This window comes from Gobio gobio, assembly GCF_949357685.1.
Source record: "Gobio gobio genome assembly, chromosome: 6".
NCBI lineage: Eukaryota > Metazoa > Chordata > Actinopteri > Cypriniformes > Gobionidae > Gobio > Gobio gobio.
Window position 1 is genome coordinate 46799437 of NC_137102.1, and position 144179 is coordinate 46943615.

Genomic DNA, 144179 nt, shown 5'->3' on the forward strand with positions numbered 1-144179 from the left:
CCTTTTCAGCAGGTTAGTAAATAGCAACTGTGTTTCTCATATAATCTGTCTTTAAGAGCAGTTCTCTGGTGGTTTGGACATGATCAAGTGTATATCACGTGATCCAGTGATTTAAATGCCTGTCTATTGTCTGTAAACTTGTGACCCGCAGAAAAGAGGTAAAAAGGTTAATGCTAATAGACATGCCAGGATATTACAACACCCAGAGTCCTGGCTTTCTTTCCCTCATCCTCATCATTATTTAAACACTCGGCTGAGAGACTCTCAACCGTTTATCGCTGCCTAGAGCCGATGAACGGTCTGAAAAGTGTGTGTGCGTAGTGCTGTTTGTCAGCTGTTCGATGATGCTCTCCACATGCTGTAAACATTTTATTTCCCACCACTGTGAGCTCGGAGGTCATTGTATGATAGAAAGAGTGCGAGAGAGTTTGTAGTTCCACAAACATGCCACCATCTCACAAGTGGATAATTTAACAGCTGAACCTTGTTCAGCACTAAGGGAGAGCTCTTATGTCTTCTGTTTGGAAATGACAGGAACATGGACATGCTTGGATGTTTATAGATTATTATGGGAGTCAAAGGTCTATTTGTTTGAAAAGCATTGTGCTCATGGGTTAGCAGCATTTTTGGATTTATAGCCATTTTCAGGTTTTTTCTTTTTTTTTTTTGAGGCTCATAAATATTTACAGGAGTAATTTTAGCTGCAGCTTTTTGTGATTTTTGTCTAGATCCCTCTTTGAGTGAATTAGGAGTTTCATAAACACAAAATATCTACTGCCTATTAAAGGGTTAGTTTACCCCAAAAATAAAAAGTCTGTCATTAATTACTCACTGTCATGTTGCTCCAAACCTGCAAGAACTTTGTTCATCTTTGGAACGCAAATTAAGATTTTTAAACCACACATAGGCAGCAATGTCATTGCAACTTTCAAGGCCCAGAAAGGTAGGAAAGACATTGTTAAAATAGTCCATTTGACTACAGGGGTTTAACCTTTAATGTTATGAAGCGACGAGAAGGTTTTTGTGCATAAACCCCCCCCCAAAAAAAATAACAACTTTATTCAACAATCTCTTTAATGTCATTCTCCTACGCAATGCTTGCAGGTTCCACGTCAGAACGCTGGCTCCTTATTGGCCGATGCTGTTCACGTGAGCACCACGACTCATGCGTGTCATTCTAACGCAGGAGCTGGTCAATAATGAGCCGGCGTTCTGACGTAGAACCTGGAAGCGCTGCACTGTTTACACTATGTGAACTGTGTAGGAGAATGACGTTGAAGAGAAGAGCTTGAATAAAGTCATTGTCATTGCCAATGTAGGCTCGGTATGGGCCAACTCTAAAAAAAAAAGTTCTATATGGCACCAAAAATGGTTCTTGGCTCGTAATCATAGGGGAACCTTTTTTAGTGCTATATAGCACCAATCTTGGTGCTTCAGTGGTTCTTCAGCCGATTTTCAGAGGTTCTTCACCGGTTCTTTGACTAAGGTGCTATATAGTACCTCTGAAGAACCACCGAAGCACTAAAATTGGTGCTATATAGCACTAAAAAAGGTTCCCCTATGATTACGAGCCAAGAACCATTTTTGGTGCCATATAGAACCTTTTTTTTTGAGTGTACATGGGTTTGTCCATGGGTTCCATGACGGCCCTATATGAATTAGCCCAAGGAGCCCAATGACAAACCCATGTAGGGCCCATACCTCAAGTCCATATCGTGCCTACATCGGCCCCACCATGCAAAGTTGGCTGGGTCATAAGTAACCAATTTAAAATGTTATGCATAGGTCGTTTACAAGTTGCTTATCTAATGGAGCCAAGGGTGCCACTAGCAATTTTGGGCCTTATGAAAGAATATGAGGTTGGGTCCCCTACTGAACCCATTCCACACCAAACATACAAGCCAAGCTAGCTATCCAAAATCTAATACTGACCTATTACACATGGCTTGCTCATTCCGCTCAGTGCTGCTCGCTCAGCCCAGAATGCCCTTTGTGATATGCTGGTTCGAAAATATGGGAAATAAAACCCTTGCGGCTGCCTCCGACTAAAGTTTTTTTCTATACTCTACTAGTAGTTGTTCATTTAAGCCATTCGTCGACCAAGCACTTTTACATAAATATATATACTGGAGAGAATTCTAAACCATATCCTAATGAGCGCTTGCGTAATATATTACCCTATTGCGCACTCATAAAGCTTGCCACAAAGAATCAGCAAAAGTAATGATTATGAATGTGTCAAAAATAGCGAGGAGACATTTTAATTGTTTATTAATAAACTCTAGAGTTTTCTGTGTCAGTGTCGGCTGACGATGCTGACTCGCCATCTCCGCAGTAAAGGATGCGCCAAGAGAGAAATGCCAATTTCATTACATAATCAGAGAGAAGCCAATTTTTTCCCCCCGTTTTGAATTGTTTTGTTTAAAAGTAGACATTTCAAGCGACATATTTCTCATGTCTGTGAGACGCGCTCCAGTTCAATGCAATTAATTGCGCCGGCGCTTCCATGTCTCGATTATATTGTCTGCTATATTTGCTTATTGTTTATTAAATCCAGGCAATTGGTTGATGAAACATTGATTTAAAATTAAGATACAATTAATACAAAAACGAAATTCACTTTAAAGAAATGCTTTCTACAAACCATAACTTAATGAAGTGGTCAAAATCATTTCTGATCCGCTCCATGTCTTCCGACATATTGCGCATCTTATGATGTGTCCTTTCTTACTCATGCTGTTCACTTTTCATAATCAACGTAGATAAAATAAAAAAATAACATTATAATATTTAAACATAAATTTGAAACTAAATACATTTTCTTAATGGCTACAACAAGTATAGTAGCCTATAGTAGAGGAATTTCATGTCGGAGCGGATTTGAGCGAACAGTATTACTGGTGAGCGTGAGCGGTTCATGAGTGGAACGTTTTGCTGGAAATGCAGAAATAATCCATAATTTAGTTTTATTTGTAACTCTTTGGTAGATTATACATATATAATTTGTATTACATTACTACAAGGCCTACTAATAAAACGGATCTCTAGGGGCCGCAAAAGTGCGTGGGCCCTTAGAATCGTCCTAATTTTAATTCCAGTTTAGTTGCTGAATTTGAACTGAGGTAGCAGAATTAAATTGAAATCGAAAGATTTATCAAGAGATAATATTTTAACTACAAAGGAATTTAAGGTACTTTAAAGCTGGCATTAAAGGTACACTATGTAACTTTTCCGTCCACTAGAGGTCGCCTATTCAAAACAAAGGCGTAGTTTGATGATGCCAAGTTTGAGCGCAGAATCTTGGGACATGTGGTCTTCACCTCACAGCCGGTGGGAAAGAATCGGGATAGGACTCGGGCAAAAATCATGTTCATGGATGTGATTATTAACATTACTGTAGTATGAAGCAGGAGCAATTGTTAATAAAAAGAGCGCAACACAAGCCTCGCGAGCAGCGGGACCTTTATTATGGCATAGTCACCAGTCGCCGGCACCATTTCCACTTTTCCGGTCATGAGTATGAGGTAACGCAGCTCTGTTTATCATATTATATACATCTGAGTGTGTTGAAAATTATGTTATGACGTTATTCTGTGCGTTCGCTCGGCGGCTGCTATGACACTTGTTGCACACTGTAGTAAGAGTAAAGCGTTTCTGCAAAATAAAACCGGAAACCGAGGGTAACGCAGATATGACGCCATTGACAGGCGACTCCCTCACACGTCCCGGTTCCTTGGTTAAAATAGCAATTTCTCACGATTAGTTGGAAACATTTGGGATATTGTAAGTACTCAACTGAACAAAATATATAACACTGGCCTAGTGGTTTTTGGATATTTTACTGAAAATTTTTTTACATAGTGCACCTTTAAATACAAAATTCAGCTCATCTATTTTCTAAATGCATGTTAAATCAAAATATCATAACCAAACATTTCACTTGGATGTGCATCACGATGGATGGATAGATAGAGATACATACATACAAAGGGAGCAGGGAACATCTCCATATAATTTCTGTAAATGTTGAAATACTAATTTGTTTATTCAAGCATTTTCATAGACCCCTTTTGCTCATTTGGACTGTCAACACACACATCCACTTTAATTATTCACCTTCAGTCATTTCATTCTGACTTTTCCGAGTGACCAAGCTCCAGTCTGGCAGAAGGATGTTTCTATGGCAACTGGCAGAAAACACGTCGATTCTGGCTGAAATGACATTTGCTTTGCAATAACGATCTAAGCGAAGGATATTCGCTTTTGTTGTCGTTTAAAATTAGCTGCTTATGTAGAGGCAGTGCGGGCTGGATTAATTGCAGTGACTCTCGCCATGCTAATGATAAACACAGACCGCACAAATCTCCAGGTTCAGCGCGATGCACATTATCTCTGACCTCCAACGCTGAAATCAGAAGGGAAATTAAAGTAGTTCTGAAGCAGACCGACACATCAAGTGCTTCAATAAACCATCTGTTGCATTGTTTCGGATAAATAATAGCTTGTGTCTTTTGCCACATCACAATGTGGAGAAAACAAAAGAGCATTAGATAAAGACACACACAGACACACGCTCCCTTGTGTTTCGTTAGCTTTAGGCTGTATTTAAATAAATGAAGTCAGAACTCAATGCATGAAGTCAAAGCAATACCACACCACCCAGTGAGTCCGTCAATCAGCACGTCTTGCTTTTCCTGCCTCTCTGTCTCCTTTCTCTCCCTCCCTTCTTGCATCCCTTTCTTTTCAATGTCATATCCTCAGAGAATTTTCTGTGTGTGTCTTGAATAGGAATATGAATCCATCTTAAAATATCCTTTTCACCTTCATAATCACCCTTTTTACATGCAGTCAGTAGCCTAAGTAATGTCAGAATATCTCAAATATACACTAAAATCACCATACCATGGGCGGGCACTAACCAAAGGCATGTGTTCTTCTAATTTTATTTAAAAACAGCAATATGCAATTTCTTCATTTGTCTTGTCACTTATTTCCCATCGAGCTATTTGAGGACACGCCTGAATAGTACAACCACATCTCTGACTACGATCGATTGAGCGCAGCACAGCCTATTTTGTGCGTGACTGTGTGTACATACAAAAACATTAGTGTGAGTGATTATTGTGCCTCGTACCATGAAAAATGACAGACTAGATCTCCACATATATGTGGTTATATGGCTGTGACAGAGGATAAATGATCCTCGGGCGGATGAAAACGATGCTTAATATAGACAGACAAGACGCATGAGTCAAATACAAACCTTTCACATACTCACACATCTAAATTTTTTCTCGAGATCAGCTCTGAGAGATACAGTAGGGTCCAAAAGTCAGAGGCCACATTGAAAATATGAGATTTTTTCTCCCATTTAAACCTTGAAACAGAACATTCTAGAATCCTGAACAATTTGAGAACAGACATGACATCAAATGAAAGAAAAAATATTTTAAGGGCTAGTTGACCCAATCATCATCATTCACTCATTCCAAACCGGTATTTATTTCTTCTGTGGAGCACAACGATATTTTGATTTCTTTTTGTCCAAACAATGGAAGTCAAAGGGGTCCAATGTTGTTCGAAAAAAAAGTATATTATTTTATGTTCTACAGAAGGACAGAAATCATGCAGGTTTGGAATGACCTGAATGTGAGTAAATTATTTTCCTTTTTAGGTGAATAGTTTTAAATCATGCTGAATAACATAAATTATAATTTCATGTGAGCTCAGCTCAAGTGCTGCTGTGATGAACGGAAAAACTAATAAAACCTAATAATAAAACATTCGGAAATGCATGTTATTTATTTTTTTATGTACTTAGTACGATATACTTTGTAATAAAAAATGATTAAATTAAAAAGTACAAAATAGCTTTTTTTCCACTAGTGTGCTTAGACCTTTGACCCCATTGTATTTGATACGCTCAACCAATCAGCCCACAGTTGAATGAAATAAGCGTCTTCATTCAGTCCTCTGATTTGCTGAAAATGTATCTATGCGACATGCTTTAACTAGGGTAACGATGGTGAACGGTCGGCATGGCTCATTGAGAGGCCTTCACGTCCACTTAAAGATGATACCAGCAGGGCTAGGATATCATGTGAAAGAGAGGAAAAGCGTTTACCTCTCTCTCTAAAGTCCTTCTAATGTCCTTCCCCTGTTCCTTCATTTGTCTTATGGATTTTTCATGCTCAGGCTGAAGGGAAAGCCCTCCACAGCGGGACCGCTGCTGTTCATGAGAGTTTTACCTTCAACCCCCAGCTATATTTATCCCATTGTGCTGAACTAATTGCTGGTCTGACATCACCTCTTCAAGAAGGACAGCTGATGAACAAAGCATCTGTGGATTATTTTTAGTTTGTACTTAAGACGGAGCTTCAGGGACACACATATAGACAGAGAGAGACAGGAAGTGCTCTTGCAGCTGTATACAATGTTATCTCGGTACCAGGACAGGAAATGGGGTCCAATCACTTCCTGTGGACTAGGAGCTTTGTTAAGATACTGGTTTGGGTCTGATCGGCTATTTTCTCACCTCAAGGAGGTTGTCACAAGGGTTTTGAATCAAAAGCATTTTTTTTTTTTTAGTAGTAGTGATTATTTATGCTGGTTTCAAAGTCTATTTTTGTGAAACTCTATTTCACAAAAGTGTTATACTGTTTTTTAAAGTTTTTATATATATATTTTGATTTTCAAATTAATCTTCATTCTAAATTCTATGATTAATAATTCTTTTCATTTAGTTTTTATTTTAGTTTCTGTATTTTCGGGCTGCCAAAGTTTTTAGTTATATTTTATTCTCAATTTATATTTTCAATTTACTTAGACTTTACTCTATAATTGTAAGATTTAGATGTTGTTTTTAGTGTTTTATTTAGTGTATTAACTAATATAATTATCATGTTTAAGTCTTAAAGGTGCAGTGTGTAGTATTTATGAGGATCTATTGACAGAAATGCAATATAATATACATAACTATGTTTTCAGTGGTGTATAAAGACCTTATATAATGAACCGTTATGTTTTTATTACCTTAGAATGAGCCATTTCTATCTACATACACCACGGGTCCCCTTACAGTGAAGTCGCCATTTTGTGCCGTCATGTTTCTACAGTAGCCCTAAACGGACAAACTGCACTACAGAGTGCTAGCTACTCTCTGCTGTCTCAGACGATGACATCTTTGTCCTGTGTCGGCCACCGTAGATTCTCTATGTGCTTCGAAAGGGAGGGGTGAGCAGTGGGCGGTTACAATTCACAATCTCACCACTAGATGCCGCTAAAATTTACACAGTGCACCTTTAAATGCCCGCTGAAATCAAAATGGAAGTTTTTTAGCTTTTCGTATGACTATGTTAGCCTTAAGGTTAGGAATGCTGGTGTGTTCCAAAACAATGACAAAATTCGCATTTAGGAGATTCAAAACTCTTTTCCGTTAAAATGAATCACAGATTTCAGTTGAGGCGAATAAAGTCTGGTTTCATGTTAGTTTCACGCGCACCGCCGCAGCACACGCACATACACATACACACACCAATCTAAAGTTAGACTAGAGACATGAGAGTGCAGTGTGGATCATATGCGCGAGTTGACGCAGAAAACAAAACATATCGAACCCATTTAAATTCTGCACAGAGTGCTGTATTTCAAAGCGATATGGAGGAGATTATGATGATAAACGAATGTTTATGATGATATTAACGAAACGCTATTGGCTGTTTCAAAAAAGGGGAGGAGCTACGTACAGCTGGAGCCGTTTCAGGGGAAAATTACGTCAACACACTGAATAATGCTGCACGTTTCAAGGCACTTCAGTGGGCCTTTAAGTCTTCGCTATAATGTACCATAAATAAACAAATTAATTTGTGGCCATTTTATTTGATTTCAGTTGGTTCAGGAGCCACACACACACAAAAATAGTCTATCCTCCAGTCATGTTAGTTTAATTTTTATTTGTTAAAGGGATAGCTCACCCAAAAACGAAAATTTGATGTTTTTCTGCTTACTCCCTGTGCATCCAAGATGTAGGTGTCTTTGTTTCTTTAGTAGAACACAAATGAAGATTTTTAACTCCAACCGTTGCTGTGTGCCAGTTGTATAATTCATGTGAATGGGGTCTAATTCTATTAGAGTAAAGAAAACCCTGCGGCTCGTGGCGACACATTGATGTCTTAAGACACGAAACGATCGGTTTCTACGAGAAACCGAACGGTATTTATGTTATTATTTCACCTCATATCAGACGAATGTCATCAGCTCTCCAGACCGCCATAACTTCCTTTGAGTAAGGTCAAAATACCGGCCGGGTCATAGATATATACATAGATTCCTCATTAGTGCCTGGGCGGATCGCTCGAATGAGGAATCTACGTATATACAGTATATCTAAATTTAAATTTTGGGTGAACTATCCCTTTAACAAAATGTTTGCGTTAAGTTTCAACACTGGTGAAAACTAGCCCCTGTCTCCTCTATAACCTTCCCACAACATAACTACAGCATCATGGCGTCTTCCACCCTTCCTATAAATCAAAACCTCTGCAAATCACCATCAGGCCACTCACTAATTATGTTTTGTGCTAAACTACTGATTTCAGAGCTGTCTTATGCTCTCTGCTATAATGAATCTGAATTTTTCCCAGTGCGAGAGGAGTCAATCCTGGGTCAGTCTTGTGTCTTCACTGTTGGGGAATGAGATCGCTGCTCTGGTTCTTGGGCTGATTGTGTGTTCAGTGTTATTTAACAGACAGAATTAGCACAGAGTGTGAGAACTCCTCGAGTTGAGGCTCGGAACAGTCCAATATAGAACTCGCCACCTACATACTCACCACACGCACACGCACACACACATACACATACACATACGAAACAGCCCAACAGCTTCCAGTCCCTGCAGGGTGTCTGGTTGTGGTAAATGAAATTATTCCCCCTCATACAGAGAGGAATCATTCTTTCTTTCTCTCCCCTTTTCCTGACATCTCTTCTGCCTCCAAACTGAACTGAATTAAAAGCTCGTTTGGCAGGTATTGTGTCTCTTTGTCATAGAATGCTTGAGGCTAAATGTAGAAGAAGCAGCTGGTCTTAGTTACCTGAGAGAAACATCAGCTCTGTACGTCATCGTGCTGAAATTAATGATGGGACGAATGAGTAATTTCACATATTGGCCCTTATCTCTGTCTTCCTCTCTTGTTGTCTTGCTCTCTCTCTCATGTGTCTGTGGTTGGCACTTTCCATACAGATGGAGCCCAAATAGGGTTTGAAACCCCTGGAGGTTTTTTTGTTTTATTAACTCTTTCCCCGCCAGACAGCGCCAGCATTTTTGATCACTTTCAGAAGTTTCATGGCCCCCAGAATAGTTTGTTGTATAATGAACATGCAATATATCAAAAGAAAGAATAGAGCCTCTGCATGTAAACAAAAAAAATGGTTTTAGGCCCCGTTTACACTAGTCGTCTACACTACTCCGGCGTTTTCGAACCTCAAAAAAACTGAGACTTTTGAAAACACTGCAGACCCTGTTTTAGTTTGAAAACTCTGGGGTTGCGTTTCATTGTAAACAGACCAAATCGGAGACTTGATCGTAGAGACTGTTGGTGGCTATTGTATTACAATGCTTTCTAAGTCGTCTCTCTCAACGTCTCTGTTACATACCAGCCTCGATGACCATGTGTACAATAACACGAAGATGGAACTGTATGGTTTGCTGACTTTGTGGTCGTTTTTAGCAGCCTTTGTGCGCAAGAGGCAACTGTTTACACTTGTACGCGCGTGCCCATTGTGCATGAGCGGTCATGTGACATGCGTTTTCGGTCATGCAGTGTAGACCTAGATCGTTTCTGAAATGCAATGGAAACCAATGTAGACGAGGATAATTTTAATTTTAAAATTCTGTCTTAAAACGAAAACACACACGTGTAAATGGGGTCTTATTCTAGCTTAATTCATTCTATTTTTATCAACACTTGAATGTGGGTAAGTTTCATTAAAAAAAGCTGAGAAAATCGCATTTTGTCTAAGGCTACATCCAGATCGGATTCAGAACGATGATCAAGTAGATCGAGTCCATCAACACCACTAAAGCTTGCACAATCCTATATATTTCCTTCCACAACATTAGGCAGTTTTGATTTACATGCTGTTTAATGTTGATGGTCGCATTTATTTTACATCTGAAACAAGCTTACATACGATTGCTTGTTTCTGCTTCTTTTTTGTCTGTGTTTTGATCGTTCAGATTCGTTCAGGAGATGCGTTAATGCGCCCCCTACCATATAACAGCGAAAACACGGAAAGCCAGAAAATTCAAAGAGTTCAAAGTTAATAGTCCATGCTTGTTAGTTTTGAGGTCTATGTTAGCGTACTCCTACTGTGTAAAAGTTGACAAAACTAACTTTTAGCAGTCTTTCACTTCATGCAAAATAGACCAAAATATTGGGAATATCTTAAATTCATTGGCGACTACCACCTGCCACTGACTAGCAATAGCAAGCAGCTATGTGTTTCATTAGAATATTACATGGGGTCTTTAAGAAATGACATCTTTGGAAACGCTGGAAATGCTGAACATTGAGAAAATGCTTTTCGTCCTCCTCTCAAGTTAAAACGTAATATTGTATGTCCTGTTTTATTTCATATGAGCAGTTTTTCTGCAGCTCTGTTATATGTTTGAAAAATTGTTTTGATTCATGTGCTGTCCAATGTTATTTTTGTATTATGTATATATTATTATAACATTTATGAATAATACGAATGGTTTCAGCTTTATTTCAAATGATCTAATTTAAGAAAAATCTCCACAGTGGGTAACAGGGTTGTAGATTTAGCCTTAATTAACATGTCACTCAGTACTGGCTAGCTAGTGTGACACCACATGTTGGTTTATGAATGTATATTTCCCATTAGTAAAAAATTTTGTTTGGTTATTTTACAGTAACTTTGGTAACCAGAAGAAATGGTTGAATGTGATAAATGCATTCAATGCAAAAATAGAATGAGAAATGTAGACCACTTCATTAATTATAATGTGGTCTTTGTTGCATCACATCACTCCCTCTTATTGTTGACGAGGTCGAGTTGGTAAGCAAAACTGTACTGGTGAGATAAATCTGTGTTCAGCACTGAAAACAAAGTGACCATTCTCTTTTTTTAAGCTATAAAAGACACTGAGATCTCAATTAAGTCATCCGCCTGAACACACAAACAGTTGTTAAGAGTTTCCCCTGCCATAACAACTGAAGTAGGCAGAATAACAGACTTAAGAACGGACAGATTCTCTCGCTCTCTTGTGTGCGTCTGTTTTTAATGATGGCTTCAGTCTCTTTTGTAATTAGATTAAAAACAACACGTTATCTTAATGAGACGACAGAATTAAGAAGCTTAATAATATCAGACTTTGGTGCCCTGCTCCACTGATTATATCGTTAATTAAACTGCGTTTTAACGAGCTGAATGGATTAACAATTAATGCTATAACCAGATTTCACTGCATGACTGGAAACAAAATAATATTATACATTAATGGAGGTGTTACATTATGTGAATACTAATGATTCTGCGGCTGTAAAGTTCACTTAATTTTACAGAGCCTTTATTGCGTATAGGCTTTCTCCCTTACAAAAAAACTATGATGGTAACATGAAATCAGATTTACATAGATTTAGATATAAGCCTGGTGCACACTGTGCGATTTTGGCCACGATTTGGCCATCTGAGACTGAAATTTTGCAAATCCTAAAAGATTCCTCTGATCCTAGGCTAAAATCTGAAGTCTTTGATCGTACTTTGACATGTTCACCGGCAGCCGATTTAAGGAACAGGGCGGGTTTTTGGGACTTTAGCTTATTCACCGTATCCCCCAGAGTCAGATAAGTCCATACCATTCTCATCTCCGTGCGTGCCATAACTCTGTCTGACGCACCACTGCTAGCCTAGCTTAGCACAAAGACTGAAGGTAAATGGCTCCAGCTAGCCTACTGCTCAATAAGTGACAAAATAACGCCAACATTTTGCTATTTACATGTTGTGATGTGTATAGTTACATTGTGTACTAAGACCGACGGAAAATGAAAAGTTGCGATTTTCTAGACCGATATGGCTAGGAACTATACTCTCATTCCTGCGTAATAACTGAGGAACTTTGCTGCTGTACCATGGGTGCAGTGGAGCAATGATATTACGCAGCGCCTGAAAATAGTCCCCAGCGGGCTCTCTGGGCAAGCAGGTTGTCACGTTGGTTGTGTTGACGGAAGTTAGCCTATATTCAGGCGCTGTGTAATACCCATGCACCCATTGTACGGCAGCAAAGTTCCTTGATTATTACGCAGGAATGAGAGTATAGTTCCTAGCCATATCGATCTAGAAAATTAAAACTTTTCATTTTCCATCGGTCTTAGTACACAATGTAGCTTTACACATCACAAAAAAATGTTGCCGTTATTTTGTCACTTATTGAGCAGTAGGCTAGATGAAGCCTTTTACCTCCAGTCTTTGTGTTAAGCTAGGCTAGCGGTGGGTGCCTCAGACAGAGTTATGGCACGCACGGAGATGAGAATGGTATGAATGTATTTATCTAACTCTGGGGGATACGGTGAATAAGCTAAAGTCCCAAAAAGTCGGTGTATTCCTTTAATGACCGCTGCGATCAAATTTGACCTCAGATGAAATTCTGGCAGTGTCATCTTCCTGCAGTGTGACTTCTACGACGACCATCGAACTATCTTCTTTTCAAGACAAACTATGACCAAAATGCACCCTCACTGTCACCGAATTCAGTAACAATCACACATTGTGAATTATCAAAGATGAGATCTAAGAGAGTCGCCGATGAGTGCCCGTGAGATATTCAAAACGTCACGAAAAACGCTGGCGATAAGCGCGCACGATATTCGTCCCGGTGTGTACAGGCCTTTAGCCCGATTCACAATGGTAAGCTTTTAATAATGTGTTATAATTTGAGTAGTACAGCTTTCCGCCGGAAATTCGAGCATGCCGCAGTTCGTCTTTGCGCCATTATGCAACATGAAGAATTATAAAGGATAAAGTCCGGATAATAGTAGTATCGCATGTGAGGATGCTGCAGGTGGCTGATCATTTATAGCCTTTTCTCATAGCAGCTGGAATAATTAAACTTATAATTTTGATGGAAGATTGTAATCCAGAAAGGTCCAAATGATATCATCATGATATCAACTGGAGATTCACCCGTAGCCAAAAGCAAAAGATTAGACTACAGAAATTTAAATCCACAGGTAACGCTAATACACACTAAATGCACATAGTCACCCAATGCTGATGTTGTTAACATTAACAATTTGAGAACAAATTATAACAATAATAATCTTTTTTTTTTGTTTTGTTTTTTTTAAGTACTTTGTACTTTGGTATACCAACTTCTGTTTTCTTAGAAGTATACTGGAATACCATAGTACTTGACTTATAGTACCATGGTGTAGGCCTATTACTTTTTGCAAGTGTACATCATATTAATACCATAGTACATAAATAAAAAAAACTTATTAGTAAAAAGAAAGGTAATTTTTCCTCTTTTTTTCTAAAGCTGTGTAGTTTTGTTAATAATGTGTTATATAATGTATAGTTGTGTTTGTTTTGCAGAGTTTTGTGTGTGGTGAGGTGCTTATAGGTGGAACAGAAGCACAAAGTCAGCATTTATCATTTTTATGACAACACACTAACATTTTTTTCCCACACTGTTACCTGAATATGTGCAGAGACAACATACTCTACCAGAGTCTCTCTCTCAGACACGCACACATTTTTAAGGGTAGAACCCAAGGGAGGTTGTTACCTGCACTGCACATCCATCTCTTGCACAATTAGCATAAAACACGACACACACACATATAATATCACTCTCTCCCTCACTCTAATGCACAAAGATTTGACCTGCTGTACATTAATAAGCAAGTGTGTATGTGAATCTTTATACCTGAAATTCACAGTAATTACTAAAGTAAGATGCAAAGATCACAGCCAGCTAGCAGAGATATCAGTTCTTTTCTTTGCTCTCTTTCTTGATTCAGGATCGCTTCGATTTCAGTTCCATTTGTTAATTACTTCATTTTTAAATTAAATGTTTAGATTGATTAGTTGGATTACATTCTATGCAGATTGACATTCTCTTATCTTTTCACATAGCATCTGGATTTTGTACAATGAAAGGCAAAACGTATGCTAACTGCTCATTCAACAAACATGCGCCTACACCTTTAATGTGATACACACACACACTTCACACTCTTTGCATGCTAATCTCACTGTAAATTTTATCATGGTAGATTTAGTTTGTTCCTTTTATCTCTGTTTAACATTTACATATGTTTGTATGCTTTGTATAAAATATGTGCCAGCCGGAAAAAGGTGGGATTCCCCAGGAAGTCTTGGTTTCTCCCAATGCTCTTACCATCTTAGGGAGTTTTTATCTAAGGCACTATTCTTAGTAAAGCTGCTCTGTGAAAAGCACTCAACAGAAATGAACTGAAGTGAATCTGTGTACATTACATAAACCCTTTTCAGATTGTTGTACACCACACCTGCAAAAACATTTGTAGAGTACTGTATATACATGTAATAAAGAAAAATTTGTTAGGGTATATAACTACTGAATATTTACAACTAGTGTGACACATGCTACTGTGCTACATAACTGTAAAGATCTGCTAGTGCACTACATAAATATAAAGATCTGCTAGATATACAATAAAGAACTGCTATTGAACCACATGACTGTAAAGAAGCACTACATCTCTATACTATAGATAAGTGCTAGTGCGCTGCATAACTATAACCAACTGTTAGTGCGCTACATTGAAATATAAGAATCTGTTAGTGAACTTCAAAGAACCGCGGCGCTAGATCACTATCTATACTATAGCAGCTCTTTATAGTATAGTGATCTAGCGGTTCTTTATAGTTAGGCAGCGAAGTGCAAATAGCTGTAGATGCTATTTACTAAGTGAAATAGCGATATGTTCTATTTACACCATGTAAAAGTAGCAGTTCTTTGCAATATGTGTAAATAGTTATTACATGTAATTTATACTTTATTTTGACAGATACATACTATACTAATTTGCACCTGTATTGTTGTACATTAACAGGATGCAATAATAACATAGTGTAAATTAATATATATATTAAAATTATTAAATAGATGCCGCCTTAATGGGACAATAAAAGCCCTCCCTACTGCACCTACCCCAAACACCCAATAAATGCTTTTATTATTATTAAACATTTCGTTAGGCACTTTATTTCCACATTCAGAACATTTTCTTAATTTTTATTGAAAGTAAATACCATTTGTGATTTGTGATGAGAAAAGAGATAAGAGCGAGCTCTGCAAAAGGCGGATTCGAACCCAGGACAAAACCAAGATCCCTAAGCCATACGTTTTACTGATTGCGCCACTGAAATACGAGTGTTTTTTTTTAAAAATCTTGTTTGGTCCAACCAGGCATTGTTAGGCGGAGCTAGTGCGAATAGCACTTGCCAACAAGACACGCTATTTGCACTTTGGTGTGAATAGACACTCCGTTATTGGCATGTAGTGAGCTAGCAGATGCTAGAGCGTTAACTATAACAAACTGCTAGTGCGCTAGCCTACATAAAGAACCACTAGGTCACTATAAAGTTCTGCTAGTGTACTACATAACTGTAAAGATTTGCTAAAGTGCTACCTATTTACAATTAGCTTAAAAAGATCATGAATTGAGAAATCAACTTTCCCTTGAGCTTTTGATATATAAAAGATCATGGTAATATAAGAATATTCTGTAAGTTTCAGAGCTGAAAACTTCCTTGTTAGTCAAAGAAAAGCTTTTATAGACACCAGGCCCAGCAAACGATCGATTTTAGAATATGCCACACCTTGACGTCATCGTGTAGTGAAACACCGCCTCTGCAGAAGAAGATCAACGTCTACTTCATCACTGCCTGTTTAGCTCCGCCCACCGATTCGTACATGTAACATAAGCCTAGAGTTAAACCATCGAGCTACAAAGCAATAAACATGCCGTTGAGGATTACAAAATATTGTGCAGTGCCTGGGCTCAACAGTAATGCAACATGTAAGTAACTGTGTTCATTCTAATGCCTGATCTGAAATGTGATGATTCATGTAGTCAGACATTCTTTGTCTGTGTGTCAGTAAATCAAACCAGTGACAAAACATCAACTTGCGTTGTTTCTCTTAGTATGATGAATGAAAATGATCTGTTATTTAACGGTGATTAAATTCTATAAAGAAAGTGATCAAAGAAAGCTCCCTTTGCAATCGCGCACTGAACCTGTCAGTCAAACTGTGAGTTTATCAGTGTAACGTTTATCAGTGACTCCTGTTTTATTCAACGAATCTCTTAACTATATCACGTTTGCACTGTTAGTGAAGATGAAAGCATTTGTTAGTGTACAGAAACTGAGTTGCAATGACGAGATCACTGCTTTCATGCTGTGTGATCGGCTACAATGATCATCACAGCAACCTTTCATGCCACAATCTTAATGCCATAGATCTAAATATAATGCCATAGATCTAAATGTAATGCAACACTTTTCACGATTAGTTAACCATGAGAGCTGCAATAGTAAAAACATGCTAAAAGAGAGAGTAATTCTATTTCAAATGCAAAGACGTTAGCCAATCACAGTCAGAGGTGTCAAAAGTATTCGCATTCATTACTCAGGTAGAAGTATAGATACTGGGGTTTAAAAATACTTCTGTAGAAGTTGAAGTATCAACTCAAGCTTTTTACTCAAGTAAAAGTGTAAAAGTACTGGTTTCAAAACTACTTAAAGTAAAAAAGTAAAAGTCGTTTAAAGGGTTAGTTCACCCAAAAATGAAAATTCTGTCATTAATTACTCACCCTCATGTCGTTGGACACCTGTAAGACCTCTGTTCATATTCGGAACACAAATGAAGATATTTTAGTTGAAAGCTGATGCTGAGAAAGGCTTCACACAGGCCTCCATTGGCATTCAGTACATTGACACTTCCAATATCCATGAAAGGCACATAAAACGTCGTTACAAAGTCTATCTCACCACAGTGGCTCTACAATAAGTTTACAATGCGACGACAATAGTTTTTGCGCGCAAAAAAAAATCAAAATAACACCTTTATCCAACTTGTTCTCGACTTCCGTGTGTGCCTCCACGACGCATGCGCGAGAATATGACGTAGCGCCAGCGTTCGGGAATCCATGAAATACACACTTAAGCCCCATTTTGAGAACTACGCTGAGACCTAAAGCACGATCAATGTAGAATCCAACAGCTTAGACACGCGCGTCTTCCTCTGCTCGTAAACAAATCGCTTCTGGGTCATCTGTCCGAACGCCGGATCTGCGTCATATTCTCGCGCATGCGTCGTGGAGGCACACACGGAAGTCAAGAACAAGTTGGATAAAGGTGTTATTTTGATTTTTTTTTGCGCACAAAAACTATTGTCGTCGCATTGTAAAAATATTGTAGAGCCACTGTGGTGAGATGGACTTTGTAACGACGTTTTAAATGCCTTTCATGGATATTGGGAGTGTAAATGTACTGAATGTCAATAGAGGCCTATCTGAAGCCTTTCTCAGCCATCAGCTTTCAACAAAAATATCTTCATTTGCGTTCCGAATATGAACGGAGGTCTTACAGGTGTCCAACGACATGAGGGTGAGTAATTAATGACAGAATTTTCATTTTTGGGTGAACTAACCCTTTAAGGGGGAAAAATGCCATTAAAGGGATACTTCACCCAAAAATGAAAATTCTGTCATCATTTACTCCCCCTCAAGTTGTTCCAAAGCTGTATGAGTTTCTTTGTTCTGAAGATATTTTGAAGAATGTTTGTAACCAAGCAGATTATATGCAACCATTGACTGCCATAGTATTTTCCCCTACTATGGCAGTCAATGGTTGCTCTATCTTCTTGGTTACAAACTTCAAAATATCTTCAGAACAAAGAAACCCATACAGCTTTGGAACAACTTGAGGGTGAGTAAATGATGACAGAATTTTCATTTTTGGGTGAAGTATCCCTTTAAGGAAAAAAGATTAGGCCGCGCCACAGTGCATACCCCACCTCCTCAAAAAAAACATTTTTCTAAAGGCCATAATATAATAATAATATAATAATATAATATAATATAATGTTATATTAAAAAGTTAATGTTGAAAATTTTTAGATGCACTTGGCTACGCGTTTCAGCCGCATATATTCCCATTGAAAATGAACGCATTTTAGGACAATACAAATACATTAAAGAACCATATGTGAACTACTGAGCATTAACGTGTTTCATGGAGCGGAAGATTTGATGACTAGTTGCCTATAAATATTGTAAAGGTGCAAAAAGTCAAAATTCAGAGGCATGTTATCAATAACCATTTTTTGAATGTGTGATCAGTGTGGCCAGATTGGGTCGACCAGTGTTGCCACAGTTACTTTGAAAAAGTAACTTAGTTACTTTACAGATTACTTGATTTTAAAAGTAACTAAGTTACTTTACAGATTACTTGATTTTAAAAGTAACTAAGTTAGATTACAAGTTACTTTATTAGTTACATTCATCAGTTGTCGACAACACCTCTGCAACCTCAACATAAAAATGACAACCGTTTTTGCCAACACTAAACATAAAACATGTTACTAAACATAAAACACTAAACATAAAACCCTAAACATGTTAATGAAAAGGTACAAATTATTTTGTGTTTTTATTAAATACATTTATGAAAAACAATTTATATTTAATTTTTAATTTATATTTATATATGAATGTAAATAATTATATGGGCCTACACAAATAATATAAAATTACAAGATTTATATTTTATTGTAAACGTAATGTGCAGCTCTGTAAAGGGACAACAAATATATGATCGATCCGTGAGAACAATATATTTTTTAATAATCTTTAAGTGCACAAAACTATGAAAATATATGAAACGCTTCAAAACAGAGCGGCAACAAAGCGCTTATGCGCATCCCGGGTGCAGAATGATGCGCTTAAAGCAACATGGAGTCAGTGTGCAGTGCAGCGCAAGTGCACATTGAAAAGTCCACGGCATAAAGAGAAGATGAGCGTTGAGCCCACATATCCTAGTCTACTATGTAGCCTATCGGTCCAAACATTCACTGATTATTTGTTTCTTCACAGTTTTTAATTCTGGTTATTGTGCGTGTGATGCTAATTAATAGTCCTTGTGTTGTCACCTGAGTAGCGAGCACAACATCTTTCAGAAACCGCTAGATAAACTCCAGGAAGATAAATTATTTTATCAACATATCAAGTATTATAACGGGAATATATCATATGGAGTGAGCTTTACCGCTGACTGCTGACTGGAACCGAACGACGCGCAGTTTGAATGCTGAACGGAGAATGATTGAGCTACAGCGGAGGAAAGACATTCAGCTATGGAATGGCTTTAGATGACTTTGTAGCCTACTAGCAAATAATAATATACTAATAATGATTGCTGAAGGATAATGTGACAATATATATTTCTGATGATTATTTAATTATCACGACATGCCTAATCTGAGCAATTGACTGCCTGTCTTGAGTTTTGTCGACAGACGGAGGCGGCAAGAAATTTGACGGAGCGGCCACCTCGTAATTCTCTATGCAGGAAAAACCCTGCTGAGACTAAACAAGAAAGCAAAAATATATATTTTTACTAAGGAAAATTACAAAAAAAGTAACTCACTGTGACTTGGATAAGTTACTTTAATCTGATTACTGGTTTGGAAATAGTAACGCGTTAGATTACTCGTTACTGGAAAAAGTGGTCAAATTAGAGTAACGCGTTACTGGCATCACTGGGGTCGACGATTTCCAGCCCAAAAACCTCACCAAATGTACATTTATATTAAAAAAATGGTTATTGATAACATGCCTGGTTATTGATAACAATGTTGACTTTTTGCACCTTTACAATACTAGTCACTCCAAGAAAAAAGCCCAAAACTTTAACTGCCAAAATAATGTGATATTATTTTATTGCCATACCAATCAAGGTTGATAAGTAAGTTACCATTTTATCTCCTTAAAACATAACATTGATGATTAAAAAAATCAATTTCCCAGTAAAACGGATCAAATATGACTATGTCCAGGTAGAAACTGTCAAAACGGCAATCCCTCAGTAAAACACAATGTCAACAGTAAGAAGCCAATTTACGTGCAAAAAGTGCCCAATATAGAGATTGGAAAAAGCAATGTAAAAAGGCATTTCACACGTTAATGCACACACCACTGCCAAAATGCGTAATTCATCGATACTGTACAATAATCAGTCAACAAATAAATAACAACAATGCGCTTACCTTTGTGTTGCACTTTGCTTTGACAAAACTACAGTATATCTTTCGTGAAGTACATGCACTTAGCACAGTCAAAATGGATTAATCGTTCATTTAAACCTCTTTCAGCAGCTGTCGGGGTTGCAGATGTCCTAAGTGTGTATATGACGATGGACAGGAGTCACGGTTATATTTATAAAGAGTCTTTGAGTCACAGGTGTTATTCACGTTTGAGAGTTGAGTCACTCTCCCACTCTTTACTGTAGATACAACTTACTGTATATTTATGCCGCTGTCATAGCCATCACTGGAATATACAGCTACGAGTTATCGCGCTAAAAACCCGGCTAAAGTCATGAATGAGCTCGTCTGCCTGCTGATCGCTGATTGGCTGAAAGTGCGTGCTCGTCGACGAGAACCCGCCCTATCTGGCAACATGGTGTGTGATTTGTGCAGGTGCAGGCGTGATTGATCGCCTACAACCCAATAGGGTGTCGGAATGGTTTGTGTTTATCCTTCTCATCCAACCACAATCAAATTCACTCTGTCCGGATGGCGCGATTTATCTGGATAGTTGTTTTTTTAATGACAAGCCGGAAACATGCCGAAATGGAATAGGAGTAACGAGGCTATTATTAAAATGTAAGGAGTAGAAAGTACAGATAATTGCTTGAAAATGTAAGGAGTAGAAGTAAAAAGTAGGCTGAAAAATAATTACTCCAGTAAAGTATAGATGCTCAAAATTTCTACTTAAGTAAGGTTACGAAGTATTTGTACTTCGTTACTTGACACCTCTGATCACAGTGGGTGTTTACACTGAAGTCTCACAGCAGACACGCCCCTTAAAACGGAGCGTCCAGAGCAGAGGGCTAAAATCAGGGTAGGAAAAATTCCTTTTATTTATAAATTATAAATTTACTAACATTATAAGTGCACCCCAGGAAACATAATAAAACAATAAATAAAAAAACGCAGTTCATGACCCCTTTAAAGGATTTAATGAAAAGTGTGTGTGTAAGTCCCGTCACACTATAATTTAGTTACCATTACTATATCAAATGTTAAAGGGTTTGTTCACCTAAAAATGAAAATTCAGTCATTAATTACTCACCCTCGTGCCGTTCCAAACCCATGAGACCTTTGTTCAAGGTCGTTCAAGGTGAGAGCTTTCTTTTACGCAACTACCACTTTCAAGCCACAGAAAGTGCAGTTGCGTAGCTGTCAATGGAAGGACAGAACGCTCTCCGATTTCATTAAAAAATATCTTTCTTTGTGTTCTGAAGATGAACCAATATCTTACAGGTTTGGTACGACATGAGGGTGAGTAGCTGATGACAGAATTTTCATTTTTGGGTGAACCCTTTAAGTAAAAAATAAATAACAGTCAAAAAGTACCATAAATGGTGAAGTATTACCCAGTCTTTGAGGATTTAATGAACACCATGAATACATTTAGATGAATTAATGATGATTAGAAGTCTGTTAGTGTAAAGGTTTATTTTTAGAACGGTTGCTGTGTGGGTGTGAAGTCCATGTTCTGTAGCAGGTGGGGGTTGGCTGGGGTTTTGGGGGGTGGGGTGGGTGGGTATGTCAGGACGTTGCATCAAGGCAGTATCCTCTGAGAAAAGACCGTATTCCCACAGGTTCCTCCCTCCCTCTCTCTCCGTCTCTCTATCTTTCTGTCTCTCTCCAGAGAACATGACCATGCTAATGAGCCTTTTGTTCGCTGGAACCATGACATGCTGAGAGAAGCTCTCTCGCTCATTCACTCTCACACTGATATTCTCATGAACACGCAATCCATGTTGACTTGGACATTGCTCAGTGTTTATTAGGTCAGTGTGAATTGTTCCAGTATACCATAATAAATTAAGAAATCACTGTCTAATCATGGCAACAAAGAAAAAGGAAAAATTTAATCATATCAGAGCATCATATTAGCTTTCATTTAGTATGATCCTAAAATTCATAGAGAGGGTAAATTGCTCGTTTTAACCTTCATTTAGACATTGGATTGCAGACGAACAAATTTTGTGGGTATAGCTAATCAATTCTTCAAGGATGTTAATAACATTAATATTGATGAGATGCATGATTAGTGGAACGGTTGACTCCCCTGTTCAAATCTATGGCTGTAACCACATGACGAATTCAAACAGTTCTGGAGATGTGTGAAGTGTCTACAAGTCATAGTTGGCCCATAGAGTCCTCCATTAGCATGCAAACAAAACCCCTATGCGTTTCTTCAGACGTGATGCAACATCCAGCATATCCAAGACTGTATTTGCCAACCGAGTTTTGCAATATATTGTCATCAGTCATTGTTTAATGAGGACTGATGAAACTTAACTCTGTGATCATTTGTTTATGTAGAAGAACTCATTGACAGCCTGTCCAGTGACCAGTATTTTTAAATTACTAACAAACATCAGTTGCACTATTGCTCACACTAGGGTTTGGGATTTGATCAGACCTTTAATTCATAGAATAAAAATTTGGTGCATAACTAGTCCCACTGTTTGTGCTACAGATATGAATGACACCTCAAATTTTGCTGATGCTTTATTTACATTAAAAAAAAAGGACAGGTGCCATTTCTAGGTATTTATAGGGGGGTTATTTTGACTTAGACCAGTAGGCAACCACCTTATGCCCTAACAATTGCTCAGAACACCTTAGCCATCATATAGCAAAGCCCCGACAACCACCCATAACTTTGTAGCATACATGGTAAAGCACTCCACAAATGCTATTTTTTTACTAATTCACTAATTCTCTCATCATTCATTCAGTCAATCACTCATTCAATTAATTCATTCGCTCAGTCGGTCACTCATTCATTTATTCATTCAATTCACTCACTCATTCATTCAATTAATTTGCTAACTCATTCATTCCCTCATTTACTCACTCATTCACTCATGTAATTAATTCACTCACTCATTTAATTCATTTGCTTGTTCATTCATTCATTTACTCACACTTACTCACTCATTCATTCCATTCACTCATTCATTCTAAAATATGATGCATTCATTCTAAAAACATATGTATACGTTTTAAACAGTGCAGTTTAAGGAAATCTATCTTTATAAATTGTTAATATATTTAGTTTAAATCTTAATAGTTAAGAGTGTATTAAGCCTCGTTTCCACCACAGGAACTTTCCCCAGGAACTAGGAACTTTGGGGTGGTACTCGGTATGTTTCGACCGCAGGAACCAGGGTCTAAATGAAGTTCCGGGTAAATATTTTCCCCTCCAAACGGCCCTGCTCGTGAGGTAGGCCCTGTCCCAAATGGCACACTTCATGTGCACTTTCGGTCTTGTGGACTTACAATGACCGCTGCGTGCGCGTCAAGAGACCGTAGGGCGTCCCATTTGTCATTTTAGGTTTCAGAAGGGTGCTCACGAGCACCCCCTTTGAGGTCAATATGCGCCCTCGATGCACACTTCTGCCGAGCCCGCACTGGTGCGAGCTACGCAGCTGACTTCTTCCCGGCAGTCAAAGCAGCATTACGTTGTGAAAGTGTGGACTCAGAGGAAGACCGTGAGGGTTTAGGGTGCCATTTGGGACAGGGCCGTAGTACTTTTTCAAAGTTCAGGAACTTTCGGGGCTGGGACTTGGGCGCTGAACATGCTGATTGGTTGAGCTCACACAGCATTTTATTTCAACCGGCATTTTTAAAAGTCTTGCGAGGTTCGTTCTGCGTTCAGTAAATATCAGTCTTGCTCTTTCTGTCCGATGGTGCTTTCTTGTCTTATTTTAAAGTTAGCTTTACGAGCTTTCAGAATATGCTTTAGTATCAGTGCTCGTCTCTTTTCCGCCATTTTGTTAATGACATCTTTAGTAAACCAATACATAACTAGCAAAAGCAGCGCTGCTTGCATCTCCTCCATACTTGTTATTGTTGAAGACAGTGTCGCGCAAAAATGATTACTGTCCGTCGGTGACTGGGAGGAACAGTCGCGCACAGTCCTACATCACTGGACTGATTTGCCTAATCTTCACGGTACTTTAGACCGCAGTGGAAACGCAGACAGTAGCAGGTCTGGGGGGAAAAAAGTTCCTGTAAAAAACAAATTGTTCCGGGTAATTTCGGTGTAAACGGGGCTTATGATGTAGTTTATGGGGAAGAAAGTTTTTTTTTAACAATATTTTTTGGACAATATAAATATTAGACCGAAAATATGTATATTTTTAAAATGGTCAAATATGGGAAATAAAATTATTGTGGCCAGCCTAAGGCTCATCTGTGCAATAATCATGCTGTCTAATCAGAATCTTGATATGCCACACCTGCGAGGTGGAAGGATTATCTCGGCAAAGGAGAAGTGCTCACTAACACAGATTTAGACAGATTTGTGGACAATATTTGAGAGAAATAGTGTATATAGAAAAAGTTTTAGATCTTTGAGTTCAGCTCATGAAATGTATATTTTCATGTATATAGTTCAGTGTATATTTTTGGCATTTTTTTATATTTTCACTTTTTTCTAGTTTGTGATTTAGTATTTTATCTATAAAAATAAGTAAAACAGAACAACCTCCAGTAAAGGATCACTCACTCTATCAGTGTCTGTATCTACAGCAGCAGATGTTTGGAGGGAGCAGAGAGCACAGAATGGAACCCTGAGGTTTCCGTGGATACATTGGCTTTTGTTTGACTTGGCTTCTAAGAAAGATAGAATGGATGAATGGATGGATGTTTGGTTGTTTACCGAGACTTTGTTTGTGGGAGTTGATGAATGCAAAGACAACATGCGATAAGATGGTAAAAATGTGTAAATGTTAGCTTTATCGCCGTAGGCATGCGTAGATGTCACCTGTGTATGTGTTTGTTTCTTCAGCTAAAATCCCTTGATGTATTAAAGCCTTTAATGAAAGTCTTCTCAAGCATTCTCCCGTGTATGCGGTGAACAAAAAATCCCAGCATACTCTGCTTATTTCATGCTGGTCCAGCATTGTTTGTGTGTGTGTATATGTGAGTGTAAAACAGAAAGAGGAAGAAAGAAAGGTGTAAATATTCTCATTGTTCTTTTTCAGACTATTTGAGGACATTAGCATTCGCAACATAGACATATAGAAATGCATTAACATCTGTCACACAGATCATAGAAGACTACTGTAGATCCCTGTGCACTTCTCTTTGCTTTATTGAATGAAAGCATTTTTCATTTTCTTTCTTTTATTCTGAGGATGAGCATTTAGTGGCATCCGGATGTAAATCCCGATTTCCAGATCATGCACATCAGTCGGCTGACACGTGTTCTTGATGTGACATTTATTTGACATTTGAGGAGATTTCTGTGTGGAATGAGATGATATTATTGCAGTAAAGCAAATATAAAGCTGGTGACAGAGCTGTGGAAGATGGTCACTCCACGTGATTCATATCCTCTGAGAAGTATTGATGATATTCTCTCATGACATTTATATTTCTGAAAAAGAAACTAGACTTTTTTTCCCCCTGAATAAAACTGGATCAAAAAAATGTCCAGGTTACTGAAAGATCTGATTGCTTTATGGCCATATTAATTGATGGTTTGTGAAGATAATGGGATCATGTTATTAACTAGATTTTTCTTGATCATGAAAATAAAAGTTTGATTTTATGATATTGTGAGAATTTGGAAATCACACTGAAGGGGGGGGAAAGCACCTTTATATTCAGAAGCCTAAACTGAACAAAAATATGCCGTTTGGTGCAGTTGCTGATATTTAGAGCACCAAAAAGTAAGATGAAATTTGAATAGCTTGTGTTGAAAATTCAACAGACAACTTACATAAAATGAATACAAATACCAGCTGTCATATATCTTTTAATAAAATGTCTTAGTGAGGTGATATTTAAAGCTGCAGTCTGTAAGTTTTACCTCTTTGTCGCCATCTCTGTTTGAACCCTGAAATTGTCCACACACTCGATATAGTCTGACAGACGTGACGTAATTACGGAAAGACGAACGGCAGAAGTTTGTATTTCCCGCGGAAAGCAGTACCACTCAAATTATAACACATTATTACAAGCTTACCGTTTTGAATCAGACTAAGGTAAGGAGCCCATTTTGAATACTGGCTGCCTGGTTATGTACTTGCTCAAAAATTGATTTTGGATCATTCTTAGCAAAAAAAGTTATGGACTGCAGCTTTAAATTCTTAGTTTTATCATAAGCTCTAAAATTTAAATAGTGGAGGGCTATTCGATGCAATACAATGATGACTGAGAGATGTACAAATAAACATTAATCAAGTAAACCTAGTTGTTTCAGTCCAGTAAATATTCATCTTGAAATATTAATAGCAATATAAAAGTTCTTCTTATGTTTACTAATGAAAGACCTGTGTGTTACTTCAAGAGGGCAACCATACATCCATAAATCCATCCATCTACATTCTACTTTTTCAAGCCAACTTCAAAGTTTAATCAACAAACTTTTCAATCTTTCTTTATAATTTATTATAAAAGCAACAATCATTAATCATTTATGTAGTTTTCATTTAATTTCTCATTTATTCATTTATTTATTATTATTCATTTGTTTTATATTTTAGCTTTTTCAATGCTTGTTTTTGTTGTTTAATCTTGTGTGGTTTTCAAGGGAATATTTGTCTTCAAGAAATTAGAGATAAGAGAATGTCTCGATTTCAAGGTTTTTAACATCGCAGGACGATGTTGTGAAGTAGTCATTTTCCATTGGTTTTGTTTTGGTATAATAACCCTTGTTAGATTTGTACTGGTTAAGCCGAAGTCTGAGCACTGAAACATGCAGCTAAGACTATTCAATAAACAAACTCTGCTCATTTTTACCTTCTCCTGCTTTCTGCTCTTGGCTTTCTCAGGATGCGTCTCATTCAGTTCCCTAGCTCGTGAATCAGTATATCGTGTACACGAGTTCGGGCACTGTAAGGACATTAAGGACCCTGGCTCACTACACATTTGGGACTCTGATGATGACATGTCAATGTCCCCATTGTACAATGTCACTACTAGTATTTATGAACAACAGCAAAACTGATATTTTTCTGACATTCATTTTTTGTCTTTTAAAGTACATTATGATAAATACTTTGTTACATATACACCTGCAACATTTCAGAGGTAAATTCATTATAAATGTTAGATTATGACTTTTTTTGTAATTTAAAGTGCATTATAATAATTACTTTGTTACATATACTGCAACATTTCAGAGGTAAATTAATTATAAATGAAGTGCGTTAGATTATGACTTTTTTTTGTCATTTAAAGTACATTATGATAAATACTTTGATACATATACACCTGCAACATTTCAGAGTGAATTAATTATAAATGTTAGATTATGTCCGCCTGTCTATCAATGTATGTTTATGCTAAAATCTAATTTAAAAACAATTAGATTTTGTTTTCTTCAAACATCTGTTGCGAGTTTGCTCAAGTGATTTATGTTTCGCGCTTCAGTACTTCCGTTAAGGGAACATAGTGAACATCAATGTGATTGTGATCACAAGTGTACGACACTAAATACACGTGTAAACGGGGTCTAAAACATTTTGAGCTTGTCCACTTTCGACCACTTCTAAAGGTAGTTGAAAACGCATTTGACCGGATTGCTGTGGTCGAATGTGTTCAAACAGCCACAAAAATCCGCCTACTGACCTAATGCGTAAACATTACGGGAAGTGCGTTAGCCAGACAGGATTAAACTAGTTGAAGACCCAAGTTTGGTTTGACGATGAAAAAAATACCAAGCACAATGTTCTCTCACCATTCCTGATTTCCCGCTCACAGCGTTCAGCATGGTCTTGAGGCTGTCTGAGCAGAGATGAAAGCTACTGTGCTCCGTATGTTTTTCTGTCGTCTCTGGGTGTTCATATGTAAATTGCGTGCGCTTATTTTGTCCATTAGATCGAAGATCTGAAAAAATACATTTACCACAACATGCCCATAGACCCTCCCCTTGAAGAAATCAGGACAGAAGTGGTTGAAAAGTGGACAAAGGAGACTGATTTAAGGGTGCTTTCACACTAGGACTTTGGGTGCACACCTGGGTTCGATTGAGTTCAGTTCGTTTGGATGATGTGAACGCCGCGAACCGTACCCAAGTCCGCTTAAAAAGGTGGTCTGGGGTTCGGTTCATGTGATCTCCGGTACGGTTCGCTGCTGATGTGAACGCAATCGTACTAAATCGCGGAAGTGAACCGCTATTAATGACGTATGATTTGATAAAAATGTGTGTTTGTGTGTGTTTCACTCATTTTCCTGACATATTGCAAGCAGAGAGCTATAGATCTAATTTCTGCTCGTCTTCTGAGCAATCGAGCTCGGGTTCGGTCCAGGCAATCGAACCAAGTGTGAAAGCACCCTAAAACACCTGGGGCCAGATTTACTAACAGCTTGCGTCAGTGCAAACCCTCTTTTGGCGTTAAAACAAAATACTGTCAGGATTCATAAGACATGCAGTGAAAAATGATTGCTGAAAAGGTGTGGACAGGGTTATTTTTGTGGCTGACCTTGTTGCATATATGCATTTTTTTGTAGGAGTTTCCCTTTCAGACGCAAAACTTATGGGAGGAGAGTATTTAAATGAATCATGCAAAGTGATTGTACTAAGGTTTGTGTCAATGTACTGGTATTTGTGCCATTATTTAACGCCCAAAAAAGCATCTTAAACCAGACGCTTGGTAGATCACGCACAGAACTATCCACTCCCATCTGCGCTTTTTTTGGAATTGTGCTCTCATGTTAATTTGCCCTGTTTAGTAAATCTGTCCCCAGGTGTAAACGGGAAAGTGTCTCCCTCGTCTACTTGTGATCTGATTGACCAAAACGCACCTTAATACCAGGTGTAAACAGGGCCTTACTTGCTAAAAAAAAGTATGAACTATATAGAAGTTTGTGTAGCCTACAACAGGTTTCAGCAACGTTTTGATCATGTTGGCAATTTTGAGACCTTCGAACTTCATGTATCAAATATGATACAGTAGGCTTTATAGTGTTAAAGCTACTCAATCTGGAATGAAAGGGATCCAAAGTTAGGTGATTCAAGCTTTCATACCAAGTTACTTTTATGATCCCAGAGCAGTTTGAGCCACAGAAATAAGCTAGACTTGGCATCTGGAAAATCTGTTTTTAAGAGCACAAAGAGTGAATCGCATAAAAGCTGGAAACAACAGAAGGCAGTGCATGAATGTCAGTGTGAGGGAAAGGGGCAGAACAGGGGGTGACAGTAATTGACTCTCACCTGTTGATGCAGGGTCATAATTACAAACTTCAGTCGTCACCATGGAAACAAGCCGTGTTCCTATGGTGACAAGGGGTGGTTTTCGGGGGCACAATATGATCCTGTGTATGTGTGTGTGTGTGAGGCTTTTCTGTTGCTCTGACCGCTCAGTTGAGTTTCAATAAAGCATGTCATACACGCACCGAGCTCTTGCTGTTTTCACCCTGCTGCCCAATAGCTCTGGTTCCGTCCAGACAGAACGAAAGAAATCCTGACGGGGGAGACACAAAAATATCACATTTCCAAATACAAAATGACTGCGTTTCTCTTCAGGGACCGGTAACGTATCTTTCCGTCTCAGCCATCTATCAAAAGTGTCTGTGTGTGTGCGTTTGATTGACTGGGTGTGTATGACTATGTGTGTTCGCTGTGTGATATATGATGTAATTTCAGAAATTTCTCCACATGCACAACGGCCTGAAGCAACAGAGCGGCAACATGTCCAACCCCCTCCGCCCTAGTCTCCCTCTTTCTGCATGAAAGAATGATAAATAGCTTCATGAAACCAGTGTGTAACACTCACTCATACACACACAGGGCTGTGTGGAAGGTCAAACTGTATGTAAATTATCTGGTTTTGGATTTTTGGTCCCAGCAGATCCTCGGCTTCGCTCTGTGATTCTGAGCCATATCCAATCAGCTCCGTCCGCTGAGCAGACTTCCTGTGGCTGTGGAGGGCTTTCTTGTTTAATGACAGACTAGGAAAGAATAACAGAACTGCCCCCTAAGCATGTATGTATGATTTGGGGAGGGGATGTAAAATGGAAAAGGAATGAGAAAGTATGAAAGAAAGGCAGAAAGTATATGAATTCCTGATTTTGTTCGAAATGGTTTGCAGATTATGCGGATGAATCTATGTGCATTTTTTAAGGAGCTATTTCTACCTGACCCGACCTTTACTTTCTACAAAAGAGCTAAACTGTTTTGACCCTAAATGTTTACTTGAAGTGTCCCCTAAGATTTGAAGTTATTTCAGTACATTAAGTGCTGTATGTGTAACCCCTCCTATTCGAACCGCCCGCTCCAAGCGGGATTTGAACCTTGCTCCGCCGGCATGAGAGTCGGACGCTAAAGGCTGCAACCCCTAGTGTCAGTCGCTAGAGCGTCTCTTGAGATCAGAGGAGTGAGGTTTACTCGCACAGCAACTACTAGCTGGCCTCCGTTACACTCACCCCCCTAAACCTCACTCCCATCCGGGTCACGGCACCAATGTAACCCCTACTATTCGAACCGCCCGCTCCAAGCGGGACTCAAACCTGGGTCCGCCGGCATTAGAGTCGGACGCTTAAGGCTGCAACCCTTAGCGTCAGTCGCTAGAGCGTCTCTTGAGATCAGAGGAGTGAGGTTTACTCGCAAAGCAACTACTAGCTGGCTTCCGTTACACTCACCCCCCTAAACCTCACTCCCATCCGGGTCACGGCACCAATGTAACCCCTCCTATTCGAATCGCCCGCTCCAAGCGGGACTCGAACCTGTGTCCGCCGGCATGAGAGTCGGATGCTCTAACAAGGAGACTAAAGGCTGTTACCCTTCGCGTCAGTCGGTAGAGCGTCTCTTGAGATCAGAGGAGTGAGGTTTACTCGCACAGAAACTACTAGCTGGCCTCCGTTACACTCACCCCCCTAAACCTCACTCCCATCCGGGTCACGGCACCAATGTAACCCCTCCTATTCGAACCGCCCGCTCCAAGCGGGACTCGAACCTGTGTCCGCCAGCATGAGAGTCGGATGCTCTAACAAGGAGGCTAAAGGCTGCAACCCTTAGCGTCAGTCGCTGGAGCGTCTCTTGAGATCAGATGAGTGAGGTTTACTCGCACAGCGACTACTAGCTGGCCTCCGTTACATATGTACGTTTTCACTTTACTAAAGCATAAAAATACCATAATAAGTTTGCAGATATTAAGGAAACATGCTAAATGTACCTACTTGTTTCTCGGAAAACCAATGCTACATCCATTTATTCTACTTTGAAATGTGCGTGTCGGAATGTCTGTTTTTGTTTTGGTCTGTGCGAAACCGCAGGTTGCCAGTTTACTCAAAAGTATTTAGACACCACAGGTTGTCAGTTGTCGGAAAACAACACAGCATATTGCAGCCATGGAAGCCAGCAAACAAACTGGGTCAGATATCGCAGATTCTACCCGACCTAAAAAGCCTTGGCATCCATCTAAAAATCTCTATGAATGAGAGCATATTAAAACACGGATAAATCAACTCATCAACTTGCAGTGTGGCTTTCAATTGATCTTGTCAATTGAGGACTCCTGTTCCGTGTCCTCAAGCTGGTAGCAACCCGTTGAGTTTGAAGAGGCGGGGGTGGGGGAAACAACGATCTCCACACTGTAAAAAAAATCCTCATTAAATTTGCGGTAAAAAAACGGCAGCTGTGGTTGCCAAAACTTTACTGTAAAAAATACGGCAGTAACGTTTTAGGTTTTACGGGACAGCACCATATAATTTAAAGGTTTATAATGTAATAATTACGGTTAAAAAAAAAATATTTTACAGTTCAAAACCATATAATTTAAAGGTTTATATTGTAATAATTACATGTACATTTTAAAAAATTGACTATTTATTAACTTAATGTTAAATTACCGACCTATTGAAATACTAACATCTGTTATGCACCTTTGATACTGACAAGCACCAATCACAGTGGTGATGAGAGTCACACGATGAATCAAAGCTCATCACAAGCAGCTTTTAAGAGGACAATACTATATAGAAGGTTCACTGTCATTCACACAAACACTAAACACCATCATGGTAAAAAATGCTATAAACATTAATTTAACAGCATTAGACATAAAACCCTAATGTACACAATTGATTAGAACAAACTAAGACAAAACAGTTATTTCAACGAAAATACATCAAATGCGAAGTGTCACGCAGGGAATTCTGGGAATGTCAATTTACGGTTTTTCACTGTAAATTACACAATGACTTGTTCTTTTTCACTTCCAAAAACTGTACATTTAACGGTATTTAGTCACCGTATATAGTACGGAAACTTTCTGTTAACCAATTAACTGTTTTTCACCGTAGCATTTTTACAGTCTTTTACCATTAAAATCACAGTGATTTTTTACAGTGCAGTGTTTTGAATTTGGACTGCAGTACATATTTTGACCACTTGTTGTCAATCCTACATACCGCACCTTTAACAGTATATTCGAATGTTCACAGATCTCTGATGTCGGTTAATGGTCAGTTCAAACAGTTTGATTTAATCTTATTAAATATTGTAATTTTCTTTTAGCAAAACCAGTTCATTCAGATGTTACCACATGAGGTTATGTGGCAAAACATTTTTACAGTGCATGCTGGATTATATTTCAGCCCAAAATCAAAGAAAGAAATAGAGAACAAAGAAAATAAAGACTATTTTTTGACTCCATTCATTTTTCTTTGCATTGCAACATTATTTTCATGGCTCCCCTCTTTTATGCAAAAATAAATTTACATTTTTTTATAGTGTTTGCATTTCATAATATTTCTAGTATTGTCTTTAATCTATACTTTAATTGTCTTTTATCTATGCTGATTTAAATAAAATAAAAAAATTGTATTAGAGAAAATGAGAATGACCATTGAGAATGAGAATTTCTTGTCATAAAATGTCACAATGCTAAATAAATAAATAAATAGGCTTCATCGTTACGAAAAATATGATTTCTTCGTCTTCTTTTATAATGAGGTGAAATGTGACCTGGACGTGTTTTCATCAGATTCAGCCGTGCATGAAAAAACTATCAGGATATTAACTTGTGCTTTTGTTTTTTCAGCCATACGTGACTTTAAAATATCAGGTTTGGCAGGAGCTCATATCTGGGCAGACTAACTCTAAATCTCTCTGTCTCTCGCCCTCTTTCATTATGCCTTTCTCACTCAGGGTAGCAGACATCTCTGCGTACAGGGGCCTGAGGCACTGTTGAGTGTGGCATCATAAAGCAGGCTGGAGAAGAGAGAGTGAGAGAGAGACAGAGAGCGAGTGTTTGTGAGCAGATTAACACACTGTGTGTTGGGGGATTTCAGCTGCTCTGCCTAACACACACACACTCGGTGTCTGATTGAAAAGCCCATCCGAAGCATACGGACACAGTCAGAGTGCACTGTAAGCTGCAGATTCATGTCAACAGTCTTTAGCCTTATTCTAAGTCTTTACCAGCTGCTGGAAATTGTCCTGGAAAATGTAACAATGTTTGTGTTTGTTGTTGTGTGTGTGTGCGCGTACTTGTGTGTGTGTGTGTGTGTGTGTGTGTGTGTGTGTGTGTGTGTGTGTGTGTGTGTGTGTGTGTGTGTGTGTGTGTGTGTGTGTGTGTGTGTGTGTGTGTGTGTGTGTGTGTGTGCGTGCGCGCGTGTGTGTGTGTGTGTGTGTGTGACACTTTATCTTCTTGTCAAAAACTTGTCTGAATCAGTGAGCGGTTATGGTGCTATCTAGCTCCGTGTTATCAGTAGACATTCATCACCACGACACATGCACAGCATAGCATGCATGAAAATGTGTACATGTAAAATAGAAACACATGATCTTCATTACTAGTTGCTTTTCCTTTCACATAAAGGGTTTTTATTTGGCATCTGTGGTTCCATGATGAACTTTTATCATCCAAGGAACCTTTCTATAGCACAAACGATACTTTTAAAGGGATAGTTCACCCAAAAATGAAAAGTATCCCATAATTTACTCACTCTCAAGCCACCCTATGTGTATATGACTTTCTTCTTTCAGACAAATGCAATCAGAGTTATATAAAAAAAAATGTCCTGGCTTATTAGCCCACAATTTGAAGCCCAAAAAAGTGCATCCATCCATTTTAAAATTGCTCCACACTGGTCCGGGGGATTAATAAAGGCCTTGTGAAGCAAATTGATGGGTTTTTGTAAGAAAAATATCAATATTTAACACATTATAATGTAAAATATCTAAAAATAGGGCACGGTGTACTTTTTTCCATATTCCGCATTTTACAGGTGTTTTACCTGTATTTTGAATTACACATTGCATTAGTTTGTGTTTTAAGGATTAATGGACTTTTCCGTAAAATTACTGGATAATGTACTGGCAGAAAATTACCAGTACATTTTCCGTTTGTTTTTTTTACAGAGTAGCTTCCAGCGGACCGCCTTCCGTATTCAACTGCCGCAACGATGACGTTGGACGTAGCTTAAGCGTTTTGAACTGCTAGAAGTGTTACACTTTCTGTGTAAGTTGATTTGATTCGCTTCAGAAGGCCTTTATTAACCATATGGATTACTTTTATAATGGATGGATACACTTTTTTTGGGCTGCCATTCACTATATTAGCCAGGACATTATCTTTTATATAACTCCGATTGATGTCATATACACCTGGATGGCTTGAGGGTGAGTAAATCATGGGATAGTTTTCATTTTGTTTGGGTGAACTATCCCTTTAAGAATTGTTCACTGAAAGATTTTGAAGGGAAACTGAAAAGGTTCTTCTGTGGCATTGCTGCGAAAACCCCTTTTGCAACCCTTTTAAGATTGTGTATATTCAAAACTCACCCAAAATATTTAAATCCGTCTTAATTTACTCCATATAATTTCTAAATCTGTATGATGTACTTTTAACTGCAGATATTTTAAAGAATGTCTTTCTTTAAAAACACAAAAACAGCAAAAACTGTTTTTGTCCATACAATGAACGTCAATGGTGTCCGGTGTTGTTTTGGTTGTATGGGGGGGGGGGGGGGGGGGGAAGAAAGACCCAGAACCCAGGTGAGTAAATGATCACATATTTTTTTTCATGTATGAATAGAAATAATCATTCAGTGCTTTATATTTTAAAGTGCTACGTTATTTCCTTCCAGCATCTTCAGTGAACCATGGTTCTGTATTGTAATGACATTAGAGTCTTCTGATTGGTTTATAGCATTTACACTTTGACTTTAGAGGCATGTCTTTTATTAACTGCTCAGTTATCTTAAGAGAATTATTTGATTAATTATAGCCTAGGGCTTATAACAATCAGTGTCTACCTCTGGATAATGAGCAAAAAAAAAATCTGTCATCATTTTATTACCCTCATGTTATTACAAACCCATATAACTTACTTTCCAATGAGGAACAAAAGCAGATGTTTGGCAAAACTTCACAACTGATTATGCAAGTTACAAGAATGGTGATCTGTTAATCACACAATCTATCATATGACGTTAGATATCATATGAACCACCTTTTTTTTAAAAAGAGCATCATAAATCTTTTGTGTTACACACAATCAAGAAAGTCAAATGGCTTTGGAATGATTTTTTCTTCACAAAGACAAAACTTTAATTATTGGGTTAAATATTCCTTTAAAAGGTGCCGGATTAGAGCTGAGATGAGGGTCAGTTTGAATTCTTTAATAGCCATATCCATACCTCTGTGAGCAGATTGCACTGAAAAAATGTTTGCCCCTCTCTCTCGTTCTCCCTCTCCCTCCCAGTGGATGATCAGATTGCAGTGCTGGCTGCTCTGGTGAGCTCTGAGCTTGAAAGTGACTACGTGCTACACATTTTTATGTCACTGTGTCACCAGCCAGAGAAACAGATTCCTGGAGTTGGCTTGCTCATAATCCTTATTGCGATGTGCAAAGACACATTAATGCGTAATGAGTTCCTCGCATAAGTCTTTAAAAAAACAACATTACATATCCATATGTAGCCTACATGTGTAGCATTTAATAGCCTAAATAAAATGCAATAATCATAATGGTAATGTTAGCAATCTCAATATTGTTTTTATAGGGGAGGACATTTTTTTCCTGTCAGAAATGTATGGTTGGGATTCGTTTCATGCAACAATGTCTTGTTTTGTTCTTTAACATTTTAATTGAATAGCTATATTGTTTAAAATATGTTAAAGGACAAAACAAGAAGTGTGTGTGTGTGTGTGTGTGTGTGTGTGTGTGTGTGTGTGTGTGTGTGTGTGTGTGTGTGTGTGTGTGTGTGTGTGTGTGTGTGTGTGTGTGTGTGTGTGTGTGTGTGTGTGTGTGTGTGTGTGTGTGTGTGTGTGTGTGTGTGTGTGGGCATGTTTTCGTGAAATATCAGGACACAAATGTGTATAATGACATGGGTATGACACAGGTATTACAAAAAGAGGGTGAAATATGAGGACGTTCCCCATGTCCTCACTTTTCAAAATGCTTATAAATCACACAGAACAAGGTTTTTTTCACAGAAAGTGAACTGCACAGTCTCCTGTGAGGGTTAGGTTTAGGGACAGGGGCAGTGTAAGGGGATAGAAAATACGGTTTGTACGGTATAAAAACCATTACGCCTATGGAATGTCCTCACATTTCACAAAAACAAACGTGTGTGTGTGTGTGTGTGTGTGTGTGTGTGTGTGTGTGTGTGTGTGTGTGTGTGTGTGTGTGTGTGTGTGTGTGTGTGTGTGTGTGTGTGTGTGTGTGTGTGTGTGTGTGTGTGTGTGTGTGTGTGTGTGTGTGTGTGTGTGTGTGTGTGTGTGTGTGTGTGTGTGTGTGTGTGTGTGTGTGTGTGTGTGTGTGTGTGTGTGTGTGTATCCTGGTAACGGTAACGTTATGAGGACAAAATGCCCCCATGAAGATGACAATATCCGAAATCTGTCTGTGTTGGGACATTGTTTGGTCCCAACCCTTACGAAAATGAACCATGGTTTTACTACAAATAAAACCAAAAAACATGTTTATTATAGTTAAACCATGGTAACCACAAATTAACCATGGTTTTGCAACTAGTTTAACCATGGTATTTGTGGCAAAACTGTGGTTATATAAATGGTAATCAATTAGCCAAAAAAACATGGTTACAGTTTTACTATAGGCTAATAAAACCATGGTTAATTTTCGTAAGGGTATGAGGAAAACAGCTTATAAATCATAATAAATTGTGTTTTTTGACAATTTTAAAAATGCATAAAGTTTTCTGTGATTGGTAGGTTTGAATAAAATAGCCTAGTTTGTACAATTTAAAAAGCATTAGCCTACGGAAAGTCCCCATAAAACACGTCAACACAACGTGTGTGTGGTTCAGATAAGCCCTATATTACTATAGAGACAAAATGTCGCCTCAAAGATGGCAATATCCAAAATCCTTGTCCTTTTTGGGGACATATTTTGGTCCTCATGAGGAAAACAGCTTATAAATCACAATAAGTGATATTTTTTGAAAATGTAAAAATGCTGAAAGTTTTCTGTGGTGGGTAGCCTATGGTAAGGGGATAGAATATTTATACAGTATAAAAATCAATGTCTATGGAAAGTCATCTTAAAACATGAAAACACAACGTGTGTGTGTGTGTGTGTGTGTGTGTGTGTGTGTGTGTGTGTGTGTGTGTGTGTGTGTGTGTGTGTGTGTGTGTGTGTGTGTGTGTGTGTGTGTGTGTGTGTGTGTGTGTGTGTGTGTGTGTGTGTGTGTGTGTGTGTGTGTGTGTGTCTCAGATGTTTTTTGGCAATTTGCGATTACGATCCGATAGCTAAGCAGCGCTCGAGCAGCGTGCAGTTGCTATAGTTACTTCCTCAGGCGACAACGACTCCTGTTCGCGAGCGTCTATTTAGCGCACTCTGACTAACTACTTTACTTTTGTGGTAACTGAAACGTTGTTTGGGAGCGCTGATAAAACGTATAAATATATATTTACAAAAAGAATAAAAACATTTAAGGGGTTTTAGGGGGTCTAGGCGTTATTAGGGGTACCACACCCCCTCATAATTCGCATGCATTGAGAGACATCTTTCTTCAGGACTGCGCTCCCACGCAGATGAGTGCAAAGTCTCTTTGGTTTGGCCCACAGTCTCCGTGTCTGGTTGGCAGAAAGACATCGCGTCTCTGCCTGGAAGGGGTTAGAGGGTTTGCTCGTTTCCAGTCCTGCCCATTCTCTCTCAAGGAGGAGGGAGCAACCAGTGCTGCGAGAGTTTTGACACCCACAGTCTCCAGATCGGATGCTGACACCTTCACACCAGTGAGAACCTGCTAAATATACCAACCAGTGCCCGTCTACGCGCGACAGAGAGAGAGGACGGAAATCAGTCCTTCAAGGGAGTGACCCGACCGCGCGCCCGCAGAAGCGCCCACAGCCCGTTGCCAACGAGCCGAGGACGCGCTGTCAAACCTCTCTAGACTTTGGATTATGAAATTCAAGCAGCGACAGCACTGACTGTGCGAGAATCCCCCGCTTTTCAATGCTGTGACTTTCTTCTTCACCTCGTAGAAGAGGAGACGCCGGTTCCCTGGGTCCGAGTGACAGGATCTTTCTCCAGCTTCCAAACTACCGCGTGGATCCAGAAATAATTATTACATTAATTCTGAGGATATAACTGAAAAGATTTCTTTGAGGATGTACTGGCGTTTGCTCTGTGTGTTTCTAACGGGATTGTCCGTGGCTCGCGCTCTAACGGGTGAGTTGGATATTGTGGTGTGTTGTGTGTCGGCTCGACACGGGTTCTCTGCGCACCGGAGAGCTCTGTTACGCTTATTTCTGTCGTTTGTTATTGATGCTCACCTGTAGGGCTGCTGTTTCAGAAGGCAAACAAGTAGAACCCGTATTTGATGAAGGGAGAAATCATTCGTTACGCACTAGCCTGCAAAAAAAAGAACAAGTTCAAACCACTGTAAAAAGTGAAAATGTACAGTTTGTTAACATAAGGATCTATTTGATCTGCCCCTTAAAATTCCATTGGTTTAAACTAAGGGAACGATTTATTTAGTGATATTAATAATATTACTTTATGAATAAAACCAGTTAATTTTGATATTTCGTAGCCTATGCATTTCTTGTTTATTCGTTTATCTGTTGGTTTTGTTTGTAGGCTACTAAATTGACTTAATTTGTGTGTTTTTATTTTCATTTTTCATGTATGTGTGTTTATTTAGGCTATTTATTTGGTAGGCTAATATGTAAAACAAGTAGCTAGTAGGCTAAATTAATGGCACCGCTTGGACGAAAGATGCTCTGTCTGTATGCAGTCTTTTTATGTTTGTGTGTGTTGTGCTTGTTCGAGTTGGGTGTGTGTTATCAGACTCAAACACCCAGACACAGTGGCATATCTGCCCACCACGTCTACACACCCATATACAGTCAGTGACCCTTATTAGTCCCTGTTGTGTTCAGCTCGGATACATTGATCGATTTCACGACGCTTAATCGATCCTCTGATCTGTTCAATCGTCTGTCGTACAGATTGTAAGATCAGAGCGCGCTGTGTGTGACATTATGGGTGTCGTGTTACCTTTGTGTGGTTTGTCACGAGTTATCTGTAGGCTAGTGTATGAGATGCATGTGATGTACAGTATGACTGGTTTTTAGTTATGACACACTGAGTTAAATTAAGATGTTAAAATGATAAATGTGCAACTCTGGTTTTTAGAAAGTCCCTGCGGTGGGAAAATCACTATCTCCAAGGCGGGGTATGTGACCTCTCCCGGTTACCCGACTGGATACTCGGTGAACCAGCAATGCACCTGGCTGATCCAGGCGCCTGATCCACAGCAGAAGATCCTCATCAACTTCAATCCGCATTTTGACCTGGAAAGTCGGGAATGCAAGTAAGTCTAACCAACCTTCCTGTCCTGGAGGAAAACATGGCATCATAAATAGATTTCAGATTGTTTGTGAGCTATTCTCTTGGCGTTTAGCTTCTACTGACTTGAATTGGGGAAGTCTGGATTAGGCATTGATTAATTTAACGGGAAGCCAGAACTTGCGTTCCTACAGCTTAGCCATTTCTCCAGTTCATTATACAAGTGGTCTTCTTTCTACTTCTACTCCCTCTGGTATCACAAAACATCTACCTGGTTTCAAAGCAGATCAGTTTGGCGCTCAGATCATGAGGTGTGCCACCTGTTGGTTGTAAATGAAATATTTCAGATTTATGAAGCTAAATTTAGGAGGTGAACTAGATCTGTTTAAGAAGAAAACATCCCAGGCTGTGATAATGGATCTGCATTTATCACTCAGAGGGATGTTTGTCCCGAGAAAAAAAAAAGGGGGGGATGGTTTTCCCAAGAGGAAATCTCCCAGAATGAGAAGAATGCGAAGAGTCAAATGTGAAAGGCACATATGATCTGAGAAGGCTCTGTTTATGGTTTGATTTTCATCAGTTTGATGAGGCTTCCAGCATCACATGAGTAATTAAGCTGATTGTTTTCTTAACGAGGAGGCTGACAGACAATGACATTAAATGATAGTGAGGTTGGAGCTTGTTATTGCCTTGTGGCGCATTTCAGTGGTTTAGTTAACAGCATCAGCACTCAAACAGTCGCAAGGCTTTGTGTGGACTAAATCTCATAAATGAGATGGATTTGATGACTCTCTCTGTAATTTTAAACAGCTCGTAAATGGGGCGTAAATCAGCAGCTGTCAGTCACACAGACTTGGCTTTACTATTGGGTTGGATTTCAGTGCCAGGGGACCAATGAAAAGGCCCTTAGGCTGAATGTCCTGCTGTGGGACCCTGAGGGGGCATGAAAGAGCAACAGAAAGACCATGACCATCCCTTTCTCTTTCAGTTCATCTTCTTTAGTCTCTCTGTGTGTGTGTGTGTGTGTGTCCCGGTAAACCCTACGTTATGAAGACAAAATTTCCCCACAAAGATGGCAATATCCAAAATCCTTGTTCATGTGGAGACTTTTTTTGGTCCCCATGAGGAAAACCGCTTATAAATCATGTTAGGGTTGTTTTTTTGTTTTTTTTTATGTAAAAATGTTTTCTGTGATGGGTAGGTTTAAGGGTAGGGTTAGTGTAGGGGATAGAATGTACAGTTTGTATCATTACATCTATGGAAAGTTCCCATAAAACATGAAAAAACAATGTGGGGGGAATGCCATGCTACCATACTATGCATACTATTTTGAAGTGTGCAGTAGGGGAGAGCGGGGCACAACCTAACGCTTTTTGACTGTCTTAGTTTGTGTAAATCCACTTGGGGTTCAGAGTATTCATTTTTTCCCACATTAATTTCACACGTCTAGTACAATTATGTGGTTTTGTTTCATTAATACAGTGTATACTCTTTTCTTGATTTTCCCCGAAAGAATGGAAGGGAAATGTGACAACATGCCCCGTAGGTGGGGTACATTGTAACATGTGAGGGACACAATGTAACATGAGCATATAGCTTAAAGATGTTATCTGATATAATAAAAAAATATATCCAAGACAAACTAAAATATTTTGTCAATAAAATACAATTATTAACTTTTTAAAATAAAAGAATGGCATTTTTTAATCATTAAAAAAATGTATTTGACAACAAACATATCGTTAAATACATATATACAGCATAGTTAAAAACATAATAATAATAATTTCTTAACATTGACTCTCAATCTTTATTCACCCTTTTCTCATGGTTTCTCAAAATAATTAATTAAAGTATATAATATAATAGCATATTTTTAATAGGGGCTCATTGTAACGCTGCGTTACAACGCACCCCACCTGCACAACTGGGATTTAACCCCGACTCGTCTCTTTTGCTGGTTAGATCAGCATTAAAGAACTATCTCAACTGATAAATAACAGGTATAAGATTGAAATAATATCCGATTTGTCTTATTTTAAATAAACACAAAAAACAGAGATGAAAAATAAACTTAAGTAAGGAATTGACCTTTTCTATGGTTAAATAAATGTTCAGATTTTTAAATTTTGGTGCAATTTTTTCTCTAAATAATGTTGATATGGCAACTAGTAAATACACTTAGTTTCGTCATCCTGGCATGTGTGGAAAGTTTTAAACCATGTGTGTTACAACTAACCCCGCGTTAGGTTGTGTCCCGCGCTCCCCTACGTATACTATACATGTATGCAAATTGAATGAATAGGATATCAGATTGTCCTACTACTTTAAATTGCACATAAAAACTGTATCGCATAACACAATGCACTCAAATTCTTCTATATCCAGCATTAAAAATATTTGATCAGACTGCAAAAGTTTAAAGGGAAAGTTCACCAAACCAAATGTACTCCACCGTATGTTGTTTCAAAACTTTCTTTTGTCTGTGGAACACAAAATAATATATTTTGAAGAGCTATTTTTGTCTCTATAATGAAAATCATTCGCATCCAAATCAACTTTGAACCAAATTGACTTTCATTGTATGGAAGGGAAAAAAATGTTCATTTGTGTTGCACAGAAAAAAGTCATTCTGCTTTTGAACGATATGAGAGTAAAATGCATTTTTTGTGTGAACTATTTCTTCGAGAATGTAAGCAGTATTCTAGTATTTTTTTGGTTAAAACCCATCCCTCGTTTAAGAAACGTAAAATAAATAAATACAATCAAAACTCCTGTATATAAAGACAAGAATCTAAATCGTTTTCTATGATGAATCAGGCTGAATCATCATTCGTAACATAAACTGTCCTCTGGAGGTCATCAAATTTGGTGTTGGATTTTAGCGACTGATTTTTTAGCATGTCAGAAATAAACCACATTTTCAATCACACCTGATGTGTTTGTTTTGGATTATAAATGTGCAAGATTCCAGCAGCAGATGTTTATCAAGCTCGTAACAGAGATCTCTGAAAGCGTCCACGCTTTACAAGAAACACAAAAACCTGCCAGGAAGAGAGACATAGATATAGACATACATCTCTGCAATTTGGACAGATGGACAATTCATCAAGACTGTTCAAAACAACCATGCTGCTCACCCTGGGCATTGGTTACTGGTATTTCCAAGGAGTTCCAGAACTTTCCCGCCCATTCAGAAACATTCAGCGGGCTTAAAAGTTCTGTTTCAAAATACTAAAGCCAGATGCCAACATTAAGAGTGTGACTGTCAATGCATGCTGTGGAATGTCTGCTGTGTTTTGGACAGACTACAATGAGTGTGAGTCTCAGAACAGGGAGGTTAATCAGAACTTCCCTTTAACTTGGACCAGATGCTGCTGTGTTGTTTTTGGACTGGCTTCAGTTTTTTAGCTGTGGCAAAACTGCAGAGTTTATGGTGAACATTATTAAAAGAAACCTGCGGAAAAAAACCCAAGAGACCACGGCGAAACACGGTATTCATTCCTTCCTGCGCTGCACCGCAGAGAACAAACATATCGGACAATCTAACAGCCTTTTATTTCAAAGCAGAGCTGGTTCATGCGTCTATGAGAATGTTTGAGATGCCGCATTAACAGTTTCTGACCATTCCTGTCTTCATTGAACTTATAATCAAAAGTTGTACCTCAGAATTGATGATTGCGATGAAAAAAAAAAGATGCTAGTGGCTTCAGTTTTTGAATGTAGTTATTTAGCACTACATATATGATATGCCATTTTAGCCGGTGTTACCTAGTGCGCTTTCTTTATTCTTAATGATGAATTAAAGGAGCGCTTAATTATTTTGCTGTCATCAACAACAAAGCTGCACATGGACAATTTTGGCGTTATGAGCGTTGCCATGGAAACAAATTATATCTGAGCCCGAGGATGTCCAAGTTGTCATCTTATAATTATAGTAATTCCCATGGTATGAATGCAGCATTAATGTACAGAATATTTCTCTTAGGTACTCATTGATAGAGCTCCATATGTTCTCTCTGGACATAAAAACTGTATAATGAAGAACCAAACAGACGGGAGCACATCCATGCCTAGCGTTCACATGTTCAGGTATCAGGTTCAGGAGCGTGGAGTCTTGCTGTTATAGTTCGTTTTTTGTGTAATGTGAACGTTTATTTAGCTCGGCTAGTGTGATTTGTTTACATGAGTTGTAGTATACACTCGCTTTATCTGGTGTCTTAAAGGATCAGTGTGTTTCTAGAGCATTCTTGTCTTATCTGAGGGGTCGTTGGAGATGGTCCTACAAATGCCTCTGGCCCAAGACACTAATGTAATTAGTGTGAAATCAGTCACATATGTTCCTGTGGCACAACACACACATATACACATACAAACACGCATCTATGTCATTCATAGACCTCGTAGAAACAGAGATGCAGTTTTTCATTTCGGTTTTGCTTGTCGTTTTATGATGTGTGTTCCAGGAGAGAAAACACAAGTAGTTTCCTGCAGCATTCATGAGGATTGATTCCTCCCAGTCTCTCTACACACACACTTGCAGAGTTGAAATAATGTTCATCATTAATGGCTTTGTTGTGTGGGAATGCTTTAATAATTCTGCACATATTAATCATTAATGACACTCTGTTTCTCTCTCCTCCTTCTTAACAGCCCTTCCTAACACACTCTCTTTCACACACACACACACACACACACACACACACACACACACACACACACACATTATTGCTAAGGCAAGCATCACTATTACTATTACTCATAAGTAGTGTTAGAGATTTAAACAAACTACTAACTCTTAAGTCTTTGGCATGTAACTTGCATTGCACTATTGGTGCTATGAATGATACCATCCTGGCAATGTGCTAAAAACACTCAGAACACCCTATAGCTACTACAGCAACCGCATAGGATGTGTTAAAAAACTACACCCTAATGACCACATAGCAGCTACCGTCAACACACTAGAAGCATTCGCCATTTTATTGTCATGATTTGAATGACTTTATGTTATGATGAGTTATGTTTTATTCCGTATTATTGCCACCTCTATCACACTTTATCATGTTCCTCTCTCTCCATTCTCATTTATGAGAGGACTGAATCAGCTGCAAGCCTCCAGAACCAAACCATTGTTCCTGACAGTTTCATTGTTGGTTTATTTTACTCTCAATAAGTCACTATATCAGCAGCTTTCACATCCTCCTGTGTGTCTTGCTCAATAGCTGGATATTTTGTTTCAGACATTGTGTTTCTGAGTTTTTGTCTCTGTAGAAAGTGGGTAGATCTGTTGTAATCACTGTTTCTTGCTCTCTTATCCGATAAAACACCCTGCCGAACTGAACTCTCATTCAATTGATCAAAAACAGGCATAAACTTACTGGCTCCTGTTTTAACGCAATAAATAGTCAAAAAATTCTGTATTAAATTTCGTTCAGTCAAATCGATTTATTCGATTCTAACTTATATACTTTTATGTTTTTTATACACAATTCCACATACATATATATATATACTCTATATACACACATAAATTATATATTAACAAACTTTTATGTTAGATGCGATTCATTATGGAAGCTTGTTTCCGCCACAGAATAAAAAAATACAAAGGTAACTGCAATATATTGCGCAATTCTGACTTTATAACTCGCAATTCTGTCTTTATATCTCGCAATTTTGACTTTATATCTCGCAATTCTGACTTTATATCTCGCAATTCTGTTTTTATATCTCGCAATTCTGACTTTATATCTCGCAATTATGACTTTATACCTCTCAATTCTTACTTTATATCTCGCAATTCTGACTTTATATCTCGTAATTCTGTCTTTATATCTCGCAATTCTGACTTTATATCTCGTAATTCTGTCTTTATATCTCGCAATTCTGTTTTTATATCTCGCAATTCTGACTTTCTATCTCGCAATTCTGACTTTATAACTCACAATTCTGACTTTATATTTCGCAATTTTGTCTTTATATCTCGCAAATTTTGACTTTATATCTCGCAATTCAGACTTTATATCTCGCAATTCTGACTTTATATCTCGTAATTCTGTCTTTATATCTCGCAATTCTGACTTTATATCTCGTAATTCTGTCTTTATATCTCGCAATTCTGTTTTTATATCTCGCAATTCTGACTTTCTATCTCGCAATTCTGACTTTATAACTCACAATTCTGACTTTATATTTCGCAATTTTGTCTTTATATCTCGCAAATTTTGACTTTATATCTCGCAATTCAGACTTTATATCTCGCAATTCAGACTTTATATCTCGCAATTCTGTCTTTATATCTCGCAATTCTGACTATATCTCGCAATTCTGACTTTATAACTCGCAATTCTGACTTTATATCTCGCAATTCTGTTTTTATATCTCGCAATTCTGACGTTATATCTCGCAATTCTGACTTTATACCTCTCAATTCTTACTTTATATCTCGCAATTCTGACTTTATATCTCGTAATTCTGTCTTTATATCTCGCAATTCTGACTTTATATCTCGCAATTCTGACTTTATAACTCACAATTCTGACTTTATATTTCGCAATTTTGTCTTTATATCTTGCAAATTTTGACTTTATATCTCGCAATTCTGACTTTATATCTCGCAATTCTGTTTTTATATCTCGCAATTCTGACTTTATATCTCGCAATTCTGACTTTATACCTCTCAATTCTTACTTTATATCTCGCAATTCTGACTTTATATCTCGTAATTCTGTCTTTATATCTCGCAAATCTGACTTTATATCTCGCAATTCTGACTTTATATCTCGCAATTCTGACTTTATAACTCACAATTCTGACTTTATATTTCGCAATTTTGTCTTTATATCTCGCAAATTTTGACTTTATACCTCTCAATTCTTACTTTATATCTCGCAATTCTGACTTTATATCTCGTAATTCTGTCTTTATATCTCGCAATTCTGACTTTATATCTCGCAATTCTGACTTTATATCTCGCAATTCTGACTTTATAACTCACAATTCTGACTTTATATTTCGCAATTTTGTCTTTATATCTCGCAAATTTTGACTTTATATCTCGCAATTCTGACTTTATATCTCGCAATTCTGTCTTTATATCTCGCAATTCTGTCTTTATATCTCGCAATTCTGACTATATCTCGCAATTCTGACTTTATAACTCGCAATTCTGACTTTATATCTCACAATTCTGATGTTATATCTCGCAATTCTGACTTTATATCTCGCAATTCTGACTTTATATCTCACAATTCTGATGTTATATCTCGCAATTCGGACTTTATATCTCACAATTCAGACATGTGAGATATAAAGTCAGAATTGCTAGATATAAACTCGCAATTGTGAAGAAAGACTTTATTACCACAATTCTGACTATATCTAGCAATTCTGACTTTATAACTCGCAATTGCGCGTTTATATAGATCTCGCAATTCTTACTTCAGAACTCTGTGAGATAAAATGTTGCAATTATCTTTTAAAATGTTTTATTCTGATTCTATTTTTTTACATTTTCAGTATTAAATAATGTTAATTAAAATAATTTAATTAACATATTTCTTCAGGTATTTTTTTGGAAGCTTAGAAAAATATATATTTCTTTAAGAAGCTGAGACACCCGGGTTCCTGCTATAAAGTTTATAATTCATTAAATTATCCAGATCATCAGTCTTAACTTGAGTCCATGGATGGGAGCGATCTATCTGAATGGCAGGAAGCACGCTTCGGCTCGCACAGAGGGTCGAGTCGTGGTGAGAGGTCAGAGATCACACTGACCGTCAGTGTCTTGGGTTACAGGAGAGCAAGAGAGCATGAATGTACTCCGAGGGGGAGTTGTGTGTAAAACCAGTGTCAGGTCAGCAGGAAATGCCTCATATTTCGGGTGGTTTTGTTGGAGCTGATGCTGTAGGAGTCATCGAAATGAATCTAAATGAGTCATGCAAAAGTTAATCTAGGATGAAACCAGGGGGAGGGGGATGTTGTCAGAGTTTCCAGTATAAGCGTATATATAATAAAAGGCATTTCAAAGTTATTCATAATTCATTATAATATGCATTCATTGTCAAATGAAGAATATAATATTATATAAATATGACATATGGTGTGTTTTAATGCATTATGGCCTTTAAATACAAAAACATAAATAACTGTGTAGTATTATGTATTTTTATATTTATGCACATTATATCAGTGTATAACAAGAACATGAATATCGCATATCATATTATATCATATATCGTATCATATCATATCATATTATATTGCCCATAACTGAACAAAACAACACTTTTTACACTCACTGTTTACAAAGTATTACAGAACACATAACCACAGTTTTTTCAGTAATGTGTGTGTGTTTGTGTGTGTGTGCAGGTACGATTTTGTACAGGTGTTTGATGGTGTGGATGAGAACGCTTCCTCTCCTGGGAGATTCTGCGGCAAAATTGCTCCATCTCCGATTATCTCTAGTGGAAACTCTTTACTCATCAAATTCACCTCCGACTATGAAAGCTCAGGAGCCGGATTCAGCATCCGCTATGAAATACACCGCACAGGTACCAGAAAACACACATACACACAGTCAAAGATCTTATAATGCACATGCTCACACACAAAGACAAAGAGGGTCTTTTAATCAAAATATTGATTATCTTGTAATGTCTTAAAATGCCATTCGAGCATGTAGAGTGCATGCAAATGACTATATTCTCTGACATATACTGTTTAGTTCCTGTGGTGGTTCAGTGATACTTTGCATTTTGTGCAGGTACTGAATGTTCCAGAAACTTCACTGAACCACACGGAGTGTTCCAAACCCCTGGATTCCCTGATAATTATCCAAACAACCTGGAGTGCACCTTCATCATCTTTGCGCCCAAGATGGCAGAGATCGTTTTGGACTTCCAGAGATTTGACATGGAATCGGACCCATCTGCACCTATGGGGGCCGTCTGCAGATTTGACTATCTGGAGATATGGGATGGATATCCTACAGGTAGAGACGGAAAAGAAATAAGGGTAAACTTAAGGGTAAAAACAGTGCTGACTTCATGCTGAGAGCAGCAGAAAGTTTTAAAAATCTTAAGGGCCCAATATACTCACTGCAAAGTTCTTTTCCGTTTTCCGCTTAGGGGTAAAAATAAATTCGAAATACCTTTGTAGCCATAACTGTTAGCGAACATCCCGATGCAGCACGCACTGCTTAGAGCGAAGTTTAGATGAATATGTAAATATGTGCTGCACTTTCCTCTCAATAGCAAAATAAACAAACAACAAAAATGACAGTAATGAGAAAACAGCAGCATTTAAGACAGCATTTGATCATAGCGATGTGGATGTTTGCACGAGCTTTGCAGTCAGTGCTCGTGTCACGCCACGTTTATTTTTTATAGCACTAAAGTCAATAGTGCAGTATTTTTGTGTTATTTAAAGGGTGCTTTAATAATATGCGCCTATAGGCGGGTGCACAATGCGCATACACACTGCTTATTACACACACAGGGACAGGGATTAAAAATAAAAGGATTCCTCTCTGGAGAAGCGTTCAGTCTTTCCACACGCAAATTCCACCATGTAAATAGCGAATCCGCCATGGTGTAAGCGCAACTGGATTTTATAGGGAATGAGATGATACTCTGGTTGGTTTATTGCACGTTATGCCAAAAAATATACACCCATGACTCATTAAGAGACTAGGTACAACCCTTTTGGACCATGACTGTTTTTTCCATTGTTAAACTGGAAAAAATGGATTTAGACAGGCCCTAAGTGCACCTGCGCTGCAGACAATGTGCTCAGATCGTTAAAATAGGGCCTATAGCGTCAGTGTCTCGTTCAGTTAGAATTACAACTTCAATTTCTAGTATAAAGCAGCTCTCTATTGTGTTTATGTTTTTATTTGTGCATGTCTGACCTCGACTGACTGAACAGAAGAAATGAACCAGAGAAGATTTCCACATAAAAAAGGCGGAGCTTTTTTGAACTCCCAAACAAACTTTGTTTTAGCCTGATAATAATAATGTCACACCAGTTTGTTCTTTAATTTCGCTTGAAGTATTTCGGGACCTTTAGAGGTGGAGGAAAGGCTTAACAGAGAACAGAGTAGCCAAAGACAGACACACATAAACATACACACATAAAACTCAACCATTGTAGCTCTTATGGTTATTAGAATTGTACTGCATGATGAAAGGCAGAGTTTTTTATTTGAGTTGTGAATTGAATAGCTTAAATCTCTTTCTTTCTCTCTCTCTCTCTCTCTCTCTCTCTCTCTCTCTCTCTCTCTCTCTCTCTCAGTGGGGCCTCATATTGGTCGATACTGTGGTTCCAGACCGCCAAGTCGTGTGATCTCGTACACCGGCATTCTGTCTCTCACCATCCACACAGACAATGCCATCACCAAGGAGGGGTTTTCAGCAAATTACAGCATCCGAACCAGCTCAGATCCATCTCAGCAGCACCAAGGTTAGTGTGAGAACTTGTGCCTCATTTATAAAACATGCACACAGATTTGATCTTTGAGTGTGCGTACACTAAATTCCACGCCAGCGTCCATATTTATAAAAGCACTTAGCACTACACCAGGGTCTAAGCAGGCTTTTCTTTGTGGCAGAGAGTCGGAGAACTGCAGGTATTTGGAAATCTAAGCAATTCTTGTCGCTCGTGATTCTCAAGTAAAGGATTTGGATGTTGGCTGAGGCTGTTAATGACATTAATTAAGGGGCGTTTACAAAGTGAAGCCATACAGCTGTGTACAGTTTCAAGATCATCTGCAATTTATAAATTTCACATCTGGAAGAGAGGTATACGCATGTTTTTTGTGCGTACATTAGTTCTTTGAATCGCACTTAGGCACATTTGGAAATAATCGTAAGATCAAATGTAGGGCGGTTTCTACGCAACATTTTATAAATGAGGCCCCTTTAGTCTAAAATGATTTTGTACATTTTATAAATAATTTTTCTATTCTTTTTGTTTGTCAAGATCTCTTGGACTGCTTTTTCCCCACCTCTCTCTGATTAAACACTGCTTTTAAAACTGTGCTTATAAGGCTTCTCTATATAAGTGACCTCTGTTATGATTCTTTGCAAGTGACAAAACAAAGCATTGTGAATTTGCTGTCGGGTTCAGTATTACATGTTAAAGTGTGGTCACATTTACCAGTGAGAGTGAAATCCAGGCATTTCGATAGGAATCCACATGATCGGGAATGTCATGTGAGGGTGAAATATTTCGCGACGGGGTCAAGTGAATTTGTGGCGTTGACCAAAAGAAAGCTGCTTGGTTTGAAAGTGACTTCTTTGTGGGTTCTGCTTCATACATCGCTACACTACTGACATTAGACAATAGACCCTTTTTGCCTGTGAAATTTCACTAATGGGACTGCACTTTAGTGAAAGTTGTTTTTGCAGATTAGTTTCAGGGCTTTGAGTCACTGAGGAAAGCCTGTTTCATACAGTAAGCTTAAGTTGTCTTCAGTAAGACTAATTTGCATTGCTTAATGGGAAAAGTAAGACACTGAACCACTTTAAAGGGATAGTTCACCCAAAAATGAAAATTATGTCATTAATTACTCACCCTCATGTCGTTCCAAACCTGTAAGACTTTAGTTCATCTTTGGAGCACAAATGATGGTCTCTTTGGTTCTTGAACGTCAACACTCAAAAAAAAAAAGGTTCTATATGGCTATATGGCACCAAAAATGGTTCTTGGCTCGTAATCATAGGGGAATCTTTTTTAGTGCTATATAGCACCAATTTGGTGCTTCAGTGGTTCTTCAGCGGTTCTTCAGAGGTGCTATATAGCACCTTAGTCAAAGAACTGGTGAAGAACCTGGGAGTGCAATATCTCAAATAAAGTCACCATGAAATCAAAATGGACAATTCTTGTTTTTATGGAATATTGCAGTATTTATTATAAATGATTTGTCAGATTTTTTTTTAAATTCATGTGTCCTCATAATATTTAGTCAAAATAACTTACTTTCCCTCTTGCAGTGACATCTATTCTCTTCTCTCCTCTGATGATGTGTTTACTGGCTTGAGGGCACTCGCATGATATCACAGCAACCATCAGACCATCCAATTAATTCCCGATGGACAAATTCAAATCCCGTCCTACGTTTTTTTGTAGAGAAAAATGAGAAGCCGTTTCACTCAAATATACGTCACAATATTGGAAAGAAAAGATCTCGACTCCGATTTTTAAAGGAGAATTACATTTAATATGAAATCTTTCATTTAATTTCAAATAATAAAAAAATTGGGAAATGTAGTTAGAAGTTAAATTGTATTTATTACCTTGCTGTGTTGTGTAAAAGCCCAGATTATGTTGCAGACACATTGCAGTTTTTATTTTTTATATTTTTATATAGTGTTTTATGTTTGTCTCTGGTCAATGTAAAGATTAGAATGAAAGGAGAACTGCTGATATACAGCTCACTCAGTCTGGGGCTTTTATTAAACCCATCTATCATGTTTTCTGAGAGTCACACACTAACTGAGACTGTTAGCAATAATGTGGCAATAATGTGCTTGATGGCACTGAAGAAACACCCATGATCCTTTGAGACCTGAACCCAGCTCAGATTCACTTCACAAAACTGTGTATGTGTGTGCTTTCAGTTCAGTTTAATAAAGTGCAAAGAGGTTGTCAGTTTATAATTCATCTTCATCTCACGGCCACACAGGACAGAAGGGTCACATGGGTCACTACATCTGAGGCCAAACATGAAAGGCTAATATTAACTTCCTATTGTGAGAAGAGAGCAAATCTGACTCTCCCTCCCTCACACAGGCACACACACACACACACACACACATAGACAGACACTGATATTTACTAATAAAATCCTATTTATTAAACCTAAACTTTCAGATTCATTTCTGAACTTTTCAGTATCATTCAGGTTTAAAACAAAGCAGATTTATGAGCCTGTCAGATAGTGAGGTCTACTTCAAATATCCTCAAAAGTCTAAAAAAAAAATTATGATAATGCCATTTGTGCTGTTTATTACTGCAATAACATGACACCGCTGCTCACAATACATCTTTATGTGTGTATGTGTGTGTGTGTGTGTGTAGGTGATTGCATGTCTCCTTTAGGGATGGAAAGCGGTGAAATCACAGAAGACATGATAACTGCATCATCGCAGTATAATCCCAGCTGGTCTCCACTGCGCTCCAGACTGAATTACCACGAAAACGGCTGGACGCCATCAGAGGATTCTGCTCGGGAGTGGATACAGGTACAAACACACACACAATCCCTAATTTTATAGGGAAAGACTGTTTCATTTTACCAGATAAATCATGACCTTTACATGTGGAAAGTCACACAAGCACATGTAAAGGCCAGTAAGAGCTATGAGTGTAAACAAGAGGCATCTGCAACTGACGCTAGCGGCTTTAGTGTCCTTGTTAGCACACCCCGCCTCCCACGCCAGAGACCCCAGTTCCTACCCCGCTCGGAGCGGGTCGAGTAGGACTGGTGGCATTTGGTGCCGTGACCTAAATGGGAATGAGCAGTGAGGTTTAGGGGGGTGAGTGTAACAGACGTAGGCCAGTAAGAGCTGTGTGTGTAAACCTCACTCTCCTGAACTCAAGAGGTGCATTAGTGACTGACGCTAGCGGCTGCGATCTTTAGTGTCCTTGTTAGCGTGTGCGCCTCCCACGCCAGAGAACCCGGTTCAAATCATGCTTGAAGCGGGTAGCGTAGGACCAGTTACATTTGGTACCATTGACCTGGATGGGAGTGAGGTTTAGGGGGGTGAGTGTAACGGATGTAAGCCAGTAAGAGCTGTGGGAAGCGGGTCAAGTAGGACCGATTACACACACTCGGATGTGGATATAGACAAAATAGGCCTATTTAGAAATAATTGAAAAGTTATATAAGAGGGTGAAACAGTGCTTCCCGGTCTTGCGTGTTTACTTGTGTTTGACCTTAAAGAGTTTACTTTAGATCATCCCCCCAAAAAACCTTGCTGTTTATTTTTGGCTTTGTAGATGGTAGACAGCATCATGAAATAGAGAGAGGGGGAGATAGGATAGAGACATTTCACAGACCAGACTCAAACCTCCATCTCCAATTTCATCTACAAATGGGATATTATTGTTAATTTTTTATATATATATATATATATACAATTTAAAATAACTGCTTTCTATTTTAATATAGCTAAAATGTAGTTTATTCTTGTGGTGGCAAAGTTGAATTTCCAGCATCATTACTCCAGTCTTCAGTGTCACATGACCCCTCAGAAATCATTCTAATATGCTGATTTGCTGCTTAAGAAACATTTTTTATTATTATCAATGTTGAAAACAGTTGTGCTGCTTGTGCAGTGTCACATGATTCTTCAGAAATCATTCTAATATGTGACCCTGGACCACAAAACCAGTCATAATCCGCACGGGTATATTTGTGGCAATAGCCAACAATACATTGTATGAAAATGTCAAAATTATAGATTTTTCTTTTATGCCAAAAATCATTACGATATTAAGTAAAGATCATGTTCCATGAAGATATTTTGTAAATTTACTACCGTAAATATATATAAAAAATGTATTATTAGTAGTAATATGTATTGCTAAGGACTTCATTTGGATAACTTTGAACACGATTTTCTCAATATTTAGACTTTTTTGCACCCTCATATTCCAGATTTTCAAATAGCTGTATCTATTTTTTAAATAGTCCTATCCTAACAAACCATACATAAATGGAAAGCTTATTATTATTCTGCTTTCATATGATGTTTAAATCTGACCCATATGACTGGTTTTGTGGTCAGTTGTGCTGCTTCATATTTTTAGAATCGTGACGCATTTTATTCAGGTTTTTTTGAAGAATGGAAAAAAAACCAGCATTTAATTGAAACAGAAATATTTTAATAACATTATAAATGTCTTATACTTTCTCTTTACTGTGTCTTTTGATCAATCTAATGTGTCCTTGCTAAATAAAAGTAGTAATTTCTTCTCAACAAATCTTATTGTCCCCAGGCTTTTGAATGGTAGTGTATATATACATCTTAAAATCTGTAGACATTTATGTGATAGATGTAAGATCTGCATACCACTTTAGTTAGACACACTCATACATACACAAAGGGTAAGGGTTTTCCTGCCTCTTTGTTTCTACAATGAATTTGATGGACATGTTGTCATTCTCACAGCAGTACACGCAGGAAGGGTTTCCTCTCTGAAAGAGGACTATTATGGAGTGCTTGCACTGACAGTAGGCCAGCGTTTTTTGGCGTTACCAGGAAAACAGACTCACATCTGGACAACAGATTTCATTCTGACACGGACAGAGAGAGAAAGAGCTCCATATCTGCACAAGAGGTTCAAGCCCAGATTTCTATTTTAGCATCAGGAGTGAGAAGTGAAACTAGTATATTGAAAGGTCATTGCTTTCCTAGTCTGAGTTTTGACTATTAAGTATATGGAGTTATATGTCTTATATTTAAGGCTTTAATTAAGTATACATAAGTAAAATATTATTACAATTTAAAAGACCTGTTTTCTATTTTAATATTTTTTTAAGTAATGTATTTGTGTGATGGCAACACTGAATTTTTAGCATCATTACTCTAGTCTTCAGTGTCACATGATCCTTCAGAAATCATTCTAATATGTGACCCTGGACCACAAAACCAGTCATAATCCGCACAGGTATATTTGTGGTATATAATTGTATGGGTCAAAATTATTGATTTTTCTTTTATGCCAAAAATCATTATAATATTAAGTAAAGATCATGTTCCATAAAGATATTTTGTAAATTTCCTACCGTAAATATATAAAAAATGTATTATTAGTAGTAATATGTATCAGATTTTCAAATAATTGTATCTATTTTTCAACTAGTCCTATCAAACCATACATCAATGGAAAGCTTATTTATGCTTTCAGATGATGTATAAATTGTGACTGGTTTTGTAGTCCAGGGTCATATATGCTGATGTGCTGCTCAAGAAACATTTCTTATTATTAGCAATGCTGAAAACAGTTGAGCTGCTTAATATATTTCTGGAAACCATTATACATTTTTTCAGGGTTCTGATGAATTGAATGTTCAAAAAAACAGTATTTATTTGAAATATCATTATACATTTCTTTACAGTCAATTTTGATTCATTAACTTTCCCTTGAGCTTTTGATATATAAAAGGTCATGGTAATATAAGAATATCCTGTAAGTTTCAGAGCTGAAAACTTCCTTGTTAGTCAAAGAAAAGCTTTTATTGACAGCTGGCTCATCAAACGATCAATCAGCGAATGTTCTTACCTGCGACGTCAGAGAGCAGTGCCTAATTCTGTAGCCCTGCCCCCCGACTCGCTCATGTAATGACACGACATGTTAGATTAATAACATAGGCCTATGTGGAGCTAAACCGGATCAAACATTCAAGCAATAAAGCTTATGGCATGTTTCAAACATTGAAACATTCACTGTGGATTTTTTGTAAACAAGAGACTGAATTTGCAGATTGGATGAGATTAAAAAATTATGCTGTGGCTTCTGGAACGGACATGAATGATGCAACACAATTATATGAGTAAAAATGTTTTTTTTATACGTTTTAGTATTGCCTTGTTACGTTTGATAGCTACTGCTGATTATGTACGTGTCTAACTAAACACAACTTCCGCGCTGTCACAGATTGGAGTATCCTTTGTATTTGAGGTGTTGTTGGTTCATTGCCTTGGACATGTATGGGCCAGGGCTCGCACTATCTTAAATAGTGAAATAACATTCCTTTCTTGATGTGCGTTGTTCACTCTCGACTGGTAATTTGAAGGAAAAATACAATCACGGAAGTTTTGAAGGTTTGCTGATGCACGTACTGGCTTGTGGGTGTATTATTGTGTTTGTTTGATAAAGACATTTTGCGAATCATTACGGTTGCCGTTTCTCCACATTGGAAGTTTTCAAAACAATTCCTCACGTGTAAGGGAGCCAAAGCTCTTTATGCAAAACTGTTATCCAATCATAGCAGTGGCCGTTTACTTCCAACTCTTCAATGCGGCACGCCCATAAAAACCGAGCGTTTCAAGAGCTAGGCCAGGGTAGAAAATAGCCTATTACTTAATCATTATGATGTTTTTGAATGTAAACGTCATAAGTTGACATCAGACAACAGTATAAAAAAAAAGCCAGTTCATGACCCCTTTAATGCTGAATCAAAATATGAATTTTCTTTTAAAAAATCTTACTGACCCCAAACTTTTGAACAAAGTTACATAGTGCATACAAACAATATAGCGCATACGATGAAAACATTTTAGTTTTTTCCCCCATCTATTTTCATTGTAAGGAAAGGCAACCTAGATATTATATTTATTTGGCATTTCACAGAAAAAGACATTTCGAATGACATGAGGGTGAGTAGACAATGGGCAGAATTTGTATGTTTAGGTAAGCTATACTGTTAACCTTACCACTCAGCCTGGTGTAATAAAATGGTGAATTGCTGTTGGAGTCTTCACCCTGTTGGTGACAAGCACAACGGATGTGTGAATTGAGGCAAAACCGCCGTGGCAAGGGTGCCTGTGTATCTGCCAAGCAATGTCAAAGCCTTTTTCAGAGATGGCTGCTCCACTTTCACTTAGATGGCCTCTTTCTTTCTTCTCTCAAACCATCTGTCTTCCCTGTCCAACGTCTTCATATTCCTGCCTTTGAACAAGTGATCCTTGTCCCAGGGCCCTTTTGAATCAAACTATGTCTTGTCTTTTGGCCTCAGCCTGGAAACTATCCCAAGAAAGCAAAGCGACACGAGGGTCAGTAGAGTGCTGTCTTCCTTTTTCCTTATTCCTTTTCCCTTTCCTGTTTAAATTCTTTACTTCTCTCTCACACATATGCACCCACCAATATCCTGTTTTCTACAAAAAGTGTCCATGTTTGTCTTAGATCCTGGCATTTGAAGGGCTGTGCTTCTGTCCTGCCATTGTTCCGTTGTTAAAGGTCGTTAACACTTGTTACAGCTTGTTAGCGATGGCTGGTTCCAGTTGGCAGCTCCAGCGCTTCTGATACGGCACAATATTGAAAAGCAATTAGCCTCATAATACCTTCCTGTTCAGAGAGAGAGAAAGAGAGGGAGAGAGAAAGGGATGGCAGCATCTGCTCACTGAGACTTGGTTGGAAATCAGTAGGAGAGAGATGTGAACTTTTGTGCCAGGAATGCTTGTATAGAGCCAAACTCTCTCAATAGGCTATTTATGCACACTTCTGTTGCGTCAGTTGAGTTTAATTTATCTCAAGAGTCATGCATGCACGCACTCGAGAGACAGACAATAACTGACAGGCTAGATTTAATGCAGGAATGGCTCCACGACAACATGATTTGTCATCCTGACCCGGAGAATGTGTCGACATTTCTGCATCTGTGACCATGTTTTAGTGTTATGTGATCATTATTACTGTAAGGGTATTGAGGGTCACTAAAACCTTAGAACAGACTTCTTGTAATACTTGAGGAGGGAAGGAAAGGAGGATTCTCTGAGCCTGAAACACTATTAGACCGTGTGTGTTTGGTTTCATTGGCCAGTTTTTGTTGTTGTAAGTGATTCCGATTATGACAGAGGACTGTGTTTGAGTGCCAATATAGAATAAGCGGGCAAAAGTTCTGTTTCACACGCCAGAAATTAGATTAGAACGTTTTGTTTGGTTGTTTTGTGGCACGTTATCTGACCTAAGCTTATTGTACGTCAAGATAATACAGTATATAGCTGTTATAGCTATTTAAAAAACCATAACATATCAAAGAAAATAAACCTGAAGAACTGTTTAATTTGAACAAGTGGCTGCCAAGTTTTGTCAAATGGTATAAATTTGATAATTGTGTCTAATTTGTTCAAGGTGTAGTTGGTCATACTTTAACACAAGAAACCTCATGTTTCTTCCAGCAGTTTGTTTGGCTGTAATTAAACCATATTCGCATAGCTTGTGCTGTACTTTACTTATAATGTGTGTGTGTGTGTGTGTGTGTGTGTGTGTGTGTGTGTGAGTGGGCATGTTTTTGTGAAATATCAGGACACAAATGTGTATAATGACATGGGTATGACATAGGTATTACAAAAAGAGGGTGAAATATGAGGACGTTCCCCATGTCCTCACTTTTCAAAATGCTTATAAATCATACAGAATTAGTTTTTTTTCACAGAAAGTAAACTGTGCAGTTTCCTGTGATGGGTTTAGGGGCAGGGGCGGTGTAAGGGGATAGAAAATACGGCTTGTACGGTATAAAAACCATTATGCCTATGGAATTTCCCCACATTTAACAAAAACACCCCCTGTGTGTGTGTGTGTGTGTGTGTGTGTGTGTGTGTGTGTGTGTGTGTGTGTGTGTGTGTGTGTGTGTGTGTGTGTGTGTGTGTGTGTGTGTGTGTGTGTGTGTGTGTGTGTGTGTGTGTGTGTGTGTGTGTGTGTGTGTGTGTGTGTGTGTGTGTGTGTGTGTGTGTGTGTGTGTGTGTGTGTGTGTGTGTGTGTGTGTGTGTGTGTGTGTGTAATCTGACTCAACATGTTGGATCAAAATTTGTTTGTTGGTACTAGAACAACATTCCTATCACTTTGTCATAGCTTTAACCTTAGACAAACCCTTAAAAAAGCAGAGGGAATCCCAGCCTTAAGTCTAAAATCCTGATTGTTTGGGATTTTAAGAATGTTGTTCAATGAGCAACAAGGACGTTGATCCAGGAACATGTCCTACTTTGGTAAATCATGTTAAGCTTTTAGCCTCTCTGTCCAGACACTGCATTGCACTGCTGCTATGCAATGAACACATCATAGATCATGCTAACGATCTGACAGTGAATCAGTGCAGTATGTCTGACTGTGATTAACTAGCAGTTACATGACAACTGCTCCAACACAGAGTCCAAAACAACACACACACACACACACACACACACATATATATTGAATGTATACTGAATATATGAAGACTTCAGATGCAAAAGCAGTCCGTCTGATGTTTTTCTTTAGCATTTTTGTCAGGCTCCTATGTATAGGTTTCTACCTAAGTACCGGTACTTCTGAATGAGCTGAGGCTGGGATTTAGCGGGTTTGAAGTGAAAGTATTTGATGAATGTATACTATGTATGGAGAGCATTCACTCAGTATCGGTATCTCATTTTTGACCGAGGTGGCTTTTAGAGGCTTTTTGCATTGGAAGTCTTCATATATATATACTGGGACCCACGAATAGACTTTTGTCCACTGTAGTGGACGTTATATTTTAGGGAATTTCTCTGGCATCATACATGTCACATGTCACAGTCTGGATGTCCTGTAAAGAGCACATTCGGGGTTTTGCAGAGATACCAAATGTTTGGAGGTTTCATCAGGACAACAATAAATTCTTGGTCTTTGAAAACGGCTGACATTAATGTTTAGCACTCTTATGGAAATGTGATAATATTTTTTAATTATAATTGTTTGTTATAAATCAACATCTCAGGAAAATGTTATGAGGTTTCTAATCAAAATATGACTTTCTGTTACAAAACAGGGCATTCATTTCATAAATGTCCACTGTAGTGGACGACAGGACTTAAATCATTTTTATCAGGCATTTGGAGACATAACAAGTGAATAGGGAAAAAAATTACATATCAATATTCCTATGAAATATTAGATATTATTATGAAAATGTTGCCAATTATTACTCCCATTATTACACTTATTTTTTCATGACATGTTGCATCAAGAACACATTAATATGCAAATTAGATGCAGTGTATAGATACATTGTATTGAATGAGAAAATCCAAGTACGGCCATTTTACCCACATATTGCATAAAGTAAAATGGTATATCAATGCATTCCGTTAAATATTTCATAACATAGTTCAGAAAATTGATTGGTGAATTAAAAATAAATCCCATTGTTTTTGCCTATACATGCAAATTCATGTCATTTTATTTTTTCCTGGTGTCCTGGTGTCAACTACAGAGGACATAACATATGAATAAATTATCATTTTTGCTCTAAACAATGTAATGACATGAAAAAATACTAAATTCAAAACACTTTTTTTTCTGGGTCCCAGGAGGATATACACCAGAGAGTAACTTGCAATCTCTTTCTATCTCTCGCAGGTGGACTTGGGTTTCCTCCGGTATGTGGCGGCCATAGGAACACAAGGTGCCATATCAAAGGAAACCAAAAAATCATACTACGTCAAAACATACAAGATCAGTGTGAGCTCAAACGGAGAAGACTGGATAACCATAAAAGACAAAACCAAACAGATGGTGAGTTTTAGCTTTATTTTTAACAAATAAATTAATAGTTTTAATTCAGCAAGGATGCATTGATCAAAAGTGAAGTAAAGACATGTATAATGTTACAAAAGATTTCTATGACAAATATATGTAAATTTAAATGAATGTCACGGTTCCCACAAAAATATTGTTAATGATAAGATTTTTGAGCACCAAATCAGCATATTAGAGTGATTTCTGAAGGGTCATGTGATGATGAAGACTGCTGTAATGATGCTGAACTTTCAGCTTAAATTTTTAACTATATTAAAATAAAAAACAGGTCTTTAAAGTTGCAATAATATTTCATAATATTGCTGTTTTTACTGTTTTTTGGGTTTTTTTTTTTAAATGCAGCCTTGGTGAGCATAAGAGATTTTCATATAGTTATTTACATATTTTATTTTCCTGTTTTGTATTTGATTAGATTAAAAATGATCATATATTTTGTATTTTGTTTATTTTTCTTATTTGAATTGCTTTTATTACTATTACTTGCACATTTCTTTGTTTTGTTGATTGATGGTTTGGCAATATTGTGTGTAAAACACTTTGAACATTGGTTAAGAAAAGCTGAGAAAAAAGGGGGGAAAGTGATACATGTGTCATCTCTTTTTCTCAGGTGTTCCATGGAAATCAAAATCCCACGGATGAGGTACTCGGCAGGCTGCCCAAACCCACCCTCACCCGTTACCTAAGGATACGACCTCTGTCCTGGGAACAGGGCATCTGCATGCGTTTCGAAGTGTATGGCTGTAAAATATCAGGTATCCCGTCACACACACTCACAGCAGTAATGAGTTTCAGCTATGACGTCAGTGTGAGATCCCAGCAGTGGTTTACAGCACTGACTGAGTCACTCATAATTCCCCCAGATTTGCTCACTCCATGTGTGATCATTAGAGAATAACTCCCTCCTTATTCACAGACACATAATACTGACATCAAAAGCTTCTACCTGCGTGCTTTTTTGTTTATTTTAATAAATCCTCACCCTTTCTGACAGCTAGAGTCAGACAGGAAGTAGTCTGTATGTCCGTTTCCTGTGGTTCAGAATATTGGTGCTTCTTTTATGAGGGTAGCTCATATTCTCTCCCTCTCTGTTTCTCTCAGACGCTCCATGCTCCAGTATGTTAGGGATGGTTTCGGGTCAGATTTCGGACTCTCAGATCTCAGTGTGGCCATCGGCAGAGAGGGGCTGGCTCCCTGAACAGGCCCGACTGCTGACCGGCAGAACAGGCTGGGTGGTCGCTCACCCGCAGGTTCTCGTGAAGAACCAATCATTGGAGATAGATCTGGGAGCCCAGCGGATGGTAACGGGTCTCATTCTCCAGGGAGGGAAATACAGAGACGTGATTATTTTCATCAAACGCTTCAGAGTTACTTACAGCACGAATGGAACGGACTGGAGTCACATACAGGAGGAGAACAGCAAAGTGAAGGTATGGCATGTGTAAAGGCCGGTTCTCATCCGAGTGTGCCACACGAGTCCTGAAAAGTGAAGCCAAAGCATCTCGTTCGCCCCTCAGGTGACTGGATGCAGTATAAGTCATATACCCCGCCCTCTCCATGTAATGTAAAGGGACAAATACAAACTAAATCAAATTACACTTCAAATAAATTGGTTTTATTTGGAAAAAAGCAAATAGTCCAGGTGGGAGGAGCTGCAGAATCTCGAGGTCATGAAAAGGAAGACGATGAAAATGTAAAGTCTTGTATTTTCGCATTCTGTTGCCATAATTCGGAATGGCACAAACGCGAACCATTTCTTCTTCACTTGTGAGCCGATCATCACTCTTCACACACACACAAACGACGCTCCTCCCACCTGGACTATTTGCCTTTTTCCGGCTACAACTGAGTTCCCACGGGAATTCAGCGCGAGACTACAGCTAGCCATCTAAAACACTATTTAGGTGAATTAAAAAAATAGCTAAGTGGCTAAACGCATCTCATTGTCATGTAAGGGCCCTGTTCATGTTGGACAGACATTTTAATTGCATTTTGTGTCTGTTAAGAGGCACAAAGACACTCTTTATGTATATGCCCCCATAACTGCCGTTTTAGCTGAGTGGGAGCTCTGGGCATTAACTGTAACAGCTCCGTGTTGCAAGCACCAATCTGGTTAGTTTTTTCTTCTTCTATAAACAGTACTCACAAAGGTATAACAATCAAGATTAACTTAAAAATTCCCAGGAGTTCTCCTTTAAAGGCTTGCCAGTTTTGAACATTAAAAGCCATTGTGCGCTATTCAAAAACAACAATACGGAAAACGTATCCGTTCAGTGCTCAGCTTTTTTCTGTGACACAGAGAGTCGAGCCGTGTCGCTTCTCTGACAACGCGCGCGCGCGCGCCCTGAAGGCAGACCTCTTTCACCTGCGTCCTCACAAAGCTTTGTCATTTGTATTTGTTTTAGGGCCTGCCAGTTTGAACATTAAAGCGATTTTAGACCATCAGATGTGTATTATGTCGAACTAATGCCTGATATATTGTGACAAATGAACACTCAGACAGAAGCTCGCACATCACGTGAAGATCACGCGCAGAAAGCAGCGCAGAAATGCAGTGTCAACTCGGTCCTGTGACTAAAGTAAAGTCACTAAAGAAGCTTAGAAACTCAACAGTTATAGGCATATATTTTAATACCTTTGAAGTAAGTACAAACCACAGCTTCATAATGAATAGAGACGGTATGAGTAATTCACACACACAATCACTCTCTCATTAATGCTTTCAAATACATGTAATGTAGGCCAGCTGTGCTAATTTATCTGTATCTGATGTACAACAAGCAGAAATCTGGCCCATAGACAATAACTGCTGAAAGTGAAGCGTTTCCTTCAAGTATTTTAAAATCATTAAGAAATTCACTTTTTCATTAGAAAAAAAATCACACCTTTTAATAGTAGAAAATATTTACAGTAAAAACCTTATCAGGAACTTACTCAAAAACCTTAGGAGGGCAAAAAATGGAAAGCAAAAATAAAAAATAAAAAAATAAAAATAATTGTTCATTAATCGTAATCGAGGTAAAATGTTCAATTAATCGAGGTTTTTATTTTTGGTCAAATCGTTACAGCCCTAGCTCTGTGTCATTATTGTTAAAGTTGGGTGTGGATTTTCCTATTCTCATAAACTTAGAATGATTTATATATTTATTAAATTGTTATAAATTATAATGTTATTGTTATAGTTGAGAGCCGTTCACACTAATGACTATAACTATAACAATGGTCATCCTTGGTGTGAACTTCCCTTTAGAGCACAAAAATGTCATTTTACTTTTTCTTTCATTCATTAAACTGGACAGACATAAAACTAAAAACTAAAAAAAATTATATTTTCACCCATCCAGGTGTTTATGGGAAATCTGAACCATGACACACCAGAAGTGCGTACATTTGATCCAGCGCTGATGCGTTTCCTGCGTGTCTACCCTGAGCGTGGCTCTCCTGACGGCATAGGATTAAGGCTGGAAATTTTAGGGTGCGACCTGCAAGGTGAGTGACAGCCAAACCAACCAGTCACAGAGCTCAGAGCAATCCAGTTCTCAGGCTCTCTAATCCACATTAAGAAGACTTTTAATTGATGTATAATTTGTGAAAGCTTCATTCGCCTAAAATAAATAGCTTGTCTAAACTTTTCAGAGCCCACAACACCTCTTCCTCTCACCACCACCATGGAAACTACAGTAGCTACTGTCACCAGCGCTCTAGGGAATATTCCAACAACCACCATTATTCCACCGACAGCGGAGAGCTGCGATGATGACGGCAACTGCCATAGTGAAGCAGTGACAGACTACGACACAACAGGTTCGATACACCTACTTTACACTCATATGTTTTTATATCATTAACATCTATCATTTTTATATTGAGCTAATTGTGTTGGCTAAACCATAACACTACCCCAGCTCCTTAGAGAAACCCTATGGTATTTTTAGATTTTAATCAAGACATTATTTACTTTCTTTATTATGCTGTTTTCATAACAGGGACTGTTGGGAGGTCCCAATAATGTTGGTAATTTCAGGTTTTACTATCACTGTGGGATATTTAGTTCTCCACAAGGACAGCAAAACCTCACATACGCAAACATCCACACAGAGACAGACTATGACCCAAAAGGTTACAAACACAAACACCCACACAGTGAAACGCACACTAACTACGACCCAGAAGGTTACATACGCTTAGCAAAACAGTAGCATGCTGTAGTTTACACAAAAACAAAGACATACTGTGACATATCAGATTACTCAAACACACAAATACGTGTTTATCGTCTTAAACACACACAAAGACAATAGGTCTCAGTCACTAATAACTGCATCGTATTTATACACACAGAGAACTTCTCACACAAAAATTCCAGCTAATTCAGAACATGTGTATACGCACATGATTTGTTCTTAACCTCGTTCTAATGTTAATGAATTTGGAGTATTTAGCGACTAAGTGTTTGAAGTTAGTTATTTGCATAAAACACTCACACAAACCATCTACATATAAAGGATTTCCGCACAACAGAGACCAAGAGACTTAACATGAAACAACTACTAACACACAGAATTTAGAAATGGAATTAAACCAGTCTGTGTTTCATTAACTCTTTAGCTTCGACTTTGATAGCACTTTCTGCAATTTTTTTACCATAGAAACTGCAGTAGCAGAGCCATTTCTGGACATGGAAGCAGTACCTGGTGAGAAAATTCTCAAGTTAATGTAATCTATGTGTATTTAGCATAATTATTAACTGATGGTTGTTGTAGACCCAATTTTGAAGGATATCGGAACATAATCTTTGGGGTTTTCCATGTTGAGCACACAACAAAATCTCTACTGCCCTCAAGTGTTGTGCTGCAGAATTACATGAAATAATCTGCAGCTGTTGAACTTCTGATTTTAAGCACAAATTTATAACTATTTGACAGTTCTAAAAATATATTATTATTATTATTATTATTATTATTATTATTAGAGCTGTCAAATGATTAATCGCATCCAAAATAAAAGTTTCTGTTTACATAATATATGTGTGTGCACTGTGTATAATTAATATGTGTATTTGAATACACACACATACATGTATCTATATATATAGATACATGTGTGTATAGCAAAGCAAAATGTTATCTTGCTCAATATCTTGAATTATGTATTTGATTACCAAACTCACAGATCTTTATTGTGTGTGTGTGTGTGTGTGTGTGTGTGTGTGTGTGTGTGTGTGTGTGTGTGTGTGTGTGTGTGTGTGTGTGTGTGTGTGTGTGTGTGTGTGTGTGTGTGTGTGTGTGTGTGTGTGTGTGTGTGTGTGTGTGTGTGTGTGTGTGTGTGTGTGTGTGTGTGTGTGTGTGTGTGTGTGTGTGTGTGTGTGTTTGTTTGTTTTTGTGATTTATGAGGACACAAATTTGTATAATGACATGAGTATTACACTGGTATTACGACGTAAACTGAAATATGAGGACATTTCATAAAATAGCTTTAAAAACATACTAAACAATGTTTTATTAAAAATGAAAAATGCAGAATGTTTCCTGTGATGGGTAGGGATAGTGTAGGTGGATAGAATGTACAGTATAAAAACCATTACGCCTATGGAATGTCCTCACTTGGATGGCAAAACAAACCTGTGTGTGTGTGTGTGTGTGTGTGTGTGTGTGTGTGTGTGTGTGTGTGTGTGTGTGTGTGTGTGTGTGTGTGTGTGTGTGTGTGTGTGTGTGTGTGTGTGTGTGTGTGTGTGTGTGTGTGTGTGTGTGTGTGTGTGTGTGTGTGTGTGTGTGTGTGTGTGTGTGTGTGTGTGTGTGTGTTATTCAATACTTAATTCAAGATATATCCTCTTAAAACAAGTTTCAAAATTTTGCTTCTCAATTATTAAGGTACCCAACATAAAACATTTAAAACATCAACACCACAGAAAACATTGGATGTGAAAATTTCATGGTTCCTAAAAACGACCTTTCTATTCAAGATCTTGAGATTTACTGCAGTCATAGTCTTGGAAGAATTTTATATCTAGATGCAGGCACTGCAGTTTTTTGGTGATTTAGCAGATTTTACTAAAGGAACTATTGCCACTTCACTCCCCGCTGGGGTTTATGATAACCTTTGAATACCAGCCCGAAGCTTTGACTAATAAGATACTGCCAGTCCAAAAAGCACAGTGGGTGTTCAGTACCGTACTGTTTTGACTAAATTACCAAAACAGCTTAATGTGGGTAGAGTGGAAAGCAATATCAGTACGAAGGACTTTAAGGTTGATTCAGTGTTTTTTGTGTTCCTGTTTAGCGTACATCTGGTTTGCCTGTGACTTTGGCTGGGCTGATAACCCCTCCTTCTGTGGGTGGAGTCAAGACGGTGGCGAAGGAGTCGAATGGCACATAAACAACAACAGCAAACACGCTGATCACAAACTGCCTAAACTGGACCACACAGGTAAGAGATGGCTTAAATTTAGATTATTCATTTCTTAGATGCAAAACATTTTGATAAAATGCTTATTTGTTGCAATTGCAGGAATAAGGAGTAATTGAATAATCAGTTATACTACTCTCCTCTGTTTCAGGAATGCCTCACAACTTCATTTACGCAGCTTCTAACAGAAATGCACAGATTGAGATTGAAAGAAAGGCCAATATGGAAACAGATGAAGAGCTGGAGAGAAAAGGAAGGGTAGCAAGGCTAGCCAGTTTGCCAGTCACAGCCCCAGATTCAGACCTGTGCATGTCTTTCTGGTACCACTTCACGGAGAAACACACGGGAACTCTGAACATCATACAGAAGATAGAGCGAGAAGAGGAGGAGGAGGAGGAGGAGCTTCTGATCCGCTCTGTGAGCGGCCAGTTGAAAAGCAGATGGAGGGAAGGAAGAGTTGTGATTCCCAGTGCCGACACACCTTATCAGGTACCGATGCCCACTTTGTAAGGCGAAAACATCATTATTACAACATAATACTAACATTCTTCTTATGTTTGCGTGGTAGGTAATCATCGAGGCCCAAGTAGATCTTACAGAATCTGGTTTCATCTCACTGGATGATATAAAGATACTGGCTGAAGTGAATCCCGAGGAGTGCAAGGGTATGTTAAGCCACGCCTCTTATGTTCAAGTCCTTCCCTTTTGCCTTCAGCCTGATCACCCACTTTTTAGCAACATTAAAGATAGGCCATCATCTACTCATCTTCATGGTCTTCCAAACCTGTATACATTTCTTTCTTGTGCGGAACAAAAAAGAAGAACATTTAAAGAATATTTGTAACCAAACAGTTTGGGTTCCCACTGTCTTTCATTGTATTTTTGTACATTTAATGGGAACCAAACCTGTTTGTCTACCAATATATTCTTTTATGTTCCACAGAGGAAAGAAAGTTATACAGGTTTGTAATGGCATGAGGGTGAGTAAACCCCTTTTGAGTGAACTATCTCTTCAAAGAAAGGAAACCGACGCCAACCAACTAGTAGCGACGAAAGCAAACTGCAGAGTTGGTTCACATCGGCAGCGTCTGGGTCCAAAGTTGCCCTGACACACCAAGCCGACGCTCGACATACGACGGCCAAGTAGCACGTCCGTTCTGCGCCTGCGTAAGAGTAAATAGCTTTCTGTACCAGCTGGTGGCAGTAGTCTGTTTTCGTTATTCAAAGCAGGAAACCGGAAGAGCTACCCTGTATACCCTATATAAACAAAGCACCTCATAATCTCGCTCACCACAGACGGTCACTTCTGTTTGTTTGTTTTTCTCGTGCACTGGTTCGCTAGCAGAACATCCAATCATAACGATCAGATGGCCCGACTGACCGACAAGCGCCGACGCCTGAAAAATAGCCGACGAGGACCAACGTCAGCCGAGAAAACTTAGTTGGCCAACGCGCGAAAACTGCCTGTCGGCTTGGTGTGTTCCAGGCTTTAGTCCAGATGTATTCATTTTTTTCATTGGAATTTTACAAAAAAGTATAATTAACCCTTAAATGCATGACTGTTTCAACCAAACATTCTTACATATTCAGGTCTTTAGCGACCCGGATCTATATCTTACATGGATAGATCTCTACCTGTCGCGATAATATATAAAACTCCTGATATAAGAGTAACAATTACAGAAGAATAAAATAAAACATATTTTGTTACCTTTTGGATCTTGGAAGGGTTTTATACCATCATCACTGTCCTCGTCAGAGCTCATTTCCCAGGACATTCTGCATCTGGCTCATATTCGCGATCTCACGCATATTCTCAAAACTCATTTTCAACGTCTTCAAAATAAATATTTTGCTCGCTGACAGCTTCTTGACCAGATCCATCATCAAGTGACAGTGACACTAACATTTAAATGTGTTCAGTACTTGCTCTGCAGTAAATCACTGAGTCATTTCAAGTTTTGCATATTATACTTATTGTTTCGTTTTCTGTCTGAGGTAAATATGAGTGAAATGTCACTTCATGATTGCATATATCAGACATTAAATAAAGGTGAATTGCACTTATTTCGTCATTATAGATTCATTTATTATTGTGCAGAAAAAAATATACGTACAATCTTACACACCTCGGGTCGTTAGCGACCCTATACAATTTTGACAAAAAGCTAGTGGAAAAACAGGCATTCAATTATAATTTTTTTTTCTTGTTATATTGTTTATAATGGATTGATTGAGGAATACTAAGAAGGTTGATGTCTAACTTTAAAAAATGAATGAGGAGGAGGGTAGTGAATGATGTCCCGGGTCGCTAAAGACCCGAGGTATGCATTTAGGGGTTAAGCGTTCTTACCCTTAAACAAACCGATCACTTCCGAGATGAATCACATCTTTTTAACATTTATACTGTATGTTAAAAATATCTCTGAGGATTCTGAATGAGAATTCATCTCCTTGACTGAGTGTGTTTGTGTTTCAGACCCAGAGAATACAGAAGGTGATGAAGATGACATTGATGAGATCGGTAAGATCCACATTTTATTTGATAATGCATTATAAATAATAAAACCCAATTTCATGATTTTAATTTTTCATTACATGGCTTTCTACATTGCAAAAAATATTTTCTAAATCAGTACTTTTGTCTTATTTTCGATTAAAAATATGTTGAGATGTACTTGACAAACAAAGTTGTTTAAGATATGATTAAGATATGTTTTACTGATACATATTTAAACCTTAATTGCTAATAGCATAAAACAAATAATAATTCAAGATATATTCTCTGAAAACAGGTTTATATATAGCTTCTCAATGACATGATCTTGTTTCAAGGATGCTTACATATTTTAGCTGGAAACAAATAAATAATAATAAATCCAGATTTTTTTTTTTTTACACTTAATTTTAAGGTGACATAAACCCTATTCGCACGGGATTAGTATTATCTGGGGACCTCGTGTGATTTACAAATTACCTCCCCACATCTGAATTTCGCGTGACGCATTCGCACAGGATAAGCAAAGCCTGTGATTTTACTCATATTTACTGACTTATCTCCCGGATATGATGTCAAGACTTGTAAATGTTTTTTCGTTATAGATATAGCTGTATGATATATCTTAAACAACAGTTGCTTACAGCGTGCTGCTATATTGTTGCGATAGTCGGTGTTACACCAGTTACATCGCTTTCCCACGTCGTTTAGATTTTTTATAGTAATAAAAATCATTTAGTTCAGTTAGAGAACAGACGTTACAATTAAAAACTGAACTGAGCACAGACCAGCAGCATCAATTGAATGAATGCAGCCTCCATTCTTCGTGAAATATGGATAAAAATGCGCACAAGAAACAAAAACTTTGCAGAAATTATATACGACCCTCCAAATCCTGGCCAAATCACAGAGATGCCAATTCGCACGGGACTAATATTATCACAGGACCTCTGTGCCCTCGAATAGGGCTTTAGTAACATGTTACTACATGTACTTACTATACTGTAGTAACAACAGCAAATTATGGATAATTACAAGTAACCCAAACCCTAACCGTAACTATAGTAAGTACATGTAGTTAATTAATATGTACAATGTAACAATTAAAATAAAGTGTAAAATTCTTTGGCAGTTTTGAAATCGCCCTGGCATTCTGCAATCAAATATTTTGGTATAATGATTGCTAAACTATATAATTCCAGTCCTACTTGATGGTCCTGAATCACCATTATTTTGTCACAATGACCAGCTGACTGTAAATGATCTCTTATATAATATATTTGAGCTTGTTTACTAGGCAGGTTTTGCTCAGACTCTCACAATCTTTCTGCTTTGGTCTGTCTCTGTCTGTCTCTCCCTATAGAGAACTGTGAGGGGTCTGACAACACCCTGTGGAGTTTTGGACGCGGCTCCATGCTGAAGAGTTTAGACCCCATCTTGATCACCATCATCGTGATGAGCGCCGTGGGAGTCCTGCTGGGCGCCGTGTGCGGGGTGCTGTTCTACTGCGCCTGCGCTCACACGACAAACAGGAACCTCTCCGCTCTGGAGAGCTACAACTTTGAGCTGGTGGACGGAGTCAAACTAAAGAAAGAAAAACTTAGTGCACAGAAATCTTACACAGAGGCATGAGGAATGCTGGACGAACCCAGGAAACATTTGCCGGACAATGTTTGAGGAACGTTTTTAGAACGTCGTTGCGACGTTACTCAAGGTCGAGACTGAGCGTTATTCTCAGGACTGGCCGCAGGACGAGGGACTGGCCTCTAGAGGGCGCCTTGTATAGATTGTACAGCCAGACGATGATTGTCTACTTGTTTGTACATTTGTTGCTGGTGATGAGACCAAGACAAAACTATGTATCCTCTCACACAGTTGGATATCTTTTTTCTACAAACCCCTTTTTCAGAGCTGTACACAACTGGGTTTTCAGTGTTTATTGTGCTCGTTTATGTTTGGAGATGTGTTCAGTTGGTAACTCACACTTCATTCCAATGGTGCCTTTAAATGTGTTTTTGTTGCCTTTTCACACATGGATTCCTGCCCTTAGACAGACAGTCATTTGCTCTTGAGCACAAACTGTTCACAGACACAGGTCAGGGGTCAATGTTTAAATACATAATAATACATGCTGCAGGGATGACGTGTTTTCATAGGCCAAAGAATGTCCTGAAGTCAACCGTTGCGTCCGAAATCGCATACTTTTCTACTATATAGTATGTGAAAATCAGTACGCCAACAGAGCAGTATGTCTGAAGTCTTCCGATGCATACTACTTCCGACGAGATTCTAAAATGTGCATTCAATGTACACTTTACTATCCCATGAGGCCACGGGAGAGGATTTATGAATGGAAGTGAAGCAACGCAACTGTTGCTAGGTCACGTGACAGTGACAATATGGCGGATGTAACATCCGAATTTCATTCATACTACCCACATTGATACTATATAGAACATTACAACTTTTTTAATGGTCAAGTAAATTGAAATGTAGTACCTACTCAGTCAGACAGTACGCGATTTCGGGCACAACTAATGTTTCTTTTTAATGGGTTTTCGGTTAAATGCTTGAAATAAGGTCTGCGGTCAACACAAGCTCAAGATGTTGCCACGTTTTATTCTATGCCGTAAAATTGCCGCTTGTAAAAAATGGCTAATTGTTGGCATGGCATGTTGTCGGTTGACGTGCTCTTGCAAACTATTCTATAAATTTCATACATTTCAGGGGAAATGTTTTTAAATTAAGTCTGAAAGAGTTGTCAAGCTTAGTGGTGGTGACATTTAAAGGAATAGTTTTTGAAGAATGTCGGTAACCAGACAGTTGACGGCACCCATTGACTTCCATAGTATTTTTTTCCCCCTACTATGTAAATCAAGGGGGTCCATTAACCCTCCGGGGCTCTTCGGTCATTTCTGACCCAAATTTTTTTAAATAATTTTTTTTTTTTAAATTGGGGACAGGATTTGAAAAGTCTAAAAAAATAGTCACACTCAGGACCTTCGGGTCAAAAATGACCCCCATAGGAAATGAATGGGAAATTGGCAAAAAAAAAAAAATTTGTGCATACAATCTACAAATCAGCCAGGATGCAGAAAAAAAGGACTCAACAGTGAAGGGGTGAATCTCTAAAACATCAAGAGTGCAAAACAGACACAAAAACACACACACACAAAAAAATACAATTACCTTTTGGAATGGCACGCGTTAATTTGTGTGTGCGTGTGTTTTTGTGTGTATAAGTGTGTGTGTGTGTGTGTGAGTTTTTTTGTCTGTTTTGCACTCTTGATGTTTTACAGATTCACCCCTTCACTGTTGAGTCCTTTTTTCTGCATCCTGGCTGATTTGTAGATTGTATGCACAAAAAAACTAATTCCCCATTAATTTCCAATGGGGGTCATTTTTGACCCGAAGGTCCTGAGTGTGACTTTTTTTTTACGACCACTTAGACTTTTCAAATCCTGTCCCCAATTTTTTGGGGTGTTCATATACCAAGTATCAATAAAGTCACCATTCCGATGAAGCTAAATTTTTTTTATTATTATTATAAAATACAAGATCCACTCTAGTGGTAAAAATTTAAAAATTGCTCAATGTGTCCACCAGATGGCACCGATCTCATTTAAAAAATTGCTTTCATGAGGCCTAGGCTTGACTCTAAAATTAAATACAGCTTTAATAAAAAAAATATATATATATATATATATTCAATGGGAAAAATGAGTCATAATTATTGCATAAATATTAATTATAAATCATAAAATTATCTCAAAACCCCAAAAAAGAAAAGAAAAAATATTATTGAACAAAAATATATTTCATTGATTTTACTCAAATCTTTTTTATCTTAATCCCGCCCTCCGGGTCATTTTTGATCCGAAAGGTCCTGAGTGTGACCCATAAATGAAGAACCCCAGAGGCTTCAACCTCCATCAAAATTGTGTTCATTTGTGAATATAATCATGATGAACAATGTTTATGTAAGAATCATAAACTTTAGTTGGTCTCAGAGCTTATTTTCTACAATAATTCAAAAGCCAATGGAAAAATCCTATTGAGTTTGTTGTCGTGGGAACTTCTAGGTTTGGCCTTAAAATACATCATCACTGCAGCAATCTCAACAGGACGTTCGCATGACGCCTATCTCAATGTTAAGTAGCTAGAAAGAGATTTTACCACTTTATTTGGTCCATCCTCACTCTATATATTGTAAAACAACAGGTCAGTAGACATCTCCTGGGTCTGTGCTTTTTTAAACAATGGAATATTAATGTGGAAATCATTATTTCTTTCAGCCGCCCATATGACATGTCTGTAAACTTGTGTTGTGTTGCCATGGTATCGAGTGACATCATATTTCAGAATGACATCACAATGTCTGCGGACCATCTGTGAAAATAGTGTCTTCTAGACTGATCAGGAGACGCTCACTCTGGGAACGTCTGGGAATGGAAGCGGAGACAAAGCAAATGAAGCATCTAAGAGCGCTAATGTAGAAGCATCTCCCTGAGGAAATTCATTATTTTTGAAGGACGCGAAAGGCACAAACTGATTCGTGCTTTTAAGCATTGGCAGGACAAGAAAGATGAGAATAGGCAAGTGCTGACAAAGGCATCTTGGTCTATCTCACACACAATGCAGAAATGCAGTTCATTTTCAGCAGCTTGAAGGAGGTGCCAGAAACTTTTTCTCCCACTCAAATGAATCAACGTATGTCATTTTGCACTGAGAATTATATTTAATGAAAGATTTAGATAGTAATAAAAGTGTTAACTACTTTAAATTGTAAGGAGAAATCTAACTGTCAGTGTAACAGCTCACTTTTTTAATGCTATTTAAAATGAAATGGTATTTTTCCTAATTGTAATAGTTGTTTTTGTGTCCTGAGGAACTGAGGTGACACTCAACTGGCTTTTCATCACAGACTCAGAAGAAAAGAAAAAAACTCAATTTCACTTGAAGTTTAGATGTTATGAAGTCAAATCTGTCTGGTGGCTCTTTCATATTCACAGTTCTGTGATGAACAGAAAAAAAGACTGAAGACTTATGTCGCTTCTGCATCAACTAATTCAATTTTCAGATTTATGGATTTCTCAAAGACAACAACATTCCAAAGAGCGAAGTTAATAAAGTTTTTAAAAAGATTTTGTTTAAATTTACTGTCTCCATATAGGGAAACTATGCGTATAACCACTGTTTTTGATTGTTCATATTGATCATTAGGCCTATGTGTTTTTTAATTTCACTTAAAGAGATAGTCAACTGTTTGGTTACCCATATTCTTCAAAATATCTTATTTTGTGTTCAGGAGAAGAAAGAAATTCATACAGGATTGGAATAACTTGAGGGTGAGTAAATGATGACTGAGGGCCCTATTTTAACGATCTGAAACGCAAGTGTCAAAGCGCGAACCGCAAGTAACTTTGTGGGCGGGTCTCGGCGCTGTTGCTATTTTCCCGGCGGGATAAATGGCTCTTGCGCCCGGCGCAAATCTAAAATGGGTTGGTCTGAAGTAGCTTCATTATTCATAGGTGTGGTTTGGGCGTAACGTGAATAAACCAATCCGAGCGTCATCCAACATTCCCTTTAAAAGCAGGTGCGCAAGTTCCATTATGGATTGCTATTATTATGGCGTATTTACCAGGCGCACGCCAGGAGCGGTTCACAGCCGAGGAGACTGATGTTCTTTTAAGAGCAGTGAAAGACAGAGAAGTGAAGTTGTAATGTTGTACATTATGGTAAAGGTGATTTCACAGTCTTTTTTTTTTCAGTCTTTCAGTTTTTTCAGTTTTTCAGTCGATTTTTGTTCCTGGTTCTTGACGGACAAACCAATTTGTCAGATGTCCTTAAATACATATATGTCTTGCCACTATTGGGCAAACAGGTCTTATCCTTAATTATTACAATTAGCCTGAATCATTTGTAAGCTAGATTTATGCCTATTTTTTCACATCTTCGTGGCACACCACAATGATTTCCGTCATATGACGGATGAAGATGAAGATATCTCATGTGTTAATATTTTTTTAGTGTAACAATTTATGATTTGCAAAAATAACTTGCATCTGTGTAGATTACATGAGCAAAGTGTATGCGCGTTGTGCACGCTATACATTATGGTCAAGCATGCGCCCTTAAAATAGCATAATGAACAACGCGCACCGCGCCACTGACTTTAGACTAGGTTTTTTCTGGTCAGTGGCGCAATTGTTTAATGAAACAGCAAAATAGCACCAGGGATTGTTTGCGCCGGAACACGCCTCCTTTTTTGCGCTGAACCGCCCAGGGAGCGCAAGTGCATTCACTAGTTTAGCGACGTGCTTCTGTGGAGGGAAAAGCGCGCTTTGCGCGGGTGCAAAATAGGAATGACACATGCGTCGGTGTACAAAGTCAATTGCGCTGGGTGCAAGATAGGGCCCAGAATGTTCATTTTTGGGTGAACTATCCCTTAAACCCCTTAACTGTCACCGTCACACAGGTGAGACGCCTGGTGCTCTTTTTTTTTTTTGATCGCCTTTTTTTCATTTAAGTAATTAGGTATCATTTGAAAGCTTACAAACTCAAAATTCATCCTGTGGAACCCGTTTTGAAATCGGACATTGGGTTACCATGGAAACGTTACTCTAAATTATTCTAGGGCTCCTCCCCTAGTGGGCAGTTTCATGTTTCATATTACAACAATTATTTTAACTACTTTATAATCAAAATCTTTTCCAATCTTGACAAAACACATATTGTCGGAAAGGTCTGAGTATCAAGGGTCCATATTTGGTGACTGTTTTGTGATGGAAATGATATTTGGACAGAAATGTACAGGAAAATGCATTTAAAAAAAACAATGGAATTTGAATGACACCCGGTGGCTATTTTTGGTACAGCGCCTAAACAAAATCTCATGGGAACTTCAATTTCTGTGATATCAACTTCAAATTTGGAACACAACTTGGTTAGACATATGGCTTTGGTTTTATAAAAAATTGTTTGTAAAATATATATTTTATATGAAATAAAAAATATTTTGTACAGTATTTTTCATTTACAGTAAATTCAAACTTCCAAAACTTTTTCATACTTTCATATTCATGCTTTCACATCAGCAATAATCTGCAGAATGTCTTCTTTAAAACGAGACCAAACTTTGGTATATATTCCAAAGCTTTCTTGAATTACAGCCCTTTAAGTTTGGATTGTGCATTTTTATGTGTATTCTCAAAAAGGGGGGTGACAGTTAAGCAAAACTGGCTACAAAAAAAGCAACACTAAAATGTTATAATGGGGCACATTGTCAACCAAATGGGGTAAATTGATGCAAGAATAAGAACTTGCTGTTCATTGAGAATATCTAAATCTTTCACAGCATATCTGTTTTTAAAATGTATTACAAGCAGTTATACAGATAATATTTCATAGGACAACTTGCCCCAAACTGATAAAACAGAAAACAGCTGAAGTTTTTACTTAAATTAAAACTTCGAGTTAATGTTGACCATTGTCTTAAGTGTGCCAGTGTGGTTTAATGAATTGTGTTCACGTGTTTACATTATAATAAGAGCTATTGAATGTAATTCCAGCTTAATGCTGGAATTTTAGTTTGGAGAACAGAATTCACAAAAGTCACGCCTGTCTCAATGTTAAGTAGCTAGAACGAGATTTTGCCACTTTATTTGGTCCATCCTCACTCTATATATTGTAAAACAACAGGTCAGAAGACGTCTCTTGGGTCTGTGCTTTTTTAAACAATGGAATAGTAATGTGGAAATCTTGTGTCTTCTTGACTGAACTAGAATTTTAGTTTGAAGGACAGATTTTACAAAAAGCATTCGAGTTTAAAACGTATTCTTAATTCTTTCAGACATGCTGTTTCCGCCTCTAGATGGCGCTGCTCTATAAGTTCAACTGGGCTGTTGTTCTTTATCATTGACACTAGAGGGCATATCATCTCCATTTCAGAAACTGAACGTCCCACCCATAGCCATATAAAGTCCACATTGAATTTTGTGCAGTGGAACTAATGAACGAATTCATATACTCAAGTTAAAATCCTTATCTCATAATTTATTTATAGACGTGACCGCGTGTTGTTTTGAACTTTCGTTGTGTTGTCGTCATGGTAACACAGCTATTTGAACTTGAGGGGAACAAGAGGGGTATTATGATTATTTAAAAAAAGTCATTCATCTAATTATGCGTAGTCTTATTTTAGTTATTATTGAAAACTGCTGTTCATTTCACTGTCAGAGGTTTGATGAATATAGCCTATTATTCGAGATTTAAAGCTTTTATTGTCATACACCCAGTGAGGAAAGCAGATTTTCCTGAGCAATTATTACTTTGCTGTCCACAATAAATGCCAACACAGTGCAAAAGAACTATACTATACAATATGAGAAATAGAATGTAGACTATATGCAAGTATAGAGTAGAAATGTACTGTTGAATGATAAAAAATATCAGAGTCTTCCGAGATAGGGCAGACCCATTGGCCTTTTCAGACGAATATCTATCTGACTGAGAGGTACAGATTCTCAAGTGATGGCATCAGATATTTGTGTAAGCTGCTGGGTCCAAACATACAGCACAGGACAGCACGGAGCCATGCTCTCACTGTCCCACAGATGGTCTGCGTAGCACTGCGATTCTTTGCAAGTGGCAAGTTTCTGTATTCTGTCGGTGATGCAGAAAACCTCAATAAAGCCACTATTTGCCGCACAATAAGAAATGTAAGTCTGGCATTGAAATCTCTTTTGCACATATTTATCACCTTCCCTGGCCACAGAAGATTCATCCACATCAAGGAGGAGTTCTACAAGATTGCAGGTAACACGAATAATAACAGATTACTACAAAATGTTACATTAGCACAGTCACAGAATGACACTCGTTATTTTGTGTTACAGCTTTTCCTAATGTAATTGGTACAGTGGATTGCACCCATATTCGTATCCAACGCCCCTCAGGGGCACATGAGGGAGATTATGTGACTAGGAAATCCTTCCACAGTGTCAATGTTCAGGTAAGAATGAGTTATGGTTACTGTCAGCTACATAATTATTCTGTGCATTAAATGACCTTAATAGGCTATATATTTTTACAGATGATCTGTGATGCTGACTGCCTTATCACAAATTTAGAGGCAAAGTGGCCAGGCTCAGTCCATGACTCCAGAATCTTTCGGGCCAGTAGAATTTACCAGAGACTCTCTCTAGGTAAGCCATCCCATTTTTTTAAGCACCTTGAACATCAAGAGTACAGTACTTGTAAGAATTATGTTTTATATTCACAGGTGAGTTCTCTGGTGTGCTGCTGGGGGACAAAGGTTATGCCTGTGAGACATTTCTGATGACTCCCCTTACAGACCCCCAAACAGCAAGCTTACAACCATGCCCATGCCAAAACCAGGGCTCGAATTGAAATGACCGTTGGCCTCCTGAAATCACGATTTCAGTGCCTGCACCACCTGAGGGTCTCCCCAGACAGAGCATGCAACGTCACTGTTGCCTGCACAGTGCTGCACAATATTGCCAGCCTAAGAAAAGAAAGGGCTCCCAGAGTTGCTTTGGATGTTGATTGGGACAATGCTGCCATATTCCCAGATAACAGAAATGGTAGACTTGTTAGAGAACAATACATTGCAAATTATTTCAGTTAATTTAGTTTTGATTTAGCCCATCCCTTAATAAAGGATAATGTAGGCTATATAACTTTTTCATGTGTACATGCATTTTATTTGGCATCAGTAGCACACATTGTGGTTATCTTCCCAAATTCTAGTTCCACTTCACTGGATCAATAACTATAAAGTGTACTTGACATTCATAAAAAATTTTACAAGACCACAATGGTTTTGGAATATTTTTCTTTTATTATTTTGCTGTTATCACTTGTCAGCTTGGAGCTTTGGAGAGAAGAAATGATGATGATTAATACATTGTGTTGGTTACAGTATGAACTGAAGTCACTTACTTCTCTTTCTAGTTTCTGGATTTCCAGTTCTAGTTTCCTCAGTGTCTTGCGTTTAATTTGCATCTCAAGGTCCATGTCCTGCAGCTTTCTTTTATTCACATCAAACTTGACTTGTCAGCTCTATCTGTCTCTTAAGATGTGTTGTGTAGAGATATCTGAGTTTGTGAATTCTGTGAACACCTTTTAGTTAGCATAGCAGAATTTTTGCATAATGTAAGTTTGCTTTAGGCAATACTCACCATGTTACCAGGCTGCTTATCAGGCTGCCCAATGTCAGGATCCTTTAACAAATGATATTTTCTATTAGTACCACTTCCCTGACTTCTTATCTATTATAAACTTAAAAAATGTGTCTATTTCCACAAAATTGACATGATACCTCGAGCCTTCTGGAGTCCAGCGACACGGTCTCATCATCGGCAGAAGTGCACTCCACTGCTGTAGATGTGGCTTCCCTCTGCCATATTCATTACTGGTATTGATATTTTTGACAGAACATGCAAAGTCTATGATTTAATAAAGAATACTCACCGGCGAATCATAGTCTGGTGGCTCCAAAAGTGTAAGGGTGTTACCAGCCACTGCAAGGTAAGGCAAAGTCACACAGTCCACATAACAAAATATAAATGGATTTCAATATTTTCCATGTGCAGTAGTATGGCAATAATGTACATTGTATGAAGAGGCCAGTATCCCTTGCTGGGCCAGAGTCAGTGGCTGTCCCTCCCTGGATCCCTTCAATCACTGGCTTCCCTTTATTTAAGTCCAGGGCCAGCTCCTCTGCTGGGGTGAAGTCTTGGGTTGGAGGGCCACCCCCCGCACCAGTAATATGACTTTTTTTTTTATTGCTAAAATCAGCACAGATAATAAAATGTCAGCAAACATGTCACCTATGTTCTCAGCAAACAAGTCACTTACCAGCCTGCAAAATATTCTTGTATTTAATCTTGACTTGCTGCCAAGTCCTTTTTTGGCCAGACATGTTTGTTCTTTAAGAGGAATAGATAGATACAAATGATAAAATAGATTAGATGGATAAAAATAGAGCAAATGATCTGTTTATAGATTACACCAAATCAATTAGAAACAAAACCTACATACAAATAGATAGTAAATAGTAATAGTAAAAAGATTAAACAGATTAGAGACATAAAATAACTAAATATATCAAATAGATGCACATAGTGGGTAAGTGTTTGCAATTATTCTTCATGTTAAATGCATGTCCACTGGACACATTTAAGGCATACAATTATTTTTGAAAATGACAAGTAACTGAAAATGAATTGTAAATGCAAGTCAAATTAATTGTAGGCCTAATTATGAGGGTTTCAGTGGAGCACTGGTTATTTGGACTACTTACGCATTCAATCGGTCCGCTATTGTTTGCCAAGCATTCTCTCTTTGCTTTATTACAGCAGCTGTATTGCCTTTTTTTTTTTTTTTTTTTTTTTACAAATTATATGTTTCACTTCTTCATACGTTTCCATAAGAAGCTGTTGCTTAGGCGAAAAGAATGCCGGGTTTTGTCCATTTTTGCATCGGTGATTCTGTGATCGATTTCGTGATCTTTTTAAGAATGCCGTGAACACGCATTTATCCAAAATATACACCTGGCTTGACATACCTAAATACATAGATACCAAATTATATTTGTATATATTTGTTAATAAGGATTCAAATTAATAGCCAGATGCCTGTATAGCCCCATAGGCCAATAATATATAGCCTATATTTGTGCAGTCCCTAGTTGCTAAGAAATTGTTCTCAGACATAACTACATAATTATTATGTGCTATTAGTACATTTCACATTAAAGTAATAAGAGTAAATACTGATTCAGTGTTGTTTTTGTTACTCATTGATGCGTGAACTTCCCCTTTAAATAACGCAACACTTTGCCCTCTGTGTGTACGACACTGCTTGCGTTAAGCGCTATTAGAACTGAATGAATCGATTCAGCATTCAACACCATCAGTAAAGATACGTTACATTCGTCAACGTGATTTAATAAAGGATGTATTCATGTTGTGAATTTGCACATTTTATTATACCATTTTTTAATTGTTTAAAGTTTTATATGGGACAATTACAAAACACACAAAAACATTTTGGAGGTGCAATTAAGAGAAGAAAGCTTTATAGAGTCAAAATATAACTGATAATCATGAAATGCTGAAGTAAGTGTGCAGTTATATTTTGCCTCTAACATACACACCGAGCAATGCTATCTGCCCATTCACAGCGGGATTTCTAGACTGCCACAAATACTGCCCTAACAAAATACAGATTTGTAGCCTACCTGTTATTTTAATTGGCCTTTAGTTTGAATTTAGCTTTATTGTAGGGTTAAAAAAGTGTTACCTTGCCAAAGCATTGATCGAGTTCATTGATCTAATGGTGTTGTTGAGCGCTCCAAACGCGAACTTTTTTGACAGTATATGTGATGGCATATAGGAATCGTCAGATTGACAGTTCTCTGATCCAATAGTGTGGGGGAACTAGTGGGGGCGGCAATAACATTTAAGGACGGCCGTGACACACTTTACACACACACACACACACACACACACACACACACACACACACACACACACACACACACACACACACACACACACACACACACACCAGTGCCTAGTTTGCCTATGCCTAAAAACGACCCTGCATGGATTTGCACTGAATTGATTCTCAAAAATACGGAACAAAGTGCGTTCCGTATCAGTTCAATACGGAACAAGACTTTTATGTGTCAAATACGGGACGATTCCGTATTATACGGAACGGTTGGCAACCCTAGTTAGCGGTGCTATACAGGGAGTGCAGAATTATTAGGCAAATGAGTATTTTGACCACATCATCCTCGTTATGCATGTCTTACTCCAAGCTGTATACTACCAATTAAGCATATTAGGTGATGTGCATCTCTGTAATGAGAAGGGGTGTGGTCTAATGACATCAACACCCTATATCAGGTGTGCATAATTATTAGGCAACTTCCTTTCCTTTGGCAAAATGGGTCAAAAGAAGGACTTGACAGGCTCAGAAAAGTCAAAAATAGTGAGATATATTGCAGAGGGATGCAGCAGTCTTAAAATAGCCAAGCTTCTGAAGCGTGATCATCGAACAATCAAGCGTTTCATTCAAAATAGTCAACAGGGTCGCAAGAAGCGTGTGGAAAAACCAAGGCGCAAAATAACTGCCCGTGAACTGAGAAAAGTCAAGCGTGCAGCTGCCAAGATGCCACTTGCCACCAGTTTGGCCATATTTCAGAGCTGCAACATCACTGGAGTGCCCAAAAGCACAAGGTGTGCAATACTCAGAGACATGGCCAAGGTAAGAAAGGCAGAAAGTCGACCACCACTGAACAAGACACACAAGCTGAAACGTCAAGACTGGGCCAAGAAATATCTCAAGACTGATTTTTCTAAGGTTTTATGGACTGATGAAATGAGTGAGTCTTGATGGGCCAGATGGATGGGCCCGTGGCTGGATTGGTAAAGGGCAGAGAGCTCCAGTCCGACTCAGACGCCAGCAAGGTGGAGGTGGAGTACTGGTTTGGGCTGGTATCATCAAAGATGAGCTTGTGGGGCCTTTTCGGGTTGAGGATGGAGTCAAGCTCAACTCCCAGTCCTACTGCCAGTTTCTGGAAGACACCTTCTTCAAGCAGTGGTACAGGAAGAAGTCTGCATCCTTCAAGAAAAAACATGATTTTCATGCAGGACAATGCTCCATCACACGCGTCCAAGTACTCCACAGCGTGGCTGGCAAGAAAGGGTATAAAAGAAGAAAATCTAATGATATGGCCTCCTTGTTCACCTGATCTGAACCCCATTGAGAACCTGTGGTCCATCATCAAATGTGCGATTTACAAGGAGGGAAAACAGTACACCTCTCTGAACAGTGTCTGGGAGGCTGTGGTTGCTGCTGCACACAATGTTGATGGTGAACAGATCAAAACACTGACAGAATCCATGGATGGCAGGCTTTTGAGTGTCCTTGCAAAGAAAGGTGGCTATATTGGTCACTGATTTGTTTTTGTTTGGTTTTTGAATGTCAGAAATGTATATTTGCGAATGTTGAGATGTTATATTGGTTTCACTGGTAAAAATAAATAATTGAAATGGGTATAAATTTGTTTTTTGTTAAGTTGCCTAATAATTATGCACAGTAATAGTCACCTGCACACACAGATATCCCCCTAAAATAGCTAAAACTAAAAACTACTTCCAAAAATATTCAGCTTTGATATTAATGAGTTTGTGTTCATTGACAACATGGTTGTTTAATTATTAATGTTGTAAAATTAATCCTCAAATACAACTTGCCTAATAATTCTGCACTCCCTGTATAGCACCTTAGTCAAAGAACCGCTGAAGAACCACTGAAGCACCAAAATTGGTGCTATATAGCACTTAAAAAGGTTCCCCTATGATTACGAACCAAGAACCATTTGTGGTGCCATATGGAACTTTTTTTTTTAGAATGTAGTGATGGGGACACTATACTGTCCATAAGCACCGTCCTTTGGATGAGACGTTAAAACCGAGGTCCATCATGGCATCCAGTGTAGATGTACAAGAATGTGTGTGTGCGTGTGTTTATTCAGGTATTTTCAAATCACATTTGAATTTCAGTTCACAAGAGGCTTATTAAAGAATAGTGATGTAAAGTTTCTGTGTGTGAAATATACAGGAAATACATTGCTGTTCATATTTTCACACCTTCAATGTTCGAATGCAAAGGCAGATATCATTTTTCCTCAGTGAGTGAGATCACTGAGTAATGACATCTAATCAGTCGATCTTATTTGAGATTGGGACACACCGGAAACTCTCCAGACTCTCTCGCTCTGACCCTGAACCAGCAGTAAAACCGAGTTGAACTAGATTTACACATAGGCTAACCGTAAACAAAGGACTCTCTGTCTGTGAAACCTTGTGCCAATAGTTGACTAGCTCTATCTACAATCAAGACATTTGTGAAACAGCAAACGTTTTTAGAGTCTCTAATCGGATTCTAACACAAAGATATTAACATATTATTTTATACATCAGTTGAGAGTGCAAATCAAAGTCATTAAAAGTTGAGGTTGTTTTACTAGCTTTCTTTTACTGAGGATGAAATATGTTACAGTACATTTTAAATTCTTTAAAAAAAATTGGTTTGTATGTTTATGGTAGCGTTGTCAAATCGATTAATCGCATCCAAAATAAAAGTTTGTGTTTACATAATATATCTGTGTGTACTGTGAATATTATATATTAAATTAAACGCACACACACACATGCATGCATTTAAGAAAAGTGAGTTGTATTTCTATATAAATATAATATCTTGCTGGATATTATCTTTAATAAGTGTGTCAAATGTTTTATTAGTTGTTTAGTATAGCAACATGACCAAAATAAATTATAAACAGTTTCTGTGTGAACTTGGCAAAATGAGCATCTTGTGTCAATATTAATTTTATATTTAATCATAAAATATTTAACAGGGTAAAATGTATTTATTATTTAGAAGGACACTTCTTTTACTTTATTAGTGAGAGGACCAAATCTTTTTCCAATTTAAAATTTTAAATAAATTATTCCAGTAGAAAATTGCAGGAGACATTAATAATATCTTCAAGAAAAAGGGATTAACTTCTTCTGAAAAACATATTTTACCTATTGGAGTTTCTATTGGCTCAGGAAAGTAGTTGTGTTAGGAGTGAATGCAATTTTTCAAAAGCATACAGATACCTGTTGGTAATGTATTGCTCCCTTAAAGGGATAGTTCACCCAAAAATGAAAATTCTGTCATCATTTACTCACCCTCAAGTTGTTCCAAACCTGTATGAGTTTCTTTGTTCAGCTGAACACAAAAGAAGATATTTTGAAGAATGTTTGTAACCAAGCAGATAGAGCAACCATTGACTACCATAGTATTTTTCCCTACTATGGTAGTCAACGGTTGCTCTATCTGCTTTGTTACAAACATTCTTCAAAATATCTTCTTTACACTTTACAATAAGGTTCATTAGTTAACATTAGTTAATGTATTAACTAACGAGCAATACATTTGCTGCTGTGTTAGTTAATCTTTGTTAACGTTGGTTCAAAATACAGCTGTTCATTGTTAGTTCACAGTGCATTAACTAATGTTAACAAGATGATAATGAAGTATTGGTAAATTAGTAAATTGAAGTATTGCAATTAACATCATTATTAGTTCATGTAAACTAATGAAACGTTATTGTAAAGTGGTACCAAGATATTAATACAAAAAACTAAAGTGTAAAAGAGAATAAAGAAACAACATGAATTAAGATGTTTGTGACTGCTATCCAGATGTCATGCCAAAGGTGAGTAATCCTGAAAATGCAGGGAAACAACAAAACAACAAGTGTTTAATAATTTGACAACATACACAAATGGCAAATTAACACTGTGTGCTCATTAAAACAGGTCTATATACTATTTAAAGAACAATCTCGATGAGGCCAGTGCTAAGAGAGCTAGGGTGGGTATTAGCCACAGATGATTGTTTCGCACTCAGTGTGATACAACAGAACAAGCGTCATTCTTCTTCATTTTTGATACGATATGGGACATCTGATTACCACAACACGTGCTTATATCAGTAAATAGTTCATAAACTATTGCTTCAACTGATAACAACAGTTAACACAGAAATTAACGATCAATTACACACACCTCTGCTTAGCCATGAACAGGTCGAAAGCAGATGACGTAACATGCAGGTAGACCCGCCCTCACGTGATACTGATTGGTCGATTGATAAGCTTAAATCTGATTGGCTAAAGAGTACGACTCCTCTGTGTAGGGAGGATTGCGCTGCCAGGAAAGTCTCAAAAAATACACACACACACACACACACACACACACACACACACACACACACACACACACACACACACACACACACACACACACACAACCAAGGCGATTCACACACGTGAATGACGATTTGCACATTCACATTCAAGGATAAACTCGTAGCCTACATTTTAAACATTCAAAGGTTTTTGTGCACAGTTGTATTTCTACGAATTGTGTTTTGCATTTGTGAAATATATTTTACGAATATATAATTTTATTTTGTGCACGTGAATTGCTTTTTGTGAATGTATTTTTTTCCACGCACGTTAATTTTTTTTGGGGGGTACGTGAATTAGGTTTCATGCATGTGAAACTGTCTACGCATGTATGAATCATGTTTTTTGCGTGAATAATATTTGAGACTAATCTGATTCCATAGGAGCTGGACTCTCTGCCCTAATCTGTAGTCATTTATTTGCCTCAATATCCGTGATTTGTTTGTTGTAGGCAAAGGAATCGCGTGTTTTAGTACTTGTAACCAGCTGTTGATTCAAAGTGGCCCACTGAACGTTTCGGTTACTAACGTAACCTCGGTTCCCTAAGATGAGGGAACGAGTATTGCGTTTTGCTAAAACGCTATGGGGGAATTCCTTTCCTCGAGATATTGAAGCAAATTTTTATCCAAAAATACCATGTACACGCAGTGCAGCTGCACAGCTCTCAGCAGGAAGCAGCTGCGTGCTGATTGGCTGTGCTGCTGCAACTGCAGCAACCTATGGCGAGACCGTGGGGCGGGACGGACCAATCAGGTCCTTCCAAATTCCCGCCACAAGGGGCAACAGAATTTGCATAGCCAAGGGTATATAAGACCCACTCTCGCAAGGTTAGTCAGGTTAATCGACTGAAGCGACTCCTGAGCAAGTGAGCAAGCACGGCAAGCAAAACGCAATACTCGTTCCCTCATCTTAGGGAACCGAGGTTACGTTAGTAACCGAAACGTTCCCTTACGAGAGTACTCTCGTATTGCGTTTTGCTAAAACGCTATGGGGGACCAATGCAAAACGCCGTGCTTGCTTAACGGCTCTAACGCCGACGACACCAAACCCAGGCCAACCTAGGTGGGCCCGTAATATGATATCAAGAAGTCCCAAAATGAGCCAGACCTGAGTCAAGCCCTTAATGAGAATGAACACGATATACGTGTAATATAATATATAGACCGGACATAGTCGGGCCAGGAATAATGAATGGCCAGATAATTCGAGCCGTATAAGGAATGTGCTATGACTTATACAATACTTAACCCAGACCGGACTTTTCGAGCCTTAAGGGGTTAAAACTGTACACAGCAAGAAGCCCAGCCTATAAGGCCGGGACATTCTAATATAATCTGATAAGTGGACGGGGAGGCCCAGCCTGCCGCCACACATATCATTTAGAGAAATGCCAATAGACCAAGCCCACGAAGAGGCCATGCCTCTAGTAGAATGGGCTTTAATGCCTAAAGGGCAGCTGAGATCTTTAGACTCATAAGGCAACGAGATAGCATCTACTATCCATCGTGACAAGGTCTGCTTTGTAACCGCGCACCCTAAGGTGCAGCCGCCAAAGCATACAAAGAGCTGTTCAGTTGCCTAAGCAGCGGAACGCTCCATGTATATCCTCAGCGCTCTGACAGGACAGAGCAAATTAGCATCTTCTTCATCTATCGGTGATGAAAGTGCTGAGAGTGAAATGACCTGTGCTCTGAACGGAGTCAAAAGCACTTAGGTACATATCCATGTCTTGGTTTGAGGACGACTTGAAGTCGTTTGGCCCAATTCCAGACACGAAGGCGCTCACAGAGAGCGCGTGCAGATCACCCACTCGCTTAACTGACGATCGCCAGCAGAAAAGCGGTCTTTAGTGACAGGAGCTTAAAGCTCACCGAATGCAGAGGCTCAAGTGCAGAGCTCTTCATGACATCCAAGACACTGGACAAGTCCCATATAAGGACTGAAGAGGGGGCGAGGTGGGTGAAGCCTTCTAGCCCCTTTAAGGAAGCGAACAATGTTAGTCCGTTCACTTGAATGTGATACGCTGCTATAGCAGCCACATAATTTTGAGCGTGGAGGGGGAACGACCCGCGTCCAGAAGCTCTTGTAAAATGTAAGCACTTCTGACACTTCACAATCCTGTGGGGTCAGACTTCGCGCTTTACACCAGTCCGAAAAGACTGACCATTTGTCTGAATAGAGCCGCCTGGTCGCGGGGGCTCTAGCTTCAGTAATGGTATTCAATAATTTTTCAGAGAGGTTCTCATGTACCCGCTGATGGGCCAGACATGAAGCGCCCATCGATCGGGACGGGGATGCCAGATCTGCCGTCCCGCCTGCATGAGGAGGTCTCTCCTCAGCGGGACCGGCCACGAATCTGCATCCGACATCTGATTCAGTAGTGAGAACCAAGGTTGATTTCTCCAAAGCGGGGCTATTAAAGCACAGCGCATCTGCTCTCCCTAATCCTCTCTATGACCTAAGGTAACATTGAGATTGGGGGAAAAGCATAAAGAGGAAGGTTGGGCCATTCGTGGGCCAACGCATCCTTGTGCTTGGAGAATTATATTCGGCATTGAGCATAGCCTTGTGAGGCGAAAAGATCCACTTTTGCCTCTCCAAGAACTGCCCCAATTGTCTGAATTGCACCTGGACAGCATGTCCGGACCCAAATTCAGAATGCCTGGCACATGAGTCGCTCTCAGCGTATTGTGCTCTGCCCATATTAGGACTTCTTACGCCATTGTGTGCAGATCGATTATTTTCAGACCGCCTTGGCAATTTATATAGGCTACCACCGACCTGCTGTCCGTTCGGACCAGGGCATGGTGGTGCTTTATGTACGGAAGGAAAGCTCTTAGCGATAGCATGACCGCTTTCATCTCTAGACAGTTTATATGAAGGCTCTTCTCCGAGTCTGACCAGAGACCGGAGACTGGCCTGCCCTCGTGAAGGGCTCCCCAACCTAAGTTGGATGCATCTGTCGAGATAACTTTCCACTTCGTAACAGTGCCCAAACTCACGCCCGTCTGGTACCAGACGGGATTTTTCCAAGGAGCCAGAGCCAACACACAGCTGTGGTCTACCTTGATTTGCAATCGGCCCGAGAGCCATGCGTGAGCTGGAACGTGGCGATTCAGCCAGTGCTGTAGGGGGCGCATGTGCAACAGACCCAGTCTGAGAACTAGCGCCGCCGAGGCCATGAGACCCAGCATCCTCTGAAAGTGTTTGAGAGGAATGCGTGCACCGGACCTGAGGGAAACCGCTCGGATCTGAACAGAGAGCGCGCGCTGTGACGTCAGTCGCATGCTCATCTGCAGTGAGTCCAATACTGTTCCCAGAAACGAAACTTTCTGTGTGGGAGACAATAAACTCTTGCCACGTTGATTCTGAGTCCCAAGCATTCTAAATGGTTGAGAAGCCAAGATCTGTGGTTTAATAACTATCTCTGACGGAGCTATTCTGAGCCAGTCGTCGAGATAATTGAGAATTCTCATTCCCCGAAGCCTCAGCGGGGTTAGCGCCGCTTCCATGCACTTCGTGCGGGGAGTCAGAGATAGACCAAAAAGGTAGCACCTTGTATTGGTAAACTTTTCCCCTTGAAGGCGAATCTCAAGAATGGCCTGTAATGAGGGGCTATTTGTATGTGGAAAAAGGCATCCTTTAGATCCACAGTGAAAACCCAATCACCCGGCGGATGTGCGCGAGGATTTGTTTCATTCTCAACATTCTGAACGGGCGCTTCATAAGGGCTTTGTTCAGATGTCTGAAATCTAGAATGGCCTGAGACCACCACCCTTCTTTTGGCACAAGGAAGTAGCGACTGTAAAAGCCTGACTCGCTCTGTGAGGGGTGCACGGTTTCTACCGCTCCCTTAATTTAACAGTTTGATATTTCGGTTCGAAGCACGTGACTCATGTCACTTCTCACCGCTGTCTCTACCACAGTGCGAAAGCACGGTGGTCTGCGAGCGAACTGTAGCGAGTAACCTTGTTATCGAAGCCAAGGGTTGAATTAATTTGTGGGGCGGGTCACTGAGTAACAGGGACCTGTTAGCCCGGATGCATTGTGCTAGTAGCACTGTGAGAGGCGGCGTGCACTGAATGGTGACGCACGCCTTATTGGGTCGCCTTGGAAGTGGCGCTTACCAAGGGGATTGTGTTTGTGTACAGAAAAGCACGTTGCTCACGGGCTCATAAATAGTAAATAGGGAAATAGTGTTCCCAGCCGCCTGAGTGCAGGGGGCCGGAGAACGCAGAATAGTGGCGAACGCTTTGTGTCGCCGGGGAAATGGTGCATGTGTACAGGCGAGCGCGTTTGTTGCGGGCTCGTCGATTGTAGGAATAATGTTTCCAGCCGCCTGAGTGCAGGGAGCTGGGGAACATAGGGAAGTGCTTGAGTGTAGGGGTACAACTTTGATGTTGGCACCTGCCTACAGACGAACTCGTAACACTGTGTTTAGATAGTGTTACTGTAAAGTGGACGCATTCTTGCGGATTAGTCCACGTGCACGTTAGCGGCAGGGCTAATGGATAGCGCGTGCTCTGCAGGCGCGGGTCTATCTAGCCACTAGAAAGCTCTGATTCATTGTAAATAATGTGTGGTGGCGCGCACTGTATAATGGGCGCCACTACATTAGAGTATTCGCGGCGTACGCCAGCGAGCGAATTCACAGAGGTAAACGCATAACAGCGTCAATGTGCAACTGAGCATGTTTGGCCACAGGCTAGTTATTGCAATGTTACATCTCCAGTCACCTGAACTAAGGGAACTGGGAGAATATCAGGTTTATTGAGTGATTTGTGGCACTGAATTAACAGTGCTTATGCAGGAGTGCACACTATGTAGTGGACACATTGCCTACAGTGTTGAACCACTCCAGCCGCCTGAATAGGGGAACTGGGAGAAGTGATATTTGAGGGGAAAAAGGCGCAAGCTTGACAGCCATTTTATGACCTCGTTATGCTCAGACGGAGAGCGCGTGTTATGACGCGCTCTCGTCTGCGAACGCGCGCTGTGCAGAGAGCGCGCGCTGCCATATAAGGCTGTTTACCTTTGGCAGCAAGCGCGCGCTGCAGCGAGAACGGCTGTGACGTAAGCGCGTTCTCGATATATCCAGCAGCCTGAGTTCGCATGTCTCTCCTCTAGCATTCTCTGCCCGCGGCATATCAGGGCGGCGGGGCGAGAGAGAAGGAAGAGTGAGGAGAGCTTATGTTGAGTTCACTCGTGTGTAGAAGTGCACATCTTCCATCCGCGTGGCGGCAGTATCACATTCTCTGTCAGCGGCCATTCAGGGCGGCGGAGTAAGAGAAGAAGCGAGTGAAAAGCCCCGTATGCCCGCGGCGCCATTAGTACGGCGGGAATAACATTCTCTGTCCACGGCCATTTAGAGCGGCGGAGGAGAGAGAGGGAGGCGCGTGGAGAGCTCCATATATCTGCGGCGTCATCAGCGCAGCGAGGATATAACCTTCTCGGTCCGCGGCGCGTTTCAGCGCGACGGAATGAGAGAAAGGGAGAGCTCTGTATGTCCGCAGCGGGGATATAATGTTCTCTGTCCACGGCCATTTAGAGCGGTGGGGATGAGAGAGGAAGGAGTGAAACTCTGTATGCCCGCGGCGTCATCAGTGCAGCTGGGAAAACCTTCTCCGTCCGCGGCGCTTCTCAGCGCGACGGAACGAGAGAAAGGGAGAGCTCCGTGGGGTATCACATTCTCTGTCCGCGGCGCCTTAGCGCGACGGAACGAGAGAAGAGGAGCGCTCCGTCTGTCCTCGGCTTTATTTGAAGCGGCGGAGGACCAATGTTCTCTGTTCGCGGCGTAAACACGCGGCGGCACGAGAGAAGAGAGGTGGAGAGCTAGAAGCTCTTAGAAGTGGCGTTGGCAGCAACGCACATATCATAAACACACATACATAGTATAAAGGATATTTTAACGCCGGATGGCGCAGCTGGAAGGCAGGCTGAAGGCGGAGAATCCGACATCCTCAGGCTGCGTGTTCCGCTGGGTGCGTGTCGACGGCGGGCTTCGATCCGGAGCTCAACGATTGCAAGTCGCTGAAGAAGAATTAATCTGACTAACCTTGCGAGAGTGGGTCTTATATACCCTTGGCTATGCAAATTCTGTTGCCCCTTGTGGCGGGAATTTGGAAGGACCTGATTGGTCCGTCCCGCCCCACGGTCTCGCCATAGGTTGCTGCAGTTGCAGCAGCACAGCCAATCAGCACGCAGCTGCTTCCTGCTGAGAGCTGTGCAGCTGCACTGCGTGTACATGGTATTTTTGGATAAAAATTTGCTTCAATATCTCGAGGAAAGGAATTCCCCCATAGCGTTTTAGCAAAACGCAATACGAGAGTACTCTCGTAAGGGAAACAAAGGCTCGACGGACGAGCAACTGGACCAAACGCTGTCGGAGGTTTATTCCCACAACAAATGTTTTTTTAAAAAGAGCGTGTGCTAGATTGAAGAATCGCCGGGAACACGTGTTAAGGTAAGGGTCATCGAAATACCACTTTTAAAGAACTTTGGTTCAGGACCGTTTGTTGAATGCTTGGGGTATTTCTGTCTTAGGTGATTTTGAGCTTTAGGGTTTGATCTGGAAAATGATCTTGGGTTACGAACTTTGGGTGGGGATCATGTCCCATCCATTTCACTTCAAAGGACAGACGTGGATCTGCCTCAAACGTGTTCCACAGATCGTATGCAAACAGTGTCCCTTCAGGCTATCTTTTCCCAGACGTCTGTTATCTTGGATCTATTTTTTGCGACTTATGTGTCCCCAACATCTGTTGCAAGTAATTTGCGAGCCTGGGAGAATCCCGGCGGGTCCGATCGGGGGGATGGAATTACATTTGTTTAAAAAAAAATGAACGAAACTTTATGAAACTGAACGACACTTTATAAAACTGAACGAAACTTTTTCAGAAACTATCAAAAATATCCATTACAAAAGAAGAAAAACACATTGAAAATGAAAAAATTGAACTCAGTCGCACAAATTTAACAGGATATTCAAATTTGCTTCATTCTTTGATAATGTTTTTCAAAGATTCGTTTTCGCAAATCGGTATTCTGAATGCATTGCCACAGATTTCGCTTACGCTTCGCAGTTTTTCGCTTGCTGTTTTGACACAAACATCTCGTGGGGGCGGGCTTAACAGTGATCTACTCTGATTGGATAGTGAGCTTTCGATGGACAGGTGCTCTCTGACCTACACTCTAAAAAAAAGGTTCTATATGGCACCAAAAATGGTTCTTCGTCGTAATCAGGGCCGGCGTTTGCTATAGGCGATCTAGGCGGTTGCCTAGGGCGACAATTGTGTTGGGGGCGCCCTCTAGCTGTCGCCCTTAGGCCTACTTCCCATTAATCACAGAGTTAGAAAAAGCAAAATATGTTTATTAAACATGATCATCCTAGGGCGCCCCCTCAGCCACATTTAATTACTTGACAACCTGATTTTTAAATTGAATTTATGGTGATTATTGTCGGGGGGGGGGGGGGGGGGGTCGGAGGTCGGAGGTCAGACGTCAGACGTCAGACGTCAGGTAAGTGCTCATCACTGGCACGCGCGTTCATCAAAAATGAAGCGGTCTAAACCCTCGGGTGCACAGGGACGGAAAAAGAAAAAGGAAGAAGAACAGAAGAAAGCCCAGTATAGAGGTAAGTCTTCTCATCTCAGTCATTAAGGTGTCAAACGAAATAAATTGACTTAGTATTATCAATATTATCAACTAATATTGGACGGTATTGGACGTTTCATTGCTGTCACTAAGCGATCACTAGCTAGCTAGTTAGTTTTGTACGTATTACTACATATTGCAAACATAACTTCACTGACAATAACCTACATGGATGTAATTAAATGTCAAAAGACCAGTAAGTTATGTGGATAATGTATCATATGCATGCTAGTTATGAAAAGTATAATTGCTCGCAGTGTAGTCTGTTTAGGGAGTTCACAACTAACGGGTGCATATGATATAAGTTACACACACAGGAATATACTAAACTATATATGTGGGTTTTTTTATTGGCCATGGCCAGATGCACTCAGGCAATATTTGCAGAGGCCGGAACCTGCTGAAGAAAGGACGCCTGATCCTTCATGTTCGCCTCTCTCTGAACATTGTAAGTACAACTAGTACTATTGTTGCTGTTTTTGTTATTGTTATTATTATTAGCAATTATTACTTTTATAATCACATCACATGTCATTAATACTACTAATTGTAATCAGTAATAATATTTAGCCTTGTAGCAGCCTAATAGATTAGTAATAATAGTAGTGGTGGGTGGTAGTAATTGTAATGTATCTAATAGGGCTGCACAATATATCAAAATATGCATATCACAAGGGCACGCAATATCTGAATGATTTTAATAGGCCACTTCAACATTGTGAAAATTGTACGTTTTAGGTCGACGCATATAGCAGAGAGTAGACTGGGCACACGACTACTTATGTGACTTACTTGTCGTTAAAAAGAGTTATTAAACACAATAACTTGCGAAAAACAACTTATTGCAGTCTAATGCTGTCTCCTGTCTGACACACACACAAAAGAAAAAGATAAAATCACTCACTGCTCTTGGCTGAATAACCTTTGTTATTATGTATCAGTGTATATTTAATTCATGTGAAGACTACTGTTTTTAGTTCGTATTTTTAATAACAAAGATAAATTAAAATAACAAAAATAATGGTCCACCCCTAGTTCAGGTGTCTTTGTTTACCTGGATGTTCTTGATGTTAAGTTTTAGGTTGATGTAACTATATATTACCAAGTCAAGCAAATAGTTTTTGATATTTAATTAAATATTGGCATTACATTTTTTGTTTGTTTACATTGATGTTAAAATTATATTGACAGATTTGTGACATTCATTTTTGTTAAAACATTGCTGGTCACTTTCAGAAGTTGTAGCAATGCTTTCTTTTCCCAGAAAGAATGTGAAACACATAAATGGTATCATTCTCAGTTTTTAAATACTTGTTTTAATATAATTTAAATAGATGTTACACACTTAAAGCTGCACTGTGTAACTTTTTTTGTTTATTCATAGCTAAAAACACTTAGTTCTTTCAAAAATATATGTGCTCATTAATGTATATTTACTTCTTTTAAGTAATAAAGTATTCTTGTAAGTTTATAATATGCCATTGTAAACACATACGGGTGAGGGTTTGAATGCCGGTCGCCATGTTGCTCCTCCATCTTGAAAGTACATTAGCCAAAGAGGGACATACCCGTAAATTCAAGCTTCGCCTTTCGTGTTTTAACACTCGATGGCACCGTGTCGAATGTGCACGAGGTCGAACTGGAAGCCATGTTAATCTTGGACTAAATCGGCCACCGTAGGAGTTAAAACGAAATCGGTATTGAGAGGAAGAGAAACTAATATTCACCGGATGGTCATATACCTTTTAACCGGTGTAAAAGTGTAGCTTTAAAGCAATATCATATTGCATATAGAATATCGCATTATTTAACAAGGTATTGCATATCGCATATAAAAGTTACATGGTCGGATAAAACGTATTTGTACAATGCAACTATGTGTGGTAGGATGATAGAAATGACCAAATGCAATTGTGTAACAAACAGCATGGATTAATTATGTGTTTAAATACATTTATTTAGTAGAGACATCCAGTAGTAGTACTCCAGTGACCAGTGACACACAGGCCAGGAACACACAGCCTTGCATACAATAGCTTGTTTTCTTCAAGTTCAACTACATTCATGCTCATTTCACTCACCGCTTGTCTAGATATACAATATGCTTTATTACAGGTGAAGGAAGGAAGTTAGTCATTTGAATAATTAATTCAATCCTACAACCATCTGACAAAATTAACTAGAAGATAATGAAAACACATGGAAATCACAATAACATTCCATCCCTATTAAACTAATTTCAACCACAGCTTTAGTCATTTTCACTAATTTAATTGAACACCACTGATCTGGCTGTTGCAGGTGATGGGGCCACATCTAGTATTCCAGGCACCAGTGAAACACTGACCTCTGAGGCCAGGGACACTCAGCCTGAAGCAAGTAAGACCCTTGAATACTGTTAATTCGACCACTATTTAATATTTCATAAGTAAAAAACAAGTTGACATTCTTCATGAATTTATCTCAAACACTGCTGGTCAATTATACTTGATATGCTGGTCTATAGTATAGTAATGTATAGCTTAAGCACAGCATAGTAATGATAATGAGTAATTTTTTATATATATTTACCGTCTGTTGTATTATAACTTATAAGATCATTGACGAATCTTAGAAAACAGCACTAACAAAATGAGAACATTTGATGGATATGGATAAAATGAAGAGTACAAATTTGTTATTGCATTTTTGCTTGACATTGTGTACCCCTATTAAAGCATTGAAATCAATTTTGCACATATGCATTTGCCTTTAGGTGAAGGAATAACAAACACAACATGCTCTGCTAATACACTGCCGCCTGGAGACACCTCACCCTCTGCAATTCCTGATATCCAGGGAGCACCTGTAGATCCTGCTGACTGGCCAGCCATCTGTGATGCGGTAAGGACAGAGTTAGTTAGCAGAGGACCATACCAGACAAGTCCAGACTTTACATTTCCAAAAAGAGATGATGGGAGAAGCTGCCACCACAACCACTTCTACAGGAAATTAGTAAATGGGGAGAAAATCAAGAGAAGCTGGCTTGTATATTCAAGGAAAAAAAATAGTCTGTATTGCTTCTGCTGCAAGCTCTTTTCACAGAAAAATTATTCCCTCATTAGTAGTGGCCTAAATGACTGGAAGAATTGTAGTGAGATCCTGAAAAGCCACGAGCACAGTCCAGAGCATTCAGGGCACATGACCGCATGGAAGGAATTGGAGACTCGACTTGAAAAGGGCCAGACAATTGATCAATTGGAAATGACACTCCTTCAAGCTGAAAGGAGGAGGTGGCGTGAAGTCCTGACCAGGTTGGTGGCCATAATACAGTCTTTGGCCGAGCGAAATATTCCCCTTCGGGGGAACTCAGACAGGCTATACGAGCCAAATAATGGAAACTTCCTTAAGGAAGTTGAGCTCATGGCCAAGTTTGACCCTGTCCTCAAACAGCATGTTGCTGATGTGGAAAGAGGAGCCAGCCATACAACATACTTAGCAAAGGATACTCAAAATGAACTAATTGATTGCATTGGTGAAAAAATTGTACACTATATGTTAAAGGAGATAAAGCAAGCCAAATACTATTCAATTATTTTGGATTGCACCCCAGACCTCAGCCACATAGAACAGTTATCTGTTATAGTTAGAATGGTTGCAGTAGATGACACAGACACCCCTACAGTAAAAGAACATTTCATGGGGTTCCTTGAGGTGGAATCATCCACGGGAGAAAGCCTCTCCAACCTTATTCTGAAGAGACTAGAAGAGTTTAACCTTCCCTTTGAAGACTGCCGGGGACAGTCTTACGACAATGGCGCCAACATGAAGGGAAAGTCAAAAGGCGTCCAAGCCAGACTTTTGAAACAAAATCCTAGGGCTTTATTTGTCCCATGTGGAGCACATACATTAAATCTTGTTGTTGCTGATGCAGCAAAAAGCTCCACAGATGCAATTAACTATTTTGGCTACCTACAGAGAATTTTTACACTATTCTCTGCCTCCACACAAAGGTGGACCATCCTAAAGCACCATGTCAAAACAACTCTGAAATCCTGGTCGGATACAAGATGGGAAAGTCGCATTAACAGTGTACAGGCTGTGAGATTCCAGACAGCGGAGGTGAGGGATGCCCTTCTTGAGGTCAGGGAGAAAGCCACTGATTCTATGATTAAAACTGAGGCACAGTCTTTGGCTGAAGAGGTTGGGTCATACCGCTTCTCCATTTGTAGCGTTGTGTGGTATGACATGCTGGCAAAAATTCATCATGTCAGCAAAGCATTGCAGTCAATGTCTATGCAACTGGATGTGGCTCTGAATCTCCTGAGGACAACTGAAGCCTCTCTGGTCAGCTACAGAAGCACTGGGTTCGCTTCTGCTGAGGTATCAGCAAGAGATCTCTGTGAGGAGATGAATGTGGACACTGTCCTAAAGCAGAAGAGGCTAAGAAAAACCAAAAGACAGTTCTCTTATGAATCCCCTGATGAGCCAGAGGGAGATGCGCTAAAGAAATTGGAAATTTCCTTTTTCAATGTCATTGTTGATGTGTCAGTTACATCACTGCAAGAACGCTTCAAGCTCTTGGGTGATGTTGAGGACAAGTTTGGAGTGTTGGTGAACTTTCCTAATTTGCCAGAGGAAGAACTTGCAAAGGAGTGCGAAAACCTCAGCAACACTCTGAGCCACGGTGACCATAAAGATGTTGACGGCAGGGAACTGGCACTTGAGTTGAAAAATTTCCCAGTGTTGCCAAAAGCTGGCATGACGACAATGGAGATTCTGAATTACTTGAAGGAGAAGAAACTTGAAGAAGTTTTTCCAAATATGTGGGTGGCCCTAAGAATTGCGGTCACACTACCTGTGACAGTAGCTTCTGCTGAAAGAAGCTTCTCTAAATTAAAATTACTTAAGACCTACCTGAGGTCAACAATGAGTCAGGAACGCCTCAATGGACTTGCACTGATGAGCATCAACCAAGAGGTCTCAAGTAAAATATCATTTGATGATACCATCAACGAATTTGCCATTAGGAAGTCCAGACGAGTCAAATTTTAATGCTGCGTCAATTTTGAAGGTAAATAGAAATGCCAGAAACAACTGTTCATCTTGGTAGGGATGGAGCTACAAGAGCGTATATATTTTAATTTTGTAGTGGTAAGTACAGTGTATTCATAAAAGCACTTTTGTTTGTAGCGGGTATAGTTATATAGTGTCCATACAGGTGCTTAAGATTTTTTTTTGCACAGTTTATCGAGTTAATCTTTGGTAAATATCCTATTCTTTCTAGCATTTGTGTATGAACAATTTATTACAGTTGATCCTTCAAGTCATAATTTGCTTGATTAAGTGTTGGAGTGACTATTAAAGCATTTTTGTTTGTTCATCCATTGTTTGAGTCATTATTTGTTAAATATCTTCGAACATTCTTTGTAGCATTTTTGTATGTGCAATTTATTAGAGTGTATGATTTAAGTCATAATTCACTTTTTTTAAGTGTTGGAGTAACTATAAGAGCATTTTTTTTATTGTTGTATAGGTTAATAAATACTTAACAATTAATTATTGTTTAATTTGGGGGGGGGGGGGGGGGGGGGGGGCGCAAAACTCAATCTCGCCTAGGGCAACAAAAGAGCTAGAGCCGGCCCTGGTCGTAATTATAGAGGAACCACTTTTGGTGCTATAGCACCATATCTTAACATGTTCTGTATATGGTAGTGGTGCTATATAGCACCATAGTTAGCGGTGCTATATAGCACCTTAGTCAAAGAACCGTTGAAGAACCGCTGAAGAACCACTGAAGCACCAAAATTGGTGCTATATAGCACTAAAAAAGGTTCCCCTATGATTACGAGCCAAGAACCATTTTTGGTGCCATATAGAATCTTTTTTTTTTAGAGTGTATAAGTATAGACGTCACTCAGTGGCGCACACATTGGAAAACCTTCGCGTTGCTTTGCATTAAGTTTATACAAGTTTGTAAAGAATTTCTAAACAATTTGGTTTATTAGTTTGTAAAGATGGGAGCGGCGGCGGCATCATCTTCATCATCTTCCTCCTCCGCCCGTTCGTTGCGGGTTATTATTGTCATTCACACGTTTGCAATCATGAAGTTTGATTGTTTGCTCTTTTGTACAGTTATTACTGTACAAATTATGCTGTAATAGGTCTTCTTGCACTTGTTCCTACAGGTCAAAAACAAAACAGCCCCTTCAATAATCCTTCTCTCTCTTCCTGATGTGTGCGCCACTGAGTGACGTCTATACTTCTAGGTCAGAGAGCACCTGTCCATCGAAAGCTCACTATCCAATCAGAGTAGATCACTGTTAAGCCCGCCCCCACGAGATGTTTGTGTCAAAACAGCAAGCGAAAAACTGCGAAGCGTAAGCGAAATCTGTGGCAATGCATTCAGAATACCGATTTGCGAAAACGAATCTTTGAAAAACATTAACAAAGAATGAAGCATATTTGAATATCCTGTTAAATTTGTGCGACTGAGTTCATTTTTTTTTTTCATTTTCAATGTGTATTTCTTCTTTTGTAATGGATATTTTTTATAGTTTCTGAAAAAGTTTCGTTCAGTTTTATAAAGTTTCGTTCAGTTTTATAAAGTTTCGTTCAGTTTCATAAAGTTTCGTTCATTTTTTTTTTAAACAAATGTAATTCCATAGATGTGGGGGTTAACTGCCCCATGAACAGCGCTTTATTTGGTAGTTGCGTGTGTAAATATGCCTCCCTGGCAGTCGAAATGATGTAGCCGTTATTGCGTGAGTCATGATCCTGTGGACATGCTGAACACATTAGACCACCGGATGCGAACACACTAAAGAATCATAGTTGTGTTTCATAGCGCATTTTAAGTGCCCACGGTATCTATATTGTGCATGTTCATTATTGTGATTATATCGTATTACTGCGTACCGGCACATGTCTAATATATATATATATATGCGTGCGTGTGTGTGTATATGTGTAATAATATGGGAATTTCTCAAAGAAATGTGCTTTTTCCTGGGTGATTTTGACTGTTGTTCTTGTGCTCTTTTCAGATGGACGTGAGGCTGCTCCTGATTTCAGTTCTTCTTGGACTCAGCAGGGCACAACTAGGTAAGAACTTCAAATTTCAAATGCATCAGATATACAGTGGGGTTCAAAGGTCTGAGGCCACTAGTGAAAATACTTCTGTTGTGCAGTCGTTGGATTTTTCTGTAGTGATTAGTGAATTTGTTTTTAAAATATTGATAATCTGATAATTGTTCTTGTTAAGTGATTTCTGTATAATGATAATGTTGTGGGAATTTGCTGTCAAAAAGCTGGTTGTGCTCCAATTCAACTATGGGCTAATAATGACATTAACTGGCAAGAAGTTAGAATGAATAAATATTATTGCAATGTCTTGCAATACCAAAATCCAACTGATTCAATATAAGATTGTCCATAGAACACACATCACAACATACAAACTGCAGCGCATAATAAAACCCCAAATCAGAAAAAGTTGGGACAGTATGGAAAACGCAAATAAAAAACAAAAGAAGTGATTTCTAAATTTACTTTGACTTGCATTTCATTGCAGACAATATGAACACAAAATATTTCATGTTTTTTTTGGTCAACTTCATGTCATTTGTAAATATGCATCCTTTCCTGTCATTCAGACCTGCAACACATTTAAAAAAAAGTTGGGACAGGAGCAATTTAGGGCTAGTAATGAGGTAAAATGGTTAAATAATGATGTGATTTAAAACAGGTGATGTCAACAGGTGATTGTAATTATGATTTGGTACAAAAGCAGCATCCAAGAAAGGTCTAATCCTTTAGGAGCAAAAATGGGCCGAGGATCGCCAGTTTGCCAACAAATACGTGAGAAAATTATTGAAATGTTTAAAAACAATGTTCCTCAAAGAAAGATAGGAAGAGATTTGGATATTTCACATTCAACAGTGCATAACATGATTAAAAGATTCAAGGAATCTGGAGGAATTTCAGTGCGTAAAGGACAAGGGCGCAAGTAGGGATGAAACGATTACCGGTGTCACGATAAACCACGATAAAATGTAGTGACGGTTAGTAATATCGTAAAAAATTTTAGTATCATTAAAACCGCGTGTGATTATCACGGTTGTGAAAACTCGCGGTAAGTCTTGTCCAGTCAGCGTCAGTCTGGCGCAGACGCAGCGCTGTTTTCTGAATGAGAAGAAATGTCAGAAGGCAGTGACAGCACTCTGGAGATTGTTCAGCCTCTAAAAGGACCAAATCTGAGGTGTTGTCATATTTTGGCTTTTACAAAAGTCCTGAGGGAAACTTAATCTAAGATGGTCACCTTGTCTGCAGAACATGCCAGAAGAAAGTCACTGTAATGGGGAAAACACTTCAAAACTACGAACGCAAGGCAAGTGGACTTTGACCTCAATACCAAAACTACGTCTGGCAAATTATAATGTGAAGCGAACGAACAAATTCAATCAAGACTAGGGTGACATTTAAGGGATAATAATCAGGGCTTGACATTAACAACCACCATTTGCAGGTGTAACGTTATTTCGGCTGCACACTAGTTACTCTGGCTGTTGAACTTATAATAGTCTTCTCAAAAGCCATCTGTTATAATCGCGTTGCGCATTATAAACACGTGTTTCTATTGAGTTTATGAATGCAATGTCTCATAATCAGAGGCGTTCAGATTAGCGGAGTTATGTTCAGAGCGCGCGCCGCACTCACTCGCTGAAATCTAACATTACACTCAAAGCAGAGATAAATCTGCGATGTACGCAAGAGATTCACTCATCATACAGAGGTTGACTGTTTTTGTTCTATTTCAGCAGCGAAAATGATTTAAAAAAACACAGCAGAACCACAGCGCATCTGATATGACTGGCATAACGCAGGCGAATTTAGGGACCGTCTCTAAAGTTACACACAACATTGGTAACGTTATACACGTTTCAAACTTCACTAGCATTTGAAGAGAATGACAGTCATAAAACTGACTGTAAAGTGTTCATCTAGGTGTCAGGTATGATGCACACATTTTGATATTTAATCAAATAAACTGTCAAATCATATGGAAATATGGATATGCATTATTTCACTTGGATACTGTTTGGGCTCTAACACAAAACATGCTAGATTTAAATGCATCATAGCTGAACACTGATGGGAATATTTCTTGAGAATATATTTACAGAGATAATATTAGAGATTATATTTACGACAAATTATTATTATTTATGCGTTATGCGTTGCTATTGACGACGGCCATTAAGGAAATAAATCCCACAGAATCTATCTTAAAAAAGTGCTTAGAGTTGCTTTAGTTATTTGTTGTTTGTTGAATTTCAAATATAAAACTTGTTGAAATGTTTTACGTGTGTGCATCTGTTCTTTTTGAACACTTTCATCTCGTTTGAACAAAACCGTGATAATATTGATAACCGTGATAATTTGGGTCACTATAATCGTGATGTTAAATTTCCATACCGTTTCATCCCTAGGCGCAAGCCTAAGCTGAACAACCGTGATCTCCGATCCCTCAGGCGGCACTGCATCAAGAATCGTCATTGATCTATAAGCCATATCACCACATGGGCTCAGGACTACTTTGGCAAATCTTTGTCAAGTACCACAATACGTAGTTACATCCACAAATGCCAGTTAAAACTGTACTGTGCCAAAAGGAAGCCCTATGTTAACAGTGTCCAGAAGCGCTGTCGACTTCTCTGGGCTCGGAGGCATCTGGGATGGACCATCACACAGTGGAAACGTGTACTGTGGTCAGATGAATCAGTATTTGAGGTATTTTTGGGGAGGAATGGACGCCGTGTGCTCCGGACCAAAGAAGAAAAGGATCATCCAGACTGTTACCAGCCACAAGTCCAAAAGCCAGGGTCTGTCATGGTATGGGGTTGTGTCAGTGCCCTTGGCAAAGGTAACTTGCACTTCTGTGAAGGCACCATTAATGAAAAGTACATAGAGATTTTGGAGCATAATATGCTGCCTTCAAGAAGACATCTTTTCCAGGGACGTCCATGCATATTTAAACAAGACAATGCAAAACCACATTCTGCACACATTACAAAGTCCTGGCTGGGTACGGGTACTTGACTGGCCCGACCTGTCTCCAATAGAGAATGTGTGGCGCATTTTGAAGCGCAAAATGCGACAACAAAGACCCCGTACTGTTGCCCACCTTAAGACTTGTTTGCAGGAAGAATGGGACAAAATTACACCTGAAACACTTCATCACTTGGTGTCTTCAGTCCCTAAACGTCTTTTAAGTGTTGTGAAAAGGAATGGCAACATTACAAAGTGGTAAATGCTTTACTGTCCCAACTTTTTTTTAAATGTGTTGCAGGTCTGAATGACAGGAAAGGATGCTTATTTACAAATGACATGAAGTTGACCAGACAAAACATGAAATGTTTTGTGTTCATATTGTCTGCAATGAAATGCAAGTCAAAGTAAATTTAGAAATCACTTCTTTTGTTTTTTATTTGCGTTTTCCATACTGTCCCAACTTTTTCTGATTTGGGGTTGTATAATATACAAAATAACAACTGTCTGTACTGTTCAGCTTCCACTGATGATTATTTTCATGCATTCTGGCGGTGTCCACTTGTTCAGTCATTCTGGTCGGAGGTCATGAGCAGGCTGTTTGCTTTACTGGGAAACGTGTCTACATTACAGATTTCTAATTATCTCAAACCAAATTTTTGTTAATCTTGGTGACCATAGCAAAGAAACACTCTCTACTTAAATGGAAGGACCAGAACAGAACTCTCAATAAATAATTGGCTCAAATTATTATTATTACAATCAAACTTGGTGCAATTTGCACATATATTGATTCCTTCAAACAAACCTGGTCCCCTTTTTTTCAATACCTAAATAGGAGAACTGATTTCCTCTGTCATAAACCATGACAAACTCATAAGGAACATTTTGTGCCCCTTTATATAAATCATGTAGCTTATATCCTGTCAGCTTGTCCATTACTTTTCTTAAAGACAACAAAGGAAAAAAATAGGAACAACAAATTTAAAGGCAGTGGAATTTAAATTATGAAATTTAAAAAGTTTGTATGTTAACATGATCACCCTCTCAGACAAATACAATGTTTCTAAAACTGTCGCAAGACATGCTCCAAATACGATTACATTTTTTTTTTTTTGTGAATTTATCCTTTAGTCTCTGCGACAATAAGAAAAAAATACCTGCAAAATCCAGGAGGTCTTGTTGTTTTGAGTTTCAGTGGAAGCATGGAAATACCAAATCGTAATTATTTCTCATTAAAAAAAAAATTCTCGTTAAAAAGTATTTTCCTAACCCCCAAAAAAACACAATTTCAGGGTGTCTCAGACTTTACGACCTCTTTGTATCAGTATTCAAGCATGTGTGTAGAAGCAGCTTGACGTTTTGAGGGATTTTTGGAAAATCCACTCACTGAGAACACACACCAGACCAGAGCCTGATAAAATCCATGCAATACTGTCCAGATCATCTGTTAGACATTTGCAATTATTTTCAATCCAGGAACATCTCAAATATGCAGTGTGGAATCCAAGAAAAGAACCAAAAGAGATTTTCACGGAATTATTGCAGAATGATAGGAAGATGGGATATATATCGTCTTTATCTAGCGATCTGCTACAGTTCTGCATGGTTTATTCTGGGAGCACTGGCCTCGTGGCTTGCATTAAGTGTTTAGAGGAGACTGTAAGAATGCCATCATTAATACAGTTCACATGACCTCCCGACAGCATATGGCCACTCCTGAGCTCTGTGTCTATTTTAGAATGACAGTCTCATGAGAGAGAATCATATTGTGTATGGTTGCCCACAGTGTTGGTTATTAAATGTTCTTTGCATTGGATTTCCTGTGTTAGTGGTGGGAGGGAATTGAGATGATGATGGATGTTTGTGCTCTTGTGTGTGTGCAGATGGTAACGAATGCACCAAGGCCTCGGCCCAGTCCTGTGGAGAATGCATTCAGGCCGGAGAAAAATGCGGCTGGTGTACAGACGAGGTGAGTTCAGACGAAACCATTAAAAAAGGAAATGGCTGCTTTTGCAGCGACGTGCATTTAGGGAAAAATGTTATGAGAACCATTTCCTGTGGTCAGATTATTTGTTTATCCAGGTCTGTAGAGGACATCCTGTGATTCTACAAACAATTGTGTCTGAAAAACTTGTTTTTGGGAGAGTGAAGTATCCAAAGGATTCAGCGTTCTTAAATGTTTGAGTGACATCACCTCCCGTCCCACCTTTATTCGCCTGTGGTTAATTAATTAATCCTCTATCTACCTACCTACCTACCTACCTACCTACATACATACATACATACAGTGGGGCACATAAGTATTTTGTCAGCCACCAATTGTGCAAGTTCTCCCACTAAAAAAGATGAGAGGCCTGTAATTTTCATCATAGGTACACTTCAACTATAAGAGAATTTATTTGCAAAAAACAAGATTTCTGGCTCTCACAGACCTGTAACTTCTTCTTTAAGAGGCTCCTCTGTCCTCCACTCATTACCTGTATTAACGCCACCTGTTTGAACTCGTTATCAGTATAAAAGACACCTGTCCACAACCTCAAACAGTCAGACTCCAAACTCCACTATGGCCAAGACCAAAGAGCTGTCAAAGGACATCAGAAACAAAATTGTAGACTTGCACCAGGCTGGGAAGACTGAATCTGCAATAGGTAAGCAGCTTGGTGTGAAAGAATCAACTGTGGGAGCAATTATTAGAAAATGGAAGACATACAAGACCACGGATAATCTCCCTCGATCTGATCTTCATAGTTGAAGATATGGCCAAGAGGGATAAATAAAAGAGGGCCCATATGAACGCGAAGATGACAGAAAAACACACAAAGAGCAGCAGCTTTCGTTTCTGTTTTGACAGCCGGAAGACCATGTTGAACACTGTGAGTGCATGTTAATCAGGAATGATAAAGGGACATTGTGCTCAGTACATTTTTCGTTTCCAAACCAAACTTCAGGTGACAAAGTTTAAATCCCATCTGGCTAGCACGCTTCCCATAATGTTTACCACATTTGACCACATGAGCATCTACGCTATGAAAGCAACCCTGACTACTGCTACCTCTGGTAGCTCAAAAAGCTTTAGACCCCGTGTACACCTGTGTTTAGCGTTGTCCACTTGTGGTCTTGTGATCACGTCTTGATACCAGGGGCCAGTTGCATAAACTAAGCCATTATGTTAATACAGTGTCTTAAGATCTAGTATGAGACACTAGCAGTTAGGCAAGTGGCATTCAGTCTTACTTTTCATATCAAATTAGGCCAGTCTATGTTTTAAAAAACAGTCTTAAAGAAAAAAAATGATGTCTAACTTGGAAGACTAGTCTTAACAGTTGCAACCGGCCCCAGGTGTAAACTTTTCTCACAATGTCTGAAACGGTTCGATAAAGGATCCGGTCTCTCCGGTTGCTCCTTTCCGAGAGCCTACTCTGCTTGTCAGATGGCCAGTCTGTTGTGATTGGTCTACTTCTTACCGCACATGTTGGAAACAAAGTGTTCAGTTACCATATCTGAATTTCAGCTCCAGAGCACTTGGCATTGGTTTTACCGTATCAATCCAAGCCTGAGTCCTCATCCTTTGAAAGTGCATGCAAAGTGGATTTGCTTTTACAGCACAGAAAACAGTCTCTATGACATGTCGACAACACAAACCAAACTCTTCCAGGTCTCAGCTGCTACTGCAGTGATTGAGATCAGGTTAAAAGTTGATGTTTGCAGGCAGCCACTGAAGACCATAGGCTGGCATTATGCAAATGTGTCACAACTCTATGTAGGTTCTTGCAGGAAGAAAGACTAGAATTACTGACGACTCGTTTCAGGCAGTTCAGAATCAATTCTTGCTATATAACAGCTATATTACTCACGACATGAAAGGCAATTTCCATTTACAGGGGCACTTTAACACATTGACAAGCGAGGATATATTGTCCCAAAGAACATAATTCTCTATACAAGTCCACTCAAGACCACTTTATCTTTTTGTAGGGTTAAGTTCTACTGGTGCTGGAGCCCCCTTGTACTATTTTTGTTTGAGTGTTTCTAATCTCTCTCTATTTTCTTCTCTTTCCTTTTATTCCCTCGCCTCTTTCTGCAGAGCTTTCTGAAACCGGGTGAGCAGAAATCCACACGCTGTGATGTGATTGATGCTCTGATTAAGAAGGGCTGTTCTGAGGCCAGCATAGAAAATCCTCGGGGAAGTACTAAAATCAACACGAACCAGCCTGTAACAAACCGCACAAAGGATGGTGCGAAACTGAAGCCAGACCAGATCACCCAGATTCAGCCACAGAAACTCACCCTAAACCTCCGATCAGGTACTGGTTACTCCCACCTCAACTCCTGGAACTGATTTAGGTCATCACTGAATAAAGTTGGGTGTCATGTGAAGTGCTGGTCTCCTTCTATAAATGATCAGTTCACTCCCCTGTAAAGCTTCAGTCTAATCCCATGATCCTCTCTCATTTCAACCCAGGTGAAGCTCAGACATTTTCTCTGAAATTCAAGAGGGCTGAGGATTATCCCATTGACCTCTACTACCTGATGGGTCTCAGCTATTCTATGAAAGACGATTTAGAGAATGTCAAAAACCTGGGAACCCAGCTGATGAAAAAAATGCAAACAATCACATCTGACTTCAGGATTGGTAAGGAACCTCAAAGGATCCATGCTGGATTTGTCTTAAATTGTATTATTGAAGTGCAATGTTTATTATGCTTCTGATTTCATAATGCTTTTCCTTTAATGTTTGTTAATGCTTTTAGGCTTTGGCTCTTTTGTGAAGAAAACTGTCAAGCCATACATCAGCACGACACTAGCCAAGCTGCTGAACCCCTGCACATCAGACCAGAACTGCACCAGCCCATTCAGCTATAAAAATGTGCTGAGTCTGACTGAGGATGGATCTCAGTTTAATAATCTTGTCAGCAAGCAGCAGATCTCAGGAAACCTGGACTCACCAGAGGGAGGGTTCGATGCCATCATGCAAGTGGCTGTCTGCGCGGTTTGTCATTTTTATTTGATTTATTTGTTTTATTTAAAGGGGTGGTAAAACATATTCTTTCGAAGGCTTGATTGTGTTTGTGGGGTGCACTGTAACATGTGTTCATGCTCCGTTTAAAAAAAAAATTGCATTATTTTTCATATATTTTACCTTTATTCTACACTGCTCTGTCCCTCCTTGTAAAAAACGGTCTGATGGTTTCTGGGTTGTATGAAGCCAGTCCCTCAAAAATACGCAATGGGCTCAGATTGGTTAGCTGGCCCAGTGTGTTGTGATCCGCTAACCGCCTAGTGCACGTTTGTCGGAAACGTGACGCCCCTTACCTTTACCGGTAGCCTGTGCTTTGGGTAGTATTAGAAACAATGGCGTCAATAAAACCATACCAATTTGAGCCCGAATCAGACCCAGACAATTTTAGTGAAGATGATCGAGCAGAACCTGACTGCGGATCTATAGTGATCGCTACTGAATGGCACTGTTAGTTTTGTATTTTTAGAACGATTATAGCCAAACATCTGTCGCAACAACGAACACTAAACTTTGGCTTTACTAGTAGCCAAATCAAGCACAGAACCATGTTTAGCATGCCTGTAGATAAACAATACATAAAAGCTCTAATCAAAGAATAATTTACACTAATGCCAAGTTCGCGGTTGAGATTTAAAAAAAAGTTTGTAACGTTAGGTGTTTGTCGGATAACGTTAAGTATGAATGAGCATTTAACAAACTGGTTTGCAGAGCCAAACAGCGTTGCCATGTTTACTTCCTTGCTACAACGTACAATTAACAATACAAACTATTACAGGAAAACACATCGACGAAAAATAAATCATACTTACAGGTTGTAAACAGCTTCTGTTTTTAAATCCATCTTTCAGGACAAGCCGTTGAGTGAATCCTGCATTGAACTTGCGAAGATTGTGGAAGCTTTCCTCCGTGAAATGTGCAGTGGGAGCTGTGCGCGCCCGTTGTGCATTCACACACTGGCAGTGTTTGTCTCTCGCAGCTGAACCGCGGCTCGTGTATTGCAAATACAGACGAATATTGTCCATTATGTCACATTTTCCGGTCTTCTCCTCCGACCCCTGTCTGTCTCGTGCTTTGATTTATGATGGGCAGCATATGTGCTGCAAATGTGACCTGTTCCCCTCTGTCTCATACACGCATGCATATAACGTTGTATGTTAAACGCACTGCAACGCACCCCCGTCCCTAGGAAGGCTGAACAAAGTGGACCTGCAATCCGGAAGAAAATAACAGCGTTTCGTCGGCATTGCGGCAACAACACTCCAGCCTACTAAAACTATACCACAAAAACGCTTCCCTGCTGCGATACAAAATGGCCTCGCACGCCCCCTTATTTCATGTTCTAGGAGGAGGGGTTTATGTAAATATTGGGGCTGGTGATGTCAGCAACCCTGGACGAATGTGTAGTAGTCCCTACTGGCCGTTTGCTGTAGTCCCTAGAAATTGATTTCTTTAAAAGCAATTATCTCCCTTTGCTTTAAACTTTGAACATTGTAACTTTGCAGATGTTGTTTATGCTCAAACAGCAACATTACACACTAGCTAAAGTTAGAAAAGTGAAATCGTGGTTTACCACCCCTTTAACTTACACTGTGTGCGTGAAAGTGTGTGCGAAATTGTCTGTGAGTGTGTAAGTAACACATACATGTATATTTTGAAGGATCATGTGACATTGAAGACTGGAGTAATGATGCTGAAAATTCAGCTTTGCCATCTATATTATATTTGAAAATATATTCAAATAGAAAACAGTTGTTTAAATTGTAATATTATTTCATAGTATTGCTGTTTTCACAATTGCAGTTATGTTTAATTTGTAATTATTGTTTTATTATACTGTAGCCAGGAGTCCACCACTGTCTACTGGACAGGTGTGTCCAACCAAACTAAAGTGAAGTAGCCTCTAACCCTGCTGACTTGTCAGATTTTGGATCTGAAGTTTATGCTCCCTCTTGATTGTGTATCAGAATCAGATCGGATGGAGGAATGTTACCCGTCTGCTTGTGTTTTCCACTGACGCTGGATTCCACTTCGCTGGAGACGGAAAACTGGGCGGCATTGTGCTTCCTAATGACGGGGAATGCCATCTGCAAGATAACATGTACACGATGAGCCATTACTATGTAAGTGTGCGTTAGACTGAGTCCATGTTTGCATTATTATGTGAAGACGTCTCATTTTTTTTAAATCTGTCCCTTTTAGGACTATCCATCCATTGCACATCTCGTTCAAAAACTGAGCGAAAACAACATTCAGACTATTTTTGCTGTAACTAAAGAGTTCCAGCCTGTGTACCAGGTAAAAAAAAAAGAAAGCATTCTTTAGTGTCTACATCAGTAGGCTAGTCAGAGCCTATAACACTCATGGAAAGAAAATACTGCATGGAAAAAATGGATAAACTGTTTTTGTTTCATCTACAGGAGCTGAAAAACCTCATTCCAAAGTCAGCTGTCGGCACGCTATCCTCTGACTCCAACAATGTGATAGACCTCATTATTGATGCATATAATGTGAGTAGATCACAGGAATTCAATTTAGTAAATTCTTTTAACTAATTGTGCCAAATTCCTGCAACATGAAATATTTGAGGGGAAAATGACAAAGAATTGTATTATTATTATAATAATATTAAATTTAATATATTATATCATATTGATTTCCTAAATTTGTTTTCCTCAGTCTCTATCCTCTGAGGTCATTCTGGAGAACAGCAGGCTGCCCGAAGGTGTGTCCATCTCCTACATCTCCCACTGCAAGAATGGAGTGATCGAAAAAGGAGAAAATGGGAGAAAGTGCTCCAACATCTCCATTGGGGATGAGGTCAGAATAATTTCCTCCAGTTAAAAACTTTACACAGTTGCATCTTTAAATAGTGTGATCAAGCATTCGGTACTTTCCATTGGGTACAATTTCCTAAATGGAAAGTATCACGGTTACCGGTTACAGTTGCTATGTCAGACAAGCTTTAAAGGGTTAGTTAAAATTGCCTTACGAAGACCTGATGGTCGAAACGTTGTAATACATTGGAGCAGTTATATCAGTGTGTGGACATCACATTTGTTTTTTGCTTCAGTTGTCTCCTTTGTCCTGCACCTGAGCCCTGTTTGGGTTTGAGGATTGTGTATTTTTTGACTCTTAGTTAAAATTACCCCATGATTTACACACCCTCAAGCCATCCTAGGTGTATATGACTTTCTTCTTTCAAACATATAATCAGAGTTATATTACAAAATATCCTGGCTCTTCCAAGCTCTATAATGGGAGTGAATGGTACCCAAATTTGAAGCCCAAAAAAGCACATCCAGCCATCATAAAAGTAATCCATACTGCTCCAGGGGGTTAAAAAAGGTTGCCCAGTTTGTTGCCCAGCCCTATTTTTTTTAAACCACGAGAGGTGTCTACTTTCACCTAAGCTTACACTACACGTCCTACATCATATGCCAGAACTCGACTCTCTTGTGAACATTCGGACAGCCGTTACCGAAAGCTAGTAATTACATTTTATAATTATGGATATTTTTCTTACAAAAACAAATCACTTCAGTAGGCATTTTGTTTTACCCTCTGAAGTCGTATGGATTACTTTTATGATGAATGGATGTGCTTTTTTTTGGGCTTCAAACAAATGGTTACCATTCATTCCCATTATAAAGCTTGGAGGCCAGGATATTTTTAAATTTAACTCCGATTGTGTTTGGCTGAAAAAAGTCATATACACCTAGGATGGCTTGAGGGTGAGTCAATTATGAGAATTTAAATTTTAGGGGTGAACTAATCATTTAAGGTCAGTTTACACCAAAAACGATAGCTATACAAATAGCTGTAGCTATACTGTAGCAAAAGTTCTGTTATTATATGTCATATGCTGCTTTAAATGCTTGAGCTCTGCAATGAGGAACTATTATGCTGATTTACATATTCAACTTTTTCTACTGTGTAAGGTTGCGGTTTGAGTATGACAAGGGTCTGTAAAGTTACATTTTTTTCAAAGCACAAAAATTGACTTCCCTATTCTCATAGAAATAGAATGATTATTAGAATGCTGTAGTTGTCATAGTTATCCTTGGTGTGAATCGGTGTCATAGGTATCCTTGGTGTCTTTATAGAACATTTTAGCTGCATTTATAGTATGCAGTATGCAGCAATGTGATTTAAAAAATACAAAAACTCCAAAAATGTTTTTCAAAAGGCAAAAATGCATATTTTGCTCACTGGTAGCTCTTTATTGTTGTGTCACAGGTGAGTTTTGAGGTTGCGATCACAGCTAAGGGTTGTCCATTAAATGGCAAGTCCGAGACTGTAAAGATCAAACCCCTGGGCTTCACTGAGGAGGTGGAGATAGTCCTCAACTTCATCTGCGAATGTGAGTGTCACAAAGACGGAATCCCAAACAGCCCATCGTGTCACTTCGGCAACGGTACCCTGGAGTGTGGAGCATGCAGGTGAGTTATATACTGACGCTGGTAGCATCCATACAATCCACACCCTCAACTGGCAGCGCTGATGTTTCTCTTCCTCTGCTTATATTCAGATGCAATGAGGGGCGTATCGGCAGGAATTGTGAATGTAGCAAAGACGAGTTGAGAACAGAAGATCTAGACGCAAACTGCCGCATGAAGAACGGCGCAGACATCTGCAGCAACAATGGAGACTGCGTTTTTGGAATGTGCGAGTGTAAAATAAGAGACAACCCTGAGGAGAGATACAGCGGAATGTTCTGCGAGTGTGACAACTTCAGCTGCGATCGCTCCAACAATAAGCTCTGTGGAGGTACGACTACGTTTGTGTGTATCTGTCCAGGGATACACAAAATAAAAACGGGCTTGTTGATTAACTAAAATGAAAAGCATAAAAACATTTTCTTTACGTGAAATACAATCAATGTTAACGGAAAGAAAGTAGGGTGACATACACTATATTGTATCCCCAAACTGTTCCCACAAAGTTGGGATCATGAAATCGTCCAAAATGTCTTGGTATTCTGAAGCATTAAGAGTACCTTTCACTGTAACTAAGGGGCCAAGCCCAACCCTCGAAAACAACCCTACACCATAATCCCCCCTCCACCAAACTTTACACTTGGCACAATGCAGTCAGGCAAGTAGCGTTCTTCTGGCAACCGCCAAACCCAGACTCGTCCATCGGATTGCCAGACAGAGAAGCATAGTCCAGAGAACACGTCTCCACTGCTCTAGAGTCCAGTTGCGGCATGCTTTACACCACTGCATCCACTTTGTTATAATACCACTAACAGTTGACCGTGGAATAGTAGTGAGGAAATTTCACGAACAGACTTAATGCACAGGTGGCAACTTATCACGGTACCACGCTTTAATTCACTGAGCTCCTGAGAGCGACCCATTCTTTCACAAATGTTTGTAGAAGCGTCTGCATGCCAAGGTGCTTGATTTTATACACCTGTGGCCATGGAAGTGATTGGAACACTTGAATTTATTGATTAGGAGGGGTGTCCCAATACTTTTGGCAATATAGTGTATGTTGGGGTTCTGTAAATGATTAAACAGATGACAAGTTACAAGCTAAGTGTTTCTTTATCTTTTCAGGTCACGGTCGATGTGAATGCCGAAAGTGTATTTGTGACGCTAACTATACCGGCAGTGCGTGCAACTGCTCTCTGGACACATCCACCTGCCTGGCCACTAACAAACAGATCTGTAACGGTCGGGGCAACTGCGAGTGCGGCGTGTGTAAATGCACAGACTCAAAGTTTCAGGGACCAACCTGTGAAATCTGCCCAACCTGCCCTGGAGTTAGTACTGAAAACAAGTGAGTAATTAACAGAACACTTGCTTGAACAACTGGCTTGTGTAAGACTGAAAATACTGGTTGAGGCCCTGGTCTGAGACAAAGGGTCCCCCATATGACCTCACTTCCGCAAACTACTAAGAACTCACACAAGAATATGGTTTAATGTGAATGTTTATCATTGACTGTTATGTTTTTGGTGTCATTTGAAATGTCTCAAAGTGAGTGGTACAGATATCTCATATCCAGATAGATAAAATAAAATGTTTTAAGGTTTTAAGAATTTATGGATAACTGACTTACAAAGGAAGGTGGTCTCTCAAGCAAATGGTCACCCACCCCCATGAAGGTGCGACCACTGCATGCAAATTTCCTTTGTTAGCACGTTTCCATGTGAAAGAGGTCTGACTATTTAATGAGATGCAGCAGAGAGTTCGGGGCCTTTTTCTGTACTTCAGATCGGCCCGTGAGGCTGAGAGAAAGAAATCTTTCAGCCTCACGTATTTCTTAAAGTTGGGTTTGCATCCTCTCTCTATTCCTGAGCATTTGATGTTTTGTATCGATTATCTTTGACTTGATTATGAAATTGGCATGATACATTTACCTGACATAATAAATTGTTACATTTGATTATTCTAACTGATTTTGACATTGTTCACTTAATAGTTAAAAGGAATAGTCAAACATTCGCTCACTTTTAGTGAGGCACAGATATTATTAAAACCTTCCATTTTATGGAGTCAGATGAAATAAACGAGTAAATATATGATTAATATATTACAAATTTAACCAACCAATACTTTGCATGAGTGAGGACAGAACACGTGAGACCTTCCCCGTGTATTGGCGAACCGGCAGATTGGACCAATTTCACGGGCCTTACAAAAAGGTGACCGAGACGTGATCTCAAAACAGATCAAAGCAGTTTCACGAGAAACGTCCTTTTCAGCAAATATTGGGATTTTAAAATCAACAAGAGGTTTTGAACACCGTGGTTGTGGGAAGTCAATTTTCTTTGCATTTTTAGAAGTGTTGAAGAAATGTTTGCATTGTGATAGGTTTTTATGTACATCTCAGCATTAACCCTTTAGTTAATCACCCACATTATTCTCATTATTTTAATCTTCATCACATACATTTAAGTTTGGCCTTTGTTCCTTTGTCTTAGCTCTCTCTCTCTCTCTCTCACTCTCTCTTTGTTGAGCATTATCCAGAACATGTGTTTTCAATATAAGAAGGCTCTTTGGGCCCTCATGGTGAAGCTGCCTCTATTCTATGCATTAGAAAGGAACTGCAGGAGCTCAATGTTCTCATGGTAGAAATAATGATTACCAGATGTGTTGTATACATTATACTGATATCACGTGGCTCACGTTCTTGTACCATGAGACATATATGTTATTCTTTTCCATTGGTTGAAGTCATGCCTCTTTTCTCTTGCCTATATATCTAATATCCTTTGTTCAATAAATTGAAGATTTTCCTTCCCTCAGATCTGAGCAGTCATTGTCTTTGAATCACCGAGATATGCTGAGAAGGGCACAGAACGGGACAGGGTTTTATTGATACCTATCACATTGTTTACGGGTTTGGAATTAAAACCCTTTGTTTAGAAGTGTGAGGCCGCAGCCAGATGAAGAATGATTAGATTGTAAAGATCTCCTTGTTTTGCCGAAGCAACAGGAAGCGAAACCTAAAGTGAGAATAACATCTTCCAAATAATTAATAACTCTATTTAGAGCCGAAAAAGTAAAGCCTAAAAGTTTTAAAATCCGGCCATTGTTGTATCTGGGCTTGTTAAAGACAAACCAGCAACACGTGAAGAGAATGAGCAAACTAACAGAAAACAGAGAAAGAAAAATCTAAGTTTGTAAACGATCGGAAAACACGTGATTTTATAAATAAAAGGCAGATCGATGCATTGTTTATAAAAAGAACATTTTGGGAAAACAGGATCTGATTTACAGGCTAAAAACGCTCAAGGCTAATGCTAAATTCTATTGTCAATGCTAAGCCATGCTGCGCCCAAGGCTAATGCTAAATGCTATTGTCCATGTTGCTTTCAAAACGCTCAAGGCTAACTTTAGTGCTAAATGCTAAAGCCATGCTGCGCCCAAAACACTTAACCCTTGTTTTGTGTCACTGGCTGACTGAGGGAAAGTCTCCATTTGCATTAATTGTATGAAACAGATATTAGAAGTATCAGAAAATTGTGCTTAATACATCATGCACATAGAACACTATTTGGTCGTTTGTGCATGTTGTGCACATAGGCTAATTTAAAGTGTATTCTTTAAACACAGGATTACTTTACTGTAAGTGTAGTTGAAACACTTAGGCAAAGGTGATATAGATGTTGTATTCTATTGCTTTGCTGTGGGTGTTTGGAACATTTAGGTAAAAAGGTTGTAGATGTTGTATTCTAGGCCATGTGTCCTGTGTAAACTGAATTAAACATGTGTGTCTATACTAAATTTGATAATGTGATTCACAATGAATTTGAAAATCAGAAACAGCGAACACATCTCATTAATCCTGAAAACAAAAACCTTCATATTCAACGTTCCAGAGACGCGTCAGAGAACGTAACAACTCTGAATTTTGAAAAAAAAAAAAAAATCATAAATTCTTACGTTTGAATTTATTCTGAATTACTCTGAGATTTGTTTTTCCCAAATAAGATTAATGGATTTGTATATTGCCACAAGGTTGCGTCAGAGATTAGCGACGGCTAAAAACTGATATCAGGAAGTGTGCGGGCGACTTGGATGAGAGGATGAGTTTGTCCATCTAGGTTCAGTACGACGCTGGTTAACCTAGCTTGGGCGCTTCCGATGACTTCTGTTCTGATTTAATGTTAATTGAATTAAGTTCCTGAAGGGCATCCAACGGGGCTATTGAATATATATTTGATTGTTGCGCGTGTACGGTAGGTATTTAGCCAACTGCCCCAGCTTCTGATCTTCGGGCTAACCGTGTATGAGACCTTGGTGAGGAACTCGGAGCGATATAGTCTGCCTGATTTAAGTGGGTGAAGTATGAACAGAGTTTGATAGAATAATCAAACACATACTCATATTTATAAATTGTTAAAAGTCTTTGGAAACATTTTAATTTATGGAGTCAGATGAAACGAGGTAATACATATAAGGAAATGTATTTAATTTAATCCAAAATTGTAAATACTTCTGTTTGTATTTTCAAATTTGTAATCGTATTAAACACATTGTGCGCATTGAACACACATTATAGTTGTTTGTGCTACGAGATGCACATAGACTAGTCAAGTTTATTCTTTAAAACACATGATTGCTTTACTGTAAGTGATGAAACACTTAGGATAAAGGCTGTAGATGCTATGCATTCTAGGCCATGTATCTTGTGTAAATCGGAATAACTTTAATACTGGAATTGAACAGCAATTTCAAGTTCCATGTTTCAATGTTGAATTTGTTTGTCTCCTATAGTGGAAGCGCTGCTATTTCCTATATAGCTGCAGTAAACCATGTACAGGAGCATAGAATTGCCATCTGGCTACTGTGTGAAATTACAATTGCATTAACCATGAAGATGTTTTCATTACAACCTGACTCAATAACCTTGACCTTTGCAATTTCTAATTTGAGCAAGTTCTAATACTTTTCATTGGTTCAATTACCAGTGCCAAAAGGGAGGGGAGTTGTGCCGTTATCTTTTGCTTACAAAACTAGAAATGTGGCACAGATAATAGAAACCAACTCATTCTGTAAAACAGCAAATGCTAAGCTTGCAGGTCAAAAAATATCTGCACTAACTAAAATGTGTGAACGACACCATAACAGATCTGGCTGTAATGAGAGAAAGCAATGAGCATTGCACATGCAGCGGACGGAAGGCTAAACTGAAAGAGCAGCTTCAGGTGTCACAACACACTGAAACAACAGCAACAATTCAGACTTGGTCAATGAAACTCGGTTTCATGTGACATCTGGAATTAAAATGGCATCTTACATGATAATGGAACAAGTAAAAGAATTCCACACGTCTGAATTTAATGCTTTTGAAATATTGGAATTATCTGTGGTTCGCACTCCTCTGTTTTCTGTCTCAGGCTTACTTCTGCAAAATGGTGGAGCCCACCTACAGCAAATCCATGACAGCGGAATTGAGACTCGGGAGATGGGTGAAAAGACATTATAAAAGGCCTTTCCACACGTCACACTATCACATTACTGCATATATATGGCCTCCCAGTTTAGAACTGGATCGAAATTTGCAACACAATTGTTATAGATTAGATTCCACTAGAATATCTCTAGACATGAACACTGAACACACCCCTCCATCACTATACCCTCACAGCATCATCACCTGGGGTCGATGGTCTATCCAGGCTGAACACTGCACATCAGACGAAGATGTGTCATCTTCACACTAACAGATCCAGATAGCTTCACACACACAGGGTGGAGCTGATCTCATGATCATTGTCTAACAGAGACACAAAGAATAGCATACGCTATTCACAACAAACTGCCAACTAATGTAACACACATGAACAACTGAATGGCTACAGTCACAAATCAAGACAAATTCTAAGGCAGACCTGCCATTAAATTTCAAAATCTATGATTGTTGGTGGGAGTTGGAAGATCAGAGGGCCCCTGATTTCTCAACTCACCACTAATAACAGAAACATAATTAAAATGGATAAATTTGAAGTGAGACCGCTTCAATCAATTACAAAAATTTACAATTCAACTCTGTCATCGACTGTGACTTAGCCAGATCCATACACACTCTCTCACAGACACACACACCACACACACACACACACACACACACACACACACACACACACACTCTCTCTCACAGACAAAAACACACTCTGACATTCTAAAAAACACTCACACAAAACCATTGATTGGTTTACACCGACCTCTTGCTCCATTTCTGAAACTTATTTTGATTTTAATTTTCTGGAACTTATTTTGATTTTAACTCTTTAGCTTCGACTTTGATAGCACTTTCTGCAATTTGTTTCCTGCAGTAGCAGAGCCATTTCTGGACATGGAAGCAGTACCTGGTGAGACAATTCTCAAGTTAATGTAATTTATGTGTATTTAGCATAACTATTAACTGATGGTTGTTGTAGACCCAATTTCGAAGGATATTGGAACATAATCTTTGGGGTTTTCCATGTTGAGCACACAACAAAATCTCTACTGCCCTCAAGTGTTGTGCTGCAGAATTACATGCAATAATCTGCAGCTGTTGAACTACTGATTTTAAGCATAAATGTATAACTATTTGACAGCTCTAATAATTATATATATATATATATATATATATATGTATGTATATATATGCATATATGTATGTGTGTGCACTGTATATCATTATTATGTGTATTTGAATACACACACATACATGTATATGCATGTATTTAAAAATATTTGCATGTATATACTGTGTATATTTACAGGTCCTTCTCAAAAAATTAGCATATTGTGATAAAGTTCATTATTTTCCATAATGTAATGATACAAATTAAACTTTAATATATTTTAGATTCATTGCACACCAACTGAAATATTTCAGGTCTTTTATTGTTTTAATACTGGTGATTTTGGCATACAGCTCATGAAAACACTCAAAAAATTAGCATATTATGAAAAGGTTCTCTAAACGAGCTACTAACCTAATCATCTGAATCAAAATTACACCTGCAAAAGATTCCTGAGGCTTTTAAAAACTCCAAGCCTGGTTCATTACTCAAAACCGCAATCATGGGTAAGACTGCCTTCCTGACTGCTGTCCAGAAGGCCATCATTGACACCCTCAAGCAAGAGGGTAAGACACAGAAAGAAATTTCTGTCAAGCCACTTTTGAACCAGAAACAGCGGCAGAAGCGCCTGACCTGGGCTACAGAGAAGCAGCAGTGGACTGTTGCTCAGTGGTCCAAAGTACTTTTTTCGGATGAAAGCAAATTTTGCATGTCATTCGGAAATCAAGGTGTCAGAGTCTGGAGGAAGACTGGGGAGAAGGGAATGCCAAAATGCCTGAAGTCCAGTGTCAAGTACCCACAGTCAGTGATGGTCTGGGGTGCCATGTCAGCTGCTGGTGTTGGTCCACTGTGTTTTATCAAGGGCAGGGTCAATGCAGCTATAGCTATCAGGAGATTTTGGAGCACTTCATGCTTCCATCTGCTGAAAAGCTTTATGGAGATGATTTCATTTTTCAGCACGACCTGGCACCTGCTCACAGTGCCAAAACCACTGGTAAATGGTTTACTGACCATGGTATTACTGTGCTCAATTGGCCTGCCAACTCTCCTGACCTGAACCCCATAGAGAATCTGTGGGATATTGTGAAGAGAAAGTTGAGAGACGCAAGACCCAACACTCTGGATGAGCTTAAAGGGTTAGTTCACCCAAAAATGAAAATATGTCATTAATTACTCACCCTCATGTCGTTCGACACCCGTAAGACATTCGTTCATCTTCGGAACACAAATGAAGATATTTTTGTTGAAAGCTGATGCTGAGAAAGGCTTCTGACAGGCCTCCATAGGGATTCAGGACATTTGCACTCAAATAAAAGGCACTAAAAACGTTGTTACAAAGTCCATCTCACTACAGTGGCTCTACAATAATGTTATGAAGCGACGACAATAGTTTTTGAGCGAAAAACAAATAAAAATAACGACTTTATTCTACAAGTTCTGTCTTTCTCTGCCGTGAACTCACGAAGCACCAAGACGCATGCGTGAGAATATGACGTAGGGCCGGCGTTCGGGAATCCATGAAATCCACACTTTAGTCCCATTTTGAGCTCTACGCCGAGACCTAAAGCACGATCAATGTAGAATTCAACAGCTTAGATACTGCGCGTCTTCCTCTGCTCGTTGTAAACACATCTCCTCCTCGCTTCTGGGTCACGTGTCCGAACGCCGGTTTGCGTCATATTCTCGCGCATGCGTCTTGGTGCTTCGTGAGTTCACGGCAGAGGAAGACAGAACTTGTAGAATAAAGTCGTTATTTTGATTTTTTTTTCGCTCAAAAACTATTGTCGTCGCTTCATAACATTATTGTAGAGCCACTGTAGTGAGATGGACTTTGTAACAACGTTTTTAGTGCCTTTTATGGGTCTTGTGAGTGCAAATGTCCAGAATCCCTATGGAGGCCTGTCTGAAGCCTTTCTCAGCATCAGCTTTCAACCAACTGTGTTGTGATTCGACCACAGCTTAGCGCACGTGCCAGCGGTTCCTGTGTTGTGATTCGACAGCAGCTTAGCGCACGTTGGAAAGGTCACGCCTCTTAACGGAGAGATGTATGCGTTCAATAATCTCTACAGCGTCCCTGGGAAAGCCAAGGTGGGAAAGGTGATTTGACTCCTGGGGCCCGTTCTTCGTACCTCGCTAACTCAGTTAGCTGGATTTGATTGTTGACGATTTGGCATGATCTTGGATTGTTTGGTTCTTCGAAGCTCATCCTGGACTTGCTGTCATAGTAACAGGTCCATAAGCTTAAACCTGCTCATGAGCAGGCTTATTTCATGTAAACAGGATTAGATTGCATCTTGAGGTGATACTTAAAATCTGTCCCAGCCACTGCTACTTTATTACAAGAGTTCTTTACTGAACCAGGGGCAATAATAATAATTTTAAATAATAATAATATAAAAATGTTATATTGTATGAGAATGTGTATATAATATTATAATGTTGTATAATAATATAGACACAGCCACTTGATTGAGCGATTTTATTTGTGATGGAATAATTACTTTATAATTTTATTGGAGGTTTACACACATGTTGTACAGTTAATCTGAGCCGTGCATTAATTTAAGTGATGACAGATATTATGGGATGGCTTGATGCAGCGCAAGAGATGCAGATAATTTGATCTTGACCCTTAAGAAACTTTAATACTGTCACGTTACAAATCTGCTCCAAATTAAATTAAAAATGAAATTACAACATTGAAATAAAAATGTAAAGGGTGTACAAATACTGTATAAAATCGTGAATATAAATAATTGGTAATCATGTTAAAAAAACAAAAAACATTTATCATTTATCTATAATAACTTTTATGTTGGTGTGGTGGTTTGGCTGTTTCCTTATAAAGGTCCAGAAATTCGTGGGGTTTTTATTGTATAATTTGTCAAGTTTTTTGCCAGGTGGCTTTTTTAATTATATGATGACATTACGTTGCTGTCTCGACGCCAGCCAATCGCTGCATTGCTGATCGTGGTTTCGAGTATCGATGCATCTGCCCTCTTCAGGGAACACAAGAACGCGCTGTGATCTTAGATCATTTAATCCAGATATTTTAATCCAATCCGCAAATTCGTTTGAAGAACCAAATTAGCCAGAGATCAGTTATCACGATTAAAAGATCTGGGATCTGTCAAATCATCTCAGATGTAATAAGCAACGTACGAAGAACGGGCCCCTCTTCGTACGTCGCTAACTCAGTTAGCTGGATTTGATTGTTGACAATTTGACATGATCTCGGATTGTTTGGTTCTTCGAAGCTCATCCTGGACTTGCTGTCATAGTAACAGGTCCGTAAGCTTAAACCTGCTCATGAGCAGGCTTATTTCATGTAAACAGGATTAGATTGCATCTTGAGGTGATACTTAAAATCTGTCCCAGCCACTGCTACTTTATTACAAGAGTTCTTTACTGAACCAGGGGCAATAATAATAATTTTAAATAATAATAATAATAATATAAAAATGTTATATTGTATATGTATATGAGAATGTATTTAATATTATAATGTTGTATAATAATATAGACACAGCCACTTGATTGAGCGATTTATTTGTGATGGAATAATTACTTTATAATTTTATTGGAGGTTTACACACGTTGTACAGTTACTCTGAGCCGTGCATTAATTTAAGTGATGACAGATATTATGGGATGGCTTGATGCAGCGCAAGAGATGCAGAGAATTTGATCTTGACCCTTAAGAAACTTTAATACTGTCACGTTACAAATCTGCTCCAAATTGAATTAAAAATTAAATTACAACATTGAAATAAAAATGTAAAGGGTGTACAAATACTGTATAAAATCGTGAATATAATTAATTGGTAATCATGTTAAAAAAACAAAAATCATTTATCATTTATCTATAATAACTTTTATGTTGGTGTGGTGGTTTGGCTGTTTCCTTATAAAGGTCCAGAAATTCGTGGGGTTTTTATTGTATAATTTGTCAAGTTTTTTTGCCAGGTGGCTTTTTTAATTATATTATGTCATTACGTTGCTGTCTTGACGCCAGCCTATCGCTGCATTGCTGATCGTGGTTTCGAGTATCGATGCATCTGCCCTCTTCAGGGAACACAAGAACGCGCAGTGATCTGTGATCATTTAATCCAGATATTTTAATCCAATCCACAAATTCGTCTGAAGAACCAAATTAGCCAGAGATCAGTTATCACGATTAAAAGATCTGGGATCTGTCAAATCATCTTAGATGTATTAAGCGAGGTACGAAGAACGGGCCCCTGGATGAAAATAACAGCGTCTCGATGACATGTCGATAAACACACTCAACGCAACAGTTCCTTTTCTCCACGCGACCGCCCGCTTCTCCACGTGGGACAGCAACAAGACCGCGCCCCCTTTTTCCTTTTCGTGTATTCTTTGCAAGCCTGTAGTACTCCAGTCAGAAATTGAAGCTTTCGCGCCTCGATCGCCCCCCGGTGGCCGGTCCCAGTATAGCTCCTAAACCCCGCCTCCCCATGTATTTGAGTGGGCGCGAGACACACTAAACAATTTAATTACACTTCAAATAATTGTTTCCTAAAGATGGTTTCTGTCATTTTAGGCAGTTGTTATTACAATAATTTCATTTCAAGTGTTCGTTTTTTTTTAAATAAGTTTAGTTTTAGTGAGTTATTTGATGCTATAAAAACGGGGGGTGTGACGTCATGATTGACAGCTGAGATTGACGGCTTCTCTGAGTGAACTTGTCACTGAGGCACTAACGGACTTTTTTCTGGATTTTTGGGAGGAGATTGGATCTTTAGCTTTAATTTCTACACTTCCATAACTGTTTATTTCACACCAACATAATTAATTGTTCTGCATCTGCGAGAGTGTGGGCGGGCTTTTGATAATCGCGCCTCTACTTCCTGTTCTCTACTGCGCAACTCCGGTCCCGAGATCGCTACTGCGCAGACTCGGTCCCAAGATGTCAGCGCCGTGAGCGGGCCTATGAAAGCTTCAACTTTGGGAAGGCGGGGCCAAGATGGCGTCGTGAGAAGACGGTTTTGATGTAGCTCTTAAAAACTTTGCTCAAATCCCGGTTTAACTTAGAACTGTTCATGTTCAGAACTGATTTGAAGGTGCCATTTTATTTATGAGTTAAATAGTCGCACTTTATCAGTTGTTTTTCTTTTTTGTACAGTTTAGTTAAGCTTTGCAGACGCACACTTTTTACTAACTAGTAGCTAGTCATAATCCACGTGCTTTTGCTACAATTGCTGTGCTGACTTGCAAATATGGAAGAAAAAGAAGAAACTCATCTTGCTATGCACAGTTATGCAAGGAGAATGCTAAACAATGAAATGGATGCAGTTGCTGGACAGTCTGGTGGTTTCGTGCCTCTACCCGATACTCCTGAACCTAACCCTGCCAAAAAAAGCAAACCGAGTTCTGATAGTCCGGCGGTGAGTGATACTATGCTAATGAGATTCATGCAGAGAATGGAGGCCATGCACGAAGAGACTTTGCGCCGAATTCAAGGAGTTGAAAAGACGGTAATTGAGAACTCGAACTCTATTAAACAGATAATAAATTCTCTCGAATTCCACAGTGAACAGGTGAAGTGTTTGAACGAAAAAACTGACGAAATGGAGAAGAAAATCGGAAAATTGGAGAAAGAAAATGTCGAACTTCGTGACAGATGTAACGACTTGGATGCTTACAAGAGGAGGTGGAATTTGCGTGTCGCTGGTATCCCAGAGAAATCAGGAGAGAACGTAAAGCAGATTATCATCGACGTCTTTAGCCAGGTTTCCCCAAGCATCGCTGCTGATCTGCACAGCGGAATTGACATCGCTCATCGGCTGGGGCCTCGCTCTGCTGCGGAAAAATCCTCCCGTCGCATAATAGTCCTGTTCTCATCGCGCTCCCAGCGGGACAAAGTTTGGAAAGACGCCAAAACCTCCGACTTACTCAGGGAGAAGAAGATTAAGGTCTTCGAGGACCTTTCGCAAAAAGACAAGGATGCAAGGACTCTTCTATGGCCGACTGTAGAGAAAGCGAGAAAGGAAGGGAAGAGGGCTGGCTTTCATGGTCCCTTTGCAGTAATTGAGGGTAAAAGAATGACCGCTAAAGATGTTGCCAACAGACCTATTTAAAACACTAGTAATGTATAATCATAACCAACTGTTTCTTTCAGTGTTTAGTGAGCTATCTGCTTAGGATTTCTGTTACATTGCTGTATTTTTTCCCCCTTCTCTCTTAAAGAAAGGGGAAAAGAGGGATGAATGCTTATCGATAACTCTAGGAATTATTTGCCCTAATGATATTAAACATATTTACGTCATAACGGTACTAACAACTAGCCTCCCTCACTGTTATCCTTATTGAAAAGCTGTGATTTCATTAGTTGAATTTATTATTATTATTTTATTTTTTAATTTGGGCTTTGAAATGGTTCCTACGTGAAAGCAGAAATTTAAATAGCTCTGTTTTCTGAACTTAAATTTGAGCACTTTAGTACCGGGTGAGCATTTTTGTGGTTGTATTTGCTCCTTTTGAGGAAAGTGCGTTGAACGGGTGTACTCTTTTGGTTCACTCAGTTACTTTGTTTTAGTGTTCTTTTTTTCTTTCTCTTTGCTTTTATACCGTTCGTTGTTCATGTCATTGTCATTAATATCTTTTAACGCCAGGGGGCTCAGGGATAGTGTTAAACGAAAAGCTCTTTTTCTGTTCGCCAAAAAACACAAGTCAGATTTCTGTTTCCTTCAGGAATGTCATTCTACTAAAGACGATTACAAATGGTGGAAATCTCAGTGGGGTAACGATATTTGGAGTTCACATGGCACTGAACACTCTGCTGGAGTAAGCATTTTGAGAAATACATTTAATGGGGATATATTAGGATCAGATTCAGATAGTTTGGGTCACTTTCATTTATTAGTGATTTCACTTAACCAACAAACAGTAATTCTGGGAAATATATATGGGTACAACACTTCTCGGGATAATAACATTTTCTTTGAAATGTTAGATGAGAAACTCACATATTGGTCAAATAAATTCCCTAATGCATTTTTCATACTAGGAGGAGATTTTAATGTATCAATTAATAATTCTTTGGATAGATATCCTCCAAAGAGGACCGCATGTTTTAGCCATGCACTGTTAGGGCTAATAGATAAATTTGAATTGGTGGACATTTGGCGAGACAGATACCCTAACAATTTAGAATTTACCTGGTCCAACAAAAATGGATCAAGGCAATCTCGAATTGATTATTGGCTCATTTCAAAATGTATGTCCAATTTTGATCTAAATGTTGGCATTCAATGTACCCCTTTGACTGACCACAAAACTATTTTTATTAATACCCCTTTAACGGCAGATTGTGTACCAGGCCACAGCAAAGCTTCTTTGTGGAAACTTAACAGTTCGCTATTAGAATTACCAGATGTAAAGGAAAAAATTAAAGAATTAATTGCTAACTATTGGAAAGTAGCCACAATTCAAAATTCCTTTTGTGCCAATTGGGAGCTTCTAAAATTTGAGATTGGTGTTTATTTAAGGAAAGTTGGAACAACATTAGCCAAAAAAAGAAGAGTTCTTGAGGACAGCCTGATCATGAAATTATCTCAAGCCCGTAACTTTAATTGTATGTCTTTGGAGGAAAAATCTGAAATTGCAGTTTTGCAAACTAAATTAGATGATTTATACTTATCGAAGGCTAGGGGTGCTTATATAAGATCTTGAAAAAGATGGCTTGAAGAAGGAGAACTTAATTCTGCATATTTCTTTAAGCTTGAAAAAAGGAATTTTACTCTCTCAACAATTGAGCAGTTATGTGTTGATGGAAAAATTGTGAAAGATCCGAAGGATATAGCGAATTTTAGTGCCAACTTTTATAAAAATCTATATAGTTCAATATGTTCAGAGCAGATAACAAATTTGTTTCTAGATTCAGTTAGTTATATTAAAGTTATCTCTGAAAGTGACAGAATGTGTTGTGATGACGTTATTACTTATGGGGAAGTACAAAGTGCAATTAAGAGCTTGAAAAACAATAAATCCCCAGGATGTGATGGGCTTACAGCGGAGCTGTACAAATTATTTGCTGATGAACTTGCTCCTTTTCTAACTAATGTTTTTAAAGAGAGTATTGATAAAGAAGCTTTACCTCCTACATTAACGCAGGGTGTCATCACACTAATTCCTAAACCAAAGAAAGATCTTACCAATTTGGACAATTGGCGACCCATCACACTCCTTAACAATGATTATAAAATCTTTGCCATAATATTTGCCAATAGACTTAAAGAATGTTTGGACAGCGTTATAGATGAGACTCAATCTGGATTTATGAGGGACCGACACATAACAAATAACATTAGATTAGTTTTAGATTTATTTGATTATGCTGATTTGGTGGAACATAATAGTTATATTCTTTTCCTGGATTTTTATAAAGCTTTTGATTCAGTAGAACATCATTTTATTTTTAAATCATTGCAAAAATTTGGTTTTGGTGAATATTTTTGTAAGGCTATAAGAACTTTGTATTACAACTGTAATAGTACAATCAAATTAAAATATGGTACTTCTCCGAGGTTTAACTTGTCACGTGGTATCAGACAGGGATGTCCAATATCCCCTTATTTGTTTTTACTAGTTTCCCAGATATTTTGTTCTTATATTTCTAATAATGGTCTTCGTGGTATCTCTATTGCTGACAAACAAATACTCATCAGTCAGTTGGCTGATGATACCACACTTTTCTTGCACGATGCCAACCAAGTTCCGTTAGCACTAGAGTATATCCAGCAATTCTCCAAAGCGTCAGGCTTATTTTTGAACCTTTCAAAATGCGAATTGATGTCCATCAAAGAGTGTAATTTGTCAGAAATTTGTAATATTCAAATTAAAGATCAGGTTTCATATTTAGGTGTTGTTATAACAAAGAATGAATTAGAAAGATGCCCATTAAATTTTAATTCACTAATTGAAAGTACACAAAAGAAACTTAATATGTGGCTCCAACGAGATCTGTCGTTAAAGGGCAGAATTTTACTAGCCAAAGCTGAGGGCTTGTCCAGGTTAACATACGCTGCTCTTTCTTTGAGTGTCGACACTGCCATTCTAAGAAAAATTGATACATTGCTCCTCAACTTTGTTTGGAAGAATAAAACTCATTTTGTTCGAAAATCTGTACTTATGAACACTGTTGAGAAGGGGGGGTTTAAACTTTCTTGATTTTACCACTTTAAACAACACCTTCAAAATAAATTGGATAAAGAATTGTATTAATAAGCCCTCTTCTATCTGGAATCTGATCCCTAATTTTATTTTCTCCAAACTAGGTGGTTTAAAATTTTTATTAACCTGTAATTATAACATAATTAAAATCCCGATCAAATTATCCCTTTTTCATAGGCAAATGTTATTAGCGTGGTCCCTCATTTTTAAACACAATTTTACACCTCACTCATATATAATTTGGAATAATAAGAACCTACTGTATAAACATAAATCTCTTTTCTTTGATAGTTGGTTTAAAAATGGTATTATTTTTGTATCTCAACTTTTTAATCAAAATGGTTCAATCTGTAATTATTCTGAGTTCTTAGTAAAGCATGGGATTCCTGTTACTCCAAAAGAGTTTGCAATTGTTGCTGATGCAGTGCCACAAGGAGTTCTTATGCTTTATAAAGGATTTTCTTTTTCATCCTCTTATCACTCGGTGGATCTGTGCAAAACATTTGTTGGTAAACAGTGCCTTTCTACATCTAAATCAAAAAACAATAAGAAAATTAGAGTCTTGTTTCAGGAGGAGATTGTTTCTGTGCCTTATGTCATTTCTTACTGGAATGGTTTTGTAAATAATATTCCCTGGAAAAAAGTTTGGACATTGCCTCACAAATATTTGATAACCAACAAAATGAGAGAAATTAACTTTAAGTTAATTCATAGGTTTTATCCAGATAAGTGCTATCTCAAAAGACTTAAAAATTACATTAATACCCTCTGTTCTTTCTGTTTAGAGAAACCTGAATCTACTTTACATTTATTTTGGAATTGCTCTCACACAGTGACATTTTGGTGTGATGTGTGTGACTTTATCAAAGGCTATGTTAATCCAAATTTTGAATTTACTTATAAAAATGTAATTTTTGGTTTTCATGAAGGTGAAGAGAAAAATTATATTTATTTTATAAATCTTATTTTTCTGTTAGCCAAATATCACATTCATAAATGTAAATTTTCTAACTGTAAACCTAGTTTTTTAAGATTTAAACTTGAGGTGAAAATGTATTTTGAATCTATTGAGTTTTCTAAAAACGTAAAAGCTACGAGAACAATGGCTGTGTTTAAGGACTTGAAGATTAATCTTGACTGAAGTACCTTGGTGTATTATTCCTTTATTGTGGTATGACAATGATGAAAATTGTTGTTATTGTTCCTTTATGCATTTAATAAAAAAAAAAAAAAAAAAAAAAAAAAAAAAAAAAAAGCTTCAACTTTGGTCAGCGGAAGTCAATGAAGTCGCGTCGTCCATACATTTTTTACGGTCTATGATTCTTTGTGGGCGGAGGTTAGTCTGTTCTACTGTTCTGTTGACGTCATTTATGTAGGAAGTACCAGGATGTAGTCCAAGCCAGCCGTTCGCTGGCTTTAAAAGGGAACTTCTGTTAAATAAAATATCTCGCTTGGCATTGAACTTTGAGCTTTATAATTTTACAGGTATTATTTATGCTCTAACAGCAACATTACACACTAACTAAAGTTTGAACAATGGGATCATGCGGAATGGGACCTTTAAAAATGAAAAATGCAGAATGTTTCCTGTGATGGGTAGGGATAGTGTAGGTGAATAGAATGTACAGTTTGTACAGTATAAAAAACATTACGCCTATGGAATGTCCTCACTTGGATAGCAAAACAAACCTGTGTGTGTGTGTGTGTGTGTGTGTGTGTGTGTGTGTGTGTGTGTGTGTGTGTGTGTGTGTGTGTGCGCGCGCGCGCGCGCGTGTGTGTGAGTGTCTTATTCAATACTTCATTCAAGATATATCCTCTTAAAACAAGTTTCAACATTTTGCTTCTCAATTATTAAGGTACCCAACATAAAACATCAACACTACAGAAAACATTGGATGTGAAAATTTCATGGTTCCTAAAAACTACCTTTCTATACAAGATCATGAGATTTACTGCAGTCATAGTCTTGGAAGAATGTGATATCTAGATGCAGGCACTGCAGTTTTTTGGTGATTTAGCAGATTTTACTAGAGGAACTATTGCCACTTCACTCCCCGCTGGGGTTTATGATAACCTTTGAATACCAGCCCGAAGCTTTGACTAATAAGATACTGCCGGTCCAAAAAGCACAGTGGGTGTTCAGTACCGTACTGTTTTGACTAAATTACCAAAACAGCTTAATGTGGGTAGAGTGGAAAGCAATATCAGTACGAAGGACTTTAAGGTTGATTCAGTGTTTTTTGTGTTCCTGTTTAGCGTACATCTGGTTTGCCTGTGACTTTGGCTGGGCTGATAACCCCTCCTTCTGTGGGTGGAGTCAAGACGGTGGCGAAGGAGTCGAATGGCACATAAACAACAACAGCAAACACGCTGATCACAAACTGCCTAATCTGGACCACACAGGTAAGAGATATCTTAAATTTAGATGAATCATTTCTTAAATGCAAACAATTTTGATAAAATGCTTATTTGTTGCGATTGCAGGAATAAGGAGTAATTGAATAATCAGATATACTACTCTCCTCTGTTTCAGGAATGCCGCACAACTTCATTTACGCAGCTTCTAACAGAAATGCACAGATTGAGATTGAAAGAAAGGCTAATATGGAAACAGATGAAGAGCTGGAGAGAAAAGGAAGGGTAGCAAGGCTAGCCAGTTTGCCAGTCACAGCCCCAGATTCAGACCTGTGCATGTCTTTCTGGTACCACTTCACGGAGAAACACACGGGAACTCTGAACATCATACAGAAGATAGAGCGAGAAGAGGAGGAGGAGGACTCTGAGCTTCTGATCCGCTCTGTGAGCGGCCAGTTGAAAAGCAGATGGAGGGAAGGAAGAGTTGTGATTCCCAGTGCCGACACACCTTATCAGGTACCGATGCATTTACATTTATGCATTTGGCAGACGCTTTTATCCAAAGCAACTTACATTGCATTCAAGGTACACATTTTACATTTTGTCAGTTCTTGCTTTCCCTGGGAATCAAACCCATGACCTTGGCGTTGCTAGCGCCATGCTCTACTGTTTGAGCTATAGGAAAGCCGAAAGTTGAAAACATCATTACAACATAATACTAACATTCTTCTTGTGTTTGCGTGGTAGGTAATCATCGAGGCCCAAGTAGATCCTACAGAATCTGGTTTTATCTCACTGGATGATATAAAGATACTGGCTGAAGTGAATCCCGAGGAGTGCAAGGGTATGTTAAGCCACGCCTCTTATGTTTAAGTCCTTCCCTTTTGCCTTCAGCCTGATCACCCACTTTTTAGCAACATTAAAGATAGGCCATCATCTACTCAAATTCATGGTCTTCCAAACCTGTATACATTTATTTCTTGTGCTGAACAAAAAAGAACATTTAAAGAATGTTTGTAACCAAACAGTTTCGGTTCCCACTGTCTTTCATTGTATTTTTGTACATTTAATGGGAACCAAACCTGTTTGTCTACCAATATATTCTTTTATGTTCCACAGAGGAAAGAAAGTTATACAGGTTTGTAATGGCATGAGGGTGAGTAAACCCCTTTTGAGTGAACTATCTCTTCAAAGAAAGGAAACCGACGCCAACCAACTAGTAGCGACGAAAGCAAACTGCAGAGTTGGTTCACATCGGCAGCGTCTGGGTCCAAAGTTGCCCTGACACACCAAGCCGACGATCGACATACGACGGCCAAGTAGCACGTACATTCTGCGCCTGCGTAAGAGTAAATAGCTTTCTGTACCAGCTGGTGGCAGTAGTCTGTTTTCGTTATTCAAAGCAGGAAACCGGAAGAGCTACCCTGTATACCCTATATAAACCAAGGGGGTAATCCTACACCCGGAAAGCGTACCTTCCATAGGGGCAGCCATTGCTAACAGGGGCAGTCATGGCCTAATGGTTAGAGAGTCGGCAGCAATATGGCTGCCCACTGCTCCGTGTGTGTGTTCACTACTGTGTGTGTGCACTTGGATGGGTTAAATGCAGAGCACAAATTCCAAGTATGGGTCACCATACTTGGCCACACGTCACTTCACTTTATAACCAAGCCATCACCTGCTGTTAGCATTCCATTGATTCCCATTCATTTTGGCGTCACTTTGACAGCGAATAACTTTACATCTGAGGCGTTAAAAGACTCCATTTGTCCATTGTTTATTTCTAAAGAAACACGGCAATGTATAAAAGGCACCATTACCTTGTATCTTACGCTATCGCCCTGTAGAAGCTGTTTTTGTAAAAATAGGCTAACGATTGCGTCATAACCACGCAACTCTGTCGCGCAGTAGAAAAATTACTGTATATACCCGTACCCGTATAGATAGGATGCTTTAACTTAAAATGGCGTACAGGTGTTAAATTTTAAAATAAATAAATACTATGCAAAATGACAAAATAATTAATCAGAATACTTACCAAAAGTTGCCCCTGCTCACACTCTCCGTCTCTGCAAGATTCGGTGATTCAAATTTCACTTTGCAAAACTACTAGAAGACTTACAACTGTCAGACAGGTTGCTCACGTCACATCTGCGTCGTCAAGCTCAGTCTGAGGCTGCACAGTACGCTCGGCCATCAGGAAGTGAGTGCTTCTACTTGACTTCACTTTTCTGCGTTGAAGTCTATGGGGTCGCTGTGTCCATTTCTTTTACTGTCTATGATTTAAACAAAGCACCTCATAATCTCGCTCACCAGACGGTCACTTCTGTTTTTGTTTTTTCTCGTGCACTGGCTTGCTAGCAGAACAGCCAATCAGAACGATCAGATGGCCTGACTGACCGACAAGCGCCGACGCCGATTCAACATGTCGAATCAGCTGAAAAATAGCTGATGGTGCCCACACCGAGAAAACTTAGTTGGCCGACCGTCGGCTTGGTGTGTTCCAGGCTTTAGTCCAGATGTATTTTTTTTTTTCATTGGAATTTTACGAAAAATTCTAATTAAGCGTTCTTACCCTTGAACAAACAGATCAGCTCCGAGATGAATCACATCTTTTTAACATTTATGTTGAAAATATCTCTGAGGATTCTGAATGAGAATTCATCTCCTTGACTGAGTGTGTTTGTGTTTCAGACCCAGAGAATACAGAAGGTGATGAAGATGAAGTCAATGAGATCGGTAAGATCCACATTTTATTAGAAAAGCATTATAAATGATAAAACCCAATTTCATGATTTTAATTTTTCATTACATGACTTTCTACATTGCAAAAAATATTTTCTTAATCAGTACTTTTGTCTTATTTTCGATTAAAAATATGTTGAGATACATGTACTTGACAAACAAAATTGTGTAAGATATGATTAAGATATTTTTTACTGAAACATATTTAAACCTTAATTGCTAATAGCATAAAACAAATAATAATTCAAGATATATTCTCTGAAAACAAGTTGAAATATAGCTTCTCAATGACATGATCTTGTTTCAAGGATGCTTGCATATTTTTGCTGGAAACAAGACAAAAATACTAATAAATCAAGATTTTTTTTTTTTGGTAACATGTTACTACGTGTAACTATAGTAACAACAGTTTTGGTAACATGTAACTATAGTAACAACAGCAAATTATGCATAATTACAAGTAACCCAGACCCTAACCGTAACTCTACAGTTAGTACATGTAGTTAATTATTATTACTCAGTACTTTGAGTAAGTACAATGTAACTACGTTACCTTAAAATTAAGTGTAACATTTTTTGGCAGTTTTGAAATCGCCCTGGCTTTCTGCAATCAAATATTTTGGTATAATGATTGCTAAACTATATAATTCCAGTCCTACTTGATGGTCCTGAATCACCATTATTTTGTCACAAGGACCAGCTGACTGTAAATGATCTCTTATATAATATATTTGAGCTTGTTTACTAGGCAGGTTTTGCTCAGACTCTCACAATCTTTCTGCTTTGGTCTGTCTCTGTCTGTCTCTCCCTATAGAGAACTGTGAGGGGTCTGACAACACCCTGTGGAGTTTTGGACGCGGCTCCATGCTGAAGAGTTTAGACCCCATCTTGATCACCATCATCGTGATGAGCGCCGTGGGAGTCCTGCTGGGCGCCGTGTGCGGGGTGCTGTTCTACTGCGCCTGCGCTCACACGACAAACAGGAACCTCTCCGCTCTGGAGAGCTACAACTTTGAGCTGGTGGACGGAGTCAAACTAAAGAAAGAAAAACTTAGTGCACAGAAATCTTACACAGAGGCATGAGGAATGCTGGACGAACCCAGGAAACATTTGCCGGACAATGTTTGAGGAACGTTTTTAGAACGCTGTTGCGACGTTACTCAAGGTCGAGACTGAGCGTTTTTCTCAGGACTGGCCGCAGGACGAGGGACTGGCCTCTAGAGGGCACCTTGTATAGATTGTACAGCCAGACGATGATTGTCTACTTGTTTGTACATTTGTTGCTGGTGATGAGACCAAGACAAAACTATGTATCCTCTCACACAGTTGGATATGTTTTTTCTACAAACCCCTTTTTCAGAGCTGTACACAACTGGGTTTTCAGTGTTTATTGTGCTCGTTTATGTTTGGAGATGTGTTCAGTTGGTAACTCACACTTCATTCCAATGGTGCCTTTAAATGTGTTTTTGTTGCCTTTTCACACATGGATTCCTGCCCTTAGACAGACAGTAATTTGCTCTTGAGCACAAACTGTTCACAGACATAGGTCAGGGGTCAATGTTTAAATACATAATAATACATGCTGCAGGGATGACGTGTTTTCATAGGCCAAAAAATGTCCTGAAGTCAACTGTTGTGTCCGAAATCAAATACTTTTCTATGGTATGTGAAAATCAGTACGCCAACAGAGCAGTATGTCTGAATTCATTGAGGCATAACCTACTACTTCCGACCAGATTCTAAAGTGTGCATTCAATGTACACTTTACTAACAACTGCTGCTAGGTCACGTGACAGTGACAACATGGCGGATGTAATGTCCGAATTTCATTCATACTACCCACACTGATACTATATAGAACATACTTTTTTAATGGTCGAAAAGTAAATTCAAATGTAGTACCTACTCATTCAGACAGTACGCGATTTCCGGCACAGCTAATGTTTCTTTTTAATGGGTTTTTGGTTAAATGCTTGAAATGAGGTCTGCGGTCAACACAAGCTCAAGATGTTGCTACATTTTATTCTACGACATAAAGTTGGCGCTTGCTAAAAAATGGCTAATTGTTGGCATGGCATGTTGTCGGTTGACGTGCTCTTGCAAACTATTCTATAAATTTCATACATTTCAGGGGAAATGTTTTTAAATTAAGTCTGAAAGAGTTGTCAAGCTTAGTGGTGGTGACATTTAAAGGAATAGTTCACCCAAACAAAGATATTTTGAAGAATGTCGGTAACCAGACAGTTGATGGCACCCATTGACTTCCATAGTATTTTTTTTTTCCCCTACTATGTAAGTCAAGGGAAAGTCAAGTCATTTAAAATAGAAAATGTAAAAAATCGTAGCTTCATCGGAATGGTCCGAAACTTGGTGACTTTATTGGTACTTGGTATATGAACACCCAAAAAAATTGGGGACAGGATTTGAAAAGTCTTCGTAAAAAAATTGTCACACTCAGGACCAGTGTTGGGAATAACGGCGTTATAGATAAACGGCGTTACTAACGGAATTACTTTTTTCAGTAACGAGTAATCAAACGAATTACTGTTTCTTCCGTTACAACGCCGTTAGCGTTACTGAGGAAAAAAATGCGGCGTTACTATAATTGAGCTCATTGAAGCGGTTTTCATCCGAACAGGCTCTCTGTCAGTCGGACCTGCAACGAGTGTGTGTGTGTGTGTGTGTGTGTGTGTGTGTGTGTGTGTGTGTGTGTGTGTGTGTGTGTGTGTGTGTGTGTGTGTGTGTGTGTGTGTGTGTGTGTGTGTGTGTGTGTGTGTGTGTGTGTGCGCGCCAGCCATGCGTGTTGGGGGTTGGGTGGTACACATAGCTGATGATGATTGGTGGAGGTTGAGGTTGATAGGTTGAGTTCACACACACACCTATGACGCACACGCATATGCACAGTCAGCGATGGCAGTCCAACGACTTCAAAGGTAGCTTTCGCAAACTGAAAGTATAAACGCTACTTTTCCCTTGTTGAGGTGAAAGGTAAGAATGTTTATGTAACGTGCAGCTTATGCCCAGGAAGAAAGAGTCTCTCCCCGTCGGTGGCCAGTAATTCTAATCTAATGAAGCCTCACATCATCCCAGCCACAACATTAGTGGCTAAAAACCCAGGTGATAACGTGAGCTCCACTACCAGAGGAGTAGTAAAGAAGTACTGATACTATTTACACAATATTTACACTATAGTAGGTCTAATGATAATATTTACAATAATATATTGAATTTGATAGGTGTCTCTCACATTGTCCCACAGCAACATTACAATAGTGTACATTAATGTGCTTTTTAATGTGTGTTTTATAATAATAATTTATTCTATTTAGTGTCCAATTCATTCATTTAACATATTTAATATTGGGGGCATCCAAGTTATTTGACATATTTGAACATTTGAAGAAAAAAAAAGTAACACATTAGTTACTTTCCCTGGTAATTAGTTACTTTTATAATGATGTAACTCAGTTACTAACTCAGATACTATTTGTAAGAAGTAACTAGTAACTATAACTAATTACTTTTTTAAAGTAACGTGCCCAACACTGCTCAGGACCTTCGGGTCAAAAATGACCCCCATTGGAAATTAATGGGAAATTAGTTTTTTTGTGCATACAATCTACAAATCAGCCAGGATGCAGAAAAAAGGACTCAACAGTGAAGGGGTGAATCTCTAAAACATCAAGAGTGCAAAACAGACAAACAAACTCACACACACACACACACGCAAACACAATTACCTTTTGGAATGGCACGTGTTAATTTGTGTGTGCGTGTGTTTTTGTGTGTATAAGTGTGTGTGTTTGTGTGAGTTTTTTGTCTGTTTTGCACTCTTGATGTTTTAGAGATTCACCCCTTCACTGTTGAGTGCTTTTTTCTGCATCCTGGCTGATTTGTAGATTGTATGCACAAAAAAGCTAATTTCCCATTAATTTCCTATGGGGGTCATTTTTGACCCGAAGGTCCTGAGTGTGACTATTCTTTTTTACGACCACTTAGACTTAGACATACAAAGTACCAATAAAGTCACCAAGGTTCGGACCATTCCGATGAAGCTACGATTTTTAAATTTTTTTTATAAAACGCAAGATCCACTATAGTGGTAAAAATGTGCTATTGTGTGATAAAAATGCTCAATGTGTCCACCGGATGGCACCGATCTCATTAAAAAAATTGCTTTCATGAGGCCTAGGCTTGACTCTAAAATGAAATACAGCTTTAATTAAAAAAAAAAAAATATATATATATATATATATATATATATATATATATATATATATATATATATATATATATATATACATATATAATATATATATATATACATATATATATATATATATATATATATATATATATATATATATATATATATATATATATATATATATATATATATATACACATTTTTTTTTTATTTTTTTTATTAAAGCTGTATTTCATTTTAGAGTCAAGCCTAGGCCTCATGAAAGCAATTTTTTAAATGAGATCGGTGCCATCCGGTGGACACATTGAGCATTTTTATCACATATTTTTATCATATATATATATGTAAGAGCCACTTAAGGACTAGTTCATCTGAAATAATAATTTAGTTTAAAAACAGTACAAAAATATATATATATATTTCATGAAAATTCATAAGAAATGTATTGGTTTAAAATGCATAATTTAGTAATGTTTAGATCTGATAACATTTCAGTATTTTGAGCTTCCAGTCAGATAGCACTACGTCATAGCATTGGATGTATAGTTCGTTTTTAGTTTGAAGTTAGAGACGTTGGAAGCAACACAGTTTTTTGACCGTGCGTACCATGTCTATGTACAATTTAATTTTTTTGGAAGTAAACATTTAAAAAGAAGACTTTGTTTTGCTCGTGTTTCAAATACTGGTTGCAGTTAGACTGGCTTCAAAATGTGGTACAGAAGAATTAAAAGCAACTAACGTTAGGTGCCACAACATTAGTCAAAAAACTCGCTAATACGAAGCTACGCTGGATTACCTGGATAACGAAGAGGACGTGGCTAGATTGTTGCTGGTTGAGGAAGCAGCGGATCGGACTTTAACTATAACCAACTTCAGACGAGCTGCCGGGTCTGTACGCACCAGTGAGCCGCGACGGACCGAAACGAGCACGCAGTTTCGCCGCTGCTTATCGAGCTTTTCTATGCCCCGCTAGCTTACGGCTAGTGAGAAGTGACGCTGTGCGCTGAAGTGGCATTCTCAAAGATAAGGTAACGAAAAATACTTCTTACCTGTGTGGATTGTCAAGGAAAAACGTGTTTTGGACGCACGAAGATAATGAGTGAGTTTGGAAGAGAACGAAAATATATAAATTTCTCCCTGCAAAACGTATGCTGATAGAAAGCTCTGATCCAGTCAATGCGGAGTTATGGCGATCTTTAAGAAGTTGTTTTGCACTCGGTTTATTAAGAAAAGTACTTTTGAAGAAAGTGCTTGAAACGTTTGCATACAATTAGAGCATTAACTCTGCAGTTTGTAAGATGGCTGAGGAAGATGAACATAGATGTATCAAAGACACTATGGAACAGAGAAGGTCACATAAGCTGACAGAGAAGGCATTAGAAGAGAGATTGCAGAGGTGCATTGCACAGAGAAGAAGAACATTAGGAACTCTGACAAGTAAAAGAAATGAGTTAGAGACAATGATGAGTGATGCTCAAAATTTACAAGCGGTGAAATTTGTGATGGAAAATGATTTTGCAACATCATTAGAGGAGTTTAACCGTCTCAACAACGAAGTTGCAAATCTGTTGACTGAAGATGAAAAAAGCCATGATCAAAAGAACTGGTTCGAACCTAAAATGGCAACTATTAGAGGATTTATGAAAACGACAAAAACATGGATTGCAGCTGAGCAGGAACCCACAATGCCAGTGGAAAGGGTACTGCGAGAAGAAAATAATGTGGATGAGTATCTGCAAGAAACTGTTAAACCAAATGACAGCGTTTCACAGGTGGGGGTCGGCGATGTTAGCCATGCCAGCTCACATGGATCACGAGTAAGTCGCACCTCAGCTGCGTCACGAATATCATCAACAAGAGTTAGACAGGAAGCGGAACATGCAGCCCTGCTCGAACGTGCTACAGCGCTAAAGAAAATGCCACAGCTTGAGTTTGAAGCAGCTAGAATCAAAGCTGAAAAAGAAGAATTAGAGTTGGAAACTGCGTTAGCTGAAAGTAAAGCAAAAATAAGGGTGCTTAAAGAATATGAAAGATCTGAAGATGGTTTTAGTAGCTATGCAGCAGAGCAAAAGCCGCAAGGTGGTCACATCAAGGAAAGAACAAGCATTGTGTCTCCTCAACAAGCTAACACGAACACTCATGTTCAACCACAATCACGGTACTCCCAAATACAACAATCTCAACCGATCTCCAATTATGTGTCTAATGCACAACCTAACAGAGGTGGAGACATGCTAGCAGTTATGCAAAAACAGAATGTAATCACTGAGCTACTTGTAAAACAACAGCAGCTATCTCATCTACCAACAAAGGACATTCCTGTGTTCAAAGGTGATGCGCTACAATACAAATCTTTCATGAGGGCGTTTGAGCATGCAATAGAGCAGAAAACCAGCAATGATCAAGACAAATTGTACTTCTTGGAACAGTTTACGGCCGGTGAACCTCAAGAGCTTGTTCGCAGTTGTGCTCATATGACACCTAACAAAGGCTACTGCGAGGCGAAACAACTACTTCATAAGCACTATGGGGATGAGTTACGGATTGCCAGTGCATACATGGTAGGGCTGCTCGATTATGGAAAAAATCATAATCACGATTATTTTGGTCAATATTGAAATCACGATTATGTAACACGATTATTTCACATGACTTTGGGAATGTGTTGTATTTATTAAAAATACACCTTTCAACAATTCAATTGAAATTGTAACATTTGTTGTACTTTTTGAACTATTAAAATAAATAATATAACATATATTCAAATCAAAGTATAAAAGTATTCACGTAAAAATGATAATCACAAATAAATAAGATCAACAATATGGTTCGGCTAGATATGCTTTTCAGGTACGTCTAACATTAGTTTTCAGGTACAGAAATGTCTCAAATGTAAAATAACATTGCATATTTGAGTGCATAAATTAAAGATGAATCCAATTAAACTTACAAAAGCTATTCAATCCGGATCGGATATGCGTCGTCTTTATCGACTGTATAAAGTTCACTTAAGGCATATACAGACTATGTCTGCTAGGATACTCATCAAGATGGACATGTTGACATACGTTTTGTGTGAGTTTGTCCGTTCAAGAGCAAGACTTCAAAGAGAACTCAATATTTGCGCGCTGAGAGACGTGTGCGCGCTCTCGGATGAGCGCACAGAGATACATTTCCTCACAGCGCGCGCGGCTTCTCATTCGCGTCTTCTGGCACTAAACCCGGGTGATGACGGTGAAAACGACTGGTCATATTCAAACATACGGCAACACTCGCATGCATTGAACAAAGTTTACAAAGAGAATTATTTGAAAAATATGAGGGGAAAAAAGGACGTTTACACGGCACCCCTGCTCTCGTCAGTTTTTGTTTCTTTATTAGATTGTCATAGGTCACTCTGTTTAATTTTCAAGTGGTTAAACAAATTTGTGGTGTTTCCTTGCGTTGCAGCCACTACTTGTAGAAAATCTTGCACGTAGCATTTTCTGCTCGTCGTCTGATTCCTCGAAGCCAAACTGTTCCCAGACAACGGAGTTGGTTTTGCCTTTTTTGCTCACCAAACGCTGCTGTAACTGCCCTCCTTCTGACATCTTTACTCGCGCAGAGTTTTTAAATTCCAGCGGATGATATGCACACGAGACTCACGACCTGAGAAAGTTTGTGGCTTCGGGAGGGGCGGATGAGCGCGTGCACGTTTCATTCAGAACGCAAGGCAAAATAATCGTTTTTTTCTCGATTGTACTATTTTGGTGATCGTTGGGAGGCAAAATCGAAATCGAAATCGAAATTCGATTAATTGCACAGCCCTAATACATGGACAAAGCGCTTAAATGGCCTCAAGTGAAGTCGGATGATGGGAAAGCATTGAGCGCCTATGCAATGTTTTTAATTGGATGTCGCAATACTATGGAAGACATTGAATTTTTAGAGGAGATGGACAATCCAACCAACTTACGGACAGTGGTGTCTAAGCTCCCGTACAAATTGAAGGAACGTTGGCGCGCTGAAGCTTATGATATGAAAGAGCGAAGAGGCAGGAGAGCAAAGTTTTCTGATTTGGTGAGCTACATAGACCGCCAAGCTAGAATAGTGATGGATCCACTCTTTGGTAATATTACAGACAGCCGTCCAATCCAAAGTGGAAAGACTGACCAAAAAGAAAAGCAGTATGGAAGGAAAGAGGTCCGTGGAAGCAGTTTTGCAACCAATGTTTCCACCGAAAGCAAAGGGCCTCAAAAAACCCATGTTAAGCCAGCAAACTCAAGTAAAACTGTGAGTGCCTTTGAGAAGCCATGTTTGTACTGCGAACAATCTCACACTCTTGCCTCATGCAGCAAAATCAAACATCAACCACATAAAGAGCGTGTGGATTTCTTAAAACTGAAGGGCTTGTGTTTTGGATGTTTAGTTCCGGGTCATCTTAGCAAATTCTGCAAAAGAAGAATTGAGTGTAAAGAGTGCGCTTTAAAGCATCCAGACATTTTGCACATAATAAAAGAAACAGGTTCTGTCTCACCTGAAAAGAAAGATGATCATCATGGAAGTGAAATATCGTGTGCTCAAGTTTCTATTCTGCGAGAGTCCTGTAGCCTCACGGGGGCCGGAGAAGCGGAATGTGTGTTGTCTATAGTACCGGTGAAGATCAAATCGAAAAGGAGTGACAAGTGTGTAGAAACATACGCCTTTCTGGACCCGGGAAGCACAGCAACATTCTGCACAGAAGACCTACAAAGGAAACTAAACATTAAAGGGAAACCGACACGAATACTTCTAAGCACCATGAGTCAAGACAAACCTGGAGAACAGAAGCTCATGAACAGTTTTGTCATA

The 144179-nt window shown here is 38.8% G+C and overlaps 4 protein-coding genes across 6 annotated transcripts; 3 read left to right on the forward strand and 1 right to left on the reverse strand.

The window, feature by feature from the left end:
- Positions 1-38447: 38447 nt before the first annotated feature.
- On the forward strand, positions 38448-73316 carry LOC307127556 (neuropilin-1a-like). Its single transcript, XM_079818849.1, has 17 exons — positions 38448-38961; positions 39931-40108; positions 48460-48641; positions 48854-49081; positions 50383-50550; positions 53170-53333; positions 61192-61347; positions 61979-62123; positions 62470-62798; positions 64713-64857; positions 65005-65172; positions 66018-66062; positions 67648-67794; positions 67925-68262; positions 68342-68438; positions 70253-70297; positions 71634-73316. Exons 1-17 carry the CDS (start codon positions 38901-38903, stop codon positions 71900-71902), a joined length of 2865 nt encoding a protein of 954 aa, XP_079674975.1. The 5' UTR covers positions 38448-38900; the 3' UTR covers positions 71903-73316.
- A 6942-nt stretch (positions 73317-80258) lies between these two features.
- Positions 80259-82623, reverse strand: LOC307127917 (uncharacterized protein; the record flags this gene model as incomplete). Its single annotated transcript, XM_079819418.1, has 6 exons — positions 80259-80403; positions 80473-80514; positions 80613-80690; positions 80765-80814; positions 80906-81081; positions 82598-82623. 6 exons carry the CDS (start codon positions 82621-82623, stop codon positions 80365-80367), a joined length of 411 nt encoding a protein of 136 aa, XP_079675544.1. The 3' UTR covers positions 80259-80364.
- A 9827-nt stretch (positions 82624-92450) lies between these two features.
- LOC307127571 (integrin beta-1-like) lies at positions 92451-117074 on the forward strand. Of its 3 annotated transcripts, XM_079818890.1 has the most exons (16): positions 94618-94746; positions 95131-95214; positions 97068-97145; positions 97522-97649; positions 101792-101849; positions 106682-106767; positions 108883-109102; positions 109261-109431; positions 109550-109788; positions 111783-111938; positions 112018-112113; positions 112236-112325; positions 112495-112635; positions 114055-114257; positions 114347-114585; positions 115380-117074. In XM_079818890.1, exons 1-16 carry the CDS (start codon positions 94668-94670, stop codon positions 115604-115606), a joined length of 2295 nt encoding a protein of 764 aa, XP_079675016.1. In that variant the 5' UTR covers positions 94618-94667; the 3' UTR covers positions 115607-117074. The 3 variants fall into 3 exon arrangements, with proteins under 3 accessions (XP_079675017.1, XP_079675016.1, XP_079675018.1); XM_079818891.1 differs by lacking the exons at positions 94618-94746; positions 95131-95214; positions 97068-97145; positions 97522-97649 and adding an exon at positions 92451-93576; XM_079818892.1 differs by lacking the exons at positions 94618-94746; positions 95131-95214; positions 97068-97145; positions 97522-97649 and adding an exon at positions 101062-101125.
- A 3536-nt stretch (positions 117075-120610) lies between these two features.
- On the forward strand, positions 120611-137192 carry LOC307127593 (neuropilin-1a-like). The gene is made up of 6 exons (XM_079818929.1): positions 120611-120646; positions 132299-132445; positions 132576-132913; positions 133145-133241; positions 135092-135136; positions 135957-137192. Exons 1-6 carry the CDS (start codon positions 120631-120633, stop codon positions 136223-136225), a joined length of 912 nt encoding a protein of 303 aa, XP_079675055.1. The 5' UTR covers positions 120611-120630; the 3' UTR covers positions 136226-137192.
- The last annotated feature ends 6987 nt before the right edge of the window (positions 137193-144179 follow it).

Excerpts from the sequence above, each read along its gene's own strand:
- LOC307127571 (XM_079818890.1), top strand. The coding sequence starts at position 94,668 with ATGAAGCGGTCTAAACCCTCGGGTGCACAGGGACGGAAAAAGAAAAAG. Across the intron at positions 97,146-97,521 it reads GGACACTCAGCCTGAAGCAA|GTGAAGGAATAACAAACACA; the intron begins GTAAGACCCTTG and ends ATTTGCCTTTAG. Across the intron at positions 97,650-101,791 it reads GGCCAGCCATCTGTGATGCG|ATGGACGTGAGGCTGCTCCT; the intron begins GTAAGGACAGAG and ends TGCTCTTTTCAG.
- LOC307127556 (XM_079818849.1), top strand. The coding sequence starts at position 38,901 with ATGTACTGGCGTTTGCTCTGTGTGTTTCTAACGGGATTGTCCGTGGCT. Across the intron at positions 49,082-50,382 it reads ATGGGATGGATATCCTACAG|TGGGGCCTCATATTGGTCGA; the intron begins GTAGAGACGGAA and ends TCTCTCTCTCAG. Across the intron at positions 62,799-64,712 it reads AGGAGAACAGCAAAGTGAAG|GTGTTTATGGGAAATCTGAA; the intron begins GTATGGCATGTG and ends TCACCCATCCAG.
- LOC307127593 (XM_079818929.1), top strand. Across the intron at positions 132,446-132,575 it reads GCCTAATCTGGACCACACAG|GAATGCCGCACAACTTCATT; the intron begins GTAAGAGATATC and ends CCTCTGTTTCAG. Across the intron at positions 132,914-133,144 it reads GTGCCGACACACCTTATCAG|GTAATCATCGAGGCCCAAGT; the intron begins GTACCGATGCAT and ends TTTGCGTGGTAG.